This window comes from Thunnus thynnus, chromosome 17, assembly GCF_963924715.1.
Source record: "Thunnus thynnus chromosome 17, fThuThy2.1, whole genome shotgun sequence".
In the NCBI taxonomy this organism is placed as follows: domain Eukaryota; kingdom Metazoa; phylum Chordata; class Actinopteri; order Scombriformes; family Scombridae; genus Thunnus; species Thunnus thynnus.
The window spans coordinates 23600149-23742467 of NC_089533.1; the positions used below are offsets into that span (position 1 = coordinate 23600149).

The 142319-nt window shown below is 41.4% G+C and overlaps 8 protein-coding genes and 2 long non-coding RNA genes across 16 annotated transcripts in view; 4 read left to right on the forward strand and 6 right to left on the reverse strand.

Moving 5' to 3' along the window:
- The first annotated feature begins 270 nt into the window (after positions 1–270).
- si:ch211-106h11.3 (CCN family member 1) lies at positions 271–8488 on the forward strand. Its single transcript, XM_067615714.1, has 5 exons — positions 271–501; positions 2371–2584; positions 3204–3644; positions 4135–4313; positions 5812–8488. The coding sequence occupies exons 1-5, from the start codon at positions 451–453 to the stop codon at positions 6115–6117; spliced, it is 1191 nt and encodes a 396-aa protein (XP_067471815.1). The 5' UTR covers positions 271–450; the 3' UTR covers positions 6118–8488.
- A 476-nt stretch (positions 8489–8964) lies between these two features.
- On the reverse strand, positions 8965–15059 carry ddx39ab (DEAD (Asp-Glu-Ala-Asp) box polypeptide 39Ab). The gene is made up of 10 exons (XM_067615713.1): positions 14924–15059; positions 13568–13784; positions 12937–13064; positions 12044–12320; positions 11633–11751; positions 11410–11541; positions 11054–11163; positions 10712–10856; positions 10130–10277; positions 8965–9701 (listed from the first exon to the last, which is right to left on the reverse strand). The coding sequence occupies exons 2-10, from the start codon at positions 13773–13775 to the stop codon at positions 9685–9687; spliced, it is 1284 nt and encodes a 427-aa protein (XP_067471814.1). The 5' UTR covers positions 13776–13784; positions 14924–15059; the 3' UTR covers positions 8965–9684.
- Positions 15060–15640: 581 nt separating this feature from the next.
- si:ch211-106h11.1 (volume-regulated anion channel subunit LRRC8D) lies at positions 15641–21065 on the reverse strand. The gene is made up of 5 exons (XM_067616506.1): positions 20694–21065; positions 19477–20067; positions 19029–19279; positions 17390–17767; positions 15641–17244 (listed from the first exon to the last, which is right to left on the reverse strand). The coding sequence occupies exons 1-5, from the start codon at positions 21042–21044 to the stop codon at positions 16128–16130; spliced, it is 2688 nt and encodes an 895-aa protein (XP_067472607.1). The 5' UTR covers positions 21045–21065; the 3' UTR covers positions 15641–16127.
- Positions 21066–24085: 3020 nt separating this feature from the next.
- On the forward strand, positions 24086–29169 carry LOC137168561 (uncharacterized). Its single transcript, XR_010924295.1, has 2 exons — positions 24086–24167; positions 28646–29169. It is a non-coding gene; the product is annotated as an uncharacterized lncRNA (long non-coding RNA).
- A 3800-nt stretch (positions 29170–32969) lies between these two features.
- Positions 32970–36553, forward strand: LOC137201234 (zinc finger protein Gfi-1b-like). The gene is made up of 6 exons (XM_067616183.1): positions 32970–33229; positions 34062–34330; positions 34635–34804; positions 35718–35852; positions 35967–36132; positions 36217–36553. The coding sequence occupies exons 2-6, from the start codon at positions 34075–34077 to the stop codon at positions 36411–36413; spliced, it is 924 nt and encodes a 307-aa protein (XP_067472284.1). The 5' UTR covers positions 32970–33229; positions 34062–34074; the 3' UTR covers positions 36414–36553.
- A 1085-nt stretch (positions 36554–37638) lies between these two features.
- engl (endoglin, like) lies at positions 37639–50144 on the reverse strand. 2 transcript variants are annotated; one of them, XM_067570672.1, is made up of 17 exons: positions 49096–50144; positions 47756–47876; positions 47220–47389; positions 46395–46532; positions 45947–46121; positions 45401–45572; positions 45091–45235; positions 44421–44613; positions 44048–44217; positions 43456–43611; positions 42665–42757; positions 42335–42580; positions 41636–42160; positions 40840–40984; positions 40665–40766; positions 39186–39300; positions 37639–38162 (listed from the first exon to the last, which is right to left on the reverse strand). In XM_067570672.1, exons 2-16 carry the CDS (start codon positions 47823–47825, stop codon positions 39188–39190), a joined length of 2613 nt encoding a protein of 870 aa, XP_067426773.1. In that variant the 5' UTR covers positions 47826–47876; positions 49096–50144; the 3' UTR covers positions 37639–38162; positions 39186–39187. The 2 variants fall into 2 exon arrangements, with proteins under 2 accessions (XP_067426773.1, XP_067426774.1); XM_067570673.1 differs by lacking the exon at positions 49096–50144 and having other exon boundaries at positions 47756–47940.
- Positions 39610–42261, forward strand: LOC137168170 (uncharacterized). Its single transcript, XR_010924246.1, has 3 exons — positions 39610–39930; positions 40679–40797; positions 42029–42261. It is a non-coding gene; the product is annotated as an uncharacterized lncRNA (long non-coding RNA).
- A 1794-nt stretch (positions 50145–51938) lies between the features above and the next one.
- pkn1b (protein kinase N1b) lies at positions 51939–86338 on the reverse strand. Of its 4 annotated transcripts, XM_067616117.1 has the most exons (23): positions 85852–86338; positions 72938–73000; positions 66596–66896; positions 65209–65354; positions 64886–65006; positions 63410–63555; positions 62530–62743; positions 62151–62345; positions 61801–61910; positions 60531–60674; positions 60129–60204; positions 59130–59271; positions 58814–58901; positions 57692–57783; positions 57185–57257; positions 55774–55865; positions 55462–55638; positions 55224–55286; positions 55056–55132; positions 54724–54866; positions 53475–53582; positions 53227–53307; positions 51939–53127 (listed from the first exon to the last, which is right to left on the reverse strand). In XM_067616117.1, the coding sequence occupies exons 2-23, from the start codon at positions 72938–72940 to the stop codon at positions 52924–52926; spliced, it is 2796 nt and encodes a 931-aa protein (XP_067472218.1). In that variant the 5' UTR covers positions 72941–73000; positions 85852–86338; the 3' UTR covers positions 51939–52923. The 4 variants fall into 4 exon arrangements, with proteins under 4 accessions (XP_067472218.1, XP_067472217.1, XP_067472216.1 ...); XM_067616116.1 differs by lacking the exon at positions 72938–73000; XM_067616115.1 differs by lacking the exons at positions 72938–73000; positions 85852–86338 and adding an exon at positions 71487–71667.
- Positions 86339–92783: 6445 nt separating this feature from the next.
- Positions 92784–125264, reverse strand: prr36b (proline rich 36b). The gene is made up of 6 exons (XM_067571479.1): positions 124962–125264; positions 109809–110504; positions 109150–109228; positions 100771–100991; positions 97353–100541; positions 92784–93973 (listed from the first exon to the last, which is right to left on the reverse strand). Exons 2-6 carry the CDS (start codon positions 110410–110412, stop codon positions 92994–92996), a joined length of 5073 nt encoding a protein of 1690 aa, XP_067427580.1. The 5' UTR covers positions 110413–110504; positions 124962–125264; the 3' UTR covers positions 92784–92993.
- A 7236-nt stretch (positions 125265–132500) lies between these two features.
- The window catches only part of mcoln1b (mucolipin TRP cation channel 1b), a 10932-nt gene continuing 1113 nt past the window's right edge, over positions 132501–142319 (reverse strand). Inside the window, exons 1-14 of one of the 3 annotated variants that reach the window (XM_067615931.1) lie at positions 142082–142183; positions 141256–141503; positions 140923–141084; positions 140283–140439; positions 139647–139728; positions 139440–139536; positions 139056–139155; positions 138814–138920; positions 137784–137933; positions 137529–137630; positions 137268–137390; positions 135166–135372; positions 134313–134443; positions 132501–134153 (exon numbers count right to left, since the gene is read on the reverse strand). In XM_067615931.1, coding sequence (XP_067472032.1) covers position 134153; positions 134313–134443; positions 135166–135372; positions 137268–137390; positions 137529–137630; positions 137784–137933; positions 138814–138920; positions 139056–139155; positions 139440–139536; positions 139647–139728; positions 140283–140439; positions 140923–141084; positions 141256–141345 — 1509 coding nt within the window. In that variant the 5' untranslated portion in view covers positions 141346–141503; positions 142082–142183 and the 3' untranslated portion in view covers positions 132501–134152. Of the gene's footprint in view, positions 134154–134308; positions 134444–135165; positions 135373–137267; positions 137391–137528; positions 137631–137783; positions 137934–138813; positions 138921–139055; positions 139156–139439; positions 139537–139646; positions 139729–140282; positions 140440–140922; positions 141085–141255; positions 141504–142081; positions 142184–142319 lie in introns of those variants that run through there. The other 2 variants (XM_067615930.1, XM_067615929.1) reach the window with 2 other exon arrangements.

Genomic DNA, 142319 nt, shown 5'->3' on the forward strand with positions numbered 1-142319 from the left:
TTTCGCTCAAACATAAATAAATAAACACCCAAAAGCCAGGTCCTCTTTGGAATGTAGTAATTCTGAATTTTTATGAATGACTGCATTCATGCTTGGCCCCGCCCCCCACCTGAACCTCAGCTCTCCGTGTTGGAGCTTCACGCCCCGCCCTCCGCGCGCCCTGTTGGGATACCTTGGCCTCGCGCCTGCGTCCTAATTGGTTAAAGGAGGTCCGGGGTGGGCGTGGCTGCCATAAAAAGCAGGGGGCACATATAAAAACAAGCCTCAAACTTTGATCGATGAAAATTTACAAGTGATGGAAGACATTTGAGGATCATTGTGCTAGACGGATTTAATCTTTGTGGACAAAACCCATTGTTCCTGAGCGCGTGGAGGATTTATTTTTCTGAGATATAAATTACTTTTTTTTTTTAAACAATTTATCTTCCTCTATGTGAACTAGCTGGCAGCATGGGGATACTGCTATTATTTGCTGTCCTGCAAGTGGTGACAGTCGGTTTGGTGAGTGTATGAAGTTTATTTTGCTTCATGTAAACACTGAGGAATAAAGACTCACGTGCCTGTACTGTAAGTGCGGCTCCAGCAGATTTGAGCTGCTGTCGTCTGTTAACATTAATATGTAGCTCAGTCTTCCATCCATCTTATTGCTGTCTGATGAAATCAGCTCCTCGCCAGTTCATAACAATGTGACCACTATACACTTACCTTCTGCCTTCATCACTCAATGTTTTATTGTATTGTATGTGCGGGGAATCTGCCCTAACATGTGCTGGTTCCCAAAGTCGGGTTTTGGGACCACCTGAGGACCTCGAGGAGTGTTTCAGGGGGTCCTAAGTAAAATAAAAATCAGGAAAATTAAGGATAAAATGATTTAAACTTTCACACACCCTATTTTCTCTGGTGTAAGAAGTATTCTAATTTTTAAGTAAAAGTAGCAATACTGCAATATAAAAACACTTAAATGGCACTTAGCACGTAAGTATTATTAGCAATAAGTGTCAAAAGTAAAAGAAGCCAGTGTTATACATTACATATATTTTTTTATTATCGGATTATTAGTACTGATGTATTAACGTGTAATTAGTATTTTACTGTTGTAGTTCATCAAAGTGGAGCAATTTTAGCTATTTTAAATACTGTTTGGTAGTTTAATCAATAACATCATGTTTTAGCATCTCATCATGTATTTTGTATGTTAAATCTAAATCTGCAAAGTATCTAAAACTGTTAAATAAATGTAATGGAATAAAAAGTACAATATTTCCCCCTGAACTGCAGTATAGTAGCATGAAATGGAAATACTCAGGTAAAGTAGCTCAAGTTTGTAGTAAAGTACTCGAGTAAATTTACTCAGTTACATTCCACTGCTGCCTATTTCTACCTCCTTATTCACAGCTTAGACACTCATTTCAATCTAAATAAAAAGATGCAACAACAAAAATATGTCCAGGTGGCGCCCACTTGGAACAAACTTGTGTTTATTCGGTCTGTCAGGTTTTGGGAAACTTTTTTGACAATTCACCTTTTTACCAACGATGTCCACATGACACTACAGTAATATTACCCTACAGTTATACCAATGGGGATAAAAATACTCTTCAGGTCAATATGAACTGACTGCTGACTATAAATATCTACAGGAATATTTTGTGATGTTCTGTCAGGGGATGTTTCAAGTGCCGCGCTATATCCAACTATAATGCTAAAAATGGAAAGTTATTGTCACTGAATTGTGTAATGTCACACCCAGCCTTCATACCCACCTGAGACCCCCAACAGTAGGTGAAACCAGAGAGGGAGAATTGCTCCGTGGTTGTATTTAATCTGCAGTGGCACACTGGGACCTGGCCTGGGTTGAGAGAGTGGCAGAGTCAGGAAGGGATCCCTTTGGGTGATCTGACTGTGGACAGTTAGACAGTTCCCTGTGATCTCAATACCTGCTGGGAATTGTTGGAGTGGCTCTGCTGTATGTGTATGTGTGTGTATGTATGTGTAGAAAGAGTGGGGGGGTGGGTGGGAGGGATGAGAAACAAAAGATGTAGGAGCAGGGAGGTGGGGTTTTTTTGGGGTCAGAGAACGTCTCTTTCATCCCTGCTTGCCCGGCGAATGCCAAGCGGAAGGCGACAGAGGGTTACAGATATCCCTGTGGGGCTTGGGACAGTGCTGGGTATTCAGCGAATGTTAAAGCCACACACACTTTGAGGAATTTCTGTGATCTGTGTAACATGAGTCAAACTATTGTCCTGCTTGGTTCCAATGTGACTCCTCCTCACACGGAAACTGTACTGTATGATTTTTTTTTCTCATATTCAGGTTAGTGCACACTAAGCAGTCTCAGCCATGACTGTACTATATGTCCCCCACCTGTAGGTGACTGCAGGCTGTCCAGTGGTATGCGAGTGCCCGGCAGGTCCCCCATCCTGTCCCCCAGGGGTCAGTTCAGTCCCGGATGGCTGCGGCTGCTGCAAGGTGTGCGCCGCCCAGCTCAACCAGGACTGTCACGAAGGGCGGCCCTGCGACCACCATAAAGGCCTGGAGTGCAACTATGGCAATGATGTCGGCCGTACCCACGGCATCTGCAGGGGTATGTACTGTAGCGGAGGAGCAGTGGGGAGGCCGAAAGAGAGCAGGGGACAGACTGGGTACAGAGTTTGGGGTTTAGCTCGGGGTTGAGTGAGGGAATGTGTAACTTCAGGGTGGGGAATTAGGCTTCCGAGCCAAACGGCTGGAGTTTCTCTTTGATAGGGGCTTGAGGTTTGAAGCCTGTGCCACGTTTCAAAAACAGAGCACCTTCAGGAGCTGCGACTGAAAACTGGCCAAGTCCAGGATTTATATAAGTAGTTCAGTGTGTACACAAACAGCCCCATGAAACACACAAACATGCACGCACACACAGAGGTATTTTTATATGTGTGTTTATTTGGGGGTGTTTCTATATAAAGGGGGGTATCCGGGGTGTTGTATGGGGAGTCCCACTGAGGGAGCGAAGGGGAAGGACTGTAAACAAGTCAAAATTCCCTTCTGGTCTAAGAATAGAGCTTGCTTCATAAATCTGGAGATAGTGTTTCAGTCCCTCTCTCTTCTTATGCAGATTAAAGGTGCATTTACATATGAGCCTCTTCTTGTTTATTCGTTCTTCTTGATGCTTCAGAGTTTCCTTTAGATCAATATTTTAACTAACTTGTGTTCTTCCTTCCCCTCAGCGAAGGCAGAAGGCCGCTCCTGCGAATACAACGGAAGGATTTATCAAAATGGCGAGAATTTCCGTGCTGGTTGCAAGCACCAGTGCACCTGCATCGATGGAGCGGTGGGCTGCGTGCCCCTATGCCCCAGCCATGTGCCCCTGGCTTCCCCTTCCTGTCCCACCCCGCAGCTGGTCAAGGTGCCAGGCCAGTGCTGCCTCAGCATCGAGTGCCACAAGGGAACCACCGTTGTGCCCCCAGTGCACCGGCGACCCCAACCTCCAGCTTACCCGCCTTATCCCTTCATTCCGTACCCGGCCTACCCTTACCCAAAGCCATATCCAAAACCTTACCGGAAGCTGTACCCCTACAAACCCAAAAAGGAGAAGGACACCCTGGGCAACGAGCTGGTGGAGGTGGGGCGCAAGTGGGACAAGCCACGTGGACACAAGCACCTGGCGGGTAAGAGAAGGTGCCACGATGTCGCCTCAGAGTGCCGTCTGTTTCCTCTACGCAGTAAAGCATCATGTTTACGTTTTAGCCATTTTAGCCCCCTGACACACAAACGGCCCCACTGTGAGCCTTTCCCTCTGCATCTGCACTTGTGTGTGTGTGTGTGTGTGTGTCAGCATTTATGTGAGGCTTGTTTTCCACTGGCTCCTTGCACACCAGAGGTGCTCTCCCTCGTACACACAGCTCTCACACAGCACATACCTCTGTCACCCAGCTTTCCCCTCTCTGTAATCACCCTCTCTATGCGTCAGTGTTGCCTGTTCAGTGAATGAGGCTAGTGTGCTTTGCATCTCTCGGTGCCTCTCCTTTTCCCTCTCTCTCCCACTGGCCCTTTCCCCCCTAATTTTACTTTTGCTAAACTCTTTCTCCGACTCTCCATGTTTTGCACGATCCGTTGTTGTTCTCCCTCACACGTCCTGTCTTTCGTTCTCTCTCTTAGCGTGGAGGCAGGTGGGAGATCAGTGTGTGGTTCAGACCACCTCCTGGTCCCAGTGTTCTCGGAGCTGCGGGATGGGCGTTTCCTCTCGTGTTACCAATGACAATGCCCGGTGTAAGCTGATCAAGGAGACGCGTCTGTGCAACATTCGGCCCTGCAGCTCCATGTCTATCCCTGTCAAGGTGAGGAATGTGTTTGTGGTGCTTTTAAGATTCTCATAAAGGGGATAAAAGCAGAGCTTCCTCTAATGGCCCACAACCATGCAGTCCAGCCACCATGCTAAATAGATTTAGGAAAGGATTGCTCTCCAGGGGTCAGATTGGTATTAATATCATGGCATGTATACAGCGCCCTGCCCCAGAATCGTTCTGTAGCTGGAACCCTTTCCATCTATTCATGGTTCTGTTGCTGTGTGGGCAACATCCCCAGCAGGATGAAGACAAAGCTGGGGTTAGTAACTTGGGCTGAGTTAACATAAAAACATACATGTAGTGTGTATTTTGAAGGCTGATCCCATGTTTTAAATCAAATATTAAAGCAACTATGCAGCTGTTAACAAAAAATATAACACAACTTTTCAATATGATGATAATATTTGGGCATTAGTGAGTAGTTTAAAATAGTAATACTGCAAATCTAATCTGGTTGTGAGTCTTCTCTGATTTTTCACTGACTCCCGGGGGAACCTCAAAAAGTAACAACAAACAACTGCATCATTTTATCAGATTTGTTTTCATCCCATAATTATAATTAGCTTGGTAAAAATGTATCTTGTTTCTACCCATGCAGACCATGTGTCTGCATGGTTCCAATTTTGCCCTATTTTGCAATTTAAATTTCATTGTAAGAATATTGGTCAGCCCTCAAATCTTTCACACTCCTAAAAATAAAAAATGAAATATCCAAATAGTTAAAAGAAGCCTTTTAATGTCTGGTCAGAATCTCTGAGGAGGGGCTGTACTGAGGGGGTTTCGACTCATGACCTCACTATTTCTAAATTAATTAATTTCTAAGTTGAATTGTTGAAAATCATGTCAGCTGTCCTTTATACATGACACAACAGAAATACATTTACACAGGCTTCAATCCCAGAACTTTTCAGAGATGTGACAGTGAAACAAACTCCCCCCTTAATTTGTCTGCGGGGGTTGTGGGTTTTGGAGCACTCCCACACTGAACCTGCGACACTGTGGCTGTCAGCTGCACTCAGTGGCTCTTTGCTGTGTGATTTAAAGAGCACTCGATTCACCCACTCTGTTGCTCTCTCGCATTTCAAACACAACACCCTCAGGAACATTCTGCCTTCCGCCATCAGCCACTCATGAGGCTGATGGGTTGTTATGCACCTGTTTCACTGTGCTTTCCTAGTGTTTGCAGAGCTGTTGTGGGTGTTAATGTGCATCAGTGTCAATCCTTAACTATTGTTGGCATGCTCCTCTCTCCGGCACTTATCTGTTACTCTGACTTTTATTTTGTTTTTCCCTGTCTCTGTACTCAACTGCATTAACTCTGTTTTTCATGTCTCTGTGCCTGGATAATGAGTTATTTCACGTTGCTGTGATCCTAAAAAGCTTTCACAGGAAAGCAGCGTTCAGCCTGCTCTACATCTCTGCTTAGTGTGTAGCATCGAGGCTGCCAAAGAAAAGATTTTTATTTTCTCTCGTCTTTCTCCCTCCACAGAAAGGAAGGAAGTGCTCTCGTACCCATAAGGCCCCTGAGCCACACCGTCTGTCCTACGCTGGCTGCAGGAGCACTCGCCTGTACAGGCCCAACTACTGTGGTGTGTGTAGGGATGGCCGCTGCTGCTCACCCCGTCGCACACGCACCGCCAGCGTGACCTTCGCCTGCCCTGATGGCGAACGCTTCAACAGGTCCGTGATGTTCATCCAGTCCTGCAAGTGCAGTGACGAGTGCAACCACCTCAATGAGGCCGCCATGCCTCCGCAGCGATGGCTCTACGGAGACACACACAAGTTCATCGACTAGTGGTATCATCCCCCCAACCTACATTCCTTCACAAAAAAAAAAGACTTTTCCTTCCCCCCCTAGCAATCCCCATTATAGAATAGCTGTCCGTAGTGTATCTATGAGTAGACGCAAGCGAGGTGCACACGTCAAAACATCTTTTTTGGAAAATGATTTGGGGAGGAATGGGGAGAAGAAGAATGAATCAGTTGGGCGCATCTCCAACTTGGAAAGAGCAAAGTGACCAGCCCCTGCTTTAGAGTAGATAAAAAGTTGATTCTGGACCGGCCAGACTTCTTCAGACTGCGACAAAATCTTTATGGAAAACGTGGATTTTATCAGCCACCATGTTGCTGCCACGCACCAAATGTCCCTTGAACTCTGAGACTTTCGTTGGGGATGATGGAGCAAAAGCTGCCACACATAAGCCTAACTGTTGGTGACTTCTTTTACTGAGCAACATGTCTGACTAGCTTATAGACAGCTGGTCTGATGTTTCTTTGGAGCCAGATATCAAACCAGTCTGTGCACTCCGATATCTGAGTATTAATAAACCAAATGAAGACTCATGGAGAGGACTTGACAGAAAAGACTGGGATGGTGATAGGAGAAGATGGAGGAGCATCTCAGATGCTCTGAGCTCGTGTCTTTTTATGGTATTTATTCATTGGTATTTATTGTTGAGAAAGACATGATGACAAAGTGGCCTGCCACCAGGGAAGGCGGCGCTGCTATGTTTGGAGCATCAGCGTGGCTGAACGGGGATCTGAGAGGGACAAAACAGCTGAGAGCTGTCAGCCATGGGAGGGAGAGGAGAGCTCCCACAGATCTGGGGCTTGACCCCAGGGTCACATCAGAGGTCACCTTGGTCAGAAAGCCATATCTAATGATGGATGATGAAGGCTACAGAAGAAGAGGCGGTATGTACTGGAAAAAGTCAGAGTTGAACCTGATGGGTTGAGGCTTTGTACGCATTAGTGGGGAATATGTCAAAGGTTGTTTACACAGCTGGACTCATCCCCTGCGTTGCCTCCACAAGAAACTGAGACATTTAGCAAGCACCAGAAGAACAAGCCTGGGATTCTGGCGTCAAGAAGTCGACCGCCTAATTCTGTGCAAATTACAATCCTGACTCTGAGGGGCAGTGAGAGAAAATCAGCCACTTACTGCTATGCTATAAAAATAAAATTTGAAAACTGCGTGTACTGAGGCAAACATGTAATTTGTGACTGGCGGGTGGAACCGCTCTGCTGCCCAATCTGGCCTGTAATCGAGCAGCAAACCGATGCAGGCAAGCTCACTGAAACAAAACAATAACTCATGCTTCTTCGTGTTAAAGTAGTGTCTATTTCTGAAAAATGCTGTGGAAGGCTGTGTTGTCGGTAGACATCACTGTCAGGGACAGAGAAGAGCTTTATGGCCCTGCAGAGGACGGGGCCAAGGCTGCCAGAGGTCAACAAGAACCTGTTTCCAAGGACAGGTTTGAAGGAGGGGAAGACTCTTAAGAACCCAAGCATCGTACTTAACCGGGACGTGGGTTTAAGTTCACGCACCTTACGACAGCTGTCAATCATGACCTAATCTTTTATCTCATGCCAATGTAATACAGAGGGATGAAGAAGTCATTTCAAACTGATTTTCATCTTAACCAAATAAATATTTTACACTGGTGATTCTGAATTATTGAAGCACCAATTTATTATTTCAAAGTTTGTTTTTCTGTTGTGCCATAAAATAGTGGCTTAGATGCTTTTGCAGTTTTCTATGAAACTGCAAAATATTTGCATTTTCTACCATCTCTTGGCTACAATAGGCTTTCTTAGTTAAGAGATTCTGCTGCCTCGAAACCTTACAACCGTGTTAGGAGGTTTTAAACTTTACAGGTGAAAATTGTTTGATAAATGTTTGCCATGTTGCCATTGCTATTTGGCTATGTAGATGCTGTGGTTTTGGTACTGTTTGTCTAGTTTTGTTAAAAGGACACTATAGAGCAGCTATGTACAGATGCGTTGTTACCTTCTTTTGTAGTTGTATCTGCTGTATAAGGGCCAATCCTTTTACTGAGTTATACTGAAGTAGTCCATGTATAGTTTAGCACTGAACGAGGCAAGGTTCAGATCCTTTATGAGCAGTAAGTGCCAATTTGAAAGCATGATGATTGTATGTCTAAAAGTGTACATTAACACCATCTGTAATAATAAAGTCGTGCTTTTTAATAGTATATTTAAAAAAAAAAAAAAAAAAAAAAAGGAATTCACAAAGATGTTAAAATCAATTTAACATGTTTTTCCACAACTACTTCTATTAAAAACCGGTTGGCCAACACACATTTGATTAGGGTTTGGATGAGTTTGTCATTTTAAAGTTTTGAATAAAGACATTTTCACTCCTACACTTGGTGTTGAGCACTTATCAAAGTGATTATTTCCTTATCATGTAGATAAATGACCCAATCTTAAGTCCACAGACATGCTAGCAGCTTTGTAAAACTGTACTTTGGCACAGCAGTGCTTGAACTAAATGTTATCAGCATGTTCACAGGCCATTTATCAGGTATAAGGTTTTGTCATTGTCACCATCTGAGTTTAGCGTGTTAACATGCTAATATTCACAAATTAGCACTACACAAAGTACAGCTGAGGCGGATGGCAATGTCTCCAGTTTTGCAGCTATTTGGTCATAAACCAAAGTACTGGACTAATTAAAGTTTTCAACCAATGATGGTGCTAGATGTAAAGTCAGGGGATCACACACAAACACATTAGAAACTTGTTCTCTGGGAGCCATGAAGGTCTGTATATTAATTTCATGGCAATTCATCCAATGGTTGGTTGCTTGTAGTGCAATATTCATTGACTTTTCCATACAAAGTTTTTGCTCATTTAATGGACACACATACAATTAATGTCATGTTTTTGTGTAGTTGTGTTTTACTTCAAAAACAAGATACCAACAGATACATGTTAAGCATCAATTATTTTATACAATGCGCTGATGACATACTTGTATCAAAACTTGCAAATTCACTACTAGGACTCTACTTGGTGACGTCATTTATTGGAGGCATTCAATTGGAAATTCAAACAAAGAGCTGCCATGTGATCTAAAATCCTGTCTTTACTTAAATGTCACTACATGACTACTTGATTACTTTGTAAAGATCAACTCTTCTGCATTGGGGGAAAAACAAAAACACAAAAACGTCCTATACAAAAACTAGTTTGAACATTTAAAAAAGGCTAAAAATCACTTTTACATGTTCCTCAGAACTACGTCTCTGAACGTTTCCCTGAAGCTCTGCTGGAGACTGAAATCAATGAAAATGGGGTAGAGACAATAGCCTCACAAGAGATCACAATAGTGAAATGGCATTTTATAAAAAGTTTTAATTTCATTGAGCAAAAACAGACAGTAAAAGACAAATTAAAATCAACCATAATACCCCCCGTCCCCAAAACTGACAATAAAAATAAATGTTTGGTGAACAAAGGGAACGAGCAGAGCTTTCAAATTAACAGTGAAGTACATCTATTTCCAACTATAAGACACAAGATCCATGGAAAGAAGACTTCTGCTTGGCTGGAGTACTCATCTGGACTGCTCAACTAGAGGGGGACAGAGGAGGAGAGACATGAGTCCATGTAAAAGATCACGATGAGCAACAGCTGAGCATACCAACTTATCACCAGCAGGTTAAACATGTAAGGGGGCAGTTTCCATTTGTCAAGAGCTGCACAGTTACATAGCAGCACCAACTGTTGTCTTGAGTTGCCAAAATGACCGTATGGGTTTATTACACCAGCTGATTATCTTGTATGGTAATCCAGAACTGGCAAGATGTCACTGGCTTCAAGGGCCCAGCAAAACACAAAACAACAACAATTAAGATAATATGTTGTTTTGATAGTAAAGTGCTTTGAATCCATTTAAAGCCGCAAATTACAATCATTCCAACAGGTCAGCCCAACAGGCTAACTTTATTAAGATCTTCAAGCAACACTACATTTCAACAGGCATTTGGAAATAGACTTACTGTAAGAGGAGATGTCAATCTCATCTGGCAGCTCAGCCACATTGACCTCAAAGCGGTCTTGCACGTCGTTCAGAATCTTGGCATCGGTCTCGTCAGACACAAAGGTTATAGCCAGGCCTTTGGTCCCAAACCTACCAGCACGGGCAACCTGACCAGGGCAGAGAAGGCATGAGTGAGTGAAATCTAAAAACACATGTACTAACATTTAATATAGTACACAATGACCAGCGTGCCACCATACTTCTTTTAAACCAATAAGCCTTTTTCACAGTAGACATCTCAACTTGTAATTGTAGGAAAAGCACAGCTGTTGCTAATACCACTAATGATGGACTCTGTTGTATTCAAGCGTCCCAGTAACTTATGACAGTGTGACAGTGAGCCAGCATGCACAATACCAGGACCCTGAAAATGAAGCAGCTAAATGGAATCCAGTCACCATTAACCTCATTAACACCTGTGCAGTGGTTTCCTAATGTGACATGTCAAAATATCTGCTGTGAAAAAGGACTATATCCCAGGACAGTCATATATTAAAAGAGAAAAACTAGAGCAGTCATCCCCCTCCTCTGTAGTTCTCACCCTGTGCAAATAGGTGTCAGAATCTTCTGGCATGTCATAGTTGAAGACGATATTGACTCGCTCAATGTCCATCCCTCGGCCAAAGAGGTTGGTGGCCACCAAGATCCGCCTTTGGAAGTCCTTGAATTGCTGATAGCGAGACAGTCTGTGGGGGGGAGAGCCAGAGAAAGGATTATCAACACAGCTGCTGTGGTCATTACTGAACTGCATTCCCTTTGAAGGCAATGATGTGTTGAGTTAACTGATAAAACCTCAAGCTCCATAAACATACTTCAGAGCTCAATAGAGCATATTCTATGAGAGTAGGTATGCAAGAGGAAGATGTCTGTATGTGAGGTTTACCTCTCCTCCTGAGCCATTCCCCTGTGGATGGCAATGGCAGGGAAATTTTGTTCCACCAGAAGCTGGGACAGAGCGATGCAGCGCTGAACTGACTTGACAAAGATCACCACCTAGAGGCAAAGCAAAGACATTAAAATACTGCTGCAGAGGCAGTATGGGCCAGCAACCTCAAGCTCTTCTGAAGGGAGTCCTTCAGATTGCAAATTAGAAGTTTCCAATTACAGTTTTAAATAATTTGAACGTCTAAAACAGATCGACATTTAGTTAGATGACAGACACCAAAAATTGCAAATAATTCAACATACCACGTCCTGCAGGGACAGTAATAACACCATGAAATAGCTCCATCAGTTTACCTGGTTGAACTCCAACACGTCAAGCAGGTCAAAGAGCTTGCGGTTCTTCTCGCTGTCCTTCAGCTTGCAGTAGTACTGTTGCAGGCCGTGGAGTGTGAGTTTGGTCTCGTCGTCCACAAATACTTCCATGGGCTGTACAGGGGATGACAGAGTGTTAGCCGGGCAGTTTCTAGTTAGAGTTGAAAGAACTTAAAGCAACAAAACAATTTAATTGTTCACTTACATCCTGCATGAATTTGCGGCAGACTGGTCGGATCTCTTTACTCAATGTTGCGCTGAACATCATGACCTGCTTCTCATGAGGTGTGATCCTGAAGATGTCCTGTACGTCACGTCTCATGTCTGTCACACAACAAGAGTTCAGAGACAGAAAAGGTCAGCAAAAAAGATGTTTCCTTCCTTTCCTTAACTAAATTTTTCGTCCAGGTACTGGAAATGCCAAGTTTCCTTACTTTTCTATATAGCTAAAAATATTAGTCAATTAATCAGTTCTATTTAGTTGCAGAGGTACAAATAACTATTGATAGATTCATTTTATATATGTTGTTTGGAGGATAGAAGCCTTCACCAAATACATCAAAGTATGTTAGAATTAGAACTGAGGAGAAAAGTCAGTTAACACATGACAACACACCTAGCTGCTCCAACATTTTGTCACACTCGTCCAGGACAAAATGCTTGACGTTCTTCAGAGTGAGGGTCTTGTTCCGAATGAGAGCGAGGATGCGGCCCGGCGTTCCGACGACGATGTGAGGGCAGTTCTTCTTCAAGACTTCCTCGTCCTTCTTGATAGCCAGGCCACCGAAGAACACTGCTGCTTTTACCGTGGGCATGTACTTGGAGAAACGCTCGTACTCTTTACTGATCTGGAAGGCCAGCTCTCGTGTGTGGCACATGACTAATACAGACACCTGTGGAGCAGACAAATGCAACGTGGGGTCAGACACTTTAGATTTCAACAATTTATTGCATCTTGATATGGTTTGAAGTAGCCAAAACACTACATTTTGATCCAACTGTCTTCCAATGCAAGAAATGCATGCAGGCACAAAATAATGCAAGCTGCAGGTTGTAAGCAATATACTGAAACTTCCAAAGGTTTGTGTACCTCTACATAAATAATACAGTATTGTGTAGTTTGCAATTTGTTGTAATTATTTTAATGAACAGCAATTATAACATGACTATTATTTGTGAAGGCCACTCGCATTTCATCACTGTTTACTAGATGCTTTTACTAAACAGTTAAATTAGTGGTAAATTACCCACCTTGAGCCTAATTTAACTTTTGTCGAAGCTTTTAATCACCATCATTTATCTTGCTAGTGAGGTTGAATGCCTAAAATATACTTACTTCCTTTAACTCAGCCTAACCCTTTATTTTATATGCAACTTAGTCTGGAAAGAACTTGGGCTTGTCCTTGATTGTAAGCCCAAGACCATCAGACAGCTCAATTTTTGTTTAATTTCTGACAATGCTTACTCAATTCAATGCATAGACCTTGTGTGTCGAGTTTATGTACTAACCTGTCCATCAACAGGTTCAATCTGTTGCAGTGTGGCCAGCACAAACACAGCTGTCTTGCCCATACCAGATTTGGCTTGGCAAAGGATGTCCATGCCCAGGATAGCTTGTGGGATGCACTCATGCTGGACTGAATTAAAAGAAAACAAAAAACACAAAGATTCAAGCAAGTGCATTCATGTTATTGGCAGTAGAGCAATTATTTGAAGCTATTGTTCAGAGCATGTGGAATGTGACAGTCAGGCTAGTATTTAACAGGACATGCAAAACCAGTCCACCTCCTGCCACACTGTTACTGTGTCTCACTGCAGTGGCTATGTCTTCTAAAGTGAGACAGAGTATGCACTTATAGCTCTGTCTTCTTAACTCAATCTGGCATACATGTTAAAAAAAAAAAAACACAGATGGAACAAGTAGAAATTCCTATATCCAGTGTCTAAGAGTAAGCATATTAAGACCTTCAGACTGCTGCAGTGATATGAATTGCCCAAGTTGGCTGCTAAGTTGTGTAGAAGAAGGACACAGTATTTATTAACATATTCAACCTAATAAAATTATCCAGAAACTACCCTACTGTTTGCCATATGTAGCGCATGTACAGTCAACCAGTGAGGAAAACCAAACGGCTCTCACCTTCAGACGGATGCTCGAAACCACAGTCGATGATGGCACGGAGCAGCTCTGGTTTAAGCAGAAAATCTCTGAAGCCAGAGCTGTGGATGGAAACGTAAGAACCCTTCACCTCCTTCTTGCCTGCGGGGGCTGCGCTCTCAGGGGCTCCTTGAGGCTCCTCGTCTTCTTCATAATCGAGCAGCTCATTATCAACGTCGTTCTCTGCCATTGTGTCTGTCTAGAAGAGAGAAAACACAAAGTTAGGTTATCCATTTGTTTCTGTGTCTTTGAAAGGCTCATCATGGCAGCAATCCCCCCTTACTAGTCAGAGTTCCGAGTTTAAAGACAGACTTTTATTTTATTATTTATTACATTGTCCATCACATCTGTTGTATTTCAGATTGATATTTTGCGTATGTGCTGCTGTTATCAAATGTATATACCTTGTGTAGATTATTCAGGTATCAATATATATTATATATATTGGTTGTTGTAACATTTTAATTTCCTTTTGGTATCTATCTATCGTATGTATTTATGTCTGGGGGCCTTTTAACTAAGCCCACCTGTTGTTGCCACTCTTTGTGCCAGGTCTCACCACACGTTTTCAGTACGTTTAGATACCGTGTTAGTGCAAAAATGAGAAGGGCTCCATGTTATCATATCAAGATGGATTCGAGATTTGACTTCATATAAAGTGTTACTTGCGCTGATATAAAGCCTACACTGTACATTCACAGTGCTGTGTGCTCTCCACAACCCCATTATAAGCTGTGAGGCCAGTGGGAGCGAAAGACCGGCGAATTTAGCATAAATCGAAAGCGCACATATTACATAGACTCAAAATAGAAGTCAGTACATTGTAAACAAAAAGTAACACATACAATATCATAGACATAACATAGATTAAACCTATACTTGGAGCTTAGTCGGCACTGTCGGATTAATTATTCACGTTAGCTTCAGAGCCGTTTACTACACTGGAAAGCCATTGTGTTGCATAACCATTGCTAACGTGGCAAGCTAACCTGCTATTCCGCTAACAAACCAGCCGAATTATACGAATAAAACAAACAGATAACATATACATAATTAGAAAGAATGGGTTAAGGACGGGGAAATCACAAGGGTACTCATTTAGTGAGTATTATCAGAAGGTTTGTTGCGTTGTCTAGGCTATCTAACGTTAATGCTATGCTACAAAACGCTAGCTAGCTCAATAGCTCCCTCAAGCAAACAATGAAGGATGCTAGTTCATTCTATGGCGGCTACTTTATAACTTTGGCACTATAAATAACAATTACGACTACCTAGACGCAAATCAAAGTCTTAAAAACTCTCTCAATCTTAAAACTCAAATTGATATTGTATTCTTACCGTTTCGGTGTTAGCTACGAGTCCAATAGATCAACACCGCATGGAGAGGCCTCAGTTGGTTTACGAGTAGCCGGAAGTCCCGTCTCCGTTGAAATGCGCTCACGTCATTGGTAGATTTGGAGGACCAAAGGCAAAGAGGGCCAGTGATTGGACAAAAGGTATGCCGCAGTCCACCGCAGTTCAAAGACGCGGGATACATCAGTGTGAGACTCTTTGTATGGAAGCCCATGAAGGACAAGAAAAAAAGAATACATAAATAATTAAATGTGCACAGGAATTAAAAGATAAATGTTTCCCCCCCCCAAAAAATCAAATAATTGGACACACTTTAATGATACTCCATATTCTTGCAACCTGTACCAATATTATTCCATTTGAAGCGATCTTTTCAGCTCAGATGGACAAGCCTTTCTTTCTTTTTTTTATTCTATAAATTTATAAAATTTTATACTTTATACAACTTTATTTATAAAATCCGGTACCCATCCTTGGACTGCATGGGCAAAGACTGGTTTCCACGCTGAGGGATGTAGCCTGTAAAAAGGACTTGTATATGTAGAAACCAATGTATCTAGTGTATGTTACTGGCAAAAAAGGTACCTATACACTGTTCATATGTTTAGAGACAACTTGGTAACTGTGACAAGAAGAATGACAAACAGCTACTTACTTAAACTTATTTGAATTAATTATTTTATTAGTGTTGTTTTTATTTTATACACAGTTTCTTCCTTCTTTCGAATAAATTTATTTTCTTCTTCAGCCGTGCAAGAAATATTACCTTTATAAATATTTTGTCCACTTCCTGTTACATACATTGCAGTGAACAGAATTATATCCCCATATCTGTTATTCAACTGTGTTTTAGCCCATTCAGTTCAAATAATTTATATGTTGTTATATGAATTGATATGCATTTGGTTTGTACATTCTTACCTTTTGACAAGCCACTGATTGACACTGATTTAAATGTGGTAAGAAAATCAATGTGCAGTATGTTTATTATGTGGTCTAAAATGTAAATGCAACAATACTCTTATGGTTGTTAAAGAGTCACATTAAAAGTACAAACAGTAAAACTACATTCTTAAAGAATAGCCAAAAGCATAACTCCTATTAAAAATAGAAACATTAAAATATCAGTATTATCAGTAAATAATGGTATTAGTGTAGGATACTGTTAGCAGCCAGATAGTCATTAGTCTTATATCTGTGATTCCAGAGCAGAGGAGAAGCTCCATTGTGTTGGCGAGAAGTATGGGAAACTGTCTGACTCTGGCCGGGAATGCCCCTCTGTGTGGGAGGGGGGGCAAGAATGGCTCAGAAAGTCCCTCACCTGGGGAGGCAAAGACAGAAACAGCCAGTCTTCCACCAGAAGACCACCTCCATGCAGCCCTGAGCAGCAGCCCAATTCAGCAGGCAGTTCCTCCAGACTGTTACTGCGCAAGTCCAACTTGCACAGCTGACTTAAAGCTGCAATCCCTCTTGGTAATGAACTTAGAGAGTTGTGAGCCACATTTAGGATGCGCAGCTCTGAACAGCTACTGAATAGTTCAGGGGGCAGACTCTCTAGTCTGTTCCCACTGAGGTCCAGCTCTGTAAGCAGCTGCAGTGCCTTTACCTCAGCAGGCAGCTCCTCTAGCAGGTTGCCAGCAAGCAGGAGCCTACGAAGGCGGCGAAGAGTGAAGAGCGCTGGGGTAAGGTTCTGGATCTGGTTGTTGGACAGGTCTAGCAGCTCCAGGCCTCGAAGCACACCAACACTGGCTGGCAGTGCCAGAACACGGTTATAAGCAAGTCTGAGGCAAGAAAGACGTCGCAGATGAGCCAAACTGAGCAGTTCTTCCAGAGTTCTCAGGTTATTATGCTGCAGGTCAAGTGTCCGCAGGTTGGTCAGAGCCAGCAAGGCAGAGGGCAATCGCTCTAGCTGGCAGTCCTGCAGCTGCAGCTCTGTCAGGTCGAACATCCGCTTCAGGCCTGTCATTACAAGCAGCCTGGTGCCTTCATTGTAGATCTCCAGCCTCACCAAGCTGTTGGCCACCTCACACAGCTCCCCGGGGATTCGCTGTAACATTCCTCGAATCACCAGCACACGGAGGTGACGTAATTGGCGGAGGCTCCCCAGTGCCCAGCTGCGACCCACCCCACCTTCACTGCTTAGGCGACCAGAGAGGTGGAGCTCATGCAGGTTGCGGAGGGAGAGGACCCAGCTGGGGATCTCTGACGCCTGAGTGAAGGTGAGGTGGAGTACTTCTAGACGTTCTTGGAGGACTCCAAGTGCACTAGGATCCACAGCTGCTGTACAGTGGTAGAGATGGAGCTCCCTATTGTAGGAATAACCAATTAAAAGACTAATTATATTTTGATTTTTTTATTATAACAAAATATCTAGGAACTGGAAATAACATTTAATTCAATGGGCATTTTTTAAAATGTGTAAAAGTCTGGCTTCACCACTGTACAACTCACCTGAGTGAGGTCATGTTGGATACCTGCACAGTAAACCTGGCATCTGTGATGAGCTCAAGTTTGAGGACCTGAAGTTGGCTGAGGGTGAAGAGGGCTGGAGGAAGGCGTGGGAGGGCCACCAGCTGCAGTCTGGAGCAGCCTTTTGCGTCCACACTAGTCATAGCACGCAGCTTCTCCTCCCCCCAGCGCCTCTCCAAGCTTTCCTCCAGCAGCCTGCTCTCACTGACAGGGGACAAAAAAACAGACAGACGCCGGGCCAGCAAAGGGTCATACTGGTCTAACATATGTAAAAGAAAGGCCAGGTCATTTCTAAGGTCAGGGACATCTCTCAGGGAGCACAACTCCTTCAGTGAGTGGAAGGAATACTGCCGTAGAGAGCTAAAGAGGGCACAGACCAAAAAAACAGAATGAGAAATATATCACACAGAATATATTGCAGCCCAGAACACAGAATTACACTCTAATCCTATTATAAGACCTTTGGCATGCTCAACCTCATGGGCATTATTCTGTTTAAAGGCCCTTAAAACAATAACAGCCTGTCTAGTCAAGAAATCTCAACTAATTATTAACCAACCTTTTCACATTTAGACTAGTTTATCTTGTTTAAACAACCAGATAAAATTATACACCCATAAGCCTATTCAACCCTATAACACTTGTATGTGCACATTCCCTCTCTCTCACTGTACATTTTGTATGTTTCTAGCCCATTGTTTACACTTAACGTCACTGCCGACAAATTTCAAAAGCTCAACATTCACTTCAGTAAAGTATGAAACTCAATGTCAAGGAGTTGAAACTTATTTGAGATTAGTAATCCATGGAACATAATGATTTTGTTATGTTATGGATATGGAGTAGTATGTAGTATGGAATGGAAACCAAAGGTAGGAAAACAAATTGTAATTGTAATGTAAGGTATTCATGAGGTTTGTGGTAAATGGGCTAAAATATTGGTATGGTTCTTAGATAACAATTAAAGATGCATTAATTGATATTTTTGGCCATATTAACATACTCAATAAAGTTTATATGGTGAACATCTTAGCAAACAATTACTACACAAAAATTAATTTATTCGTCCAGCTGACACAGAGCAACATTGGCATTTGTTTGAAGTCGTGTTTCTTGCCACTCTAGAAATGTAAGTCCAGTATTCACTCTCCTTTTAGCTCTCCACTAACTCCTGAAAGAAATATCTGGCTCATTAGGTGCTAAATGCTCCACTTTTACCAGTTGGTTGCTAAATTGGTCTTTCTGCTGTTGGGTTCTGAGCAGGTAGTGTGCAGTGGGTTTGTCAGGACTTTCTTGCTGAAAATGGCTGGAAATGATGTTGATATGAGCGGAGACACTGAATTAAAATAGCAAAGTTGCAGGCCGTAAAACTAACACAATGAGCTGAAAAATGCTAAAAAACTCCGTATAGCTGAGTGGAATGGCAGAATCAGGTGATAAATACACTACAAGCAATACCTTTCACATTACACATGGTCATTTTTTCCATTGTTGACATAAAAATATTAAGTGGTGCGGTTTTAAAGTTTATATCAAGATACACTGTTTTTAATGCATTGTCACAGCACCAACACATTTATCCTGCTCATTATACACAAATGCACTCATTGTGAGTCCTGACCTGTGCAAAATCCAACTGAGGGTGTATAAGTTCAGCATGCCATACAGCCCCAGTAAGGTCAAGTAGGCCACCAGCAGTTTGCGTAGAAGGGAGGAGAGCACATGGATACACTCAAAGGTAGTGTAGCCCACCAGGGCCTGCTCCTCAGGGTAACAGGTGTGGGTGAAGGAGAAGGAGCTGAGAAGAGGTATGGTGTAACTCACAATCAGCGTTACCATCAGCAATTTGAAAATCGTCTGAGCCAAGTAGACCTGCATAGATGAAAGAGGGCATGATGAATAATTTGACAACGTTCGATAAAAAAAAAATCCCTGTAATGTCACATCATAACACATTTTCATCTTTGAATAAGAAAATGTGAAAAGGAAAGGTCTCATCAATTAACCTAATAAACAAAGTAGATGATTTGATATATACAGCACATCTTTGGGGCTAGAGGATCTCTAACCTTATAGATGACAGCTGAGCTTTCGCAGTGAGATCGAAATTTCCTGACCCTTTCGAACAGTGCCCTGGCCTGTTCTCCATCACTTTTATCCAAACTGATTCCCTGCCTGGGACTGTCAACCATGAGTGAGGGCTTGGGAGAAGGGAAGTGCACCCTGGAGCCGAGGGATGTAGATGACATAGTGGAGTTACAGGAGAGTGTGGAAGGGCACGGGGAGGGAGGGGCGGCAGAGGATGTACTATCTGACCTCTTTAAAAGCGGGCTGTCCGTGCCCGAGTCTATGCTTGAACGTCTTGTGCGGGTCACTGGTGATGAGGATGAAGTTGAAGAGGTAGGAGGTTGAGGTGGGTGCCTCTCCTCCATCACCTCCTTCTCTTGGATGTTTTCCTGCTGGGCAGCATGGGACAGGGCCTGAGATGTCCAGGGTGACTCACTGCACTTTGCCAAGATTGCCAGGAAGTGCTCTATGCGGGCAGAGGTGTGGGGAAAATGGAGCCAGAAGGAGCCGCTGGCTACCAGCACTAGAGACTGCAGCAAGGCTATGTAGGGAAAGAAGCGGGAGCACAAAGGCAAAGCCTCATGGTAGCACACCTAGAAAGACAGACAGACGGATAGACACTTAAAACTGCAATCACAGATTTTTTGTTCACTTGGGGGCAGTGAAATAAGCTACAAACACAACATTGTGGTGAATGTATTAGCGAAAAGTTGCCTTTTTATACATGCTGCAAAAATTACAACATTATCATTCATTTGGAGTCATGCTTCTGGCCACCCAGCAAATGTCAGTCCAATATTCAGTCTACTTTTAATGCGGTTTTTGGTCTCCACCAAATCCTGGGAAAAATATTTGTTTTCTTAGCTGCTAAATGCTCCACTATATTCACCAGCTAGTTGCTAACTGTCTGTTATTTGGTGCTGTGTAGAGCTTTTTTGCCGAAAACATTTGCCTGCTGCAGCCAAAAACAATGCTAACTATAGAGCTATGAGAGTGAGTCAAACTAGAAAAGTTGAAGGCCGTAAAACCAAAACAGCGAGCTGAAAGTCGCTCCATAAAGCTGAGGGGAACTGCAGGGTCAGGTGGTTTAATATGAGCGAATACCTCATTTAAGAGATTTGACAGACAATATTATTATATTATTATTATATATAATTTTATTGGTTTCACCTGTTCTGTTGCATCATTTAAGAAGCAAGTTAAGCTAGTATTACAGTACCTGGCTAATGTAAACATACTGCTGGTAGACCAGGTGCGTGCGTCGACCCCGAGCTGTAGAATGAAGATTTGGGCTGATGTTGCGTGGAATTTGCGTTGGGGGCTTTGAAGATGGAATCAGTGCCACATCACTGCTAGTTGAGGACCTGTGATCACTAGTATTTGCAGTGACAAGAGGATCCAAGGGAATGCACACCACTCGGTCCCTGGACAGCTGCTCAGTACAGGCCAGAACAGATGCCATCAGCATCAGGACCACCAAGTAGTCCATGAAGACCTCCCACCATGGCTTCAACAATTTAGACCTGCTTTGATGCTGGTTCAGAGGCGCCAGCTCCGACAGGGAAAACATGGCAACCTCTGGGTCATACAGGGATGACTGCAAAAGTAATTGTGAGATGGTGAAGAAAGGTTTAGGCTACACACATAAACTAATGTTGTGACAGTAGAGGGTCAACAATGGAAGAAATATTTGATTTGCTGACCAAATACTGGTAGGTGCCATGTCACAATTACAATTTGTAACCCTATTTAAATATTATGGAGTTTCCACTTGTGGTAAGAGCTATCAAAATATGTGACCTATGGAGTCACCAGTTTTAAACAGAAATCAAATTACAGTATAACCACAGCCTGATCCAGGAAGATCCTGATCAGGTCACAGAATAAGAGGTAGCTGGTAAAGAATAAATAACAGTTTCAAGTGGACTAGAAAAGCTTGGTGTTTTAATAGAAATTCAATAAATTATGTATTTAAAATCTTAACATTACAAGATGAAGCTTTAAATAAGTCCATTTCAGCCTTTAAAGATCTTTTGATCAATGGTTGCACATTACTAGTAAACCAATTCAAAATAGTACAAACACCATCTGACAAAATGTCCATTGTTGGCAACATCTACTTAGTCTACTTCTTGGCAAAAGAACATGTTCAGCACTTAACAATTAAGTAATTTTTACAGCCAACGATCAACTTTCACCTACCTGGGTAAATAAGTTGTTTTCCTGTTTTCTCTGTTTCTCTTCTGATCAGCTCACAGCCGCCTTACAGAAACTTCATTCCGGTGCTGTCCGGTTCTGCCGTGAAAAACTCTTGAAACTTACAACAAACTCCTCCTCAGCTGGCCGACACACAGCTTTTCAACGGTTGCCATGGCAGCAGAGGATGTGTGGTTGAAAAATCTAATTCAGCACTAGAAGCCCGTTCATGACCCACCGGGGGCATGCCTGCACCCTTTAACTCCTTCAGAACTAACTTACTCTGAGCAAAACATCTGAGGGAATCACAAGAAAAAAGTATTATCAGAAAAATGTACTTAGATATCAATAGTAGATATACTTGCTATTCATTCAGAATGATCCTTTTTAGAATTTCAATGTTGCAGCTGCTTGAGGTGGAGCTTATTTTACTTTCTTTGTTTACTGCTGGGTAGTTTAATCTATAACATGGTATCATATTTTATAAGATGATCATGGGTTTTGTGTGTAAAATCCTAATATGGATTAACATAAATACTAACTACAGTAAATAGTAAAGGAAATGGAGCAAAAAATACACAAGTGCCCTCTGAAATGTGGTTACATAAAAGTATAAAGTAGCATAAAATGGAAACTCTTAACCTCAAGTAAAGTACCTTGAAGTTGTAAATAAGTTCTACAGTTCATTAGTAAATGTATTTTCCTCCACTCAGTCAGTCACACTCCATGATCTGCTAGCTGAAGGTGTCTAGCATTTTTTCACGTTTAAAATCAACTTCTATCAGTTACTTGGATAAAAGACTTTAAACCAACATTAACAGATTTTTGATATTTGCTGCTTAATTTAGTTTGGATCCCATTGCTCTCACCTCTTTCCTGTACAAGCTACACCACTATTGGGTACCCTACAGAGAGAAACTACAACACTGTATCCAGCAATATCCAGCAGGGGCTGCTGAAGTTACTGTGCTGTGAGTTACACAGCTGCACTTGACACCGGAGGCCTACTCCAGTTGATGTTGCAGCTCTCATCGCAGGCCTGCATTGTTTAAACCCAGACACGTTATCTGTTAATGTTGTTTGTTATAGACTGATGTTTGCTACTGTAGAGAAACCAGATTTGTTTTCTACAGAAGGTACTGACTCTGATGGCCAAGGAAAGTTCTTGCGTGTGTGTGTGTGTGTGTGTGTGTGTGTGTGTATATACACACAGGAGGGTCATATAAGTATACATGTAACTCAGTGTGTTGTTTCTTTGTATTCGGGCCAAGAAGAATCTGGAGCAAAGGCGCAAACTGACACTGTACCACAACGTGATCTACTATACACAGCTGGTTCACTGTGTCTGCAAGTGTGAAAATGAATGTATGTGTTTGTGATTGAGTGGGTTGGGGAGTGACAAACAGTATGTGTGAGTGAGATTCTCATTTACTGATGCCACAGCGAAAAATCACCAGATAAAGTGTGAAGGTGTAGTTGAGGGACACCTACAGAGCAGTATTTAACACCAGATAAACAGCTTCAGAAAACAGCACAGTGTGTTAGTGACAGCCTGACTGTATTCAGTGTTGTTTGTTGTGAGGCTGTTTGTGTGTCTCTGAATCTTTAAGTGTGTGCGTATGAAATCATTCACATGGCTTCCAAGTGTCCTGATTAGACCAGTGTAGCCTATTGTCCTCATTTCCCTGTTAACATCTAACCAAAGGGAGGCATACTGTACATAGTATTATACCTACGCTCAAATGAAGTAGAATTATTTTAATCTTCATTGCATATCTGTGCACATCTCACCATCTTTACTACTAACCTGATAGGATAATTTGTCATTTAATGATAATACTGATAAGTGTTAAACTTAGTTTTTTACTCCTGTTCGATAACCATAGTCATGTGTGTGCATGTTTACACCATTATGTATGAAACATTTTTTTAGGTGTAAAAAGTCAAGTCAAACTGTTATGTAACTCACTCAATCTCACTCTTTTATCTCCACAAGGGGGAGCTGCTTGGCATCATCAGACCACATGCCATCTGGCGCCACCCACTGGAAAGAAATGTAACTATAATGGTCCAGTGAAGTAGCCAGAGGTCTCAAATGCACAACTCAGGCTTCGTTCACATCACAGGCCTTAATGCTTAATTCAGATTTTTAGTCAGATCTGATCTTTTTGTGTTGATAGTTCACATTCATGTATGTAAGTCACATGTATCCAAAAACTGTTGAGGTCCTAAACTGTCACACATGTGTACAAGAATAACAATGATAATGTCATCTGTGCAAAAGTCAAATCATAAAAGTGGATGACATGGCTGTGGTAGCGTACATGTCCAGGAATATATGTTGTGGAGAAGCTTGTCTGTAAATGTCCAACAAATTTGAAACTTCATCATCTCTCTGTTGACCCCCATCATTGTTGTTGCTCTCTTCCATGTTTATTTTTACAGGACTGTGGGGCTCTGACACTGAGTGATGACTACAGGCAATATGCACGGAGAGGTGAGACATTATATAAACCGCATGAATTCTGATCTGACAATTCTGACAGCAGTCACATAGCCAGAGATCAGATATGAATCAGATCTAGGACCACATATACAAGTGGCCCAGATCTGATGTGAAAAAAATTGATTGATTTGGTTTGTTCACACTTCCGTGAAAAAAATTGTGCCACTTTTAGCATGTGATGTGAACATCGCCTCAGAGACAGGCAAAGTGAGGTTTGCTGTGTTAATGGTTCAATTTGTTTGTTAAAAAAGAGGTTTGTATTTTAATCATCTTATTTATCTTGTTACAATACTTACTTGCTATATGTATGTTGAAAGTTAACAAACCGAGTGGGCATCCTTGTCCTTTTACTGGTGTTTTGTACAATGCAACTACCGGGATGTAAGCATGGAAACAGTGGCCATGGAAATACAAAGCCTATTGTGCAAGTCTATTAATTGACAATCTGGCAGGGAACTGAAGGGGACAGGGTTATATACTGGGGAGTTAATTGTGAGCAGGTATGCAGGTGTGTGTGGAGGGTTAGGCCCTGAAATAACAGGGTTAGGAAACATGATGATGTTCAAAAATAAGTTTTGACCTTGGAAATGGCAGTTGAGAAAACAACATTTAGTCCATTTAATTTTGTAATCTTTAAGAGCACATTTATGTCCACCATCTTATGCGAAACTAATTTTGGTTTTTGTATCTGTTTCTGGGAAATATGTCTTTAAAATTAGACAGCGGGGCTGTGGTGTGGTAAGCTAAACATTACAAGGGGCAGATATCCTATCAACACCCTTTCAGAGTTCTGCTGCAAAAAGGCCTGCGGCTTCACACCTCACTTACTATACACACACACACACACACAAACACCCCCCCCACACACACACTCACATTCACACAGCCATGCCCTTCAGCAGGCATGTTATGGGTGGGGTTGTGTTATGTGACAAGGTTCACACGTCCATGCCTTGAAAAAACATCACAAGATTGCTAAAGACCTCAGCACAACAAATAGTTACAATATTCAAACCTGCAATAACTGATTTTTTGGCCACTTGGGGGCAGTGTAAACAAGTTGTGAAAACAACATCGAGCTTTTATGGTGAACTTGTTAAAGTTACACATCTAGCACCTACAAAGCAACTTTATCATTAATTTGGAGTCATGCTTCTGGCCACCTGGCAAATGTCAGTCCAATGTTCACTCTCTTTTAGCTCTGCTTTTGTTCTCTACCAACTCCTCGGGGATGATGTAGCTGATAAATGCTCGACTATGTTCACCTGCTAGTTGCTAACTGTGTCTATCTGCTATGAGAGGGGTGAGAGTAAACTAAAACAGGTTTTTTGGGGGGCTTAGTTAGTTTTGCTTTGCGTTTAGTTGTAGTTAGTGTCCATCTTGTTTACCCTTTGTGTGTTATTTGATTGGACCAAGTCACTCTATATATGTTCCCTCATGTGTCATTGTGTTAGGTGTGTTTGTTCAGTTAACACCTTATTTAGTTGTTACATTGAGTATTATTGTATTTTGTTGACCTCTTTCATAGGCCTAGTTATCAAATTCTTGGTTAATAATGTTTTCGCATTTTTTTATGTAAATCTACAACTCCTGTATCCTCATTGCCTCACTGCTTGGTCCCTAACATCCTACCACAAAGATGTTGAGGTAAATTGCAGAGTTAGTTGTTCATGGTAAAAAGTAATCTATACTGAATGTGTTTTGAATCTTGTACAAACACTGTTTCCAGATATTGCTGACTTTGATGATCCTTTGACTCCACTGGGGCCACTATGATGTCGGTATTTTTGGTTTTTGGTGAAATGTCTCAACAAATATTGGATATATTCCATGAAATTTGGTACAGACATTCATTTTCCCCATGAAATAAATTGTAATAACTATGGTAATGACTTTGCATCCTGGTCCATCATCGCGCACGTGAAAATCTTTATTTTTTAAATTTTTACTACTTTTTCTTTACCTTGCTTTATGACCAAATACCAACAAAACTAATGACATTCAGCTTCAGCTGTACTTTGTGTTTTGTGCTGATTGGCAAATGTTAGCTAACATGCTAAAGTAAGATGGTGAACATGTTAAACATACTAAACATGCCTACTAAACAAGCATGTTAGCATTATCACTTTGACCATGTTAGCATGCTGATATTAGCATTTAGTTCAAAACACTGCTGTGCCTTACAGCCTCACAGACCTGCTATCATGGCAGTAAAGTGTAAAAGTACTATTTATTATTATAGTTATTCTAAATGAGGGCATCTGTCTTGACATCAAGGTGAATATTGAAGGCTCCAACGATTACAGTATGTATTTAAATACCAGTATATATTTATGTACTCATTTGATTTGTGGTTATGTAGGCTTTCTGTATGTATACCACCACCAGTTTTGAAGATGTACATGAATGGGTACTTTCAGGCACTGGCTGCCTTGGGTACCATGTCATCTTGCAGTTCTCACACCCCCTTACCTTGCTGTAACCCTGCATTGTCAGAGTGATACAAATTTCATCAGAGAGTTAGCTGCATGTGTGGGAGTGGGGATGCCCACTTGCTGACTGAATTTTAGAAGTTGTCATCATCAATATCACACCATCACCATCATTTACATTATTCTCCTTACATGGTGATGTGACAGTTGTAGTTGAGCATATTTATGCAACAAATGTATTTTCATAGACACCATGGGAAAAGCGCTTAAGCACATCAACAAAATGCTTTGCTTCAGTTACTTCTTTGATGGAAAACCACAATTTGGTTTTAATCTGAATCTGTGATGTTTTCAATCTGACAGCAATTGATTGAAAGGAGTAGGAGGATGTGATAAGCCGTAACATAGAAAGAAAAATACCTCAGCAAAATATTTGTTTCCTGTTCAGTGGGAGGCTCAGGGCTGCTTGAGAGTGTTGCAGGTTTACTTTTGTACATGACCCTGTGACATAGTGTGATATTAAGAGAGACAATCCACTGTTCCTATGGTTATAGTAAATATACATTTATTGTTGTTTATACATCCTTTATATTATATATAGGATCACACACACACACACACACACACACACACACACACACACACACACACACACACACACACAAATATACATGTTAATCTATTTTGCCATCACCACTTCCTCTGTTTTGTTATACATTGTTTACTTTTCTTAAATCTAATTATTACTAAATTAAGCACGCATTTAGCATATCTATTTCCGTACAGAATAGTAACATTAACATTAAATGTCAAAACCTCTGTAAGCTCACTTCTGATTTCCTGTCCCTCATCTAAAAAGGAAAAGAAACCCCTGTACTGTCCGTATCTTTCATTCTACTGCTGCCAACCAAAGTGAGAGAAAGTTGAAAAGGTTTGAGGAAATGAGTGTCAAGTGGGTGGGTGGGGGTGAACTAGTGAACAGAAAGATAGAGAAGCTGTTGGCCGTGAGAAAGTGGCACAGTGCTTCTTTCGTCAAATCCCCTGACTGAAACCACTGTAGGCCACCAGCCGCAGCAGCTACACAGATAAACACCAAAAAGCTGAGACTGTGACCTGACCCCGAGACTATCCTGAGAATGTAGTGTTTCTCTTTCTGTACTCATTTTGGATGACAACTCATTTGATGTAATGATGTCATTTAATATATTTCAAAACTCCTCATAGTCACAGGCACATTGAGAAAGTACATGGATAGGTACTTAATAAGATTCTCATACAAACATCAGTCACCTAGATGTTACATATATGACATCTCATATTTGTTGTGGAGTTTTTAGGACCGTCTAAATGTAATTTTATATAAAACATTTTAACACATTGTACACCACTATTGTGCTTCTACATTGTGATGGTATCTATATACACATGTGCATATGCTATCTCAGTTGCTGCCATGTTAAAACCACTTTACATAGAGATCTGTGATGAGTTATATGAGGATGGACGAAAATCTTGCACAGCTTTTCTTAAATTTTCTCTCTGTTACAGTTTTTATTTTGAATCATGCTTTTACTTTTCTACTTTACCTGGCAATATCTTCTTGCATTACTAGTCAGTTCAACATGGACTTAAAGAATAAATATATCTTGATGTGTAAAATTTGTGGAGTGCCCCTTGAAAGAGCTAGGGTCATTAAACACCTGTGTAGTCTATTGTTAGCAAAAATCTTTTATTTGAAAGTCAACTGTTAATTGCTGTTTTGATAACTGATATAAAACTGAAACTGAAAATATTTTTGGTGGATTTCTTAAAAATTTTAAAACCAAAGGGAAATATTCTCAGTTAGAATTAGCGTGGGTGCATGAGTATTTTCAACATATCCGGTAAACTGTATCACACATGTATCACATTCCTCCTACATACTTACCATACAATAGTAAGATACATAACATTGTAAATGAACATCAAAAACAATGCAATAGGAAAATGAACTTTTGACTAGATTTGCACTCTCTTCTTCCCTCCCTCCTCCCCAAGGTTCAGGTTCCTAGAAAGGCAGTTTTCTACCACCACCAGGGGAACAAGAAGTCCATGAACCCCCCAAAACACATGAGACATAAACCCACTGAACCCACCAGCCCATCTCAGCTCCCTGCATTCCTCTCGTCTGCTTTCGCTGACAGCCCCTGGGAGAAGGTTGCAAGCCCCCCACCACATCAACCACAGTGCTCTGACATGCCTCTCTTCATGCACATCAAGGCAAAACTCAGCTCCATCATATGCTGTTCACACCAGGAGTCAAATGAGATGTGTGCAGAAATACAGCCACATTGAGAGATGCTTTGGTCTCAGTTCATATACAGCCCTTGATGACTTGATTTCAATCTGAGGTCATATTATTCAGACCTGAATGTTTTAATGGTTTCAGCAGAGAAGCATTTGATTAATAGATCTTTCTCATGAGTGAGGAAAACTGTTTTTTTCAGTGTTTCTTGACACTATGGTGCTATTGCTTTGTCAAAAAATGGTAGCTTTATTAATCAAATAAAGGGTTGTATGGATTTCTGTATTTGATGATGTTGTGTTGCTGCTTTACAGTGTCTGTAACTGGGTAGATAAAATATTTTAAGTAGAAATTCCCTTTTTTAATTTTGATTTTTCCATTAGAGTAGTGTAACTATGTATTATTAATGTAGGATATTTACTTTTATGGCTGCAATCACTCCAGTCAGGGACGGTGTCAGTTTATTCCAGCGAGAGAGGTTGTCTTGTGTGATTTTCAGCAATACTGTGAAATTCAAAGGAAGTATATCTAGATTATATAAGATGTATGAATTTGTACTTTTTCTAAGTAATTTTGATAGGAATAGTCTGAACCGTACCATCCAAACAAGGCTCATATGTTTAAAAACTGGTAGTATTTCAGATTTTGACCAATGGAGAGCAACCAAAGATACAGCCCAAGTTATATACTGCAGCAGATCACAGCCCTGACTAAGCAAACTTTGGGGTTTGTTAGCTAAAGGAGTATGTCATCTGCATATAGACTCATATAGACCCAACCAGATATGCCTTTTTCCTGATTAATGGAGCCTGCAAGTGCTACGGAATGTGTTCCTCAGCCTTGGCACTGATTCTACAAGTCTCTGAACTGTACTGGAAGCATGCACACTATTCTTCCAAAAGATATTCCCTCATTTGGTGTTTAGATGATGGTGGTGGAGAGTGCTGTCTAACACGTCAGTCCAAAATCTCCCATAGGTGTTCAATTGGGTTGAGATATTGTGACAGCGAAGGCCATAACATATGATTCACATCATTTTCATACTCAAAAAACCATTCAGTGACCCCTCGTGCCCTGTGAAGTGGGGTATTGTCATCCTGGAAGAGACCACTCCCATCAGGATAGAAATGTTTCATCATAGGATAAAGGTGATCACTCAGAACAACTTTGTATTGATTTGCAGTGACACTTCCCTCTAAGGGGACAAGTGGACCCAAACCGTGCCAGCAAAATGCCCCCCAAAGCATAACAGAGTCACTGGATCCCCTCACTGTAGTGGTCAAGCATTCAGACCTGTAATGGTTTTTCCTTTAATTTGTCACCCATTTGTATCTGTTATAAAGAAAATTAACAACAGATATAGGTTTGCATTGTGTGTGTATGATTCAGTGAGCTGTGAGTTTTGTTGATTTCTGAAAAGCTTTTTGTTTCTATTTTTATCTGTGTCTTCAATTTGAGTGATTAATGTGTTCACTTTGTTCTGCTTTGGTTAATGTTCTTGTTTTTGTTAACTGCCTTGAAGTATGAGTAACTTTTTATGGTTGTTTTCCAAGTCCAAGTTCAAGTATCTTATTTGTCATTGTATAAAACAACGAAACAACAGAGCTTCTCCCTGAGCCACGTAGTGCAAAATATAAGATAAAAGATGTAATCAAATAGAATAGAATAGAATAAAATAGATACTAAGAATGAAATAGATATTAAATAGATAGTCAACACTTATTTACACAATAAAATTGTATAAAATAGTTATCAGGAATAAAATAAACATAAAAATAGTCAGCACATATTTACACACACAGTAATCAGTAATATTTTCCGTGCAAATTCTTCAGGTGCAAAGTAATGCATGTGGTGTTAACATGATTCAGAGTTCAGAGTTCTTGTCTGGGGTTGTGTAGGGAAGTAGTGGGTGGGAGATGGATTGAAACAGGACGGAACGGTACCAGAGGGGTGTGGGCTGGAAAGTTTTGTTTAGCGGCCTGACTACTTGTGGGAAAAAACTGTTCATCATTCTGGTAGTCCTTGCTTGGATAGACCTGTATCTTCTTCCTGAGGGCAGTACATCAAATAAGAGATGAGCTGGATGTGATTGGTCTCTGATGATGCTGTGAGATTGGTGAAGGCTGTAGATGGTGGTGATGTCTTGTTTTCTGATGGGTTCAGTGCAGCTGGACTTTATCTCTTTTTCTGGTTTTTATATTTCTTTATTTTCCCGGTTCTATTTTGGGATGAAATGTTTATAATTCTTCTGGTGTTGGACACAATATCTTATAATATATGTAATATATAATATAATATCTAATTAACTTATTCCGTTCTGATCACAAATTTGGCTTTAGGACACAAACAGTTTGGTTTATTTATTGAAACTGTAGATTTGAGTCTGATTCATACTGTGTATACACCCACTGAGCACTGTGTTAGGAACATCTGTGCAATCTAATGCTATCCAATACAAAAGCTCTGCCATAAATTCTGCTTTTACAAAGCTTATACATTTTCAGTATGTGTTGACAAAAAGGGGATATTTCTGTTTATTATAGCAGTCATACTGGGTGGTGGTGGTGTAGTGGTTTCTAATAGTGTTTCTAATATTTAGTCAACCACATTAACATACATGAGGAGGGCAAAATATTAGGAGCACTTTTCAATAACACATATATAGATCATTTGTAACTGGTGATGAAAATTAAAAATGGTACAGTATATATTTGTAAATAGATTAGGGGCTGCTAAAACACTTACTACTGATATAAATTATATTTGTGATGACCATTTAACAAATCATTTACAAATAATGACCTAATCTAAGAAATAATTTACTGATCATTTGTAAAGATTTAAAAGCACACTAGAATGAGTGATTCCAACTGTAAATAGTTTTGAACTATCCAAAATTATCCAAGTCAAATATTACTTATTGGTTGACAGTTTTAGTGTCCCTGTCTGCTTTCTGTCTGTATTGTTTTGTGAACCTGCAGTGTTGAAAATGCAGTATAAGGCAAAACACCATGCAAACAAGATGCTGCACACAGTGGTTTACATGTGGGTATTTATTTTACTGCAGTTTAGTAATCAGCGTTGGTTGATTAGGATGGGAGCACTGTAATTTCCATGCTTTTATGGATGAATGAATTGAACCTTTGAATTGGCTTGTTTTCTGTTGGACAGATAGATGCTGGCTAGAATAGTTTGCTGCAGCTAATGCTGTAAATGTGGTAAATGTGTTCAGGGGGAGGATGCTTCATGTCTTGTTAGGAAGAAGAAGCAGGAACTTTGCAAGTGGTATTCACAAGTCACACAACTAGGATGACTCAGTAGGTCTTTACGGTATTGTACGATTTAACACTTTTTTCTTTTGGCTTGAGTGTTCAAGTTTACACTCTGCTCATGGTAGATCATAGCATACTTCACACTTCTCAATATTTGCAAATATTTGGAAGTTAATGTGTAGTAAATGTAAATGTTTTCAGCACATATATGATTATGCATTCATAGTTTGTAATGGATATTTCTAACAATTTATAACAGATTAACAACAGTAATTAACAAATGTATATAAATGTTGTGTTAACATTAGTATATCATTTATTAGGGCGTATATTGATTGTTATTGTGATACCTGAAAAGTGTTATGGTATCTAAATGATGATCTTCCTTCCTGAGGAAAAGGTTAGTAAGTTAGGCTGTAATTCAGTGATTACAAAAAAAAAAAAAATCTCCCCTCGCTCACAGATGGAAGTGTGTGGGATGGCTGGGTACCACAAGACCACATACACATGAACAGACAGGTGGAAGTGGAGGGTAAGGGCATTTTAGTGCTAAAGGTTCACATGTTCACATGAGAATGATGAGATATTCAAACTTTCCAAAGGATGCTCAATCTATTTATGAGTCCACCCACAGTAACAGTCATAATAGTGGGGAATCCATCCAGTAAGCATATTGGTGTCACAGTAAACAAGATTACACATTCATGTGCAGTCGAACAAACTTTTCACACACAGATAGTGTCATGTTATTACAGACACGCTTGTCAAGATGTGGCATCAACAATCGAGAGCGTAATAGAAAAGAGGAAGATATGCTCAAAGTTACTCTTTTTAAAAGTAATACTTTTTGATTATTTTGTAATTTTGTAGATCACTCCAATGGACTTTTGTTGGCGTTTTTTTTCTTCTTGTGCCTCCTGCCCCACAATCCTCTGCAGCCTTTCAAAATCAAATCAAATCTCTTTGTGTCATCAGTTGATGGGTGTTACAAAGAGAAAAGAGGACGTTACCAACAGTGAAGACACAACAAACTCCCTCAACCTTCAACTGCGCAATACAGAGGTAAGATCAACAATTCTGCTGGAATCTCATTGTTATGGTGTCAAGGTTATATCTCATATATATTATCATTTATGTTTCAATAGCTCATGTACTTACATAACAACATAACAAAGTCAACCTACTGGCACTTTTCTACTTCCTCTGTGCAACAGTCAGCTAGTGAAAGATATTATTTTACAGAATTATGTAATCAGGAGGTTACTAAATAAATGATCTTTATCACAGTGGCTGATAAAAAAATCTACATGAAGGGTTATGGAAATAATATGAAACAAGCTGCGCAATATTAGTCAGCCGTAATTTTCTCGAGTTGTCTCTTACTTTTTCTTTCGGGCTTTCCCGAAAGATAATAATGTTAAAATAACCTATTTTCAAAGCAGTTTCAAGCAGTTATTTGTAAAATATCTTGTGTCTAGAAATATGAAGCCGCTCACAACATAGTTAACTTGATACATTGATCACTTAAATACTCTTGTTAAATTCTGGTAATCTGAACATCAAATTCTTAAATTTAAAATCATTCTGCTGTCATTCTAAATGTCAAAATAGAGGGTATTATCATTAAAATGGAGGTATAAAAAGTGGTAGTACAGTGTCAGTTTAGAAGTTATCTGACAACATCACAGCAGGGTTATCCTCAGTGAGAGCCCTGGCACTTTTTGCAGGTGGCAGGCTGTATTTGTTAAGGAAACCTCAAGCTTTGGCATTGTAACTGAACATGCACCAACAGGTGCGCGACATCTGAGTGTGTGCAGCTCTAAAAGTGACATGAAAGATCTGACTTTTCAGTCTCCTGTGGGTCTTTATTCTGCATCATTTTTACCTCCCTCAGTCACCCTTCTGCCATGCCACGATCGTTCCTCGTCAAGTCTAAAAGGACTCATCTGCTTGGCCAATCTAAGGACTCCTTTAGACAACACTCCAAGTCCCAAACAGATGCTGACCAGCCTGTTACGCAGGGCAGGACGGAGCCTGAAGATGCTGTGCAGCCTTTGACCGCCACATTTGGAGTCAAAGACTTTCTGGCTGAAGCCCACTCACTGTGGGATAGCTTCGCAGTTCGGTCTCACAGTGCCCCCACAGATCATCCTTGGGCTTCAGGTACCCAACACTTTCTTTGTTTTTGTGACACTGAAATAGTTTTTAGAGTATACAGGATGTGTTTCTGGATGGCAACACTGTTAATTAAGGTGAATATTGTTGATCTCACTGATTTTGTCATAAAGTGGAAGATGATTACAAGAGGAGGCTCTGCATTATTTGAGACAGTGTTCAGGATTCAGTTTTGTGCACTTAGTGTACTCAGAACAAGCAAGTATCCTACACAAAGCTAGAAATTACTCAGTAATTCTCCGTAAACTAAAGACATTCCCACCATCCTTATCCTTTCATTTTCTAACAAAAGCCACTGTGGAGAACAGAGACGCTCCTCTACAGGCCTCGCCTTGGTCGACAGACAGATACCAGGCATCTGAAAGAGAGAGGGAACTGGAGAGACTGGTCTTCATATTACTCAACCACACATCGCACACTGACCTCAAATCCCCCGTCAGCCAGTGCCCGCTTTGTGAAAAGGTAGGAGGCCTCTGGATTTTGAGATTTCCATGTGACCCTTATGCTCTCTGTTCTTATCAGTCGTTGTAATGAAAGTGTGAATAAAAGTACTTGCAAGGCAACAGGTCAGAGAGGAAAGCAGCAGTGGTTTACTGTGTGAAATAAAATCTGTGAGATCAGTCTGTGCTGTACAGAAGGAGTAGGATTGCAATTTTTCTTGCAACTGGGGGGATATTGTGAACAACAAAGAAATCTAAAATAAATCGCTGTTTACGGGTAGAAAAATTTGCTAGTTATTACATTCATTTATATGCATTTAACAAAAATTGAGATAACCAGGTTGGTAAAAAATATATATTTGTGATGTATCTTCACAGATTATGATTTTGTTAATGTTATTCAAGCAAATGTCTTTCTATTGACACTATGCCTTGCCTAAAACCTTTTTTCAAGAATGTTTCCACTCAAATACCTGACTTACAGGTTTAATTAAAAGATAAAATGAATAAAACTGCCCCCTCTCTCTTCACTAGAACCTTATTCATACCAGATTTCTGAGGCTGATACTGACATTGATATTTGGATTGTTTTAAAAACGCTATAACTACATATCAGCCAATATTCATTTAACACTTAACATCCCTTAAATCTAGTTATTAAAGGACTGTGACTACAATGTGTTGAAAAATAGTAATCTTAGGTGATATAATAATAGTTATGTAAAAATAAAAACTGTTGAAAACTAAACTTGTGGATAAACTATGTAATGGTATCACTGTTCATAAAAAACCTCAAATGTACATATGTTGTCTTTGTTACTTATCAGCTGACACATATACCGATAATAAGCTAAAATCGGCTGATTTATATCAGTCCATCTCTGCTGTTATGTCATCCTTCTCTTTTTCTCTTGCTGACACTCTGTCTCCCTCAGTCTCTTTCAGAAGTCTTAATATCAAGAGGTGGTCTGCTGCCTCATATTTACAACACCCTCTCTGTCCCATTGACAAGATCATCCACAGTCACAGACATGCCCAGTATGCCCTTTGGTTTCAGAGCAAGAGCTAAGGTACAGTGCACAATGAGAAAATATTTACAAGAGAAATAACTTTAGCATTTTCAGTGCAAACACATGACTCTGTCTGCTATTTGACCATGTGTGCATGTGTTCTTACACATCCAGGAGCGTAGCTTTGGCTGCAAGGTGTGCGGAAAGGTGTTCAAGCGCTCGTCCACCCTGTCCACTCACCTCCTCATCCACTCAGACACGCGGCCTTACCCGTGCCAGTACTGCGGCAAACGATTCCACCAGAAGTCAGACATGAAGAAACACACCTTCATACACACAGGTGAGTGAGCACTGCAACAGGAAATGAACTATACTCTTGAAAATGCTCCTACTCATACTCTGCACTCTTTTGGTGTCCCCTCAGGTGAGAAACCACACGTGTGCAAGGTGTGCGGTAAAGGATTTAGCCAAAGCTCCAACCTCATTACCCACAGCCGAAAGCACAACAGCTTCAGGCCGTTCAGCTGCCCCCGCTGTCAGCACAGCTTCCAGCACAGGCTTGACCTGCAGCGCCACCAAGAGACTCAGTGTGTCTATGGAAACATGTACGCTAAAAACTGAGTCCAGGAAGTGATGAAGTCATATCAAAACTGGGTGAAATGGCACTTGTAAATAATTCTCATTCAGTCATTCACATGCATAATTAAAAGTGGAAGATTTATGTCAATAAAAGTTAGTTGATTTGTGTAGAAAGCATTATTTCATCCTCTTGGTTTGTGTTTTTTTTTTAGTTTGAAAAGCCTTGTTGTTAGTTTTGTGTGTTAAGCAGGAACTTAGGCAGCATCCAAACACACTGCCTATGACCTCTAAAACATGATGATGATCTTTCAGGAAATTCACCACCAAAACGTACTCACAAATAATAATGGGGTTATTTTTCCAAGATGTGCTGCTGGGCCACAGTGTTCTTGGAGTAACATCATCCAATCACATTGTGTAATTTTCTGAAACTACTTTCCTCCAAAAGTTGTGCATGCGTGTGTGTGTGTGTGTGTGTGTGTGATTGTCCCATTAGTGAATGAAGTGGGCATCTGCTCCCACAGAGATGACTGATGATGATCCATTCACATGATGCACTTCAACATCTGCATGTAATAGGAGGTTTATGTTTAAAATATTTTCTAAAAATAGAGCTAAAAAAGAAGTGAATGTTCAGTACTGTTTCTACAAGACAATTAAAGATACTCTGATTTAAAGCCGCACTTATCAAAATCTTTTTATCAACAATGGATCATATAACTACATGTAATGTAAAAAGGGTCGCTTGTCCTTAGAGTCCTGAGCTCTATGTAGTGTTTTAGCATCATTTCACACAATGTAGAGGTTTTGTGGCCTACAACTTTACTGCTTTGGTTCACCGCTCTCATCAACCAGCAGTCTCCAGCTGCAGCCGGCAGCTATTTTTAAAGAAAACGCTTTGGTAAACCCAAAGCACACAACCTGCTCACAGACAAAACACAGCGGCGCATTTATTTCCCTCAGAAGTTGATAGAAACCAAACTAGAGCTAGAAGGAGAGTGAATATTGGACTTACATTCATCAGGTGGCCAGAAACACAACTCTAAATAATTTTGCTCTGTATCTGCTGGATAAATTACGTTTGCCACTTTGTTGTATTTACAGTGCTCCACTTCCCCCAAGTGGCCCAAAAATCTATTATTACTGCTTTAAACATAAAAATAAACACATTTTACAGCACTGTATGTTTGACTTACTCACAACACATTGACCTCCTTTTCTTATTTGGGTTGCGTGTGATTTGAGAGTGAAAAAAGGGAAGTCAAAATGGATTTTAGCTCATTTAATACATCTTAATTATTTGCCACATGAACACAAAAGAATTCACATACAGTACAAGATGTAGTTTTGATATCCAGCTGATATTCACAGTTACAAAATTTCAATTCATCTTTGACCTTGTGCTCCTTTTCTAAAGGCGAGGAGGATGTGGTTTTTGTTTGAGTCACTGCAACCAAGTTTAGATCCTGTTGAGTCCAGATAAAGGCATCTGCATGTGATGATTTGCTGTCAGTTTTGAAATGACTTGATGTAGAATGGCGTGCAGCATTGAACAAACAATGTTTCACTTTGAATCAAACATCTGATTTTTTCACAATGCTGCGATGAGTGCTACTGTATTCACATGGTTTCAGCCCTCTCGCATCTCCGCTGCACAGTGATGAGCGACACTCACTACTGAACTGCACAAACACGGCTCAGTACACACACAGGCAGCTGTGCTCTCTCACAAACAACTTGTTTGAACTTCTGTCCCAGTTCTCCTTTTCTCAGATTTTGCAGGAGGAAATCCTGAGAAAGAGATAAAAGAATAAAACTGTTCAGACCTATCTGGCATATCAGAGTTACAATCTGCAGGTGCTCGCCTAATGCTGACTTATTTTCTGGAATTGTCAGTACTTTTAGCCACTAAAGTTTATTTTAAATACACAGCTTTGACATTATAGGTTCACTCATGATTAAGTAACAGCTGGAGTAAACTGTTCACTTCTATTCTGTAAGCCTATGAACATGTGTTTAGATTGAACAAAGGGGATAGTGACACATACTTATGATTTACTGACAATGAAAAAAATGACAGTAGCTTCACATTAATTTATCTGTGTAGTATGCTACAGTGTATTTTAAAGTATTTTATTGAATCATTTTGCTGGAAGAAGCAGCAGAATTTGCAATTAAATATTAAAGCTGAAGAGGAAGGAAAATTAATACATAATACTAAAATAAATACATAAAATACATAAAATTATTTTATCCATAAGTAACACTATAATAACAAATACACAGTTATGCCACATAAATATAGGTATGTTATATAAATGATGGTAAATGATTTGTGTTGATAACATGTCTCTCTATCACCTTTTTCGCATTTTTTCACAGATTTTGATGCAACATAAGGCAAATGTCAGAGTTAAAAAGAGGCCAAATTGATGAAACTGATTAATTGGACAAACTATCATCAACACAGAAACAGGTTAAAAAGAAAACCGCAGTATAGCATCAGAATTATAGCTTCAACTTAAAGTGTGCAATGTGAGTGTTACAAATATCAAATTTGTTAAAATCTGTAGTCTGAAATCCAGTCAGAGGTCTTTGACGATATATTCTCCCTCACATAGGTGCACAAAGAGTAGTCTCAAAACACCCAAAGTCATAATGCTCTCTTTGGCATCAACAGTCACATAAAACCCCCCTGATATTTTAACGGAAATCCAAAGTGCACATCAACATGAATACACCCAAAGTGGAAACAGGTGAATAAGTAGCACATTTAGTCATCCTCCTTAAATGACCTTCCTCATCAGGTCTTACCTCTACAGCGAGCTGGTGGACTGATTAGACGGTGAAGGTGGATTCCAGATGCTGTGGCCTCCATGAGTCTGGTCTGTTAAATGACCTTCTCCTCCAAGTGATGCTGGGCGTGCCCCTTCAAATAATACATATATATTTATAATCACATTATAGTGCCTACAAAAGGCTATCATCATCTGTGATCATAACTGGTGGTTTCTGTGACATTTTCATTCTGCCTGTCATGTATTTTGCCTTGGATTTACTGTTGAAACAACACCTTCTGATCAAAGGGGATGTTCCTGGCACAGAATTCACTTCTGGGAATTTGTAATTATTTTTTACTAGAGCAGTGTCCACCCCGAGAGTGAGTCAAATTCATTTATGTGCTTGCAAACTGAAAGTGTCCTGATCCTCTCAGCATCAAAGTTTGCGTAATCTTGAGGATCATTCTTAATGCTGCTCCTCCCCCCTTGAGGAACTTTGTTAAACTCAGCTCAGAAAAAATAGTTGAGGGTTGGGGATTTGGGGATAATTGTGTTTGTATACTCTTATTGACTACCATGGTATTTTGTTCTCTTTTAATGTATAATTTTCTTTCTATTTATTTACCTGCCCAGGTACTACAGGTGGAAAATAGCAATTTGCTAAAACCTGGTACATTACATCTCTCCTTGTTTTATATAAGGTTAATCTACTTTGTACATTATCTCTTGTTCAAATAAGGAAATTCAAAATTCAAAAGGACAGGATGTCTTTGAGAGAAGTAAGAAACTCCACTTCCATGTCTTGTCACTGTCAACCTCTCCAAAATATGATTTGTAGCCTAGCCTAAAACAAAGAAATGTTTTCACAATTATACCCCAAATCCTAAAAAACAATATTATCTTTTGAAACTAAAATGTTATGTGACTAGTAAAATTATTTGACTTTATAAATATCTAAACAGTTCTGTCTTAGAAATAGTAAACAATCCAATCTAAAAATTAACAGCCACGTTAGCGGCTCTGTGAGGTTGTACTATGGAACAGCAGTGCTTTGAGCTAAATGCTAACATCAGCATGCTAACATGCTCAAAATGGCAATGCTAATATGCTGAATATTATAAGGTATAATGTTCACCATGTTCTCCATCTTAGTTTTGACTGTTAGCTTGCTAACGTTTGCTAATTAGCCCTAAACACAAAGTAAAGCTAATGTTGATGGGAATGACAGTTTTGCAAGCATTTGGTCATTAACCAAAGTATCTGACAAATGTAAATGTTGACCTGATGGCTCTAGATAGAAAACTAAAGGATGACCAAAGTTATTAGGATTCATAAGTATCAAAAAGTGTTAATAGTGTCACTATTGTGTTACATTAATCAGTGATCAACAGTAGTGAAACAGATATTTATCGGTATGGTCATGATATTTTAATTTGTCAAGTTTGTATTTTTAAGATGATTATATATTTGACACCCTAACTTTACTGTGACAGAAGGAAGCTGATCTCATTACCTGTATAATTGTAGATGCACCACAGCCCCCCCATTAAGCCAACACCCATCACAAAGGCTGCGAAGACAATTCCCATCACTGGTCCTGTCTGCACCACAGAACCTAGAGACAGCGTTCATGAGGGATTGTGATGGTAGGTTAAACACTGAAAAATGATGAAATAAATGATACTCACTGCTATGCTCTTGATTTGGACTGGACAGTGGAGAGACGCTCAGTCTCTTGGTTCTTTGTCCCATGGGGGGCCTCAGTGATTTGGGTGCCAGTGAACTAATACGCTGGGTGACCACCATGGGCCTGGACAGGTTTCTGATCTCACACTGAGATGGGAATACAGGAGTAGGCCTGTACTTTAGTTAAGCTATTACCACCTTGCAGTACTATAATACATGATAGTGTTACAAAGCACATATTATGATCTAAAGACAGAGGACAGGATAAATTAAAGGTTTACTGGTAAGTTTGCACAAATTTACCCTTCAACCACAAATTCTGTAACCTTTGCACACTGCTGAGCACATTTTTTGTTTTTTTCAATAGATTTCTTACCCCTCAGTTCATGCCAAAACAGTATGAAAATTAAGTTGCAGAGGTTTTAAACTTCCTTCAGGTCTGTAACCCATTACAGCGAACATTTTGCTGTACTAACCAAAGTTGCTTTAAATGTAGCCTGTGGAGTTTCTCACCAAAACATTGTGTGTATCCTTGAGGCCAAATAACCTGCTGTGTATTTTCTACCTCATAAAACATTTGCAGAGCTGATTTTTGCAAGAAAAGGTTACATCCATGTTAGCATGCTAGCAGTTTCTTGTTGCTTGCCTTTGTTGGCACATTACTGCCACCGACTGTCAAACAGTGCATGAGATACTAACAAACAGGGACCCATTTTTTAAAATTGTTGTTGTTGGTGGATACTTAGAGCTGCATTTGTCTTGTGAAACGTAGCCGCAGTGTAATAATTGTTTCTGTACCTGATGTCTGGGTGACCTGGATACGAGTGGAGGGATACGTAACCCACCCTGACAGTCATTCTGTGCGGCTTCTTTCATGAGCTCCCCTCTTGCGGAGTCAGAGTTACACAGGCGAAGGCTACAGTGGAGGAACTGCATGGAGTCATTATAAATGGGCCGCAGGATGAAACTAAATCTCAAGGACTGCATCTCCTCCTCCGCTCCCATACTTGTGCTACTCTTTTTCGTCCTTGCTGGTGCTTCTCTCCCTCTACCCATTTTGCGGCGACGTGAGACACTTTCATCTTTGTCATCAATCTCCTTGTCTTTTCCCTCTCTCTCTTCCTTTTCCTCCTCCAGTTCGTCATCAACCTCAGCCTCTTCCTCCTCTCCCCCTTTTGTTTTTACATCAAGGGTCAGTGAGGGGTCTGAGGAACAGCCGTCCCTGATGACAGTCCAGAAAGGAGACTTTTTTGGGTCTGACAGAGGGGAGACCACACATGACTTCACCTCCACAACATCTGTAAAGGGCCCTTTTGCAGAAATCTGTAGAATTGAGAACGAAACAGTGATGACAAAGACAAATTATACTTACATTTTTGGACAAGATGTTGTAAATGAACAGAATTAAATGATGCACCATGTCAGTTTTCACTTTATTTCATCAATAATAATTTCAAATAAGCACAGAAAAAAAAGACAGACGAGACACACACAGACCTCAAAGTAGACACGGTGGTTTGCAGTGATGACACAAGGGCCAATCCGCTTCTGATCGTAGCTGTCAGTAACGAAAAGTTTCAAAATGAGAACAGGCCCAGTTCTGTGTTTGGGTGTCAGGGTGTGGCTCAGTCCTGGATCCGGCCCCGGACCTTCGGGTGCCCAAGGGACCAGCCCTGTCTGAGGAGTGTTTACATTGTCATTATCATCAGAAGCAGGGCTGGAGACTGCAGCCAAACAGCTGAACTAAAAAGAGAAAGAGGAGATTACGCATTAAAAATACTGAAAGAATAATGGAGAACATTTTGACCAAAATGAAAACAGACACACAGATATCTCATGTATGCCGAGTGGAGTTTTTGGCTTTTTGTCTGTGCCATTGAGTGCCGGGATGGTCCGAGGCTTGTCTCTCCATAATAACACCTGGTCAGACAGGAGGGAGAAGATGGAAACAAGGTTGTTATAGTCAACAAGATAGATATATGTTTTGGGGTTTTTTTTTACATTTTTCATTGTGTTACAACACATACGCCTCTGTTGTTTGTCTCCTTTTTTCCACTATTCTGAAGTCAGCATGCATAATTCTTCCTTCCAATTTCCTGCCTCTGAACTGAGACTTTCTCTCTCTTAATTTGCTTTTGTGCAGCTTCCCAATTTTAGGCGTTGTTTTGGTCACTATGACCTAGGTCATGAATCTCACCGGGACAACTTCCACTAACCATGTTTTCAAGTGTCCATTATGCACAGCGTGTTTTTGTTTTCACTGCTCCCAGAGAGACTTTGACCTTATTTAGATTTCAGATGTTTTTCCCTCTTTTCTCTTAAGGCATCACTCATTCTCTCCCTCTCAAACAAACTAACTAATTTTCTCTGCCTCTGCTTCTGTCAGATTTTGTGAATTATATCAACAATTATGGCAGAAACCTTAAAAATCCCCCAGAACTCAATCAAAATTGAATGAAAAAAAAGGATAAAGATAACATGGACTATTTTGAAAATGTACGTAGTTATATGAGCAATTAACAAATTATTATCTATTTAATTAATTTAAAATTAAGTTAATTATAGACACAACATATTTCTATATTTTAATCCCATTCTGTCCAAATTTCTTATCTCACCTTGTTTTTGTACTGCACCCCTTTGGGATGTCCCAAGAGCAGTCCCTCAGTCCCACAGGAAATGACTGGGAACACCAACAGGAAATGGCTCCCATTGGACTGAGCCTGGCACGTTGGGTCTCGCAGAGTCACGGCAGCCACTGGGACAGACAAGCTCTGAGGAAGAGAACTGGTGTGAGACAGTGCAACTTCCAAATTGAATCATTTCTCTCTATAACTAGAAGAATGAACACATCACAATAACTACTAATGCTAGAAATAACTGTTTAAAAACTAAAAATGGGCAGATACAGCAGGCTGCGTATCAAAATAATGCTATTTCAGCACATGAAATCACACTGACGCCTTGAATTTAGCGAAGAGGATATTGTATTTCTGTGAACACACTAATTAAAACATACTTATGAATATTACATTCCATTTCTGCCAAGTCTGTTCCGCTAGATGCGACTAAATTCTACACACTGCACCATTAAGTTGCAGTAGCTAGTAGTATGCACTGAATGTACAGTACGTGTAGTATTTCTTTCATGCGTCTGACTTTGTAAGTTGCTCACATATAAGACCGCATCTAATACTGAGGTATAAAGACCTGCAGGATGTGTCGGTCCACGGTCATACTGAGGCGTCCGTCATCACACTGCACTGTGAAACTCTCTCGGCCTCCTCCTACTCTGGCTCTACTGTTCAGCCACTCTCTCAGCCTGCGCTCCTCAGCCCAGTTAGGCCTCCCAACCAGAGGATTCATCATTGCAAACATGTCTGAAGAGACATTAAATACTCCTTTATTCAACACATACATGCATTGATGAAAATACTCTGCTTTCAATTCTCATTCTCCAGAAGACCAAAGAACATTTACATAGGGGAATTGAAAAAATAACAAGGGTGGGTTATAAAGTTAAATGGAAATGTTCAGTTCACTCACACAGTGATGGAAACAAGAGACACACAGGGGTCCTGACCTGTCCCGCCCCCAGCCAGCTGGATCACAAAGCGATTGGCCAGGTCAGCCTCAGTGTATGAGGTCACCTTGGTGTAGCCGCTCTCACTGGCCCAGACAAGAAGGTCAGGTATGGTGGACAGGTCGTAGTTCAGTGTACTGGAAAGGCTCAGGTCAGGCTCAGGTGGGTAGGGTGGGGATACACTGTTGGAGGACTATGAAGAGAAGGAGAAGACACATAATGTACATAGACATAAATACATAGTCAAAATACAAGCAAGTAAGAGACATAAATTAAATAACAGACATAAAATAAATTCTACATTTTTCTCATTGTCAACAAAAACCAATAATGTGTTAATAAATCTCTCATCCCTTTCTGACTTCCCTACCTTCCCTCCTGACAGATATATTTTCATTTTTAGAAAAGGTTCAGTAAAACAGCTGGAAACTGTGCTTTTCAGCAACTTTAATTAAAACAGGAGTGTACAACATAGCTGTGTGGCACAGATGAATAAGATATATCACCAATATTTGTTAGTAGGATCAATTCATTATTGGTTTTGGTTGTTTCATGGGATTTATATAGAATAATACCAGCCTTATCCTTTCAGGGCAATTTGCTGCATCTTTAAAAACAACTCTCAAGTAGACATATAAATCACATGATATATTAAAATACAAATCCTTACATGAACAGAGACATGACCCCGGACACCGTGAGCAATAATGGCCCAGTTGACTGGCACCGAGCTGCTGAGAATCAACACAACCTTCTGTGTCTTCCAACTGGCTATCGGGGGCACAAGAGAGACTATCACCTCCACCTGCAGAGAGCTGGACGAAAGAGAGAGAGAGAACAAGGTTTGCATGTTTCAGTGAATCCTATATCAGGTCATAACTTATCTTAGTGTCTGAAACTTATCTTAGTGTCTGAAACTTATCTTAGTGTCTGAAAAATAAGAATCAGTCTATGCTGTAGCTGAAGCTGCATGTTCTCACCCACAGAGCCCTGAGCCCGCTGAATGGAGCTTGATCACATGGACTTCAGGGCTGATCCCACCTGCATCCGCGTGGGCGCAGCCCTGCACTTCCTGTGGCTGCAGGTCAGAGGTCATGTAGTTGTTAGAGAGGAACATGGACTGCAGCTGGCACACAGCGGGCAGGGTTGGATCTGAAATATGGAGACAAGAGTGTCATTTGAAAGGGAAGTTAGATCCTCAGATCTCAGCCTAATGTTCTGGTGAGAACACAGAGGGGAGATGAGAGATAAGTTGTATGACCTGAATTCTAAGCGTACGGAGAGTACCAATCTAGTACACAGATGTTTAGGTTAAGCATGTTACCCACAATGAAGGATATTATTTCAGTGTCAGTTTTATTTTCACAGTTATTTTTTTACTTTTTGCTGTTTTAATATTAATATGCTGATAAGATGAGAGCTGTAAGAAATTGTCTCTTAAATTGATATACATTTAAGCTGTTGTACTTTTGTAAAGCTTATATTCAAATAATTGATAATATGACAGTGGTTTCTCGGTGGCTCACCCTCTCCCAGTCGGACATAGACTCGATTGCCATGCGTTGTGTGTGTCAGTGAGGACAGGTTGCCGTGGTGTTTCAGAGCCCAGCGGTGCAGCGCACGTGGTCGGAAAGGTAGTGAATGTACCGGTTGTACAAGCAGACGCAGAGAGTGGGACTCTACACTGGAGTTACTGGACACCTTCAGGATAAGGGCAAATTAGAAAAGAAATGTAGTCATATCATACAGATAGAATGAGCAGATTTTGAATGTCATGAAAACAAAACAAAACAAAGAAAATAAAACACTTTTTGTCTGTGCTGCTTGATAAATCTGTATCAGTTTATGTTGTTTCTGTCTTACAGAAACACACAAAGCTGGATCCAAACATTTCTTTGTCCAGGTTGTAAATGTATTCCACAATATAACATCCCAAAGACAGCATTTTACACTGAACCGCACACTCTGACTGACCTGCACCAGCACTGGGAGGTCGGGGGACAGTCTCTCTGCCTCCAGCCACCAGTTGACTGGGAGCTTGGAGCTGAGCAGCAAGTGGAGGGCTCTGAGAGGTGAAGGGGACAGAGACAAGGGCTTCAGCAACACCGTCACCTGTAGACAGAAGAGGAAAGGAATGCCATGTAGTTGTAGCTGTAAAACCAGCACTGTGACATTGTGAAATTCTAATTTCATGTTTGTTTAGTAAGAATAACAGCAGAGAGGATGTATTTTAGTTTTGTTATGTTCCCTTGTATGGAGTCCCGAAACTGACAAAATGTGTTAATCGATTATATTGTTAGTTAAATAATTTAAATGTAGTGTTAATTTATTTTGCCCTTCTATTGATCTTTTACAAGCTCAAACATTTCTTTATATTTAGTTGTCCTTTTTTTCAGCAATCTGAAAAGATTGGTGCTCACTGTGTTTAGTCATTGGTGATTTCACTTAAGCTAGCTAACCACAGTCCTCTCATTGCTCCACCGATTGTTACACACACACACAAACCCTTGAAATACACGGACATACATCTCATTATCATATCATCATCACATTTTGAATTGTCTGAACATTTTACTACATTTTGTCAGTTTTGGGGCTCTGTACTCATATTTTACTCTGTACTCTGTACTTTGAAAGTTTAAAACACATGCTTAGAACATTTAACATTTAATATTTAGATGATCATGAAGTGTGACAAACTTTGAGACACTATTCATTCTGTCCCTCAAAAGTCTGTGATATTCCTTTCTGTGTTGATCACTTTTGAAACTTGAAACTTGAAACTTTTTGAAATGTTACCTTGTTGTTGGGGCTGTTTGTTACTCTCCCCACTGCAATGACATGAGTCTCCTTGTTGCCACTTTCTCTGGCAGCACAGCCCAGACCAACCTCAAACCTCTCCAGCAGACCCTGAACAGGGTGTAGCGCCTCCACTGGTGCCACGGAGCATTGCAACTCTTCACTTTGAGCTGAGGGGGAAGAGCAGATGCATGACTATAAAATGTGAAAAAAAATGAAACCTAAAATAATGGCATAGGGAGGTAATCAGTGTTCCTTGATGTCAAAGAACAAATAACATGAGTTATGAAAGAGGTCAGTTGTTAAATCCCTGTCTGAGGCAACTGGAAAGTTTCCCAGAAGAAATCCGATTTCTCCCACAAAACTATGTAGACTAACAATTTTCACTTTCATTCTGACAGTTCAGTTAAAAATCTCTGACTTGTGGGTGCTTGAGCAGAGAAGATATAACATTTGATTCTGTAACAATACAATCATCATTTTAAAAATAAATGGGTGCAGTGTTGACAAGTCCAGCTGAGTCCTGATGTTCTTACCTGCCATTGTCCTCCAGAGCAGAAGGAGACAGAAAACAGTCCATCCAATCCCTGGCAGTGAAGGCATCATGAAAGTTTCAACACTACACTGATTTAATGTGTTGGCCCCTCTTGCAACTTCCTAGTGAACAAAAACATGATGATGCATCATTCATCATTAGAGCTGCAACGAGTAATAGATAATTTAGTTGAGCGATACAAAATATGTAACAATTGTGATAATCTATTGTTTTTAGTCCTTTTTCAAGCAAAAACAGCAAATATTCTCTGGGTCCAGCCTCTCAAATATGAGGATTTGAGAATAATCATTTATCATATATGATTATAAACTGAATACATTGGTTTATATATATATATATATATATATATATATATATATATATAGAGAGAGAGAGAGAGAGAGAAATTGATATATTGATATTTTGGTTTTTGGATTGATGGTCAGATGTCAGATGAAACCAGCAAGTTCAACACACTACTTAGAGCTGTGGGAAAGTATAATGTGCATTTTTCCAATATCTTCTAACATTTCTGCCCATTTTTGTCAGAAAAAGAAAAAAAATTAAGTTAGTCATGATAAAAGCAAATACTCATGTCAAAATTTTGACCAAATGAAAATGAGATAGTACATCAAAATCATGAAACACAGTCAAAATCTTGAATCTTAATAAGTCAAATTCGCAAATTTGTGAGATTGAAAAGTGAAACTTTTGAGATAAGTCAGAATTTTCGGTTAGTGTGTCAAAATTTTGTCTTACTGTCAAAATTCATCGTTTTTGATTTTGGCATGACTAACTTTTTTATCTGCTTTCTTCTTTTATTGGCAAGAATGGGTTTCCATAGCTTGGCAATTTATCTTCATGCAGTTTCTGTTTAGTTTTTAGCAAATGTATGTCTGTTTGTCAAAATTAAAGACAAGAAAAAAAGTACCCACTCTGTTGTGAGCCTCCTGAGAATCCACAGAAGCTCACGTGAGCAACAAGCAATAAATCAAACAGCAACATACTAAATCTGAGATCTGGTGTCACCCAAGACGAAGGAAAATCATGTTTAATATGCAGAACAGCACAAGTCGATGACACCTACTTAAACAAACAATCTTAAAACATATTTAGATGATGCATAAGGTGACAAAACGTGATTTTCCAACATAAAAAAAATCTAAAGAAAATTTCTCATGCTTAGATCATATTAATATATCTGTATTATTCATTAAAGGATTTAGCAGCGAGCCTATGTTATATTTATCATGTCTAAAGTTCATTTCAGGCTACTTAAAACTCTTTCTCCTCACCAAACATTTTATGAACTAAACACGTCCAAGCAAAAGTTGAACTCACCTGCGGCGCTACACGGAGGGACAGGCGGTCTGCTGATCCAGCTGTTGCTTCAGGCTCCACTGGAAGGGCTGGATTCACAACTCAACACACGCCTCCCTCATTTCCTAAACACACAACCACGCAGTCACACACACCCTCCACATCTTGAAGCAGGCAAAAAATACTCAACTCTCAGCTGCGTGTCGCATCTTTTATCCAGCTGAGGTGCGACTTGTGAGAAATATTTCTCATGGGAAATTCATTTTACAACCGTGTGGGCCTGGGGGGGGGAGAAGTTGTTGTAAAGACACAATTAAAGGGGCAATGGGAGGGACTGCGGGATGGTGTGACAGAGTGGAGAGAGAGATGGCGAGGAGAAGAATAAAAGGCTCTGAAAACGTCTCCAATCGTAGAAGGCAACAGGAAGGAGGGTTGGAGGGAGAGAAGGAGGGAAGAGGAGGAGGAGGGTGGACCTCAGGAGTTTGACTGGCAGGTGAAATGTTTGGGAGATGCAAGGAGGTGAGAAAACAGGGGCAGCACACACACTTATTATGTCTTCTCTGACTCTCTGAGACATTCATGACAGGGATCATAATTTCCATATTCCTGCCTTTGAGTTTAGATGTTGCATTTTTTTCATTTTAGTTGAAAATGCAGCAGACATTCTCCTTTTGGTCTACAAAGTCTTTCATTTCCAAAATAAAACAGCACTATGAGAAATACATTAGGACAGTGCTTGGTTTTTTTTTTTGTTGTTGTTTTTTTTGTATCATCTATTTATATGAAAACCCATTTAAGTCACATTTGTATGTGTCTGGATGGGGGCCCTTTTCAAATCATGCTCTTTTTATTTTTCTAAAACTTTCTATAAGTTGACAAAACAGTGTAGTGTAGAGTTTGACAAACATCAGCATTTAGCAGGCAGAGCGGGTCTAATGCTATCAAGTTGCATTGTGGGATGTGTAGGATCAGCGTTTTTGGAGCTCTACCTATACTACAGACTAAAAGTCAGGATATTGTGGCCTTTTTTGCTTCGATTTGATGATTATTTTTAAAATCTGTCTCTCCTAAGTCCCTCAACTTTATGTTAGTTCCATACTAAATCACTGGAGTGCCCCTTTAATATTCATTTGTCACTCACACAAGAGATATTCCAGTGTAGTTTTGGTTGCTGTACATGGCTGCATGGGTGTACACTGAATTAAATAATAATAGTTATCATTATGTGCTCAAGTTCAAAATATAAAAAATAAACAATGCTTTCAGATGATTTTCAGTAATGTTACGCGCGTGTGTGTGTGTGTGTGTGTGTGTGTGTGTTGGGCTCCTTTCATGTGTCCAATTTCATTCCCATTAATAATTACAGGAATGTTTTAATGTTGACCATTTCAGGATACATTCATAATAACAGCTGCGCCCCTGCTTCATGTTCATTCACAAGTACCATCTAACTACCAAACCATTGTTACACTGAGATGGAAAATATTTTACAAAACCGCTGCAAAGCTAGCAGGACATTTTTGGTCCTCATATTGCATTTAATCATTTTGTCTGAGCAATCCATCTGAGCATTTTTGAGTTCAGACAACTGATGTTGACATCAGCCAGTGCAGCTTAAAGGCTGAATTCACGGTCTGTGTGACCCTTAGACAACATTACATGAACAGCTGTCTGCTTTTCTCTCAGTTAGTGAGGAAACTTTAATAACATCTATATATGTCTTCAGTCAAAACTCTACACTCAAATAGCATCTAAGGAACATTTGGTTTCCAGGGTTTGAACTTCTAGACATACATGTCTGCTGTAAACACCTGTCACCATAATATTTCATGGAAAACTACATTTTTCCAACAGTTCTTCACATCTTCCTCCCTGAACATCAATGAGACACAATAACACATTATATTAGCCTCTGGTTGGAAGAAAAATCTTTTCTTCTTCTCTGAGCTGCTCTGTGAGAAGATGCTGTTCTCTTGTCCTCTGACACAATGGTCGTCCTCATTGCTGATCTATTCTTGAATTCAATGATGTCTCTGACATTTTGTGTTGAGCTCCGACCCAGAAATTGCCACAAGAAGCTGCTAATGGTTGCAAAAACACGAGATCAGAGCGGAATCCCATCATCATGTAACATAAACGCCGGGATCTCAATTTTCACATATTGTACTTGCAAATAAATCTACTACCCGTACTCCAATTTTCTGAAACCATATTTATATAATTGTGCACACAGACTAAAAAACATTTTTAAAATGAAGAAAACTGCCTGCTGAATATATATTCTAATTGTGTTGCCACATAAATACAAACAAGATCTACAGCGTGCTGGTGCCTCTTGAGACTTACTGTAGCCACAGCAGTGCTTTGTGCTAAATGCAAACATCAGCATATGTATTGTACAAGTTTTGGCCAAGTTTTAACCTGATGATGGTGCTAGCATGGCTAATAAGTACAATGAGAAACTGCAGAGAGGATTTGGAGTTATAGTGAGTCTATAATTTCGTCATCCTGTCAGTCTATGCTGTATTTCTGTAATTTTGCTTTCTTGATCTATTCTGTACACAACATCTATTGCATGTGTGTTCGTCCCGGGAGAGGGATCCTTCCTCTGTTGCTCTTCCATTTGTTTCTTCCATTTGTTCCCCATTAAAGTTTTTTTTGAGAGTTTTTCCTTATTCAAATGGAGGGTCTGAGGACAGAGGGTGTTGTATTGCTGTAAAGATTTGAAAGCCCCCTGAGGCAAATTTGTTATTTGTGATATTGGGATAAACAAATAAAAACTGACTTTACTTGACTTTTCCACAGACACTACTGATCACTTCATGGGAAAAACAAAGTGCCAATGAATCATCAATGCTTCTGTGTTTCATTAACATCTTTACTGAGTCACAGTTCCAACACATTTCACCAGCAAATGACAGAGGAGAAAACACAGATGGGGGGAAAAAAACAAACTATAAATCACAAAAAAGAACAAAATCCTTAAAAGACTTTCGTCATTGAAAAATGATTGTAGTTAAAAATCTGTGTGGTACCTAAAGACAGTGGGAAGAGAAGACGATGAAGGCAAGGCATTTTTATTTATAGACGAAGAGGTGTGCTATGTAAGACCGAGCACAGACACACAAACAGCACCTGACTCCCTCCCTCTCTGTTAAGCCCCCCTTCCTGCTCTGCCTTTCTTTGACACAATCAACAGGCAGCAGCTATGCTCAAACATGAGCCGAATTTTCTCTTTCCTCTGGCTCCCCCGAGTGTTCATGTAGAGGCGGTGCATGATTTGCAGCTGACGTGGATACATTCACAGGGACACCGTACACAGCGAAACACACACTTAGCAGCAACAAACAGCAGAGATAAAGGGACAAGAGACTGGGGCAAGAGCAGGAAGAAAAGAGACAAACTGCTTCCTGTCAGAGTAATCAGTTTTCACCCTTTGACTCTGCGATTCTTAGGCTCTCTGAGCACTTCAGTGCAATCGCTGACTCTTTTATATGCCTCACTCTGTTGCCAGGCAGAACACACAGCAGGATCCATCATCTCATTTTACATTTGTTACATAATCTGGATTATCTTCCGTTATCATCACCACTTCCTCCTCCTCCTCCCCTCCTCCTTTAAAAACCACTCCAGATAGTCTAGAGGTCAGCAGATCTGTGACACTGCGTATGTGTGCGGCACGCGATCAGATTCTACTGATCCCTGATCACACACGCTCGGCCCAGCCAGTCCTTCATCCCATCTCAGACACGCAGAGTTCCTGAGGTCAGCTGTCACTTCTCGGCCTCCGTTCAGAGTCTGTGGCTGGCAGTGGGCAGCTAATAATCTTTTGACCCCTGACCCCAGGCCCTAGCAGAGGTCAGAGACGTAGTCAAAATCCTTGAAGTAGTCCTGTTCCTTGCGGGAGAGGGTGCGGCGCTCGCGTGGCGGAGTCAGGGCGGGAGGCTCGGCTGTGAACTCCACGTCAAAGTTGCTGACGTCTTCTTTTCCTCCGATGCTCGGGACGAACGGTGGAGGGGACTTCCTCTGGAGGAGTGCCTCCCAGTCCACACCCTAAACCACATTTACATTCAGTTTAGAAGTGTAATGAAGTTCCCTTATCAGCATCATTACAAACAACCTCCAGCAGGAATAATGAGAAAAAAAACTCACTCTGAAGAAAGGTTGTTTTTTGACATCTTCAGCATCCTTTTCTCCAGAGCCCAGACGTCTTTCAGGATTCCTTCTCAACAACTACGGACCAACCGAAAAACAACAAAAAGTCAAAAAGTGATGAATGAGTAGTCATATATAAAGCTTACATCTGCATGTTTCTAACTTTTCGAGCAAAAAGGCAAAATAAAAAATAGAATAGAGTTTGAGTTAGTCAGGAAGTGCCACAGGAGAATTATCAGTCTCACCCGTCTCATGATGCCGATAGCCTCGGTGGAGAGGAAGCGCGGGTAGCGTACTTCATCGTTCACTATGCTGTCGAAAACCTCCTCCTCATCGTCACCTGGGAATGGAGACTGAAAGAAACAGATGCGCATTATTTTTCATTGCATTACATGTTAGACCCACCCGATACAGGCTGAAAACCCACCTTTTCAGACAACACCGCTGCTAGATGTGACGGTATCTATTGAGGTTGATTGCAATTATTGTAACTTTGGACAGAAGTGTATGTAACGTGATGTATAATGTTGGATTTTCCACAATGTTTGGTTTGACTGCCTCAAAACCTTCTATTACTCATCATCACCTTCGTCTCTCTCTTATGACTGAAGTGAATCTTGAAGGTGAAAAACTAGTGATCATAGTTTTCACTTCAGTCTAATCATGAAACCAGCTGATTTTATGCATTTTCAATTAGACAAATAGATTTCGACAAATACTGTATGTACATGTACTAATATTAAACCTGTAATAACTGTTTGTTTATTTGCCACTTGGAGGCAAATTGTAAACACAACACTGTCATATTATCACCTTTTTCATTGAGATGGTAAACTGGTGAGCAAACAGCTGAAAAGAATGCTACGAGAGCAGTGGGAGTGAAACCAAAACCAAAGAAATGAGCTGAGAGATGCTACAGGTAATCATGTGACTTATTGTTAATGTTAAAATATTTATTATAGCCAGCATGAAAGCACAATTTTAAAATATCGCACATTTTTTGAATGTTGAACTGATAGAATTACTGTAAACAAATGAGACAAGATGACTATATATCTGTATTATTAGTGCCAGTGTTTCTGTAATTATTGTAATTTCTTTATTATTTCCCATAAAGCCCATTCTAAAGACAATGCTGTCCATCTCCCCTTCCCAAACATTCTTCTACATCCTTGTTTTCTTTTTCTCCTTACAGCATTAGATAAACATGTTGAGTGGATTTTCTTTCCATCAGCTCCTCAATCCACTTTTCACTCTAAAAACTTTGGGCTCCATGTCTCTTACTGTGGGTCAATAGTTCCTGTCTTAAGCCAGAAAGCAACTTCCCTTAGTGCCTTAAATTAGCCTGGGTATTGTCTGAAGTCTGAGCATGCAGAGGCTGCCATTGTGGCGATTATCTTGTCAGTAATAACACTCATGTCTTAAGACACAGATTAAAATGCGTTTTAGCATCTTTGATAGATATAGTGATTCAAAAAAAGTGTGTATTCTCACCTCTCCGACCAACATCTCATAGATGAGCACTCCGAGCCCCCACCAGTCGACTGCTCTGGTGTATGATGTGTCCGTCAGCACCTCCGGGGCCAGAAACTCAGGGGTCCCACAGAACGTACTGGTCCGGTCCCCAAAACCCATCCCTTAGTAAGAGAAGATAAGAGAGAAAAACTTGATTAGAGGTGTGAAGACAGAGAATTATTGACTGTGGGAGTGAGGAGAAACATTTAATTGATTAAGAAGTAAATTGTACAACGTAAGAAAAGTCCATTTTTCTTTATGTATGAAACTTTTCCTCATTAGGTGTTGTAGAGTGCCAGTATGTCACTCACCTTCTTTACAGAGCCCAAAGTCTGCTATCTTTACAAAACCGTCAGTATCGAGTAGCAGGTTGTCCAATTTCAGATCCCTGAGAAACAAAAGGAAAGGCATTTAAAGCAATAATGAGTATGTATCCTCTTGTATGTGCTGTTTGTGGAGGGAAAAGACAAGAGACTTACCGATACACAATCTTCTGGTCATGAAGGAACTGCAGACCCAAAACCACACAAGCTGAGTAGAACCTAGATGAATGGACAGAGAGACAGAGAGATTTGAACATACACACTGCTACATATTCATGCTTCATACATTAATGCATGTGAGATATTGTGGACAGACACACAGAGCATAGAGCTTTCCATGTAGGCACAAACATCATGTTTCTTGTCTTTAACACACACACACAGCAGAACTCACACAGCGCGTGGCTCAGAAAAGACGTCGGCATGTATGTGCATCATGAGGTCTCCTCCTGCTGTGTACTCCATGACAAAACACACATGTTCTGGCGTCTGGAAACATGCAAACAGGTTGACCAGGAAGGGGTGGTGGGAGCCGTTGACGGTCTCAAAGATCCGCTTCTCACACATCAGACTGGAGGCAGACAGATAGGGTGCGTATGAGACAGTAATTACTGTGCAAGGTGTAATTATGAGGTGAATGAGCTTCTGTCGTGCAGCAGAGACTTTGGTTAAGGTCACCGGGTGCTGTGTCGTGAGATAAAATTACCTTTCCACTTCATCCCGCGCGACTATGTCTCCCTTCTTCAGGGCTTTGATGGCATACAGAGTGCCTGTCCTTTTGTACTCAGACAGCAATACCTGAAGAGTCCAACAAAAGCTTCATTAATATTAATAAGGCTGACAAAATTCTATATTTTAGAATTATTATCAACAAATCTCATGAGAAAACCAAAACCAAAACAATGTGTTAGTCCATCTCTCAATAATTTTCCACTTCCCTAGCTTGTTTGTGACACAACCCCATTTGTTCCTACTAAAACCCATTAGTTCCTCCTCTTTAAAAACAGCTCACAGATACATAGTTTCATTAAAGGCTTAGTAATTCACTAAAACAGCTGGGCACTGTAGTTTTTCAAGCAAACTCAAACTGAAGTAAACGGTGAATTTGTCAGGGACCACTTTCAACTGCAGATTAACAGACATTTCATGCACTAGTATGTATTTACAGCAGTACGACAACGTCTATGGTATTGAGTAAAAATGAAGTACAGTGTGTGTGTTCATGGCAATAAAAGAACACATGGCACAAATGATTGTCAGAATTTGGCTGGACAGATACTGTTCATACTTGTTTGTAGGATTAATTCATTGTTGGTTTTTGTCTTTTCCTTGGATTTGTTTAAATAGAAAACAGAACTGAAAACAGATTATTAGATGCAAACATGAATTTTAACAACTGGGCATTTCCACTGTGTCAGTTGGCAAGGTATTATATAATAGAGGAAAGGAGTGTTCAGCAATATGAGACTACATAATGTAATAAAGTCATTTCCACAAAATAAAATTTAATCATTATCATGCATTAATTGTTTTTCTGGTCACTTGAGGGCAGAGCACATCCAGCAGACACGAACTAACATTAACATTTATTTGGAGTCATGTTTCTGGCCGCCAAGTGAATGTAAATCCAATATAAGCTCTGTTTTGGTCTCCACCAACTCCTGAGGGAAATATCTGGCTCTTTGCTAAATGCTCCACTATATTCACCAGTTAGTCACTAACTTTGTCTGCTGCTTGATGCTGACCAGTGAGTTTATCTGAGCATTTTCACTGAAAAAACTGCCTACCGCTTCTGGAGAAGATGGAAGCAGACTGAATCAAAACAGAAAATCTATGGGCTGTAAAACCAAAACAATGAGCTAAAAGACACTAAAATGCTCCATAGGGCAGAGGGGAACTGTAGAGTCAGATGATGATTCTCTGTGGGTTTATCACTACTAGCAACACATTACACGTTGTCATTTGTACTAGTGTTAATATAAATATATTGATTGGTGCAGCTTTAAATATTTTGAAACATATAAACTAGAAAAATAAGAGGTCAGATATCAAAACAGGAAGACATTAAATATTAGAACATAGGGGTTTTGTTCATTTTACAAAGATAAACAAAGTACCTTCCCAAAGTGCCCCCTGCCGAGAACTGCTATCAGCTTGAAGTCCTGCAGGCACAGAGGGCCTCTGCTGGGTCTGACAGAGAGATTAGAGGCAGATTATAGGCAGTGCATGCAACACAACATAACGTGACGTCATCTTCATACTTAAATCTGCATCATACACTCAACAACACTGGAAAAACACGCACCCGACATGCCAAACTTTATAGCATCCATACAGTATTGTGCTATGAAAACTGCTCAGTGTGTGACTCTTTGTATTTCTCATTCAAGGGCGACATATGCTGTAATCCACATTAATGATGACTTGGCTTTACTGCTGGGTGTTAAAAAAAGAGGTTACAACACAGCACCATATTGTGTGTGGGGGTGTGTTTTTGGTGTCAAGCTGTGTTGGCCATATTGTAAAAAGATATGCTCAGGTAGGGCTTGTATCTGTGTGTGTGTGTGTGTGTGTGTATGTGTGTGTGTGTGTGTGAGAGAGAGAGGTTTTGTGTGTTTCTGCACCTGCGTAAAGAGTTCTGGGACAGCGTTCTGGTTGGCTGCTCATGAACAGCTACATCCGGCGTAGACGGGGGCTCAATCACTGGTGTCTGTTCCTGTGAAACGCCACAGAGACAAAGCAGGAGAAGAAGAAGAAGAAGAAGAAAAAGAGGAGGGGAGTGAGAACATAAGTAGAATGATGACATGTAGCAGTAGGGAATAGCATGAAAAGAGAGAGAAATGGGGACAAAATGATTGCTAACATCTGTAACGACCTTCAGTCAACACAGACAAACAGACCGACAGTCATTGCCCCGTTGCCAGATCCCCTGCTGGCCGACAGCCTCGCCCCTACCCTCTTCCTGTCCTCTCCACTCCTTCTTCACTGCTAATTAGTCCTCTAAAAAACATCAGAGTAATTAATCCCATAATACTTCAACCCTGTTGAACATACCATCTGCCACAGGCCCTCTCCCCCTCTAACTATCTCTGTACTCGTCTAATTCTTTGTCTGTCTGCCACTCTGCTCTCTAAAATTCAAATTTGCTTCATTGGCATGACCATAAAGAAGCACAGTATTGCCAAAGCATGTTGCACAAAGCCCATAATGTTACTGTTATGATTGAAAGAGTAAGACAAAAAAGTAAAATATATATATATATATATATATATATATATAAGCATATAAATAAATACATATTTCTTCTTCCATCTCCTTTCTCTCTCTCTCTACAGTAATTCCTCTCTTCATAGTTTTCTTCTTGCTCCCCTCTCGCACACATTATGGCCCTGTGCAGATTGTGTTTTTCACACTGAGAAACTAACACGGATTCGGCCTTGATCAAATTAAAGCTCCCCTCCATCCAATTTAGTCTCATTAAAGCTGTCTCCCTGAGTTTGCAGTTCTCCATTTCTCTAATTATTCATCCTCTCCTTTCTCCGGCCCCTGCTATGCCCATATTAGATTTCACTGCAGCACACAGTGCAGCGGCCTATGACTGGAGCACTGTTTCCAAGCCAAAGGCTGCAGGTAGAAGTGAGCAAAATAGTAACATGATAGTGTAAAGATGCCCGTCGTTCCCCTGTCTGAAAATCCTCTGTCTGGTTCCCTTCCTCTTTGGCCCTCTCTCTCTCTCACTCACTCACCGGAGTCGGTGCATCCACCACATCTCTCCTGATCTCAGCTTTGGTGGGAGTGTCGCCGTCCAGATTCAGCTTTTCCACTGAGATTTCTCTGCAACGAATGAACATGCACACACACACACACACACACACATACACAAATTAAATGAAATTAAATGGCTAATATAAGAAAAATTAGAAATCAATCACTTTTGGCACCAAACTTGAGCAAACGTGTTACTGTGGTTCAATGCTGTTCTCAGTGCTTTAGAGGAGACTTTTCAGGACCAATTGTTATGATTTAAAAAATAATTTTGCTTCAGGCACACTGGTTACATACCCGGGGCTGTGTGTGAGTGTGTTGCTTGAGAAACTGGGTGTGTAAGCAGGTGTGTTGCCTCCACTGGGGATGGCGTTCCTCAGCAGGCGGACCCAGGTAGCAATGTCCACGTTCATCTGACGAGCACGCAGGAAGGCTTTACCTGAAACAAACACAGTGGAATACAACTGGATCAATGAAAAGGGAAAACAATAATACAGTGGGTACTGCCACTATGTCTCTTTTCTATCTGTACTGAGGAAAAAGAAATAAAGGTTATAAATGAATAAATGGTTGCTGGTAAGACATTGTCCAGAATTGTCTTTGTCCTTTAAACAAAGTGATGCAACACTCCTCAGAATGGGTAAAACCGCTGTGGAAAAAAATAATTTCCTCTTTTAGGATGTTGTTCAATTATTGAAGACTCACAGGCTGGAAATGACTCAGAATGTCAAACAAAGATTAGAGGAAAAAAAGATGACTTTTGCCTGACCTCAAGGTTGGGACAGCTCATCTATATAATACTAGTGTTTTTGCTTTGTTTTTTACAGAACATTCATTTGGCAGAGGCATTTCTGGAGTAAATTGGGTTACAGTGTCCCACTCAAGGACACGTTGACATGAGGACACAAGGCGGCTGGTATTGAACCACCAACAAAACCCTGTTCTATCACTGCAGCCACACATTTATGAACATGTTTATGAATTTTTTTGTCGACTGAAGTGTTGCTACTTCTAACAAGTAGATGGTGTAGCAGAGCATCTATGTGAAAGCCAAGTGATTTGATTTAAAAATTGAGTCATTTTTGAAGACAATCCATTCACTCTCAACAGTTTCTAAGGTTTTCTCAAATCCAGCAATTCAACTGAATTGAATGAGAGCAGAAGGAGGCCTGCTGACACTCAGGGCTCTTGGCTTTCACTGAAGTCACATTTTATATTGTGAAGTTTTTTTTTCTTAAAAGTGAAGGCATCCTCCATGTTTCAGTTCAGAGGCTGTGTGCGTACACTTGAACATACCGTGCTGTTTAGAGAAGACTTTCTTCTGCCTCTGGAGTCTTCGGCCTCTCTCTATTATTGGGTTGAAGAAAGTCACCTGAAACAAAAACAGTGTGTTAAAGCAACAAACTGCAGCTGCAGTAAGTGTATATCTAAGATAAAAAAAAGACCTACTGGGTCTTTTTCGTATCTGTGTTTGTCAGTTTGTCTGCACACAAATATCGACGCCAAGCAGCTGTGTAGGCTGATATTTATTAGATTTTATATGCACCAGGCTGTGAATGACTATCAAGCAACACTACCACAAATATAATAAAAATGTCACCTGCCATATTCATATGGCTGATAAATGCAGGTCGTGTTATATGACTTGTCTCTGTGTGTGTGTGTGTGTGTGTGTGTATGTGTGTGTGTGTCCTGTACCTCAGCCAGCAGCAGCCCCTGTGGCTCCAGTTCCAGCTGGACTCGGTGTCTTTGGTTGTCCAGGAACTCTTCCAGCTTCAGGTACTTCAGAGCGCACAGGGAGCGGTAATCTCTCCAGTACACCGCTATCTCCATCTCCCTGGACTAATCATAAAAAAAAAAACACACAAAGGATGTAAATATGAAGAATGATTGATCTCTGGTCACTATTTTTCTAGATTTTAAAACTCTAAGTTTGCAATTTGGTTTCAGGATTACAGTTCCAGACACCGACTCTAAGCTAGAAGACCCTCTTGTTGTTATAGCTACTGTATATCGAGGGCGTATTATTGTCAGTTTTTACTTTACTTTACCTTTTTACCTTAAAAAAATATGAATTTAGTCAATAACCATTTGCAACTCAAGCAGCACAGAGTTAAAAGTTATAATCCTCATGAAATCAACCCTCATTTTTATACTGTTTATTCTGCAGTTTTTCAGCATTGGTCATTCAATGTATTTACATCCTGTAATTACTTCTCTATATACTGTGGGTATAGAGAGGTTTACAGTAGTTTCTGATTGTTAGTGACGGGGTCCGCCATTTCTGCGTGGGATTCAAACTGCCTGTCACTGTGTGTATTTTATTTCACTGATATCAGCCTTACTGTTCACCCTCATATAGCTGCATCAGAGCTGTATTAAGTTACTGCTAATGCAAAGTAAACACTACTGCTGCTGCTTCACATTAAACTGACAAAACACATGGTGGATTGTATTGTGAAGCAGTCACAGGAAACACAATGCATTTGTTACTGGTTAGCGCTGACAGTGATCGTTCATCAATAAATAGTCTACAAGATAAGACAAAGGTTATTTTCTGCATTTTTTGACAGTGGATCGGTTTTAAATATTGCAGGAACTAACGGAACAAGAACGAGCCGGAAACGTACATGCTCTGTGTGAAGCATGACATTAGATCGCTCATAACATGATGGAAAAAGGCCACTTATTGACTGATTTCTTTATTAAAGCTCCTCTGTTGTATTTCTGATAAAGTAACTTCTCAAAGAGTGTTGGCTGCCCCCAGGATTCTGGGAACTGTAGTATTAAACTGCACTCGCTGCTACCAAAAGTAACCACAGGTGTTGCTAAATCAACCCGGACTGAAATCTTAAGGTCACAACTTCAGCCATTTCCCATATTTTTACACATTTGCAGGGCCTATGGTGCATAATCAGCAGCTCCTTTGCAAAACATAATGTAACATGCTGAGTGTGCTGTGTCTTACTCTCTCCAGCTCCACAGTGAAGCTCTGGTCCCAGGCCTGCTCTCCAACTGTTCTCCAAACTGTCTGACCCATCACCGTGTTCTCCAGCTTCAGCACCGCACTCACTTCCGCTGTTATACACACAAACACAGAGGCATTGCTTTTTCCAGTAAACGCACTGTTATCAATTTTACCATGAAAGAGAGATGGATGAGGGAGAGGAAACAGGGATTTTTAAAAATCCTATAGACAGTTGAGATCTGAATTGTCCAAAAGGGTTCAACTTAATATCAGGAATGTGCTTCTTTATGCTTAATGGTTCATGTTAGGTGAATAAAACTTCTGTTCAAAATAAGAAGGGAAGCACTTACAGGAGAGCTCATCGTTCTTGCCGGGGATCTTAAGGCTCATGCTGCTGGTGCTGCGGCTGTAGAGGCCACTCAATTTGAAGGAGGAGCGTCCGTCTCCTGTAGAGTAAGAGGGTAGAACCATCGGGGTCCCTCTGTTTCGCCCTGGGACAACCTCCAGTAGGCCCACACAGCCCAGAAGACGCACCTCAAGAGTACCTGGAGAGAGACAAAAAAATAATTATTTAAAATTAACTTGATTTATAAAGATCAGTGCTTGAAAATTGTCCCCTTTGAAAAGATAAAACAAGCTAGAAATCAAAACCAAATATCTAATTTAATTCAATATTCTAGGTAATAAAACGACTGTGATCAAAACAGAGACTGTGTCTTCTATGTCTACCTGTGAGTGGCGACGGTTTGCTCAGAGTGCTGTACTGGTTATGGACGTAGGGTGTGCTGTGGCGGGAACTGAAAGCTGAGGAGGATGCCAACACCAGCTCCTCTTTGATGAGGCAGACCTTGGGATGATCCTCGGGGAGCTCCAGCAGCCTCTGCTCCAGAGAGCATTTGAGCAGGTCCAGACGTTGGGATGACTCGCTCAGACCACACTGTGCCTGCAGATCACAGAGTGCAACATTTCACAGGACTGTCAGAGTTCACAAGCTTCTTTGCACCAGTCTCATCCCCAAACAGCCAAGTGGAGACAGAAGATCATTATAGATAGTATTTCTCCTGAGCGTTTTTTATTTATTCTTCCATATAAAATGTATTTATCTTGGTGGTATGTTGTTGCAGAACCAATACTAACAGTGACAATAAAAATATAATCCAGAATAATCCAGAAAAAATGAACGATGTGTGGTATGTAAGTATATACACACTTTAACATATAAATAGATTGTTAAAGTGGGAACAATGGGGAAAAATAATGAAAAACATATATGTTTTTTTACTTACACACCAAGAATTGATGGCTTCTAAATTGATAACTTAAAGGAAGTTGTACGTGTTTGGAAATATAATTATTTGCTTTCTTGCTAAGAGTTAGAAGAGATTTATCATTTTCATGTCTGAATAAATATAAAGCTAAAGCCAGCAGCTTATGGTATCATTATCAAAATGTAAATAATATAACATTAGAAATTGATGAAAGAAAGTATGTAATTTATGTACTTCAATCACGCATAACATTTTACAAGCATTTATCAGAGCACAGCTGGTACTACACTGGAACAGGTGATGATGTTTTAATCCAAGTCATCTCCTCTCTGTTCTCTCACCTCAGCTATGGCCTTTTTGTCTTGGACCTTTCCTGCACCCAGCAGTCGCAGCATGTTCTTGGCGCCCTCAGCCATGGCGTGCTCCACGCGGTAGTGATGCCACAGCTCCTCCACACGCAGCTCCACCCCACACATGTCTGGCTTACCTAAGACACAGTGTCAGGTTTAGTAAAACAACATATGAACAACAGGGGTGCACAGCAACATGCAGAGAAGACATAAGTTAAATATATGTGACTGTGTGGCACAGTAAGAGATTTCATTTTAACTGTCAAGTGTTTATTACATGTTTTTTTGTTGAGAGGAAAATTTACTGGGTAGAATACAAATAAACTCTTTTTTACATGAGTGTGTGTGTGAGAGTCCTGTGCAGGAGAATACCAGGGGAAGTGCTACTAGCTCAAATATTTACTCTTAAACCTGCAATAACTGATTTTACGGCCACTTGGGGATAACGAAAATAAGCTGTGAGCACGACACTGACATATTAACATATGTTGAGTTGATAGAAAGAACGTGTTAGCAATCAGTTTCCTGTTTACACATCCAGCAACATTAGCCTCTATTTGTAGCCATGTTTTTTAGCCACCTGATAATACCAAGTTCAATATTCACTCTCCTTTTAGCTCAGAAGATAGCGTACAATGTGTGAAGTGTACAGTGGGTTTTTATTAGAACTTTTTTGTTTATTTGTTTATTTTAGGTTAGCATTTGTAACATATTGTACCAGAGTTAGCTTAAAGAAACTCAAACAGCTGCAAATGACATGGGTGAGAGCAGTGAGAGTGAACTAAACTGCTGAAAGATGCTAAAATGCTCTGTACAACCGACACCTTAATATACAAGTATTCATACAATCCATTTCTAAAATTAAAAATTTGATTATAGCTGCTTTAAAGCACATAATAGCTAAAGGAGCATGTGGAGGAAAATAAAGGCAAACGGGGAGAAAACAGACTCCCATTAGAGACATGAATGTGCCTTAATCAGTCAGTTTTTTGTCCTTGCCAGGATCACTGTTGCTCTTTCAGTGGCTCTGAGCTTTGTTTTTTCTTCCCTGCTTATTCTCTCTTTCATCTCTGACTCCTTCCTTCCGTCCACTTCACTCTGTCGTCATCTCTGACTCAGTCCTTTCATTCTCACTCACTTCCTGGCTCCCCGCATCTGTCCTGCCTCTTCTCTAACCTCTGCTAAATGAGGCATGGCTTTTAGTTGTTGGGCAACATCAAGGGGATGCAGGAACATCAATAAGGCTCTAACCTGAGAGAGTGAGAGGGCTGTAATGGACAATGTGTGTGTATGTGTGTGTGTGTTCAACTGGAAGACTGTACACTGTGAAGTTCTGAAGCAAGAATTGATCCATTACCACCCGCATCATAAAATATGCAGTGTATATAAGTCGACAGACTGATAGGTGGGATGAAAAGGAATTGAAAGATGAGTGGGGATAAAAAATAAAATCATGATGAACAGTACATTGGTGGTCCTCAGACTGCTCTGTGGCCTGCATGGCCTTTCGGATCTGCATGCGGATGATGTCGATCTTGGTCTTGCTGTCCTGCAGCATCTGCTGAGCCGTCTGGAGAAGCTTCTTGTCCTGTGGAAGGACATAAAAATAAGAGGAGATCAGGAAGAGAGTTTAAAGGAACACAGACTGAAGAAAACCTGTTTAGAATATCTGCAAATATATGGTGTAACGTTGCCTCTCTTTTCAACCAAAAAAAGTGAAATAAATTTCAGTACAGAATCTGCAATGCATAGTGAAGTGAATGGAGTAAATCAGAGTTTCAGTTAAATACCTTGGTAGATCCATTGGCATAGATGGGAATCATGTTCTCTGCCCCCTGTTTGACCTTCAGCTCAATGTTTAACTGTCGCTCCAAAGCTGCTATCCGGTGCTGATTGGGAGACGGCCGATTGAGTGACCCCGGAGACTTGGGGTCATCTAGGCAAGAAAAGTGGTTGGATGGTAAGAAGTCAGGTTACTCAGTATCCCAAAAGTAATGTTTCAATGAGCTGATTCAATGTCATCGTTGACATCTGGCAGCACGAAGTTAAAGACCAAACCAGGGATTTTACATGTTTTAGCCCATTAACTACTATTCTTGTCTACTGCCAAAGCATACAATAGGTGTTAAGATTGATTTCCTGCCTTTAAGGAAGCCAATGGTTTGACTTTATGCCACTTGCTTGAGATATGTAACCCATCACAGTGAACATTTCATCCAATTTTTAACCATCCTTCGTTTGTTGGTCGGTCCACTACTTTGATCCAGACTGAAATATCTCAACAACTACATTGGCATTTGTGGTTTTGCATGACATGTCTCAACAACAAGATGGATTTCCATGAAATTTGGTACAGACATTTATGTTCCCTGGAGGATGAATTGTAACAACTTTGGTGATCCCCTGACTTTTCATCCAGCATCATCAGGTCAAAATTTGTTCAATTAGTCCAATACATTGGGGTATATTCAAATACTTGCAATACTAATGACAATGCCATCAGCCTCAGCTGTACTTTGTGTTCAGGGCTAATGTACAAATGTTAGCATGCTAACACGCTAAACTAAGATGGTGAAAATGGTAAACATTATACCTACTAAATATCAGCATGTTAGCATCATCACTGTGCGCATGTTAGCATGCTGTTGTTAGCATTCAGCTCAAAACACCAGTGTGTGTCAGTACAGTCTCACAGAGCTGCTAGCATGGTGCTGTTACTCTTGTTTAAGTTGAATAAAGTCTCAGATGGAGATGTGCATACAAGAATGAACACATCAGTAAAGAGTTTCAAGACAGTCCCTGCTCATAAAAGCAAGTCATAAATAAGTTAGTGTGCCTATAGGTTCACTTGGAAGGATGAATTTTCTAAAGCAGGTTTTCAGCCTGCATGTTCTCCAGTGAACTGAAACCAACTTCTGCCTACAAGGTAGAAAGTCAACTAAAAACATTTTATATTATATATATATACTTTGGAAACAGTCATCACTGATGTATAGCATGTGATAAGATAAAACAGGCAAAACTCATTTTTTAGAATAAACTATAAATAGATAACCTAATACTGGAAACATGTATGTAATGACAAAAGTTTTTTAACTATGTTGTAAGTGCATTAAGAAGAACAACTGGCATATCCCACAGAGGCACAGAACCACGTCTCAATGGCAGATACTGTACCTTTGTTGTCATCGTGGCCCTTGACCACAATGTGTGCGTCCAACTCCTGCAGCTGAGAGTGGAGGTACTCCAGCTTACGCTTGGAACTACGAAGCTGTGTCTCCACCTGCTGTGCGTTCTTCTTGTCAGTGGTGGCCCTGCGTAGATTCTCTGCACCCTCCTTGATCTTCAGCTCCTTGCGGATCTCCCTGCGGATCCTCTCACGTTGCTCGTCCAGGCGCTGCTGCACACTGGAGTCTGAGAAGTCGGAGTTCTGGTCCAGACCGAGCAGCTCGAGCACTGACAGCCCACCTGGATCACTCTGAGGAAGGAGAGAAGGAGGAGGGTGAGATGATTAAAGAGAAGGCACAAAAGGAGAATGAGGTGTTGGCAGAATATAAAAGTGAATCGAAGGAGATATTTTGAAAGAATATAGTACACATTTAAAAAAAGGAAAAGCAAACTACATTTAGCATACTGCATGTGGAAATTATTCAATTTTGACTGAAAGAGAAACAAATTCAAAGGTTGACATCTCTATCTGAGACGTGTTGAGCTGAGGTTACAACAGACCAAGCTGGAAATAGTCACCCTGCACCGTTCTGACTAAGTGAAGCACTGCGGGAAGGAAGGAAAAGAAAACCTCAACATGTGAAACCTGCCATGCTTAGACTGAGACCTGCATCGAAGCAGAGGCAGCTCTTAAGTGCGTAGACAGCTGAGTGCTCACATCAGCTCTCCTACTGATCAACACTAACCAGATTGCAGCAGATTAGAACAGCATTAATACAGACTAAAATCAATCAGGGTCTCGCCTGCTTCTGGATGGGTCAGAGTCACAAGTAAACATACACACGAACTGTGTACATGTATAAAAATGTAGCATGGATATGCAGAGACATGCAAACATTTGCATGCAGTGTTTGCCATTTTTTTCCCAAAACACCTCTCTGTCAAGGAGCAGCTCAGTTTGAACTAACTTCATCTAGATTTTGTGTCTCCGCTTCTCCAAAAGTTGTGATTTCTGCTGTTGAAGATCACCTGCAGTTTAAAGTAACAAATATAACTCAGAAAATGATTCCATTAATAGAAAGTGAAGAGAAAACACAAATAAAGTACTGATTATGGAATATGTAAAAACGAATGGTTCAACTACAGTGTTTTCATTGCAGATTGTATATTGGACTGAAATTCAAATGATTTTCTTTTCAGAAATCAGTATATATCCTTGATGTTTGTTTGACTTGTGTACTCATTTGGTCAAATCTGTAATTACCAAAAAGAAGAAATGTAAGTTTTATTCATTTTTCTATAGTGATAGTGCTCCCTTTATTAGTGTTCTCCAGAGGACGTCAATTTTTGGTTCCAACTGATTGACAATGATGAAAAATAGTAATGAAATATAACTTAGCCGTTACCCCATCTGTGATTGCAGTGCTCCGGAGTTATGTTAGTTACTCTGCAGTTTGTTTGAATTACTTTACATATTACTGAGGTTACAGGGCTACTTGCTGCTGTGAGTTTTGACAGTCTGGTCATCATAAAACAGAGACAGCCAATGCTAGCTAGACCCCCTCCAACTTTGTATAATGTGGGACAAACACAGCACTGAGTGGGCAGGAGCTGCTGCTGACTCAGCAGGTGTTGCTGTAACATGAACGAAAACAAATGTCTAGTGGGAACCAGTGTTAAGGAGAGCTAGCTTGCTAGTTTGCTAGCTTCCACTTGATGAGTGGAATAAAAAACTTAACAGCACAATGGGTCCTGCCAGATGTTAAATGTTGTGAAAGGACATTATGGTACATGACCAAGACTGTGTGGGCTGGTTGAAAAAGTGGGGCAACATGTCTTGTATGAACGCTCTAAGGCTATACAGGGCTGTGAGATGCTAACCACAGAAGTTAACAGTCCATCTTCCAGCAATGCTGGCCCTTAAATGTCAGTAAACCGCCTGCTGGGGGAGGCTCGAGGCTTAGACACAGTTTCCACAAATATGACCAAAAACCATTTTATGCTCTTGTGCACAGTAACCACAGTCTTATTATAGTTTATATCACCTTACGAAAATTGAGGACAATTCAAATTTTGGTTTGTAAAATCCAATTTTCATGTGTATTAAACATGAATTGATTCCTTAATTGAAAAAATAATACAAACTCCAAAAAATGATTGCCAAAATAGCTCTTGGCCATGAGAATGTCCTGATATCAGTGCATAAACTACACACAAGACAAGATTAGGTGAACACCTTTTCAATCCCCACAACAACACCATACTTAAGGCCTAAAAATACTGGAGGCAAGTCAACACATCTCTGACAACAATCTGAACAAACTGAGCTTTACAAAAGTAATATGCAGTATGTTGCATTTAACAATTGTTCATGTTTTTGTTAGACAATTCCAAATATTCTTCATAAACCTACTAAAAAGGCCTTTAAAGCCTAGAGATGCATTAATTTAATGTTATGACATTAGATCTCATCAAATCACACACACACACACACACACACACACACATTGGGACACAGAGGACTGTCCCCTCCCCTCTGCCAGAGTATAATGACGGGGTGCTCAGGGCCTTTCACTGCACCATGCAGCCAGCTATCCAGCTTAGCAGATCTGATTACAACTTCTTAGGTCTCTGTGTCCATCCAGCTACATGCAGGCTGGGGCTACAGCCCTGCATCATTAAAACCATAATCCATCTGCAACACAATACAGTACAACAGTCTGGCACGATCCAAGCAGCCAACCAAACCACATGGCCGAGTGCTTGCAGGATTTTAACTGTGATAATGCAACGTTAGGGTCATTGCACAACTCTGAAGCAACATAAATGAAAATGTTTCACAAACTAGTAGTGCAACAAGATAATAAAGATAAATAACACTGCAGATGTATGTTTTATGTCAGTTTGGTCTATAAGAGGAACAACATCTGCCATCTTAACTTTGTAAAGATGTAAACAGACTGAGTCACCGACATCACTGACAAGCACACAGATATGAACAAACATTTATATACAATCTCCTTGATGTGGTGGTCCTGAGAAGTTCTCAGTGCAAGCAACAGCAGGGGTCACAGCCACAGCAGAAGAGAAAGAAAAGGCAGTAGCACACCATGAACGACAGGAAGGGAGAGTTTGTGCTGTGACGCACTCCTGTTCAACACAATACAACTTAATCCCTGGTGTTTTACAACAAAGAACCTCTGGAGCGAAGTGTAAGACAGCTCACACAGCGGGGCGAAATCACAGCAGCAGAAAGGAATGAAAACTCACAAGTGATTCACTGTCAGATAGATGTTTTTACAGGAAGTGAACGAGGAAGCTGACAGAAAAGAGAAGGGATGTAACAATGGTTGGAAGGAAAGCGATGAGAAGGCGGCCATGTTGAGGCCTGCAGTGACAAGAGTTGCCTACCGAAGGCTCCGTGTCACTTTGCTCGGTGTGTACCGGGGAATCAATGGGTTGATCCCCTGACCAGTCCTCCAGTGCGTCCTCGCTGGCCATGTTTGGCCTCTGGCTTTGCTCCAGGCCCCCTCCCTCCCCTCTGTCCCCTGCCCACACTCACACTCACACACACACACACTATCACACAAACTCAGCACTGACAGCAGCGCCACTCAGGCAACACTGAGTGCTATTCCTGCCTCCTCAAAATCCAGGATGTCCTTCCCGCCAGGAATCAAAAGCCAGTCTAAATCCGGAGCGAGTGAACGAGGCGGAGGAGAGGAAGAGAGAACAGCACAGACCGAGCCCCACCTCGCTGCTTCCTGTTCTGCTCTTTGCCAGATAGAGACTGAGGCGTCATGCACTTTGTACAGACACACACACACACACACATTCGGGTTGGTTTTGTAAGTGAGAGAGCTCACAGTGACTCTGCTTCCTGCTACTGGGTCTCCGAAGCTGAGAGACAGGCTGTTGTGATAGTCTGTGGTCATATTAAATGGACTATCAGACCGTGAATATCTTTGTGTCTGTACGTAGGAAGTGTGTGTACAGAACAGTATGTATGTTAGTTACATGCAGGTCTGTTCAAGTGCATATATGGAAATGCAGAGACAGACAGAGTGTGGTGAATTGATAAAATAAACCACACTGAACAAAGGGGTCGAAGGGCAAAACATACTATTAAATGGAACTTGACATTTAAATGAACAGGGTTGTTTTTGTAGAAGCCAACCAGCCATGAACACCAAATCAGGAATCACAAAAATCTTTACAAAACGAGGAAGGGACTCGCTGCTTTTCAACAAGAAATGCAAAACACGAAGCGGCCGTGCATTGAGTTCTGTTATGTCCTCTTCATATAACACCACGCCATATGGAGATGAACTGCACACAGAGAGGAATAGACACAAGTCCCACCGAGTTTCTGGAAGCTCACACACAATCTAAATTCACAGGAAATCCGGCTGACTCGTCACCTCAGAGAGATGACCGAGCAGCGGGTACATGGCGGCAGGGCCGACTTATGACGGACCCTTGGCTTCATCACTGACTTCTGTCCTCTTCCTGTCAGTGAGAAATACTCAGGGTCACGGGATTATCTGACTCAGACACTCAGCAGTGTGGGGTCACTGACCCTCTGAGCCCTCACTGGGTGGCAGATGGCCCTCTCTCTGGCTCCCTATCTCTATCTGTTGCACCACACACGCTTACACAAAAAAAGGATGCACACTTATAGAGGGTGAGGGAAACATGCAGTGTGGCGTTCAAAGAGGCACCAAAGTACATCTAGTTCTTCTTATTCTCCTATGTTGCCATAGGGGAATAGGAAGTGAAATAACATGACCTTAAGCCAACATATGCAACACACAGGCCATTTTGATGAGCATGATTTTGATAAAAGACATAAATGTTCTGTGTCCCATATGTGTAAGCAGGTAGTAAAATATTTCCTTACCGAGCAGCTCTGACTCTCAATGTTTTCTTCGTGATGGGGACTGGTGGCTGCACTGAAAGCAGCCCCCATGCATCCATACTGTCTCTCACCTTTATGAATATGGTTGAGCTGTCATTATTAACTCCACCGTGATGAAACTGAATACCTCAAACCAAAACACGAGCTGCTGCGATGCCTTTGGCATCAAACTGTCCTGATCTTTGTTTCTGGTAAACAGATGTAGTTGCTAAAACTGTGTTGACCACAGTATAAGGAACTAAGATCAGGTTTTACAAACAGCCCTTAAAGTTACAGTCACCTGGTTATGGACATATATGGTAGGTGTGTTTTTATGTGTGCGTACAAAAATGAACCAAAGTTGGCTATAGAGGAGGACGTGGGGCGGGAATCATGTGAGATTCTGTGGAATATGTATAACTCAGTTATGGAATATGCTTGAACATGTTTGATATGGAAGAAAACAGACTGATTGGAAAGATATTTATTTACAAAATAATTTATGTTAGAAGCAAAGATCTGTATGTGCTCAGCTGAGATCTTTTATTTTACCAGTTAATGTTAAGACTGTATGTCAATCTGAAAAAGGAAAACGGATTTGTTCAATATGCCATCTCAATATTATAGAAAATTAGTTCCATTCCCATACTTTATTTAGTAATCTGTTCATTTATCATGTTACACAAATAACAGAGTACAGGTTTCAGTTGAGTAGTTTGTGATTTGCAATATTATTTTTTGTTGAAGGACTTCAGTCCTGCTGTGATGTGCTTCTTTTTTGAGAGTGTTTTGCGAAATTAAGGCAGATCGTCTGCTTAATTAGTGATAGTGACAACAGGTGTACATCATCAGGTGCCCTAAGCAGTGAGTCATTAGGCTCTGTCAAGCTGATATAGGAAGGATAAAACTGTTCTGTAGTAAATTACATTCTCCACATCCCTTTTAAAGTTTTCCAGTGCCAAACAGCATCTTCTGCCCTTTATATCAGGGGTCGAAGCTACTTTCAGATCAACTTGGGGCTTATGGCATTTCTCATATGGTATATATATATATAACGTTATAACTGGTGTTTTTATTTTTTATTTTGTATATGCGTTACCCAGATGATGATTTGTTACGTAGCTGATGTTTGATTTACTGTGGTGTCTTGTAACCTCATGTGGGATGAGCAAAATGTTTGGCATGGCACAGAAATAAAAACAAACTAACTTAAACTAAATTTAGCCATATACTGTGACGTTAAATGACTTATGTGAGTTTTGTAAAGGATTGAAATGACTTTGGGAAGGGTCAGCTGTGCCTTCATATCTCACATAGACCAGAGAAACAAGTGATTACAAAATATATGAACAATCTGAAGTGTTGACCTACAGTCTATGGCACAATCAGTCATAGCTCCCAGTCTTATTCTCATATTTGTCGCAGTATGTTTGTGTGAAACCATGCAGCCATACCATCTTTCACAGGGATGTTTTCTTCTGTTTGCAGGCCGTCTGTTTTCAGGTGGTGGCATGCTGCTGGAGAATGAAAAAAAACAACATTTTTTCTGTCTGTCATCACGTCTTTATTGCTTTTCTCTCTGCGACCATTCTTCCCCTTCCTTTATTTTCCTTTCTTTACACCATAAACCTTTTTCATCTTGCTCCCGCTTTCCTATTTTTCTTCATCTTATTGCCAATCTATCATGCGTCTCCTCTGTCACGCTGTTTGGTTAGCGGACCTCTGCCGCTGCCGGTGGGTGACAGAAAGCCATCCCTTTGATTAAATTTTAATGACCCGTCAGCTCATCTTGGCTCGGCTGTGTCTATAAACAGAGATTAAGTCCATTTTGTTGGAGTAGAGGCAGTGGGTGAAATGCTCCAGTTGTCAGCCCTAACTCTGTATTACTCATTCATTCACTTACTCACAAACACCCTCAATATGCTGCAATATTAACAATGGGGCCTAGGAGAAGACTTTCAACCTAATTGTTATAATGTAGTGTTGCAAAAAAAGAAAAATAAATAAATAAATGTACCCTGAGCTTAATATTGCATGGAGAGATGTTTTTGTAGGGGAACGAGGGATTGGGATTTCCAGGAAGTGACTGGTGATGAAAATATGTTTATTATGGGAGATGTGGATTACACAGCATAACACAAGGTCATTGCGTGAGCTTTAGTGTGTGTGTGGATGAGGGCCTTTTTTGCAATGTGTGGCCTTGATGCTGCAGCAAGTGTCACACGCTGTTGGAAACTGCAGAGATAAAACGTGATCTGTGGACTGTGGTTGTTCAAGAAAGTGATAACCATAGGTGAGCAGAAGGCAACTGTAGTTTATTAAGAAAGGCAGAGGAAAAAGGAAACGTGACTTTTGTGGTCCAAACTGACTGCTGGTTAAAACGTGAAAAGATGAGCAAAGACATAGAGGGAAACAGGAAAAGAGAGAGTGTACACTTAAGAGGTCAGATTTCTCTTAATAGTGCCATTCATCACTTAAATGTAGTTTGTGTGTGTGTGTGTGTGGCAGGCAAGTCACACACTGAAGCACTACATATGAAAGAAAGAGTGAGACAGACAGAATTCGGGAGAGAAAACACAAGTTTAAATTCTCCTCACATCCTGATGTCTGCACACAGCCTCTTTTAGCTGGCAGTGGATGAGATTTGGGTTAAGGGGGGGTGGGTGGAGGGGTGTCTGGAGGTTGGGGGTGGAGGGGTGAACAGTGAATTCCAATTAATCTCTCTAAACACAAACACACGCACACACACTCCTGTCTGTATGCCTCTGCACAGCAGATAAAATAAAGTGATATAGATCGAATTAAAAACATAAATAATACACTCTGACAAGCAAAAAGGCACGAACACACACACACACACATACAAAACGTGCATACACACACACACACACACACACACACACACACACACACACACACAGGACTAATGTACTTTAACTGGTCGGTAATGAATAAAACAGCACTGTAAGGCAATGTCAGCTGGATGTTGAGAGTACTAACAGGAGGAAATGTTGCTCCTCATTATGTCAGCACAGCAGATCAGAGGGAAGCCTGCGTACGGCCGACTGTAGAGTTAACTTCAGGGCACTGTTACTACTCAGAGTAGACTCCTATGTGGGTAAGTGGGGCAATTTTATTGTAGAGCAGCAGAATAAAAGTATGTTATTGGTTTTGATCTTCTCATCTAACTCTTGGCAAGAAAGGCAATAAATGTATTTCCCAAAATGTCTAAGTACTGCTTTAAAGAGGCACATCATGGATCTTCAAAATCAAGAGGTTTACTTGTCACAAGGATTAAATGCTATGTTTGGACATTATACTACTATACTACGACTGGTGATCTGCTTAGTGATTATACATGTTTGACAGAAAGACTGCATTGAGTTTGAAAGATGTGGGAATTCAACAGGCAGGGAGGGTTTAACAAAAAAAATGCTATAGAGTTGCATTATGGGAAGTCTAGGATCAAGCAGTCAGGATAGTGGAAAGCAGGATATCCTCGCCCCCTGCTGCATCAAGTTTTGCAATTGCATAAGATTCCTCTCTTAGATCTGTCTCTTGCGAGTCCTCCAACTTTATGGACCTGCAATATTAATAGGCTGCAGCGCACCTTTAAGACCAGGAAAACACTAATTAAACAAAATCATGCAAAATCACCACAACAACACTCCCAGCTAATATCTAGTAGTGTATTATGATTTCAACTCTGGCCCTGTGTGAATGAGTTAACAGCTTACAGAATGTACCTTGGACTGTATGTGTTGCCTGTTAATCCGTAAAATCCCTCATATTCCAGGGGAAATTCTGCCCGCCAAATCTCCTTTTGCTGTTTTACAGATCTAGACGGTTGTATGTATATCTGCTGTACTACCAGTGCTTGATGAAGACATCACGTGCATGGGGGGGAGACTCACAGTCTGGGTAAACACAAGAAAGACTGTGCTGATGGTTAGGTGAGAAAGTGCATCTTGTGTGTTCGAGTGCACATCTGTCTGCCTCTGTGTCTGAGCCAGTGTGTGTGTGCGTGTGTGCGTGTATTTGTGTGTGTTCCAGCAGTGTCCGCTCCACAGCTGGGGAGGAGCAGATCAGCATGAATGGCATCTTTGTGAAAGGGTTGATCTTCTCAAGAGACTTCAGTAAACACTTATGTGTTTGTGTTCCCGGCTTTGTCCATTGTGAACCCGGCTGCAACAAACAGTCGCTCTGTTCAGGCTCCTGAGCAATAAACCCCCCAATGAGAAAAGCTCTACAGTCCACATACTTAATCTGCTTCTGTCATGCATGTAGCAGAAGCTTGAGAAAAAATGTGACAGATGAAGGACACCGAAACAATCCAAAAATACAATTTTACAGAGCAGAAACAAAAAGTTTCTCATTGTATCTTCTCAAGCACACAATGAAGCTAGTAAATTCAGACTTCATACAGATTTGTACTCTTTACTCTGTATGCACTGACCATCACCATCTTAACTTAGCATATTAACATTGTAACATTTGCTAATTGGCACTGAACACAAAGAACAGCAGAGGACGATGAGAATCGCATTATTTGCAGGTATTTAGTCATAAACATTTAACTGATGGTGGCACCAGAAAAAAGTCAGAGGATCATCAAAGTTATTACAATTCACCCAGGGAGGGAGATGGATTTCTGTCCCACATTTCGTAGCAATCCATTCAATAAACAGACACGTTTAACTAAAAACCACAAATGTCATGGTGCTAGAGGATAAGTCAGGGGATCACCAAAGCCAGTAGGATACATCCTCTAGGCAGCATGAATGTCTGTACAAGCTTTCATGGCAATTCATGTCATAGTATTTAATATTTTCTGCAGCCACCACAGGCTCCATATTATCCTACACTTCCTCCCTACAGTGACATGAGCTGATGGTCAAGATGGTGTCTGACTGTGAGCCATGCTGCTGCTAGATTCCCTTACTTTTTTTCAGTCTATAGGTAAAGACACACACACACACACACACAGTGCTACAATAGCACCAGGTTATTTCACTGTCATTGTACTTTATATGATTACATGTGACAAATAAACTTGATTGATTGATTGATTGATTGGTGAAGGGGAGTAATTTTCCAGCAGGGTGGTTAGAAGAAAGAGCAAGACAAAAGGTGTTGCAAAATGCACTAAACACAGATCTTCCTGTGTTGTGTTTCTGCATGGATGTTCCATAATTCAGCATCTTACAGCCCTGAAACATGAATGAGTTACAACTGCTACAGGATTTGATCCATTACTATCTCCCCCACTCCCTGGGACCAATCCAAACTCAGATGTTGCGTAAATGATGCACGGATGTCCATAGGAGATTTTACCAGCAAACTAAACACATGCATCTAAATCTGTGATTATTACGATTTCCTCCCACTGTGGCTATCGTTCTCCTCAAAAAAAAAAGGTTTTTTTTGCAGGGATGGCGCATAATTAAAAGTAATTGCACCAGAGTTAGCTAGCAGCTAATTTACATCTGTTGTCCCTGGGCAGGTAGACAAAAATCAACCACAGAACAACAGATACACGACATAAAACAGCACAATACATTAAAGTCCATCAGTGTGAGATAATAAATAGACTCAGTATGAAAAATACAATAAATTGGTGGTGACACTTTTGTGCTGACTTTAGCCAAAGCTTGAGGCTGGTTTTAAATGCTACAAAGCTTCCTGATTCTCTACTGTTTCTGGGTATGGAATTCCAGTTTCCCACTACTACTACTACCAAGAACGCAGATTAACCAATGGCTGTCTTTCTGAACCGCGTTACCCAGTCAGCCCTAGTAGATGCTGTAGTCCTTCTGGCACTGCCACTGCAGAGATAGGCCAGGCATCCTCTAGGAGGAGGGGGAGCGAGATTATGAATGATTTTAAACATCAGACATGCATCAGAGTAAAATAAGAAGACAAGGAAATGAGGAAATTACATTTTCTAATCTGGCAAATAACAGGTCATCTGACATGCTTCATTCTACTTGCAATATGCTCCCAAGTCACCTACAGCAGGTCAGCAGGGGACACAGGCAGCAGAAAGAGCCCGGCTATGTAATGGAATGGTTGAGCAGGCACGATGGTAATGGACATGGAAAGCAGATTAAAAATGATTATGGCAGAAGAGAGAGGGGGATAAGAGGTCCATTCTATAATGCAGATGATTATCCCTCTTTACTGATGCCGTTGATTACGGTAGCATGGCACTCATAAACACCAGAAAAGAGAAAAATACACAAGCAGCAAAAACATTTACAGATCTGTGTTACTTCAATTATAGTATACTGGCTAATGAAAACAAGACCCTGTTAGTAAAGACAATGTGCTTTAAGGTCACAGTAGTCCACAGACAGCAGTGCCTCATCTGCACATACTGCACAAATATTTAGTTTTTTCTTGTCTGTGGCTCTTAGCTTATTCTCTCCTATTTAAGACCTACATCTTTAAAAACAGGTCATAAATATTTTTTAAAGAAAAAGCCTCAGCAATTTCTTAAAACAGCTGGGCTCTGTAATTTTTAGCAAACATTCCTCAAGCATGAGTAATTTGTGCATTTGTTGGGGTCTATTTACATCTGTAGATTGCTAGTGCAAGACTAAACTAAATAAACTGTAGTGTGTGTTCATGGTAATGAAGGAACATGTCACCCAGCACAACAATGTGGCACATTGATGTGTTTTAAATAGTTTGTAGTCATGGATTTATGGATGGAAATGTCAGTCTGTCAGTTGGTCCGCTACTTGGGTCCAGACTGAAATATCAGGTTTAATGATCTTATGTATGTACAGACATTCATGGTTCTCAGAGGGTGAATCCCAGTGACTTTGGAGAGTTCCTGACCTTTGGATTGGCTTGAAATTTGGTACAGACTTCCACATTTCTCTCAGGATGAATTCTAGCAATTTTAGTGATCACTTAACTTTTCAACAAGCCATCATCAGGTCAAAATTTCAATTTGTTCAATACTTCAATTTAGGGCCAAAACCTGCAAAACTACAAAAATGACATTCCCATGAGCCTCAGTTGTACTTTGTGTTTAGTGCTTATTACTAAATGTTAGCATGACGACACAAACACTTCCCAAATCTCAACTCTGCATTGTGCGGACTTGCACGTCAAGCAAGTTGATTGGTTGGTTCAACTCCTGTAGTGAGGCAGGTTTGAAACAGGATGAAAATAGACATAAGTGTAATACAGAAGCATAATTCCAGCTTTAATCTTGTTGGACAACAATGGAGCTCTATGGCACAGATGAATAAGTTATATCAGGGTTTGGCTACACAGATAATACTCATAAGAACCATTTAATTGTTGGTTTTTAATGGGATTTGTTGACATAAAGAAACATACTTATCCATTAATGAGAAAGGAGTTGTACCTTTAGGACGTTAAAATAAGAAGCTACAGTACAATGAACCCAAAATTAGAGCCATGAGGAGGTAGTTGTTCTATGTATTCTCGTTTTGTGAGTCAGCGGCAACAGGAAGAAAAAGATCAAGATAGTATTCATAAAACTGCTAGACTGCCCATGACAAATCCCAAGGCACCAACTTCAAAGATGACACGCTCTGCAGTCAGTCAATTGGTGCCTCAGTACCAAAACTACCAGCCACACATCTCTATAGAAGTTTCTCTTTTTTCTGTGGACTTTCTCTGGACTTTCCCTCTTTAGACGCTGCATCCTATTCATAAAAGGCTATTTATACTCCTCCAGTTACAACTCTCGTTTTCTCCTGTGCATTGTTGATGGTGGGTAAAAAAAGCCAAACTCACAATGGCACCTGTCTGGTATTTGTGCCTCAGTATCCCACTGTTCCAGCAATTCAGCCTCAGAAACTTAAATAACAACAATGGCCGCAGTTTTGGGTTACATTTTGAAGGGTAGGCTTGTTGTTGGGCTACCCTTCTACTACCACCTCTGTACCTCTCAAACAGGTAATGATAGCTGTTTTTTCTTTCCCGTCTGTCTCACTTTTACGGCCTCTGGGCTGACAGAACAGACAGGCCACTGTTGAGGGTGGCATCTCGGCCGAGTGCGCTACTGCTCCCATGAAGTCTAAGGTCTGTGCTCCTCTTAAACCCAACACCACTCTTGCAGCACAACACACAGGCTATTACATGACCTCAGCATGGTGGTGGGATAACTCATCTCAAATGCCTCAGGTGTAACCACAATCAGGTCACACAGCCTAGGTTCCTCTCATTCTCTCTACTTCAGTTTCTACTCAAACAGAATGTGTCAGCCTTACTGGTTTCTACTTTGTACCTAATTGATGCTACGCAAGGTTAAAACATTTGGCGCCCAGCTGCCAAGTGCTGCCATCTCTGAGAAGGCAGCTTCTCAGAGATGGCCCTCTCGGTCACATCAGAAAGTGGCACAGTGAAATTAATCAGCACGTCTTCGCAGATGCTGGTTCTATAAGCTGTGTGACATATTGACTACTTGCATGACTACTGTAGTTGGTGAACTACTACAGGTGCACTACTGCTGACATGCTGGGAACATGTTAGTGCTAGTCAGTCACAATAGCTCCCCAAGCTTCTTTCAAATTTCTCTGAACTGTGCCGTTTAATCCCTCCTGGCATTTTGTTCACAGGATTCTACATCATTTTATTCAATAAAGAGTTTTATTGAAGAGTGAAAAAGCTGCAAGTCTGCAAAATGTCACCATTTTAAATGCAACTTTTAAGATCAAACCTTCATGTTGATGCTACAGTATAAGAAATTGGCTCAGTATTATTCCATTTACTGCTGGGTGATATCAACATATCATATATTGTATGAGGCTTTTTTATTGCTTGTCATTAATCATTCATTTATTGATTAATTCATTTGTTTATTTTATTGACCGACCCTGGTTTTGTAAAAGGTTTCAAAATAATACAATTTTACTTCCTTAATATCATAATATTGCTTCAATGTAGTATTCTCCTGTCCTTAAGGCTGCATTACAATAAATGAATACTATTTCCATATTTTTATGGTTTGACTGTTCTGGCTTCGTGTCACTGAACTGTTTCCATTGACCATCATAACTACACTATTACAATTTAATAGGTTCAAAGTTCATGGAGGGGGGAGTCTTTAAAAGTGCCCAGGAGGAAAATGGAAAATTGAACTTCATCTGCTGATGAAGATCATGTTATATGATCCAAAAAAATCCAAAACAGCAACTAAATTGACCCTGAGATTGTTTTCTCCATTTTAAATGATGTTATGTTTAATATCAATTTTAAAGTTTTATATCAAATGTTCAAAAGCACTGATAGCCACACCCAAAATATCACCACATTATTGAAATCACTAAATCAAAAATATCACATTTGATTTCGTCATTAGCTGCACTTGTACTATTACTTTGATTCAATCAATCTTGTTTTTCCCTTTTACCTTAGAATGTTCTTTCACAGACAAACACAGACCAAACAACACAGTCTGAGCTATTTCATAAGCACCACTGAGCCTCAGTGCCCACTGGCATTACAAAACTACTTCAGCAACCAATCAATGCTCTGTTCTCAGACCAACACATGGCTCCTAAACGTCTCCCTTCCTTTGTGACCTTTCTATTCCCCAGTAACACTGAGAGAACTATCATTTCCAGTTTGAATTGACAATAATTCTCTCTCAATGTAATGCCATTTCTCAAACCTGACCTTCTTTGCAACACATTCTTTAATCCTGTAATACCACAATCCTTTAAAGCCCTACAACGCACTAAAACACTCGCACAACCAGCTTAAACACAAGTAACCAGTACTCTGTAACTAGCAGTTAGTCTATCTTTCACCAGTCCCCCCCGTAGTCTTTATTTTCTTCCTTCTCTTGGCTTGGTATGATAACTAATCCCCTGAAAGCCTAATGGGTGAGTGCCATGCAGCAACAACAGCTGGTGTTCAGACTGGTCAGCTGAATGGAAATGGGCCTGGTGATGGGTCAGGGGGAGCAGCCATTAGACTGACATGAAAACACAGGACTTATGGATACTAGCTTGAAGGGATACTTTGAATTTTTGGGGGTTTTTAAATCTACATTCCTCCCTAATTGGGACTGCTTGGCTACACCCTAATGAGTGAGTTTGTGGCCAGAAGCACCCATTGGTTTAATTAATGAATGCCATTAAAATGTCCCATCAATGCATTGAAGCTGTAATGCAACAGTTATCTGCTTGTCTGCTGGTACGTCTGGGGGAGAGACAGATTTCTGCAGACACGGTGTAATCCTGGATTCACGGGGGAGCGACTGGATGTTGGGGGTGTTGTTTATGTGTGTGTGTGTGTGTGTTTGTAAGTATGAGCCTGTGTGGGTGACTGCTACCCTCCTAGGAGGTCAGAGACACATGAAGTCCACAGCCTCCTAATCCTATTATTCATAGCAGTGGCAGCTGGAGACACATTATCGCCAGCGTGCTGCAAGACATCATTGTGTATTATAACACATGTGAGACCATCGATGGAGTCTGAACCAGGAGCGCTTCAGTGTGAGTGTGCTCTAAAGTTTTCAGATGCCATTAAAGAAATGGACTGAGTTGCTTCCACTCTCTTGGATGATCAATAAAGAGGTAATGTGGTCAGAGTTGCCTTTGCTCCTCGCTGCTGAGGGAAGAGGCAGCAGCTCCTCTGACCTGCACAACTCTTACAGATAATAACTGCAGGAAACCAAAGGAAATAAACAATTCATGAGAGGGCGGCCGCAGAGTGTATGGCTTCCACAAAGTGTATGTTATGTTATCGGCTTGGTGCAGAGCTCACATCCTCAGCAGGAGGCTTGATTTACAGTCCTTAAAGCCATGTGAAGGAGAAGGAGGGCCAAAATATGAACAGGCTGCAAATCGATGAATGCAGGAGCAACCAACAAGATAGAGTTGGCAGAAAAGCGCTAACAGTTAAGATACATTTTACACTGACAGCCTCATTCTGTGCATATAAGGATAATGTGTTTTTAAGGAAGACAGAGACGACAGAGTCATTTCAGTTGTTTTTCTCAGTGAGCCAAGCAGTCGTGACCTCCGATAGGATAAGTGTTAGCCACAGTGCAGCCTTGATGAGGTATTCAGGAGAAATAAAGGGAAGCGAGCGATCAAGCGAGCTCAATCACCACACCGCTGTGCCTCAGTCTACTCTGACAGGTTCAGCCCATCATCATTACCAACATGCCCCCTTGATCTCAATCAGCCATCATTCACTGGCCTGAAGTAATGATGACTGAATCCTTTTTTATCTTCAGAGAAGGAGGCTGAATAGATCAGACCGAGCAGAAACTGCTCACCTGCAGCTCAGGCTATCATCAAGGTGTTAGAGATTCAGTCATGAGGCTGTAAACATGTTTAAATGTCTTCTCTGGTGAAAAATGCTCACATGGTTGCAGCCTTATTAATGTTCACAACCTGCATCTACAACCTGAAAATGAGAGGAGCAGGGTAATATAAGAGATGTTCATTAAATTTATCTGACACATTCAATTAAGAGCTGTAGCCTGCTGCGCTTCACAAACTACTTACTCCAGATATTAAAGTGCCTGATTCAGAACTATGAAGTTGATCAGGTTAAAATGTTGACTTGATATGAATCAGAGTTTAACTAGAAGATTTTTAATTTGACATGAGGTTATCAGGTAAATCATTTCTATAGAGAAGAGTTACCACCCTGTCACACAGTCCACTCACTCATGTTCGTACAGTGGTGTTACAGAATGATGTGTCTTTACTCACTATCAATCTCTGGCTGAATCTTTGGTAAACTCCTTCATGGGTTGAGGCTGAAACTGTCTCTGTGTTTCCATTCTATACTACATGCTAATTACAGTATACAGTATTGTAAACTGAGTCAATCAAACTGCAACTTCAGTATGCCAACAACAATTAAATTAGTAAAAGCACAGCAAAATGTTGTTTTTTTCTTCAAAAATACAATTGTTTCTAATGTGTTCCTGGTGCTTTTTCACCATCATCCTCTATTACTCTCAGTTTGTCCAGCTGTGAGTACATCCTCCATTTCCTTTATGCATTGCATTGTGGGAGAGTAGTGTCCATTAACAGCACACTTAAAAAATCAAGGGCTTCTATTCTGCGTACCGACTGTTTTGCAATACACTTAATTGTGTCACATTCAAAACCTGCTTAGAATCAGGATTTGGGACACAGCTCTAGTATCTGTGACAAACCAGTTGGTGCAATGCAGGACTTGATGGTGCACTATGGCCCATATTAACTGTTGCTGTTGACCCTCATGCAGTGCAGCTTTCCAAGAAACAATGAAGGCCCCTTCCCTGTTCAGGGAAAAGCAATGTCAAGAGAGAAGCCAGTTTTCACTCACAACAAATGATTCAGCTGTGTCAGAGCGTCAGATGGATTGTGAAAAGATGCAGTACAAGGGATTTCTAGGGAAATTGGGAAATACGTGTCTCTTTTTTCTCTTTTTTTCACTTTGTTATTTTTAAATCTTTGCATTCGTTGCTTACTGGCCACAGGAATTACTTGAGTGACGCTGAACCCACACAGACTTCCTGCTGTGTGTCAGCATGTGTAGATAGATAGTGGTTTGTGATTATACTATCATTACATGCTTTCACACAACAATCACGTACAACACAGTGAACTTATTTAATCTGTGTGGATAAAGTGTTTAAAAATCTACAGAATAAAAAACTACATCAAGTGCACATACTCTGTGCAGCAGTTTAGCCTTGTGACAGTGATGTGCAGCCTGCCTGCCGAGCTGAGCTGAACCAGCACTTCTTTAATTTTTAACATTTCCTTCCACTGTGTCCTGAGCTGGACTGACACCAGGGTAACTGCAACCTAACCCCTCTAAATTACACCTGTGGCTCTGACACCATAACGTCCTCCATGACTCAACTCTGCTGCGACCGGAGGGCAACTACTGTGTCACAAATGGGAAATCATTTAATTTAATTTAGGAAATCGAATGTGCAGCATGGCTGTAATGGAAGATAAACCAAACTGAATTAAGTTTACCAAACATTTTATCTATTAAATTGAGTTTATCCAATTTTGTCTCGGAAACTAAAACATTGCAAAGGTCAAACAAATACTGAAAATATGTTCTTCTGTCCTAAAAATATCACCGAGCTCGTGTCGGCTGTTTGTGTGTATGTTTGTCACTGACTGGAGGTCACAGCAGGGACATTTAGAGGAGCAGTCTGCTTTTACTTTAACATGATTCTACTTTACACTTTCCAATTCATAATAAATTTAAAAAAGAAACAATAGGCTATTATACAGTTTTATTAACTTATATCCAATTACTACATTTATTTAAATGAGACTTTATTTAAAATCTAATTTAACCTTGTGTTTGGGTGTAGGGGAAATGGCCGGGGCCTGCAGCCATGTCTATTAAAACACACTGCACAGCAACAATTAATAAACTATCATAATGGATGTAGCTGTAGAAACTGCTGCAACCAGCCAGCAGGTGTGAAGGCTGAATTTTAAGAAGATTTGGACTTTAATGTTGTTTGGTTTGCTCGTTATAGGAAGCAGAGCAGCAACGATTAGTTGTGACAACAAATTAATCTTCAGCTACTTTGATAATCTATGATTTTTTCAAACAAAAACCAACCAAGCATTCTCTGGTTCAAGCTCCTCCGCTGTCAAGACTTACTGAGTGACTGATGATGAAAACTGTTAGTTGCAGTTGTAACGGGGAGTACTTAGCCTGTAAAAACAGTTGTATAATGTTTTTGTGACTTTGTAATGAGCTTCTGAGAAAATAACCCTGATGATGTCATGAGGGTTACTTAGCTTGGACTTTTGCTACATTCATGTCACGTGGGAGTTTCCATAATTGTCAGTCTCTGACTTACAAACTTATGTTCACATAAGTCATAATTTCTAAGTTGAAATTATGATTAAAAAGATTTATTTTTCTCAAAGCTCTGATATTATCCAACTGTGAAACTAATGAGAACAGAAGTGCATTAGCAGGGACGGAGTGTCAAATGAAAGACGCTATTGAGTTGCATAATAGGAACTGTAGGATTTAGCATTTTTGGAGCTTGACCCACATAGGGATGAAAAGTCAAGATAACTTAACCTCTACTGTTTCAATTTTAACAATTCTTTCCAAAACTGTCTCGTTGGAAATTTAAGGAAGTGCAATAATAAATGGCTGGAATGCCCCTTTAAAGAACAGACTCTCTCATCAGAACAAGAGGATGGGTATTTCCATCACAGACTTCCTCCAGTCGTACAGAAACCAACGAGTTATTCTTTTTTTAAAAATCTGCAAATGTTTTCCTCGTTTACATGTACATGTTTATGTGTTTTGAGGTCTAATATGCACAACAACACAGCAGCGTTAACGCAGTGGATGATGAAAAAGCAAAAGTTGAGAAACTCACCTGTAGCTCGTTGTTATTGGCCATCATGTGCTGCCAATTAGAAGGCGACGCCAGGTGACTTCTATGAATGTCTGTCTCACTTTGCAGCCCTCAGATCATTATAGAAATTACAATTGAAGTTGGTTAAATGGTTGAAAACAAGCAGAACCGCGTTTGATGTCCTGTAATTTTTCAAAAAAGAGCTCTTAATAGTCCAGATGAAGGCGCAGTTTGAACGCAACATGCAGGAAGAGCAGATGAACAAAATGACACGATAGAGGACCAGGTGAGCAGAGAGGAGAGGAGGAGACCATCACCTCCTCTTGGACTCTGATCTGCATCACGCAGTGCAGTGTGTCCTGTAGTCTGAGAGGGTTTCTTTATCTGTCATCCTCAGTGAGGAAAACACTGTGAGGATTCACCACCACACACTGCTCGGCTTGTTAGGGGAATCTGAGGCCATCACCCCCGCTGAGGTGCGCTCCTGATCGGCTCTGCGGACAGCTGAGAGCCGGTGAGTGATGCTGGTGGGGAGGAGGAAGAACAAATGTGAAGACATGTCAAGAATACAAAACACGACTTCCGGTTCAGCCAGCCACAGCCTTCAAAATAAAACTAGCACGTCAATGCATGTTTGTTTTATATTGAGTTAGTCTGTTTTTATTGTATATAATTTGGCCTTTAACTGTATTCTGTACCTACATCATTGTTTTTAATTTATTTTGTGATTTAAGTGGCTGTAATTCGGAAGTTGCCCTTTGGTACTCAATCAATCAATCAATCAATCAATCAATCAATCAATCAACCAATCAGTCTGTCTGTCTGTGTCTGTATCTATCAATAAAATGGAATACAAAATAAAAAAACAATGCATTTTATGATTATTGTGCCAGTAGAAACTGGCACATAAAGGCCCATAATGAGCAGTTCGACAAGTTACTTACTGTAGTAATGAGGCACAAACACCAGTTTTGGCTCCAAAAACGTCATTTGCTCAGAAAAAGCTCCAGAAAACACGAAAACAAAGAAATAATTCATTGAGCAAACCTTTGTAGCTACATCACACAGAATCTCTGAGATGATGGATGAGTCATGAAAACATTCAAGCTTGCTAAGTCATTGATATCATGATGTGCTGAAGGCATTAACTTTACAACAAATTACTTCTAGCTAACATGATCACAAAAACATGTGGTAAATTGAAGCCCATTTTAATATACAATGTACATATAAAGAGTTTTACTTTTAAAAATGTATAAATTATTTTTAATTATCATTGTAGTAAGTAATTATCACTATAGTGAGCTCTGTCAATTATTTTGACAGGGCTAACTAATGTGTCAGTGTACCATGGGGACAGGATTATGACAATCAGACAGTGTGGCCCTCGTGCCACACACAGCAGCAGACCCAGTGGAAAAATTAATGTAATAACAACAGGAATTACAAATGGGAAACACTTTTTGATAATGATGAGTGGAATCATTAGGTCAACTTTACTACATGCAAACTTAAAACATATCTTATTAAAGTCAACTTTAATCTATGTGTTGTATCTGAGGTGTAGACTTACTCTGAAATTAAATGTAACTTTCTTTGTGCAGATTATATTGTAGCTTTACAGTCTTTAAAGAGCAATTAAAAGCCAACATTTTTCAAAAAGAACTTCTTTGAACATTGTTAAAGGAATCTGGCCATGATCTGCTTATTAACAACTGAAAAATCCTTTTCTTGAGTGGTTTACGTGCTTTTATGTTGAAACCAGGCTGCTGCTTCCTGTGCTGTTGTCTGTCTGCAGGCAGCTTGACGTGGATCTCTGCTGCAGCTCAGCGCCCTCCTGCTTCCACCTGAGACCTGTTGATCACGTTTGGGCATTACAGTGTATTATTGGCCTTGAGAAAGCTAACAAAGCTAGCAGATATGTTAGCTCCACTGTTACTGATATAGGGCCCACTTGTATATAACTGTACAGCTTTTTTGTGTATGTATTAAAGAATTTAGGCTCTTGAATCTCAGGATGTAAGATCAAAGTCCTTCTAAGGAATAGAATTTCTGTCAATATGAAGATGAGCATGGCCAGATTAACCTTCTTGGATTCCCCTTTTACCTTTTATCACTATTCCATCTCCCGGAGGTGTTGTGTTCAGGGGCACTTCAGCAGGGTGAAATCCTCCCTCTCACTACTGCTGTCATAACATTTACTGTATATATCAGACTCTTGCATTTGTTCTCTTCTGCAGTGTCAAATGGCGTCCATCTGCTGTAAGAAAATCACCACAGAGAAGAAACCCAAGCAGCCTGCACTGCACATTACTACAGCAGATGGATGAATGAAAGACTTATTTTCACTACAGGAATTCACCATGCAGATGGGTGCAGCAACAGTATCATCACTGTATCACTGAAATCTCTCGCAGACATAAGGGAGCAACGCCCCAAAACATATGCAGGGAGAGCAAATGTATTAACTCACTCTCATTCATTCATTCATTGAATACACTCTCAATGAAATGGGTAGACTGCAAAAATAAGACTTAGCTCTGAATTTGCACGTGATCTCTGTGACTGTACCTCTCCTGCACATTTGGACCCTTTAAAACTTCAATCAAATTTATCAAATTCAATGTTTTTGTGGTTTTCTAATGTTGTATTATTAACTAAACTATAACCAACTATTAACTAAATGTCCCTTAGTTAATAGTTAGTTACTTTATTGGACAAAAAAGTATTAAACTGAATTCAGCTGAGACTCCTGGGATCCTGGATTCATTGACCTCTGACCCCATAAGCTAAATATTACACCTCCTCTGAACAGGAGATGCTGTCAAATCAAACATTTCTGAGAAGGCTTTCATGGACTGTGTGTCCACAACAAACATCTAAGTTCTTTTAGTGTCCTCATAAGCTACAAGTTAACCATAATGCCTCATTTTTGATTTATTACATTGTTACTGTTGTGTCAATGCACAAGCAGCATTTTACTGTTGTAGCTGGTTGAGGTGGAGCTTGTTTGAATTATTTTATATAGAGTTAGTCCAGTTGTTCCCAAACTGGAGGTCTGGCCCCTCCAGGTGGTCACAGTATAAATCTGAGGGTCATGAGTTGATTAACGGGAAGTTAAGAGAGCGTGTTCTTTAATCTTTGCTTTTTTGGGAAATGTTATATAATTTTACCTTTTTTTGTGAAATAGAAACCATTTGAGAAGTTTAGAGGGGAAATGTCTCTTTGATGAAACTGCTAACAAGTCACAGACATCTGAAACATGACAAAGGCCTCCAACTAAACACTGCTTTTTTAAATAAAGGTTCACAAACCAAAGTATTGGGCCTCACTGGTTTAATCTTAAACACTGCATTGTATTTAGTAGTTATCATATGCTTTGTGTGAATATTACACAGATAATAATCTGAAAAGTATCCAGTAAGCATAGCTGTCAGATAAATGTTGTCCAATATTTCCCTCTGAAAAGTAATGGAGTTGAAGTGAAATAGCATAAAATGAAAATAGCATATCAAGATTGTACTTTACATCCACATTTAAGTAAATGTATTTAGTTACTTTCCACCACTGGCTAATACAGACAGAGCACAAATATGATATTGTTGGATTCCCCTGGTAGATGGTTGTTGTTGCCACCTGGTGTTCGCGCACTACATTATCTTTATCATTACAGTACTATTGTCTGTATGTATGTCAATAGTTCTGACAGTAGAATAACTATTACTACTATTTCCAATGTAATAATCACTGTTAAATGCTTCATAAATATTGTTTACACACCAATAACTAGACTGTACAATGTCTCCGGGGTGCTGCCTCTCATTTCCTTCATATTTTCACATGTAAAGTGATCATTAAAGGTCTGACATAAGCACCACTGCACACGTATGAACACCAGCTTTCAAGCAATTTTATTTAATATTCAGAGCAGTGATTTTTCACATTTCGTACTGAAAATGATTCGGCCAATGACACAACACCACAGAACGTTTCTGCAACACAAAAGAAGATGATGACAAACATTCACAAAACAAATATTAACATATTAAGAATGTAAACACTTATATTGTATGTGAATTGTATTATATGAAATTTAAGTTACACAAAAAAAATATCAATAAAAAGGAACTTGAGGCACTGTAGACTATATTATCAAAACAATACAGGAGCACATATAGGTCTGCATGCATTATTATAGTTAGTTGTGCTTACTCTTATATAAGACTATAATTCTTAATAAAAACTCTTAAATATGATAAGTACCAATATATAGCAGCATACAGCAGCAGCGGCCATGTTTACACACACACAAACATAATTTGATAGAACATGCACAGTGTAGCTGCGGTATAAATTGTTAAGTGATTTAGAAAACTATATTCTGTACATGCTGCTTTCAAATGTCATAAATTCATGTAACTCTTCAGAATCATATAAAATTGTGCATTTTACTGATAGTAGCATAGTAGCAATCGTACATAAAAGTGAAGTATATTAGATCTGAATACAAAACACAGATCTAAGGATTTATTTTAAAATGTAGGTTAGTGTCTCACTCATGCAGCCAACAGGTGGCGGTGTTGTGTTTTTATTTTCTGTGGTCTCAGACTGACCTCACCTACCTTGTACAGACACAAAGAGAAACACACAGGTGCTTTTTCTCTACACGCAAGACCTTTAAAATCACAGTTTATGAGATATGTTGATAAGTTATGATCACCTGATTTGTCATAAGTATCAAACATGTTTCTAATATATTGCACAGATCACAAAGCTATAAGAACAGAGCAAAATATATGGACAATGTGTAGAAACTCATAACAGGCTTATTTTAAAGTGAATACATATTAAATATAAAGTATGGACTGAGTGTTGGTAGTTGAGTACCCCCTGCCCCCCCTGTACGCTCCCATCCCCACATCCCCTCCAGAGTGGTGCATTGTCTCATCTCAGACATCCTCCTTTCTCTCCCACCATGACATCATTGGTAACCTCGGAGACTCCCTGAATACTGGGCGACCCAGGAAATGAGGTTACAACTTTGGAATGCCAGAGGGAAGACAACAACTACACCCCTGCCCCCCAACCCCCGTCGACCACCACCAGCACCCTCACCCCCATCAGTCCAGCACCCTCCCAGCCTTCCCACCCTCCTCCCCTCCCCTCGCACGCAGAACAAGGAGGGCCTTCTTCTCTCTCACGCCCCCCTCTTCCTCCATGACTGACAGCTCTATTAAGTCCATGAAATCCCGGCTGTCCAGTGAAGTCACAGTAACATTTACTGACCAGAGAACAGTGAATGTCGTGAAAGCTTTTTCACCCAAATAATCCTATTCGACACACACAATGGGGTTGTTTCAGGGTTTTTTTGTTTAACACTTCACTATGAGGATTTTGGGTTCACAAACATGTAAAACTATTAACAGTATTACCACTTACCTCTATAAATACTTTGCCCAACACAATAATTAGAAGAAAAAATCAAGTGCAATTTGTCATAGCTCAATCCCTCATTTGAGAGGTGACCAAAATTTGGTCTCAGTATCTGGTTGTGACACATACAAAAGAGACTATACAGTGGAGCGCTGCCCCCCACGCAACACATGACAACAGTGTTTCTAAAGCAGTTACAGTGCATTTCAGAGTAAGACAGCCGAGGAGTGCTACAGTATTAAGTGCTTCTGGTAAGGAAACATGCTTTAATGTGAGGCTACAGTATGTGATATGCATGTCTGGGTAACAGTAATTAATGACACGGTGCATCTACAAAGTCTTCTAAAAATAAATAAGGAAGATCTGAAATCAGTTGAAAGTAAAGTTTGTGTGGTCATATGATAATAAATAATCTGACGTGCTCTCAACTCCATGAAATCCCTGTGTGGCTTCAGATATGACTGCATTGTGTGATATGTTTTAAAATAGTTTGGCTTTTTAAATATAAATATGAATCTGTCACTAAATTTCAGTCTTACGGTGCATTGCATATTTATGATTAAAGGAGTAGTTCAACATTTTGGAAGATACTCTTATTCGCTTTCTGACGGAGAGTTAGATGAGACGATGAGACAATCTCATTCTTGTGTTTGTCTCTTTAATATGAAGCTACTGCCAGCAGCCAGTTAGCTTAGCTTAGCATAAAGACTGGGAACAGGGGGAAACAACTAGCCTGGCTCTGTCCAAAGGTTAAAAATCTGCCTACCAGCACCTCTAAAGCTCACAAACGAACAGGTTACATCTCATTGTGTGGAAGTGGTAACCTTCTGGGGTATCCACTGGTTGCCTGGCTACCATGAAAGAGTCCACCACATAAACCTCTATAAAGCAGCAAATGGTCAATTTACACATTTTCTTTGTATGGATTCAACAAAAGGATCATGTATTAACTAGAGAGCTTTTGCAGTGGTGGTTGGTGGAATTTGTTAACTTTGGTCAAAGCTAGCTAGCTGTTTCCCTGTTTCCAGTCTTTACAGCGTAGCCAGATGGGAAATGTTAAAGTATTGTACCAGAGGCTTAAAATGATCGTATTTTGAGGAAAATTATCGAATGTAAGTCATAGCCATGACAACAAATAGGCGTATATATGTAATTTCAGAAAACAAGGTCTGCTGCATGGATGTATTATAAGAACTGGTTCTGGCACGACACCGGAAGGCAGCAATCGACGCAACTTGTGGGATGTAGCTCGTACAGGTTACCCTGTGCTAATACTAAGTGTCACAAAATGATCAAATTGTCAGACATTATGGGACTTTTGGCATTATTGATTGTACATCGTACAGAGGGCAAAGTTATTGTACAAATACCATAATTATCATACATCCAGCAACGCTGGGTCTTTATGCTAAACTAAGCTAACCAGCTGACAAATATGAAATGGTTGGTGCTAGATTGGATCAGCCTGACGGATGATTTCTAAAACTCTTGCAAGATTTGTACACTTTGTGTTTCTTCATTGTGCACATAACCCTAACCTTAACCCTAACCATGCTCACAAGAGTTTGTCCCTCTGGCTGATCCAACCTAGCATTTACCATATGGAACTGGAATCAATCTTCTCATTTAACTGTCCGCCAGAAAGGGAATAAGCGCATTTCTCTAAGTATCTGTAAGTATTTGTTCACTGGTTGATCGACCTGATCGGTAGACCTGTTGATTAGTTGTCTTCAGTGCTGGGTCTCCACCTCCACCACAGTCCAGTCTCCAGGAGGGGAGCTGCCCCGGCTGTCTGGGGAGTAGCTGCTGACGGAGGTGACTGTAGCAGCAGGAGGGCTGAACTGGGGCAGCATGTTGGGCCACATGCTACTCTCCAAGGGGCTTAAGGTGCCCCCTGTCCCCACAGGGAGGAGGAGGAGAGGAGGGCAGCCTCCATCTCCAGACAACATCAGGGTCTGGTTGATGAGCTGCTGCACCATGTCCACCTTCTTGTTCCACTCCAGGTCCTGAGGAGGCACTGGACGCAGCTGCCTCTGGAAATCCTGTGTCACACTCGGGGAAGATGGCACCCTCCTCCCTAGAACCTGTGTGTTCCTGTTCTGCTCTCCTCTGGCCTCTTCCTCCTCATCACTGGTTTCCATGGCTTCATAGATGGTGCAGAGCCCTGAGGATGGCGAGAGCATGACTCCAGTTGGGCTCCTCCTCAACTGCTGCTGCTGTTGGATCTGTTTCTGCTGCATCCGGTACTGCTGCTCCAGCTCGAGCTGCCACTGCAGAACCTGCCTGCGCTGCCGGTGCTCTTGCTGCTGCTGCTGCAACTGCAGCTGGAGGAGCTCCCTCCGCTGCTTCTCCAGCTGCTTCTGCTGCTCCAGCCTTAGCCGCTCCTCCTCCAGCCACTGCCTCTTCTGTCTCTCCTGTTCTTGACGGTGCTGCATCTCTCTCAGCTTTTCCTGGTGTTGCTCCAGCCTTCTCAACTGTTCTCCACCTGTGCGACTGTCAGTGTTGGTCTCTATCAAAGGTGGAGGGGGTGCGATCTTGGCAAAATGTGCTGCAAGTGTAGGATCAATTGGCCTCCTGTTGCCTGGGACCAATGCCAGATAGTGGCCATTGGCTATAGGAACAGTGGTGGTGTGGTTCTGGTTCTGGTTGTCTTCCTGTAAGTGTGTTTGCAGCTTCTGATCTTCATCCATTTCATCTCTCTTCTCGTCTCCTGTGACACAGTCAAGATCACTTGGTGCATCCATTAGAGATGCATGCATCAAACAGAACGGGTGGCACAACAACAGGGGCCAGGAAGAAGAGGGTTCAGGAGAGATGTGACAAGAGGGCGAAGGTGTAACGCAAAAAGAAAAGGGGTTCTAAAAGAAAGTGACATCCATGACACAGGAATAGTATACATTGTATCTACAAACCAAATAAGAGAAATACCAGGAAACAGGAACACATCATAAGGTGCTGTTATGGTTTCCTCTCTAAAGTTGCATAAATAGGAATTTCTGTCCTGTAATATTATATTTTCCTTTGATTGCTTTAATAGTGTGTAAATAGCTACCAAATCTGATGCTTCATCCTCTTGGAATAATCTATAACACTGTTGAATCTTGATACTAAATGTAGAGATATTAAATTGAATTGCATTTATTTTACTGTGATTTCTTTCATTTGATGTTTTTGCACATTTTAATGTATTGCTTTGTTTTTAAAAACCTGAAAACACTTGAAAAGGAGGTCTCTTGTTCCTCTACACAGCTTTCTGGGTGTTAATAAGAGCATGACCTTGTATCACTGGGATGCATAATGCTTGAAAATGGGCAGAGGGATGATTGCCAAATAGTTTTGGTGTCCATGTGCAATTTACAGCACATACAGTCGTAGCATCCAAGACTGTGCATAAATAAAAAGACAAAAGATTTTTAGCCCCAAGTCAGATGTGAAAGTCATTAATATCTGCAAGACATTTATGCCTTAGACATGATATTGCGCCAAACATGACTGCATCAGAGTGATAGCAAATTTCATGAAAGCCAAGAGATATTAATTGTTTTGACTGCATTCTCATCTTCATGCTAGTTATGCATTAGAGCAGTTATATACACGCAGTACCATACAGACAACAAGTATTTGAAATGACGAAGGAACAAGTGAAGGATAAAACCGACAAAAAAGCCACAAATATTGAAGGTAATGTATGGTATGTGAAAAATGTCACAGTTCTTTACAGCTGTTTGATTAACTCGTCTTGTGTCATGCATAATTATTAAACCATATTATGCTAAAGGCCGCTGATGTATCTGTAACCGAAAGCAATGGTGTCCCCAAAACACAAACATGAAACAGGGTTCACATAGTCTCATGATTGATATTTAGGAACAACCAAAGCTGCAATTTAAGAGAGGTTTCAGGTAGATAGGCAAAAGGGGTGTGCGTGATTTTGATACAAGGGTCTTGAGTGTTTCCATGTCAGGGTTTTGATGAGAAGGAGCGGGCAGGTCAGAGGAAAAAGGCATGAACAGGGACAAAGTGTTCGGTCTTCTTGAGCTTCAGTATTCAGATGCATTCATTTGGCTTGTATAAAGAGGGAATGTTCCAGTACATCTGTGTGTCTTGTTTGTGATTGTGCTGAATATGTGGGTTGAACATTCAGGAGGATGGACACAGATATGAGCAGATTTCACCTGTTTGAGTGTTAAAAGCACTCGTAAGAAACCTTCAAGAAGACAGAAAGGTGTGTGGTGCAACTCCTGCCTAATTACTGTTAAAGGTGCCCTGTAGAGTTTTTGACCACTAGTAGCACTATGGAGCAATGTTTTCACCAGTGGGTGCCTGTTTTCTTTTTGTGCAAGCACACAGATGATGGATATACATTCTTGTCACTGATTTTATGTTATTCCTCGGATTGAAATGTATAATTGACAGCAAAGGCAAAGATAAAGACTGCAAGATAGAAATCATGAATGTAAACAATACAGTCCTTTAAATGTCAAAAAAAAATATCTTTGCAGATGTTTTGAGGTAGGAAATATGTTTGAACATGTTTGTTAGACCTCAAGGATACACACGGTGCATTCTGGTGAAAAACACTGAATGTTAAGTTGTTTATAGGAAAACTCCACGGGGTACCTTTAAGTGAGCGCCACCTGCCAAGGATGCGTTCTGAATGTGATGCCGTGTCGTAGTGTTGAATCTGAAAATGTCATGAAGGTATAAGCATGCTGGAGAACAGGGCACTGGGACACCATTTGGATTACCGCTTTGATTTGAGCAAAATTCCATTTTAGATACAACACCATTGTACAATGTTGCATCACTTCCTGTTTACCAGTCATTCACATGGTGAGGAACAGGTGGCACCATGGGAAATAAGTTGTGTAAACACAGAAATACACAGCGACTCGAACACAAGGACAGTAAGTTCAAGCATGCTGGATCCAGAGGGAAAATAAGAAACAGGAACAAAATGCCTTGCAATGATGTTTTAATGGAATTTTGACAGATAACCTAGTGTGAACCATTCATTTATGAACATGTCTAGTGTAGAATTGTTTCAAATTCATCAGGTAGTACACAGTCTTGTTAGTTAAACATGCAATATACTGCTGAAATAGTAAACCAAACGCCCACTATGAAACGTTTGAGCGAGTGTAAAGCTCAACTGTGGTAGCGATGTAGGACAATGCAGGGTCTCATCACAAATAAAAGGCTAGTTGTTAGTCTCTTCTGGAACACAAATGATCAGCTAACTGAGGCTTGAAAGCTTAGCCACTTAAAACCAAATGCCTGAAACACATACTGTACGTGACTGCACGTTACATACCTTAACAACCTATGCAAAGAGCGTAGAACCTCTTGAAGCACACATTAAAAACTTCACCAACTGCAATCTAATACTCCCATACCTACCTCAACAAATCTGTAAGGGCAAAACAGCCGTGTTAATATCTAGCCTTTATTTTGATAGCTAAAAGTCTTGAAACAAGAACACAAACTTTTAAGAAGGAGCATGTGACTATCGCTATGGTGCTGTTGAACATGGAGCGTGTGTACACAAGGTAGGGAGGACCAGGTTTCAACAGAAAAACAAACAAAAAATAAAACAACAAATAAGCAAATACAAAACAAAAAAAAATCATTGACATTTGATCGGTAAAAACAGTAGGATAAATACACAATGAGTCCATTTCATTCCATCTGTGGTTTTTTTTTTTTTTGTTCTTTTTCGGTTTAAAAGCTCAGTCACATTGGACCAATCAGTCAATACCCCATCAGGGGCTACAGAATATGCAGTGTTACTTAAAAAGAACATTCTACTAGAAAATGGTAGTAGCTATTGTACATAAAGGAGTTTAAGCCGTACACTCAAAACCATGACCATAACAGTATGAAAGAGGGAGGCTTCATTTAAAAATTGCTACAGTCATTTTTTTCCATCTCCTTTGTTCATTTTTTAAAATCTTTTCCTACAATCTTGCTCTCCTTTTTTTCTTCTAAGCCATCTAACCCAACTGGAGAGAAAACGAACAACAGGTAAAGGGGGAAGGTTGCGGGGAAAAGGTGCATTCCAGGGGTAATAGGAGGGACTTATACATTACCTGCCAGAAAACTATCAGTCTTATCACATATGGTAGAGTAGTAGGGTGGCTGGCTGTCGCCGGACTCTCCAGATTCCTGGGCCCCAAGGTGGTGACTGGGCTCCAAAGGATCAACCTCCTCCAGTTGGTCTGCTGCAAACCTTCCCCCCAGCATGTAGTGGTGGTCATCTAGACTAGGCTGCTTGTCTCCCGGCAGGCCCAAAGGCATCAGGTCCACGGGTCTACCCAGCAGGTCCTCTGCCCGGGCAGCGGCAGCAGCTGATGGCAGGGTCAACTCCTTGATGAGGGAGGGGTCCTTGGCCTCCTCTGGCAGCTGTTCCTCGTTCTCCAGGGAGAAGATTCCTGGACTCTTTCCGCAGCTCTCGGCCATGGAGTGCGCATTGGAGTTGGATGTGGTGCAGTCAAAGCCATATGATGCCACAGAGTTGGCTGACTGAGGGGTGGCCCCACCTCCGTCCTCTTCACCCTCTCCAGCTGGTGTGTCTCCCGCCTCCTCATCCTCATCAAGAGCAGGCAAGTTGCAGGTGGGAGTAGGGCTTTCAAATCCAGCACTCTCATCCATCATCATCGGTGCATCAGGGTCGTTTATCTGCATCTCACCCTCTGTGTCACTGGCCTCGTCTCCGGAGGTGGAGGGGGAAGATGGGGCGGATGCTGGAGCAGTTGGAGGTCCTGTTCCTAGGACCTCATCAGCTGGGAGAGTCTCAGCCTCTTCCTCTTCTCCATCGCCTTTCTCCAAGTGAATACCCAGGTCCTGCTCCATGTCAGGCTGGACTGAAGCCGGTACTGGTGTCTGCTGTTTGTCAGAATGGGATTCCACCCCAGAGCTGCTGTCGTAGTCACGGAGCTCCTCTGGTGTGCTTGTCTCGCTACTGCTGTGGGCAACCAGAGCTGTGCCACTCAGAGTGCTGGACTGGGACATGCCTACAGCTGAAGGAGCAAGTAGTGCGTGAGCTTCGTCAGGGGCCGAGCCCTTCATCTGCTCGTGGGCTGACGGATGCTGCTGGGGCTCTTGATCTGACTGAGGAGCCAGGGAAGGGGCGCTGCTGTCCCAACATGGCTGGGCAGGAGACTGGGTTGGAGTTTCAGATTCAGCTGCGCCATGGTCAGAGACGGGGCTGGGGGAGGACATGGTGACCAGTGAGGCTGGCTGAGCCCAGGTATCAGAGAAGGGGTTGGTCTGGCCCCAGGAAGAGGCAGGGGGGACGCAAGGCGGAGGACCAGAGCGATTGAGGTTGTCTAAACGCTCCTCCTCATTGAAGTCATCTTCATCTACATTTCCACAGCTCTCTGTCACTCCTTCACTGTGCATCTCTACATCTTCATCCTCCTCTTCTTCATCATGTTCCTGCTGCTGGAACACCTTGTGATGCTCCTCTACTCTCTCCGAACTCAAGTCCATATCATCCACTCGCTCGTCTTCATCATCGTCTTCCTCTTCCTCATTGGCCAGGGTTTCTACGTTGGGAGAACCCATGATATTACCATCTCCCTCAGAGCCACGGAAGCTTGAGTCAACCAGAGCGTCTGAGCTTTGGGTGCCTTCCAGTATTGCAGTGTGTTGGGTGCTGCTGAGGTCAGAAACCCCCTGCTGCTGACTGCTGGTGCAGCTGCTCACATCCTCAGAGTCCATTCCAGACAGCAAGTCGTCACCGTGCCAGCCTGCTGAGCCACCGAAGGTGGAGGACCGGACTTGGAACTCCTCAGAGGGCTGAGACGTGCTCATGTCAGTGACAATGGATGAAGGCTGATGGCCGAGTCTCCTCTGTTCCTCGTCTTCATCTTCCTCATCCTCATCAACATCCTCATTGATCTCTTCATCAGCCTTTTCCACAGCCTCCTCCTTTTCATGAGGGGAGAACATGTCCCTGGAGGTGAAATCATCCATGGGTGAGGTACCCAACAAGTGAGGCTGTGCAATCATATTGAAGGCCTCTGCGGATGGAGCTTTGGGGCTAGGCATAAACAAGTTCTCTTTCTCATCTTCCTCCTCCTCCTCTTCCTCCTCCCTTGTCTCCTGTGCCTCAACCTGTTCTTTATTCTCCTTTCCCTCTTCTGTCTGGAAGCTCAGCATACTGACTGGGCTCTGGGGAGCAATGTCAGACGAAGCTAGGGGCTGGTTCCTGTCCCAGGGATCAGACTGGAAATGCATGTCCAGCAGAGAAGAGGCATTCTGTGGCTCTCTGACAGGAGAGACGGGGCCAGGTGGGGAACAGGGAGGAGACATGACAGTAGTTCCCAAGGAAGGCCCTGAGTCGTTGGCAGACTCATCAAATTTGTAAAGGTCCAGCTGAACATTGGAAAGGGGTTCATGGACTGCCCCAGCTCCCAGTTCTGGCTCTTCTGATGGCTGAAACAGTGGTTCTGCGGGGGGCACAGGAGATATTTCGCGTACAAGTTCTGGTGTTGGTTCTCGCATGGGTTCTGGTGTTGGTTCTCTAATGGGTTCGGGTGTTGGTTCTCGTACAGGTTCTGGTGTTGGTTCTCTGATGGGTTCTGGTGTTGGTTCTCTAATGGGTTCGGGTGTTGGTTCTCGTACGGGCTCTGGTGTTGGTACTCGAATGGGTTCGGGTGTTGGTTCTCGCACGGGTTCTGGTGTTGGTTCACGTATGGGTGCGGGTGTTGGTTCTTGCAGTGACTCTGACACAGGTGCAGGTACTGGTTCTGGTGTGGGGTGTTCTGGAGTTTTTTCTTGCACTGTTAGAAGAGTTGGTTCGGTCTGGCTGGACATTGGTTCTGCTGCAGCAGATGGTTCCACAGCTGCTTCTACAGGAGGTTCTGGCTCATCTGGCCTGGCAATGGTGGCTGCTGCAGTAGCAATAGCTGCAGCGGCAGCTACAGCAGCAGCAATTTCCTTTTGAGGTTCAGCAAGTGTTGCAGCTTTGGGGCCACGTTTAACAGGAGTAGGGGTGCTGCTGCCCACAGTTTTCTTGGGGCTGGAGTTCTTGGTTGCAGCCGTTTTGGAGACAGGAGTCTTGGAAACATCCTTGGAAGGTGTGGGTTTACTCTCTTTGGAGCGGTTGGGTGTCTTTGTGTCTGCAGCCTTAGTAGCAGTAGGCTTTTTGGCTGTGACATCTGATTTTGAAGCTGATTTGGGGGTCTCTGGCTTTGTGGACTTCATTGTAGAGGATGGGCGGGTAAGAGGAGACTCAGGCTTTTTGGCAGCTGTGGTGGCCGATTTGGTAACATCTAGAAAGAAAAAACACAACAAAAAGAAAGGTTAAACAATGTTATAATGAAAATAAATTACAGTATATTACAATGCACACAAAATCTAAAAAGTCAATATTTGAGCTTCCGCTAGTGATTTGACAGGTAGGACTGGCAGGTCAAACAAGTTTAATTAAGAAAAAGAAAAAACCTAAAATATGCTTACTTGTGCATCTCTTCTTCCTTTTTTAATTTTTTTTATTTTTACCTTTTTTGACAGGAGTGGTGTTTCTGGATGTTTGTGATGCTGGAGCTTTGCCACCAGAGGGGGTAGTGGAGGTTGGTTTGGAGGCAGCAGGCCTGGCAGTGGTGGAGGTTTTAGGGGTGGCAGGTTTGGCTGTAGCTGTGGAGCTCTTGGTTGCTGTGCTGGTGGGTGGCCGGGTTGAGCCTGTGGCAGGACGGGATGTTGCTGCTGTGCCAGTTGCAGGCCTGGAAAAAAACATGACAAAGAAGAAGGTTGAGAAATACTGAGAGGTAATACAGCACAGAGATCTGGGGCAACAATAGAGACCACGTGTCCGTTGGTACAGAACCTGCCAGATAAATATGCATATGTTCTCTCTAGATCATGAATATCTGCTGGTCTCCTCTAGTCTTAAGATTGCAATCATACAACACCCCCTGAGACATATTTCTTGTTTATTGTTCATTTGGAGCCCTATGGGTCCACATTCAAAGAAAATAAATATAATCAACTATTTTTGCACTTACACCACACACAGGAAACAATATAGTTACAACATCACCATTGCATTGCAACAAGAACAGCAGATCAAAACCACACAGATAAAAAACATTAAAACAGTAATTTAAATGGGTAGGCAGGGACAATAATAATCTCAGTTTATTTAAACATCCATGCTGCAAAGACATTAAACATTTTGCAGACTTGTCTACAAGAATAACCTCTTCAGTCATTGCTTAAAAACTTTTTTGTTGATTCTTTAAAGCATAGCAAACTGTTCCAGTGAGATATGGCTCTATCTTAGATCAATAAAATAGGCATTTTCCTATTTACAGGAAACAAAGATTAATTGAAGATGACTCAAGCATCAGCTGGAGGCAAACATCAGGCCTCTCCCTGACCATGTGCCTCAGAAAGGAGAAAGTCTTTGATGTCTCACTCATTAGTCACTTCTATTGCCAGAGGAAAACCTAAGAAACAACGCAAACACAAGCAAGACTGCTTGCAAGACTAAAACAATACAATGACATGTAGGCCTTCCCCCTCATAAGGCATAAGGAGAGGGCAGACCATTCTTAATGGGTCCACAATTAGTGTTGACCTGAATAGCCTTTCACAGATGTGGCACCAGCCCAAATCCAATGAGTATGTGTCAATAGGTTCATGCAAGGAACCCACCAATAAAGACTACTCAAAAACAAATGGGCAGACTGGCGCCTGTCATTTTAGAGGACTATGTTCCACTTTGCATTTACTAAATAATAATTCAAGACCTCTACCTCCTCTCCTCCCAAACCCAACTTTGATCTCTTTAGTGTATAAGGTTCAACTGCATCTGAAACAATGGTAACAACAGGCCCAGGGCCAGCTCACCCCTCTACAACCCCATGACAAACTCCCCTGAGGGACTACAAAGTGGAGCAGCTTGGGAGGTGAGTCACAATGCACCCAAGAGAGGCTTCCCAACTCTGGTCCACCGTGTCCCTGATCTCTTGTCTATAGCCTATCCCCATGAGGGAATGACACTTGGGGCAGTATGCATCAGCGTGCCTGTCGCTGAGGCTCGCTTCTATGCCAGGTCTGAACGAAGTAACCTACATCTAGTAGTCCTGACAAGGCTATGGTGTGCAATCTTCTGGGCCCACGCTACACTAACTGCCTGTTTCTAAATAAAGAATTGAGTTAGTACTGGCAGAAAGAGACCAGGCAACGGGAGGGAGAGTGAAGATGGCTGGGACCCTGTTAATCTTTAATACTGAAAGGAGAACAAAAATAACTTCTCTACTTCCCCCAGCTGGAACCATGGGCTGTGTTAAAAGCACACTCATTGTGTACGGGCAACGAAGTAGTTCGTGCCACTCACAACCTGGCAAATGTAATGGAATAAGGTTTAGTCACATGAAATAAGATTAAAGCCTAGGAGTGATGGGTGGCAACAAAACAGGGGTGTGGTCACATCAGATGTTCAAAGAAGCTTTTACAGTTGATCCACCTCTATATAATTGAATTTGGGGTAGTGAAAGGTGTGCTACTGATACTGATATTGTTGGACCATATCAGTACAATATAAAACCCTTCTGGCTATTCAAAACCACTAATGGACTAATCTGCGATTAAATGACTTAACATATTTGGAGCAGACTGTGTTCACGGAAAAATCAAGAGTTGAAAGGTTGAGAAATGCTGTCAAGGATAAAGTAAATGTGCTAGTGAGTGTTCTTGTAGGAAAACAAAGCCTCTCATAAATACACAGATAGAGATACAGCGATGAAAATGATTATTAGCTTCCACAGTGATGAAATGTAGGCCAAAGTTGCACTAAATCCTTGGCTGAACTGCAGTTCTGGCTAAGGAAAAAAAAACATTTTTCACAGTAAATCAATGACTAGAATCAGACAGTTCAATCTTGAGCAAATACTGTAGATTTCATCTAAAATGTCTTCTCAGTAACATCCTCTACCTCTGTGTTCCAAGCACTGTGTCCTAAGCTGAAAATGGGAAACTGTGACTAAGATGTTAAGATTTTAAGCCTAAAATTGTTCCATGGTGAACAAGATGTTAAAAGGTGAATTAAGAATACATTTTTGGAAAAACATATTCAAGTATGCGGCGCCTGAATTAGAGGATGACAGATAATAAAAGAATTACAGGGAAAGGAGAATGGAGAGAATTAAAAGATAGAGACTGGCATTAGAGATGAAGTATACGCAGAGGGGATATTCAGAGAGAGCATTCACAATAATCTGTCTGATAAAAGGAATATGGATAATCCAAAAGGGCAGGACTGCTTTATAGAGCACTGGAAATGAACCAGGCCACTAAGAAAAGAAAGAAGCATGAGGGAGTTGGAGATCAGGCGAGAGAGAGAGAGAGAGAGAGAGAGAGAGGAGGGGGAGAAGAATATTCATCCGATTACACATTATCTTATATCAGTGTCTTCTTCTGCTTATCAAAGAAGGCAGTCTGCACAGTTGAAAAACGATTACAGTATTTACAGTCCTACAACTTATAATGAGGACTAGTGTGTATGGAGATTAGAAGTTATTTGGCCATGGTGACAATGCCTGGATACAGTGATGCGTCGCGTCTTGAATTATTTTAAGCTTTCATTCATTCTGTAAATAAGATCACTGTCAGTTGAATGACAGAGAAGACTGTGAGGCGTATTGTAGTCTTTAAATTATGCTACTTTGCTACATTTAACTCAATGGGCAGCTTGTATGAAAGGGGGAAAAAAAGCAGCGTTTATTGTCCACATTTCACCAGAGGCCTTGCTGAGAGAAACAACACTACAAATCGGGGGTTAAAGCGAATGCTACACAGAAAGCCCAGAAATGCAGTGGAGCTGAAAAATCAGATGACTGACAGTTGCTACAGGCGCACCGAGGCACACGGCAAAAAACTTAAAGTTCGTCTGAGGATCAGTGATAACACTTTAGCATGATTGCAGCTACACGTTTCCTCAATCATTAGAGCTGAGAAAGGATCGGTGTGTGTGTAGAAACATGGTTGCCTGCCGGTGCTGCTTTGTTTCGATACAAGAAGAGTTAGGCTATGATTTAAATAATGAGATGCACCATCAAAGGGGCAAATGAGTAAGCAGGAGCTAAGCAAGCATGCAGGCAGGCAGGCAGGCAGACATCTTCCCTGCAGCAAAGGCGACAAACTGTGGTGGAAGGACCTCCCTCCTCTCAAGACAAGCAGCAAATTAAAGATGGTGCTCTGTTAATTACTGTAAGCACCAGAAATACGGAGGCAGGATCTTCAACCTGGTTAAAGAGGCCTCAGACACTTCAGGAAGGCTGCAGTCAAAACAGCATAAAATATGAGTATTTACAGAACTCTGACAAAGGGAAAAGATGAGAATGTCAGCAGCAGACCCATCCTGTATTAGATGATTTTATTTAATCTATATTAATCACAACTCAGTATCAGATTCTAATTTTAAATGTTTTAAAATAGTACGCTACTGTGGTAGAGAGAAAACAACACTTTCAACAAAGCCCTTTGTCCGGCATCTATCACGATCTATCTGCCACTTGTCTGCAGCATGAGTAAAAACACCCACGAACACACCCTCACACACTTAAACCTTTGTCTCACACTCAGACAAAAATACGCCTCCTTCTGTCCCTCTTTCCTTCCCTCCCTCCCACTTATTTCCACTAGATCCATTTGGTAATTGGTTCTGCGGCTGCACCCGTATAAAATCACGGCAGCGGAAGACTGCATCACAGAGTCATCGGCCACACCCATAGCAGGACGGAAGATTTACAGCCTGCGCAACATGTCGTCTGCTTCATGGTGTGGCGTAGAACAGCGTCTGGGGCAAAGACCCTGACTACTGTTCACCACACACACACACACACACACACACACACACACACACACACGTACACACACACACACCAGTGTTGGACCATTACATCAGCAGCAATTGGTTAGATCATGAGGAGGGTTGAATTCAATCCGCGGCAATAAAAATTTATCATCCCTATGGGACCATCAATGAGAAAAACAGAATGACTAATGTGAGAACATGGGTGGCTGAGTGGATGGCAGGGGAACGACAGCAAAAATGGAAAACAATCTGATCGTCCAACACTGAACTCATCCCACTTCCTCCTCTGATTTTGTAAATAAGGACAAGCTGAATACCCTTGCTCTGTCCTCTGATCTACAACGGGGCAACATTTCTCTCTGTTTCACGCAGAGATACCCTCTGGTCCTCGCTTCTTTTCTCCACCTCTGCTTCTCTCTCTCTCACACACACACACACACACACACACACACACACACTCATGCACACAACTCACACTCTCTGCATGCACAGCCCTCACACTCTGTATGTATCAACTGGCAGCAGTGATGGGAGCTCAGCGGGGACACATGACTTATTCAGCCGTGTAGCTTCTATACTCCACTGCCACCATTTTTGTTTTACTTCACCCTGCCGCATCCGCAGACAGCAGGGCAGGAGAAAGCAGCTCAGCGGCACGTGCGCGTGTACCACGTGTTCAGCGAGCCAGCATGTATGCCTCCCTTCCCCCCCCTTTACCTCCACTTGAGTAATATACCGGCAAATGAACACATGCTCTGCATCCTAATTACATGCTGTTCCTATCACGCAGGCGTCCACGAACAGCACATAGTGTATGTACGCACTCTAAAGCACCTTCGCAGTGTGTTGTACTGTCCTGTTGGGCAGTCTGCATGCAGCATACCGGTCCCCAATTATCAATGCATAACTGGACACCAATCACCTTCGCAGCTGCCCAAGTGAGCCAAATATTGGTACATATTCATGCACACAGGCTGACGCATAAACTATAAGCATACATCCCAGCATGCATAGACACCATGTTCAAACAGCCCATAATGATTTGTACTTTCTCCATTTGCACGCTAATCAGGATCAAATGTTTCTTGTCACAAGCGGCATGCTGTTGGCAATCAGCTTCAAACAGCAGGTGCACACAGACACACGCACACAAATACACGCACACATTCTACACACATGCACACCAACATTTTTACAATATACACACTTCACTTCATAGTCATGACCTGTGGTGCATAAACAATGTATTAGAACTATATTGCCTCCACACCCTCACTGACCCTCATCGTTGCTGTTTTTGTTGACAGGTGCACTGTGAAGGGAGCTAACTTCTGATGGTAAAATGCTATAACAATCAGATTCATCTACACAGAAAATAACATCTTTCTCACAACTATAAGTGTACAACTACAGTTTTTTCAGACCAGTGAGAAGTGTGTTTTTAAACCAGGTTTGCTGTGCATGTCACTAAAAAACTGCCACACTAAGAAGGACAATAAAGAGCCTCTGGCAGCTACAACTAAAAAAAAACCTAATTTAATTTAGTTAAAACCTTTGGCTCAACCGGAGGGAACAAAATACTTGAGTGAGTGGCCTTAAATTAGATTGATGTCACTTAGTGAACCTGCATTTGCTCTGCACTTGTATTTGTCTGATAAGTGGAACCTGCTGCAGATGGATTTAAATCAATTGAGTCTCAGTCTAACATGTAAATTGAGAGACCCACCGCGGGTGTGTGCATGTGTGCGTGACAGTGACAGAGGGAAGCAGGGTGTGTCTGATGGAGCAATTAATGTTTCTATCGGGCTCTCCACCACTCTGCTGATAGCAGGCTTAAATTAAGGATTGAGTGAAGTAGGAAAAAAGGGGCAAAATTTAATTAAAGAAGAAATTTATGGCCCTGTCAAAGCACATCACGTATACAAATGCTGACGTGTACGCACACACACTTAGTAAAATAAGCCCACAGGGGTGCATGGTGCTGTCAGAGGATCCTATTGTCAGTAATGGTTATACCTCTCTCATGGGGATTCATATATTGGTTTACTGCAGGTGACTCCTTCTCTGGGCTACACATCCAGTGTATGTAACATGTTTTACTGACTCATACGCTAACAACACACTAAATAAATGATAATCTGATCTTAAACAGATTAAAGCTAGGTTTCAGGTCTGTCTTTTGATCAATTCGGCCATGTTTCTTAGCTCATTGCTTTTTTTTATCATGTTGAAAATGTGGACTAAAGCCAGCTAGATGCAGTGCAGCTCCATACAGGTGTTCATTGAACACATAACAATGGGACAATGACATATGCAGGCATCACATCGCTCTTAAGACTTTTTAATGAGATGTTTGCACATGTACTATTGTATAAAACTGTAATCTGAGTGTAATCTCCACAGTGCAAATGCTATCTGTGGTAGGTGGATGGGGGAGGGTATGTAAGGGAAACACCTTGCTGTAAGGTGGAAAAAATGGCTTGTTGGTGTATTGGCAGTGACTAAAATCATACTTGTGATAGCATCTCTTGGCCTTTGTATTATGTGTGTATATTCCATACCTCAGTCATATAAGTAATGTCTCGTTCCTCTCCTTCCGATTTTGATATTTGAAAGTTTAAAAAACCTGATAAATATATATCGACAGATTATTATTATTTTTTTTACATAAAAACATTTTGTGATAAGGGTCCCTTGAATTTTGTTATTAAAGAATTGTGATTGAGGAATGTACTGTAGTGAGCAGGACATCTTACAGTTTAAAAATGAACCTGTTTCTAAATTACCCCGAACATGTCTTTGGCATCTCTGTACTGCTATTTCTTGTTACTTATTGGCAGATCTATGTTCTGATCCCGATACATCTGCTATAAAGTAATACTAGCCTAGCTCTAATATGAAAGGAGTGGTTGCTTCCTTAACAGCAGTGCCCTTTCTGTAAATACACCACTATAACCACTGAGTGTTTCCCATGGTCAGAAGAAGGTCCCTGACTCAAAGTTTATCAATTAAATATGAAATCTGCTGTAAAGAAACTGTGGAAACCTTCCTTTTTAAGTGTTTCTGACTGAACAATGTGTCTATACACAGACATACCAACAGGATTACATAGCACATCATACCAAACCCCATGGTAGCATAACAGTAAGGCAAAAAGACGGCACTGCCTCAGCAAACAAACAAACAAGAATTAGAGTCAGAGAGATAAGCTCCTGTTCAAAGAACAGTCAGACTCCCACAGGCTCTATCAGACAAAGGCCTCCTTCAGCCTCCTCTCGCTCCTGACTCCTGGTCTAACGCCAAGTCACCTCAGGACCCAACACCATGCAGGCAGTGTGATTCAGGCGAGGAACACATGTTGACCAGATTGCACACAACTTTACGCTGGCTTACAAAGATGAAAACAAGCGCTCATTCTAACGAAACAAAAACATTAAGAGCATTCTCTTGTTCTTGGTTAATACTTCTAACCGACCCTCTCTAAATCCCACTCCTTCCCAAAACTTGTTTTATTAATCATGTTGTATAATGCTTGCTCGGGAGAAACCCTGCGAGGCATTCCTCTGAGGCTTGTTCTGACATTGGGTGGCTGCTGGCCTACTTATACCCGGCCCCTCCAAGCCTCTATGTGGGGGATCATTGTCCCTCATTCCTCCGGGGTGTTTTTTCTTAAACAGGATCCTCTTTGAACCTGTAGCCAAGTGAAGCCTTTTGAACCAACTGCTTCTCACTTGGCACTGAGGAGCTTTATAATGCTCAACTCATTCTTCCTAATTCCTATCTATTTGGTAATTTATTTGGATTTACCGCTGTTCTAGAGCCAATTTGCTGATTTGCTAGCAAATCATTGGAAAGGCCTTTACTGTACTGAATCCACTTAGAGCATTTTTGCCAGGAGAATGTTTGAGGAGAGGACCGATTACAGACAGCTGCCTCTGCTATCTACAGACACACAGAAAATCTCTTTTGGACACACGTGTGCTCGCAGACAGATATACACTTCAGTACTCCACTCCACGGCACGGGTGAGGATTCAGTTCTACACAGAATGTCACACCTACCTGGTTGTCTTGGAAACAGGGGGCTTGGGTGAGGCAGTAGAGCTGGGCTTGGTGGGAGTTGCAGAGGCAGGTTTGGAGGCTAGAGGAGAAGAGAAGAGAGGAAAGGAGAGGAGGGGAGAGGAAAGAGGAGGAGAGGAGAGGAGAGAGGAGAAGAGAGGAAAAGAGAGAAGAGAGGGTAGGAGATGAGAGGAGGAGAGAGGAGACAAGAAGAGAGGAGAAGAGAGGAGAAGGAGGAGAGGAGAGGAGAAGAGAGGAAAAGAGAAGGAGAAGAGAAGAGAGGAGAGGAAAGGAGAAGAGGAGAGGAAAGTTGAATTATGTATACAAATATACAGTATTATATGCTATACAGTAACATATTTCACAGATATAGGTCACTCTTTCAGACAGTAGTCATAAGAATCTAGGGCAAATGTATTTCTAGTTTAGCAGCAGTCACTCTGGCATGTCTAATATGTGTGCTGAATCCGTCTTATGTGCATCTATCCGCATGTCATCCCATTACTCTCACTAGAGTTAGAGCTGTGAACAAAAAAATCACAGTAGACTTACTTACTGTGAACGTGTTTTTCCCCATCAGCCTACGTTCTGAATTATACCTTCTGTATACTTCTATAACTATTTCACACAGCGTTTTGTTTCGTGATGACATTTTCACCAACCTGGGGGCTTTTTAGCAGCTGCAGTGCTGGTTTTGACATCATTAGCTGTAGTTGTCTTCTTGGTTGCTGTGGTCGTTGACTTTGCACCATTGGTGGCAGTGGAAGCTTTCTTCTCACCCACTTTGGCGGCGGTCCTGGAGGCTGGGGCTCCAGCTGTCCCTGTTGGTTTTTTGGAGGGCGCTGAGGTCGTGCTGCTCTTTTTGTCCGCAGCAGGTGTGGTCTTCTTAGCCACTCCGTTGGTCTGGGGCTTGGACACGCCGTTTGAGAGGCGACTCTGGGATGTGTTGGGCCGTGAGCCAGATGTGGTCTTGGTTGAGGTGGCGGTTCCAGGTTTTGTCTTGGCCGTGGCCTTGTTGGTAGTCTTGGCTTTGGCGTCTTCTGAGGTCTTGTTGCTGGTCTTGGCAGCTGGGGTCTCCTTGGCCTGTTCTGGCTGGGGTTCCACCTGGTCCATCTCTGCTGCAGGCTGCTGTGCCATCTCCTCCTCCGCTGGGCTGCCTGCCTGGTTGGGCTCCTGTCCCGCGCCTGGTGCTGCCTCGTTTACTGGATTGGATTCCAATGTTTCCATTGGCTCCAGTGCTGCCGTGGCAACCCCATCCGGCTTCATCTCCCCTTGAATGCTAGTGGTCTGTCTGGTTGACTTAAATCTCACAGGACGGCCACAGGTCTAGAGGCTTTCTGGAGACAGCAGGATCTGGTCTGGTGAGAGACAGGATCACATACATACAGTCCAACAGTTAGTCAAAAGCAAGACCAGACATGAAAAGCAGTTTGCTGTCTCTCCTATCAGGAGAAAGAGCTCCAGGAATGTTGTTATCCCTGGGAATCAGATAAAGCAATGGCTTGTATCTTCTTACAGCTTCAGCATCACACACAAATATTTTTATACAAGCGTCCAAGAGTTAGCAGGAAAATTCACTGTCAGGCATATATGGAACAGGATGTGCCAAAATACTGTATATGAGATTGAACTGCTGCAAGAGAGGGCTGAAAGCATAAATAGGACAATGTAACACATAGAGAAAGACATTAAACACATGCCCATGTGAAAATACATCACAGCTTTATGAGTTGTGCTGGGAGGGAAACCTACACAACTACATCAACACATTTTATGGTGAGTTGAATGTGTGCAATGTCTCAGGGGTCACAGAGGGAGGGGCTGCAGAGGACATGTCTACTGCAGAAACAACACATTCTACAAATAGCCTTCATTAATTTCAATGCCAACTGCACTGCAGTGGCAAATGATCCCCCCTCTGTGACACTAAAAAGCTCAGTGACACACTTGGCCGGCGTAGCTGCTATGGGTTGGCTTATTTTTTTTTTTTCCCTAAGAACAAAATTGCATCAGAACCACTAGTGTGGAAGACTAGTTTTCTAGGATAGTACACTTAAGGGAGTGCAAAAAGCAAGCAAATTGTATGCACACTCGTATGTAAAGGTCACTGGCAATATCGCGTAGACATGCAACTTTATCTGGAGAAAGGCTAACAAAGCCTGCTTCACACTTGGTGAAGAGTAGGGTCGGGTGGGGAAAAAGGCTTGGAAGGATGTGCTAAGTGGGTCAAGGCCTGTACAATAAACCCAAAGATAGAGATACAGTTTGACTCATGCGCCACAAACAGAGGAATGAGCAACTGAGGACAAGAAGTGGGATGTGAAGCATATGAGGGCTGATAAAGGGCAACCATCTGTAATATGAGCTGTCATACATAGTCTGCATCAATGTTAGACAACTGTCTCTTATTTTGTTTCCTCAGCTATTTTAAAATGGAATGCGCAGGGGGAAAGGATTGATTTTTTACATGTTTGACATCGGTGGTTTGGTTAGAGAGGCAAAGAGGGAAGTGAGGGGGGGGGGGGGGGGGGGTAGCAGGAAACTGGCTTGTCAAAGTTTACAAACAGAGCGAGAAGCTGACTGTGCAGGAGGCTAAGTGGTGAGACAAACTCTGAGGCGACGCAGAGGCCAGCCCAGAGGAAGAGGCTCGGCCTGCGGAGCATGGGAACAGAAAGAGGAGGTGGGAGAGAAAAGAGACAGGGGGGAAAAAAACAAGACGTAAAATGAGCTCACTATGGGCTGATGTTTGCTGGTCCAACTCTAAAATCCAGACATCACTCGTCATCCTAGTTTCCACTGACCCAAACTTGTACGCGCACACTCACTGTCCTATTTCTGGAAGAGGACAGACATCATCTTTATGCTGCTCGCTTCCTGAAAACAATGCCTGCACACTCTTCTTCATCTTTCTTTTCCCCTCTTCGGTCATCCTTTACTCATGCTCTCAACTAAATCTCATATGTCAAAAGGCTTTCTTTCATGGCGCTGAGCTTCCCTTTCTCCAAGCCATTTTCCCCTCCTCGATTTCTTTCCTCCCCCCCACCCCCCCTCCACCACTAACCGCTCTTCTTCCATCCCTCTGTTCTCTGTTTGCCTTTGCACAGATGGCCAGAGCAGCTGAGCAGGGCCAGAGGGGGAGAGAGAGAGAGAGAGAGAGAGAGAGAGAGAGAGGGAGAGACTGAGAAAAAAATATCCCTGTATCTCAAACAACACATATGAACACATACACACCGCTAGTGCAACAGGACGCCACCCAAAACAACCGAAGAGGCCGGGAGGGAGATGACGGGTAGCTGTGAGAGGCCATTGGTGCCACACCCTTCAGTCACAAGAGACTTTTAAATGCCAGTGAGGCAACAAAATGTGGACAGTTGGTATAATTATATTTACAAACCACAACCAGTCATAGTTGTTTGGAAGAACAACGGGGTGGGCACTGGGAAAAGAAAAAGTAAGATGCAAAGTGAGAGTTTTGTTTTAAGTCCTGCACAGTTTTAATTTTTGTGTCAGAACAACCTGTAGCTCAGCCTGCCTTTCATTTATCCTCTGCACTCGTATTTCACTTAAAGCAATAATTCAATACCTTGGGAATTACTCTGAGAGAATTAATACATGTTTGTATAGTGAATATGCAGCTAGAGCCAGCAGCCAGTTAGCTTCACTTAGCATAAAGAGTGGAAACGAGGAAGCTAGCCCAGCTTTGTCTTAAAGTAACAAAATCCACAGTCTACCAGCTGCTGTAAGCTCACTGATTAACACATTACTGTATATCTCATATGTTTAATGTAAAAATAACAATTTGTGTTTTACAGCGGGTTATATGGCTGACTATTTTGTAGCCAGGACCTATTACACAGGTGCTTGTGGATGGGTTTAGTTACCTTTGGCCAGAACCAGGCTAGCTGTTTCCCTCTGTTTCTAGTTTTTATGCTAAGCTGAGCTAAATAGCTCCTGGCTCCAGCCACAGATTTAGTGTACAAACAACAAGAGTGGTATCAATCTTTTCATCTAACTCCCATCAGGAAAGCAAATAAAACTATTTCCCAAAATGTTGAACTACTGCTTTAACCTCCAGGCCTCTGAAGAAACAAAAAAATAAATATTTAGTCTTGTGTCTCAAACTCCTACGGGCCAAGAACAGATCATAGTGGCTGTTAGTTTGTTTTCAATAAGGTTTCACACAGGATGTGTGGGCTAACAGCTACGCTTGATATGTTGTTTTTGTGATAACTATATATATCCAAAACAAACTCCACCCACTTGATACTCCAAAATCTCTAATACAATCACACCACTGTTTGACTGAGACCCGGTATAACTGTGACCTCCTTCGACCAAGCAGTGAACCAGAAAATAAGACTGTGTCCAATCGCCATCCCCTCTTCTCTATTTCAGATTTGTGTTTGGCTCCTGCTCTTCCCACAGTAGACTACAGCATCTGGCCAGGCTGTTCATTTCACTACTCCTCTCCAAAGTAGCCCACACTGCTGGTGTGTATGAGTGTGTGTGTTTGTGTGAGAGAGAAAGAAAGAGAGAGTGATAAATCCCGATCGCACGACCGCAGCCAGAGGGACATTTCTCTTTCTCCTGCAAGTCTTCAGACAGCTGTGAGATTGCGCTCCTCTCTTTGGCTCTTTTGCTCGCTAACTCGGCCCTACGTCATTAGGACCATCAGTCAGCAGTAAGCATAAACAGGCCAGAAAGCAGAGCAGGAACATTACTTTTTTTTTTCATCTCTATTCTCCGCAGAAACCGAAGATCCGAGCCACATCCAGACACTTTCTCTATTTCAGAAGCCAAATAAACTGAAATGACGGTTTAAAATTCATGTCTACTTTGCTTGCTGCCAAAGTGAATTTCAAACTCTGACATTAACCCCTTAACACTCCAGTGACCCAGTACTTTACTCTTTTTTCAACATCTCTTTACAATTTATAAGCTACAGTGTGTATTTTTTCTACATGTAAGGCTTTGGACTGACTTATAATTGTTTCTTAAATGCACACTAACCTTCAAAGTGTTGCAACAACTTTATATTACGTTGAACTTCATCCATAATTACTACAGCACTCCCACCTGAAACATCTTCAACCCACTAATGTTATTACAGGTTTTCCTTAATATTCTCTTTCAGACTGACTGAGTTACCTGTTGCTACGAGGGCACACGCTTTGTGATTATAAATGAGCCTACTGTGGTAAAATGGTAATACTGCTGAATATTTGATTCTATTTATCTATGGATGAGTTTCTTTTCTGAGAGATCCTCCCTGCTTCACATTCAAACAAATGCATATATTTGGACCATGGCGCTTGGTGGCACAACTCTAGGTTTCTCTGTTAAAACCTGAGCAGCAACTGTAGATTAAATATTTTGCTGATTCATTAACACCTCCACAACAGCTGCTGAAGAGGGTTACGATGGGATTATGTTACATTACATAATGTTACGTAGCTGTTACTCAAGCACCATCATAATTATTCCCGATGGATGAGGGGGAATCAATACAGTCTTCAGTCCATGTCTTCCACTTGTGCTCTACCAATCTGATATGAATAAATCTAATATTTCTGTGTCAGAATAAAGCGAGGTTATGACATTTAGCTCACCTAATCTTTAAGTACAATTCACCCTCACATCCAACTCCAGGAACCAAGCGAAACCCCAGATCGACTCTAGGAAATCCTCTCTAATACCATCTTGGGTACTGCCTAGGCTGTAACACACAAGCTGGCATGTTCAACCCATACGGGACAGAATGTATTCAATGACCTGAGACATAATAGCTTGTGTAGTTAGCGCACATTTCCAGCAGCAGATCCCAGACAGATGGCTGTGTCGGCTACATTACCTCCATTTCAAAATATGTTTAATTTCAGACACGGTGCGCTGTGTGAAATGTTTAGAGCGTAAAAGGGTTTTAACCTGAAGAGAACTTCTGGTTAATCTACCCTCAGGAAAGGCAGTCGGAGAGCATCTATTGACTGCGCGTTATCCTGACGTCCTGTGGCCTGAACACAGAGGCACGAGCACACATACTTCCTGGGTTGTTGTCCTTTGTAATCAGCTAAAAACAATAGCTGGAGACATAAACAGAGTTGTGTGGAAGTGAAGTGGAAGTCCCATGCTGGCACCCTCCTCTAGGTAGATTTTTCACTAAACTTGCAATTTCTTCCTCTGTGCTATGAATGTTGACTTTGCAAAAATGTGTTTGTTGGCCTTCACAATGTGTCCAAATCATGTGGCTCCGGTTTCCAAGCAGCATCCCACTCCAAATTCCCTGCAAGCCTCAATGATGAGCTACACAGTAACTGGGAACAAAGGAAACCCACACGGATACTAAACCATACAAAGAGCAAAGGCAGTGGTCAGAGCACAGGATCAGACCAGTGAGGGATTCCTTCATGCCTCATTCTAACCCTCCACACACACATTGTTTACATTCTCTGTATGATAATTAATCCGTCATACGTGTTATCCGATCATGTTTAAAGCTCATCTATTGTTCATTACTGACATTTTATTTCCTTATGAATGTTGAGATTCTAACAAAGAAGTCCTGACAAAAGATTTCTGAGCGTTTTCCATCAGGGCTAATAGAACAATGTAGATCTAGATCAATGTAGAAAGGTACTTTCATAGACTAGCTTTTAAGGCTGCAACTAACAATTATTTTCATTATCATCAATCTATTGATTATTTTCTCGAATAATTGATTCATTGTTTGGTCTATAAAATGGTGGAAAGTGTCAATCACAATTTTCTTTTGTCCAGCCAACATCCTAAAACCCCAAAATATTCAGTCTACTATCATGTATGACAACAAAAAGCAGCAAAACCTCACAATTAAGAAGCTGGAAACAATGAATGTTTGGCTTTTTATTTAGAAAGAATTACTTAAACATTAAATGATTAATTGATATCAACATACTTGCAAATTAATTTTCTGATGATCTAATCATTAGTTGTTTCAGCTTTACTAGCTTTACTGTAACAACCTTTCTTCTAACAAGTTTAATCCCCTTGTTTTAACCTTTTTCTTAAAGTCATCTATCTTGTTATTAATGTGTTTACATAGTGTATGTGTATATAGTATGTACTGTATACTATATGTGTATTTGTGTGTCCATTGCATACAAGGTGCACTTTCTTTGTTTTTATTTGCTTCAAGGCATTTTCTAAGGTTAGCTTTTAGGCAAAATGCTGTGTTTTGTTTTTTTTGTTGTCATCATTACATTTAATAGGCCTCAGGCAGTAAGTTAATGATGGGCAAGCCGGCTCTGCAAGGTGAGATCATCCTCCCAGGCATCATCCCTTCCTAATACCCACACTGGGACAAACCAAACGTGTGTGCGCTCACACTTGTGTGTGTATCCCCGGCACACTACGGTGCTTAGACCAGTACTGTCAATAACTGGAAGGCATCCAGCTCTGCTGAGAGATCTAAGATTTTCTGACTGTCTAGACACAAACATGCTGTTCCTGAATAATCAGGTCATCAGCATATATAAACAGTAAACTAGTACTTTGACCCTCTTTTTGCATCGAGTACAATCTACTACTGTGTGTGTGTGTGTGTGTGTGCACATGCAGGGGGGGTGCGTGTGTAACAAGCCTGTTTTGAATACAGCTTGAGGTTACATTTAAAGAACCGCTCAGAGGAAAATACAGCATTTCTGAATAATAAAAAAGATGAATCAGTGCAAGGGACAACTGTGCTTCATTATGCTGCAGTGTGGCTTACTGAACTAAATGTTAAGTTAATGTCAAATCTTCTCTTGGGCTGTGGTGTGTTCACGTCTAATTACTACCACTGTCGGTTAGAGTCAAGAGACTCTTCGCCTTCTCTGCACAAAGGCCTAAATCAAAGTGCCCCCGCTCCATCCCTCACTTTAGCCAACCAACCGTCCAAGGGCATGTACGAATTGCGGTGGTAGAAAGTCAGCTCTGCTTACACAGTACACAACTGTGTACACACACATATGCATTCTGTGAGCCTTCTTCTATCCCCGGGGCCTACTCTAAATAGTAGTCAAAGAGAGGGATTGTGGGGGAAGGAAGCAGCGGCGATGGTGGTGGTGGGGGTGGGGTAGGGGAGACGGCAGAAAAGATGCAAAAGAAAGTGAGCTTTTGTGGCCGACGTAACCCTCTGCTGATGCTCATCACATCAACTCGTGCAAGCTTGATAGAATAACTCGAGACATAAATAATGCCTCCGTAAGAGGACGGGAGGTTTGAGTGAAGACGCCAGCGGTGAGGGGAGAGAGAGAGAGGATGTTATTGGGTCTGGTTTTTGAGGGCGTTTTTAACGAGCATTCGGTGGCCTCTGACCCTGTAATTGACGTGCTTTTATCTCTGTGAGCAGCAAACACAAGATACTGAGCTGCAGTGTTTGCTCTTTGACGCCGCTAATTAAGCGTCCTCCTTCCTCTGACACAGCCAGGGTTGGGGTTTACAAAGCATATCTCGTCATGCAAAGTCACAACTGTCAAAGCAGGAAAATGCAAACTGTTTTTGCTTGAATAGCTCAATTTTTCATTCTTTTCATACAGAGAATAAAACAAAGTGTGCCCACTGTGATGAGCGGTGATGGCTAAATTGTCTTTCCTTTGCTGACTGACTATCAATCAAGCCATAAAAATTTTTTCTGGCGCTCCTCAGATAAACATTCATGTCATAATAGTCAAATATGTCAAATTGTTTATCATTAATATTAAAAATACTCATATTTTGGACATTAGTCTAAACTTTTAGTTCAACCTTCCTTGTTTTTTTTATGTAAAATGATATAACAGTTCTAAACTTGTCTCTGACGGTGCAGAACTCTGCAGCTCTGCTTCAATAATTTACTGCCCTATTGCTGATGGCACAAATGCTCATGAGCAAGTGAGCTGATGCAATTGGCCTCAGATTTGACACAGTTTTTACTTGTGACTGTGACCAAAAATGATAAAAAAATAAGGTTGAATGTGTATATGTTTTCATGTGTTTGTGAATGTGTGTGTGTGTGTGTGTGTGTGTGTGTGTGTGTGTGTGTGTCACTCCTCCTCTTTGCAAGGGGGAGAATGTCAGATTCTCCCCCTTGCAAAGAGTGGGGGGAATGTCAGATTCAAGACGCCACACACTGGCATGGGGCCTGAGATTGTCTATTCAACCTACTCTAAATCACAACAGTAGTCTCAGTCAACTCTCCACCTCATTTACTGATACTTAAACCCCATGGGGTTTTCAAAAATCTAGTTCTGGTGCCTCAAATGTCAGTATTTGCTACTTTTTTTTGTTGTAAATTTCTGGGTTTTGAACTGCTGATTGAACGAAACAAAAAAAGACATTTGAAAAAAAGACAACAGATGAACATGGCATCTTGAGCTCAGGGAAAACGGAGATAGACAAACATTTAATAGACAAAAATAATGAATAATTAACCAAGTACAACCGAATACAAGGGACTAGAAAGGAGAGAGGTCCGTCTTTACCTCTCAAGAGAAGTGGATCGAAAGTAAAGATGTGCTACAACCAGCAGGATGTTTCACTTGCTCTCAGCCAAATCTTGGCAGAACCCCAGCGACACACTAACAGCTGCAACAGTTACCGTTAGTGATAAACATAAAATGTACAAACAGGTAGAAGCTGCAGAAAGACATTTTCACAGCTGATGAGGCCATTTGTATGAAAGTGTAAAATGTCAAATAAATCCAATCCCATCTGTGCAGTAGGTTTTTCTCATTAGGACTCTGTCATCATTATAAGGGAGTTATGTAAAAGCAGTGGCAGGGTCACAGGCTAGTACCGCTTTCATCCGCCATTGCTGCAACCTGAAGTCTCTGAGAGAGCCATCCATGAAACGAGAGGCTGATCATTATCAAAAACATTCCTGATGAGGATGTGCGTAGGGGTGGAGGGAGAGCAGTATGGTTTTTGTGTGGGAGTTGGACAGTGGGGGGTTTGAAGGCACATAACACCCAGTTGGGGGGATACTGGAGCTGACGCAATTTGATGCTAATCACAGCTCACACATTCCCCAAACACCCTCGACCTGAGGTCAGGAAACCGCCTCTGTCCTGCACACAAATAAACTCCAAACAAAGCCTGCTGCTCCCCATGGCATTCCCCACAGCCAGTGGGAGGGCTGAGAGAGCGGGGAGAGAGAGAGAGAGAGAGAGAGAGAGAGAGCGAGGACGCAGCCAAGAGTGACAGAAGGTAAGTTTCCATCTGAAAAGTTGTGAGCGAACGTCTAAAAATCTGGCAGGTTTCCATCTCGGACGAATATTTTATTTTAGCGTTTTTTCTAACATTTCCGATCTTACGTGCAAATTCGAAATAAACAACAACAGGTGGATGGAAACATACCGTAAGTAATCCAGACCTACCTCTCGCTGACAGCAGGGCCGCAACAAACATGCACACCCTGCTGATTGTCAGGTGAACTCCTTAACGGTGTCCAGTACAGTCATTCCCACCAATTGATTTCCTACTAGTCCAGTGGTTTAATGCTGGGATGCTCAATTAGACAGAACTGAACCAGAACAAAGGCCCCGCTGAGAGGAAGGAACAAGTCTTTTTCTGTCTCCTTGTTTACTTGGATGCCGGCGTGTGTGTGTGTGAGAGAGAGAGAGAGAGAGAGAGAGAGAGAGAGAGAGAGAGCAGCAGATTGTGTGACAGACACCTGGATCACAGAAACATGTGATCAGGAAGGCTGGCACTAATCCTAACTCTTTGGAGCTTCACACTAAGATTTTACAATGTCCTCAGATGCCGTTACAGAGACGAGGGGGACATTCGTCGTGTGAGTGATTACGAGATTATATAAAAGTGTTCGTTAAGGAAGTTTCAACAAACTCATTAGTAAAATAAATCAGCAAAACAGCGAGAATGACAAACGGTATGGAATGCCTATACCCGCCGTGGTTTAGCGCTGTACATTTTGTGCGTTCACACCACCCCTCCTCCTTCCGACAAACACCACACACACACACACACACACAAACACTCGAACCCTGTCCTTCCCATGGTGCGCCCAGGCTCGGAGAGACTTGGCCCCCTGGGGACGGGCAGATTAACACATGACAGAGCTTGTTAACCCTGGACAAAGAGAGATGCTAATCTTGTACAGTCGGCCTCGACTGTCCTCAAACAGTGCACAGACAGTTATAGGGACAGAGAGCGAGAGAGATAGAGAGGGAGGGACAGAGAGAAGCTCAAGAAAGACAAGAAAGAACAAGGGCGGGATACGCAGCGGTAACAGAGGCCTCAGTATGTCCCAGAAACTAGACAATACTGTTGGGAGGCAGGGCTAGAGGGTCCATCAGCCCCGAAACAATAAGGGTAGAGATGAGCCCGATTACAAACAAGGCCCCAACGGCGTGGGCCCTGCTACAGCCTGGCTGAGCTCCGCTGCCTGCAGGGACGACCAGCGGGGCGGCGCACAGCTCGACTGTGTGGATATTGATCACACAGGAGAAAGTGGGGAGTCGGGCTACCAGCTCCACAGATGGGCAGGACAGAGAAAGAGACAGAGACAGAAAGAGGAAGTGCATTAGTGAGACAGCCGTCCCTCTGATGCTGTTAACCCTTTCCCCTGGGAGATAAGAGAGATAGTACTGACAAGGTTTTAGGACAGAAGTATAAAAAAGGGGGGGGGGGGAGTAAAAAAGGATGGAGGCAAAGAGAAAGAAGGACCGAGGAGACAGAGGACCCAACATAGAGACAACAGACAAACTAAGGCTAATTTGTAACTTGAAGAGCTGCTGGATCATCTCCATAATGGGCCGTCTGCCCACAAACAAGCTCCTCTCTGGGGGTAAATGAGATCAGGCCGGCCCAGGACCAGCTGGTGGTTTGGATCAATGACACCAAATAGAGCAGATATAGAGACAGAGGAAGAGGGTAGGACCAAGGCATCTGGACGGGATAGCAGGAACACACCCGAGAGGCTTCGGCGCTCTCTCTCGAGATTTTACACGGACACGCGCACGCAAAGTACAAGTGGAACGACTGTGTCCATAAGAGGATTATGTCCTCCTGTTTGAAGTGGAACATGGCACGTTCCAGATGGAATCTGATCCCTCACAGGAAGGCAGACAGTTTGGATGGTTGACCAGCCCAGCACCTACTAACTGCAGCTTTCTAAGAACTAAACCACACATCTGGCATCAAAACACCACGACATCTGCCTACAAACTGCCAGAAGCTCCTCTTGTGCCATGTCCACAACAACCATCAAGGCACACAGTTAGCACGTCGCGTGACTGACTGTATACTTACGGCAACAAACAAATACACTGAGACATGCTATTACCAGATTTGAATGTCATGAGGAGGAATGGATATGACAGAGGAATAAATTGGCCCCTATAGCTGCCTATGGTAAAGAGAATCTATCATTCTGTCAGCACCAGTGTCTGTCATACATGCCTATCATTCCACACATGGCTATGGTGAGGGCAGGCAGGGTAGCCTCTGATGTAATCTCGACCACATCAGCCACTGGGCCAGAGCAGCGAATGTATAGCGATGCCAATGTAAAGGCTGACCCATTGACACCGATATCTGTGAGCCACAGGTGGCAGAGCAAACCTTTACTTTGCTTCCATCCCTGGAACCAATTTTGGCCATATTTTCACTTTTTCCATGGCGTCATTGCACCAAACAACCAGACATGGTTAACACACTGTGCCATAAAAAAAATTTTGGTCTTGAGGCCTAGCAACAGGGCTGTGAACCGCGTCCATTATCCATCCTCCCACCAGAGGAATTCAGAGCGTCCAAACACAGCAAATTACTGCAGCTGCTGGCAAATACTGCCTCAAAACTGCGCCGCCAGTTGCCAAATGCATGCCCTGACAACTGTGACACCACAACCAAGGCTGCTATCTTGACTGGGGCACAGGCGACAGAAAAGTTTATCTGTGCTTTATCTGCACAGCACAAATTTACTGTAGTGCCTGCGGCGGTTTCCTCAAGCCCCGATCATTCAGAAAACAGAGAAGGAAATTCAGCCAAACATACAGTTTCTGTTGGTGATTTGATAATCTCAAAACAAGAAACTATTGTGCTGGGCTAAAAACAGGGCTACAGATGATGATGGTAATTTTTAATGACGCTAAGAAGTGCAAGGGTCACAGGTTCAGGCTGAAAAAAGCCTGATGACCAGAGGCACAGGCTTGCCCTTGTCACAATCGAGAAGTTCAGAGCTGTGGGGGTTAATTCTGAGTCACACAGCCACCCAACACCAGTCCTGAGGCTAAGGGCAGGCTGACACACAGGGCTATTAATGCAACAATCGTCTCCCCTCTCAGGACCGTGGCATGGGTCGAGAGGCCAGCTGGGAGCAAAATAGGTCATTAAAATTTAAATTGCCCTAAAATACGAGCTCATGAAAGTCATTCCATGTGAAAATATTCATTTTTGTCAACTGGGTTTTCATAGGATAATCTCAACAGAAGAGTGATGATGCATTTAAAATGTGTCTGAGTTATTATATGATTCTCTTGTGTAACTGTAACTAATAATTGTCATCATTATCAAATGAATAAATCATTAATAACATAAAATATTACCAAACTGATGTCTTAACACAGAGTATCAATTTTAAATGATAATGAAAGAAAAACAAGCAACTCTGCATTTGTGAACCTGTAAGGTATTATTACTATTAATACCATTAATTACAATTTGATGGATTAATCATTGTTAGAATTAGGACAGAAAAACCGTTTATCAAGCCACTCATCAATTAATTTAAACACCATTTCAGCACTGGTACTATATTTTAGAAGTGCAACAATTTTGATAATCAACCCATCGTTTCAGGCATTTTTCAAGCAAAATGTGTTGGTTCTAGTTTCTTAAATGTGACGGGCTTTTAACCCTGCTTTTTGACATTTAATAGACTAAACAAGAAAATAATCAGCACATTAATCAAGAATGAAAATATTCATTAGTTGCTGCCCTACTATACTTTTAATTGTACACATTTCCATGTCTGCATATGGAGGATTGTAATCAAACACAGGCAATGCGCTCTCATTCTTCTTGCCATGAGTAGCTGTAGACAATCACACCCTGGATTCTAGCTCTACCAATAGAGCGCATCTGCTAATGACAGAGTGAGAAAAACACACCGACAACAATGAACAAAAGACACAACTAGAGTCCACTCTATAACAGAAAGAAGCTTCTTATATTATTTTTTTTTACAATGACATAAATCGTCTTTATTTATTCAAGTACAGTTTCTGACAAATCCTCTCCACACACGGAATAACTCTGGCAGTAATCCCCATCCTCCAGTCCAACTAATAATCTTTTTAAAACCATCTGAAATAACTTAATAAAAACAGAGTGTGGGTTTTAATGTCAGCTAAATTTAATTTCACATGATTGCATTAGGCTGTGGTCTATGTGCCTGCCTGCCTGTCTGTCCTCCATTTCCCTGCCTTATCCACCAACACTGTGAGTCAGCCATTCTCTCATCCGTGCACCAGAGGGGGGGAGGGTGGGGGAGCGGACTAGCTGATGGCTTAGCCCACCTCTGACTTAAGAGTCCTGGAGTGTCTCCAAAGCCTGCGTGGCCGAGCCTTAAAAGTTCTCATATTAGTCGCCCTGGGATGCCATTTACTCAGGATGACATCAATACCTCATGGTCGATCACCACACATTATTGACCTGACCGTGCCCGCTGTGGCCACAAAGCTCGAGACAATTTATGTCTCTGTCTGCACCACCTCGGGAGATGAGAATAAAGTTGTGGGCTGAGGATAAAGATTTTCAATGCGTGCATGTTTGTAGTTTATTAAATGCTCTTGGCCAGGCTTTGAGAGCTGGCAGCATTTTCTCTTCCCCCATTGTTCTACAGAGGGGAGTGTAATCTGTCTTGTTGCACTCACTCACAGAAAAGAGTCAGCGAGGGAGCAGCGATGGGCCCCTGCAGCCTTAACTCTCACATCACAATAGCTGATCACTTTTTGGGGGGTGACATTAATCACCTCTGATTACATGCCAGTTTGAGTCTGTGCACAGACCCACTCAGAGACATTTCAGCTTTACACTCTCCCTCCAGGGTCTGTGGGGATGATTGCTTTTAACGCGCCACAAAAGCCCCTATGTTCTTCTGTTTTAGCTGAAATTAAAACTGAATAGGCATCTGCAAAATTATTACTGCTAAATTCAACCCCCCCTCCACCCCTCCACCCCTCCCAACCCCTCCACCCCGAGGGCTAGTGAAACATTTCTCAGCACTCACACCACTTCAAGCCCATCACAGAACAATGGGCATCCGCGGTGGAGGATGGACAAGGAGGGGAGACGAGGGGGGAAAAAAAAAAAGTTTAACGAGGGAAAAGACCGACAAAACGACAAGAGAGTGAGGGACACAATTCTGTAAATGAAAAAAGAGCAGACATTAAAAGTATATATCTGTTTTAGGTTAGCCTAACAGGTCTGAAGCGCACTCCCAGCTGCCATGCAGCCTGCCACCGCCCCATCAGCCCCTTTTCCACAGCAGTCAAAGTGAATCTTAAACACAGCGGCTCATCGACATAAAGACAAAACCGTTTGGACATTTTCAACTGCATATTTAACAAAAATATTCATTCACACAACATAATTCCGATGCACTGTTTGGTGTTAATAATGTAGTATCACATGTAATAACCCGGTAAGTACAACTAAGCTAGCGTCAGTCTGTAACTGACAACAGACATAACGTTCATTTTTAAGAGTCGGTTCTGATGAACGTTAATTAGCCAAACATGAAAGCTAGTTACAAACTGACGTTAGCTTGCGAGCTAATGCTAAAACAATCTCGCCCTTACCAGTCAGTGCGGAAAAATCCTCTCCAGCTACGCCCAGTGCTAGCCAGCACACCCCGTCTGAATCCTCGAATAAGAAGAAAAAAAGAAAGTGAGGATGAGGATAGAAATGAAACCGGGGAGCAACGGAAGAAAATCACCGGAGAGTGAGTCGAGCCGAGCCCACAGACAAGAAACTTCTGGGTCTCAAGCGCCGTTTTTCACAAGTGATGCGCGTTCACTGAAAGGAAGAAAGGAGGAGAATGACGCTTCAGTCCACACACACACACACACACATACACACATACACACATGTACACACACACACACACACACACACACACACACACACACACACACACACACACACACACGCTGGTAGACCGGTGAACGGATGGATGGACAGGCGGAGGAGAGGAGAGGGCTGCCGCTGCCTTTAAGTGCTGTTGGAAGTGTCGGAATAATGAAAGGTCTGCACATGACGGACTCAATCAACAGCGAAGACACGTTAAAGGTTATTTTTTTTTAAACCTTTCTAATGGTCAACCTACCAACATGTAGCCTACAAAAGCAGGGCCCTACAGACAAGGTGAAGTTACCAACCGGGCATCTGATCAGACCAAAAAGCCCCAGGTTCACTGTGTGTCATTTGAAGAGTTGACACTATTAGTTAATTAACCAATTAATGAACAGAAAAATAAACCTGCAAAAATGTGATTAGCCATCTTGATTTAAAGGTCACATATTATGCAAAATGCACTTTTTCATGTCTTTTTAACATAAATATGTGTCCCCTGTGTGTCTAGAGACCCCCAAACTATGAGAAAAGACCATTCTCTCTCTTTTTCTCGTGCTCTATCTCTCAGAAATGTATGTGCAAAAACACCGTTTAAATTTGGCTCCTTTTATGACGTCCTAAAGGGATCTGTTGAGCATAGACCTCCCCCTCCAGGCTGATGGTCACTGCCGACTGAAACCAACTGAGTCACATTTTGAACTGAATCAAAGTTCTGTTGGTTGCTGCAAGAACCAACACAACTGTCTTTATGTGCTTGGCAACGTTGTGTAACTTTGATTAGCACCCTGCAGCTAACTTGCTCACACCATAAAGCCAAAGTGACCTGCCAGTGGCAATGTGTTTAAAGTTAAGCCGAGGCTAATACATCCATTCTGATCCACTATACACTTAGTGTTTCTGTAATACTACTATTATTGACGCTACTGGAGCTCCATTGCAGTTCCAGTATGAATATGAATACTGTCAACAGCCCTCGGTATCTCCTGTTGCGGTCGTATAATCTTGCATTGTATCACAGCCGGAAAGCCACAACCAATTCCCGAGTGGGGCGTGGGGCGCAGCAGCTCATTTGCATCTAACAGCCCATCCAGAACAGGACTGAAACAGAGGGGTATAGAGGCATGCTAGAATGCAGTGGTATTTTCAGCAAAAACATCAAAGACATGTTTTGGGGATCTCAGAGACCTATATTAACCTGTTGAAAAGCAGTATAATATGTCACCTTTAAATGAACTCTAGGGGAAACAATTAGCCTGGCTCTATCCAAAAGTAGTGTTAACAAAATCCACCTACCAGCACCACTGAAGCTCACTATTTGGGATCAGTAACTTCCTGGAGTCTAAGCTGGCTGCTTGGCAACTGGTCTCGGCCAAGAAATAGTCCGGCATGTAATCCTGTAAAACTGCAAATAGTTGTTTTTACATCGGTTTTTGTACAGATTAAATGAACAAGATATAAGATATTAATTAGTGAGCTTTAGAAGTGCTGGTATGCACCAGACAACACCAGGGTCAGGGTTTCTAAAACTTCAGAAAGTGCCTCTAAAGACACAGAAGACATTATAAAACTGCTTTTACAGGCTGAGTAGTAGCCTACTAAACATGATGAGTAAACAGACCTTAATGTACAAAATCAGTGGAGTGTCCCTTTAATTACACATTTGTTTTTGATTGCGCACCACTAAAGAACATTAAGGCAGGTGCTGCATTATCTGAGGGCCTTCTCTTGTAGATTGGCTGATATATACTTGTGTAAAGATCTAATTTTAAGAGCTAAAATTAATTATTTCAGTTACTATTTTGTTGAAATGATGCATATCCACAAATACTTGGTAAAGTAACACAAAAACAAACCTGGGGCCAGGTAGCATTCCTAGACACGAATGGTGTAGCTAGTGTTTGGGGCTCAAGGCGAAATATAATTAAGATGCCATTTGTTTACTACAGTAACGCACAGAACAGGAGGACAGGAGGGTCCACATGTACTAAGACACCTAAATGTCATGTAGCAGTTATTATCAGTTACACCTGTTTGACAGTCAAAATAGACATGTCTTGTGTGGAGTCGTGATCTGCCTTTCCTAGTCAGTCGTGGGTCAGACAAGATTGAAAAGTAAATCAAAATAAATTCCAACAGAGTGAATGACAACAAAAGAAATGTTGTTAGTCCAATCAAATGGGCATACACTGCCATAATTTGCATAATGTTAAATCAGGTTGTGTCCTTCCCCCATCTATTTACCGCTCAGCACTAAAGGTCAATAAATGGAGGGTGGAAAGGCTTATTATGTCTGTTAACTCCAACCATGTCCTCGCATCACTTTCCCAAAACTGTAAATTTGTTTCATTCCAGAATCAGTAAACCATGTCAGGAGGTTTTTCAACAACTTCCAACCTCAGAAATAGGAGCTTACTACTAGTCCTTGAAGGCAGCATTTACCACGACAGCACGCCATGCTGAAATTGAAAGGGATGAATAGCGAATAGCAGGGGGACTCTGCTTTCTCTGAGCACAGCCAATCACCTCCCAGGCTGGGGGATTATTCAAATTAGAGATGATGTCACCTCTTGCAAGTCACCCTACTCTCTTGCCCGAGTTCCTCCCGGTTGTCTGTTGCCCTCCCTCTAGGCCCCTACACCCCTTTTTCTCTCCTCTTCAAACCCTTTTCTTCCTTTCTCCATGCCCGACTGCACACACACACACACACACACATACACACACACACACACACACACACACACACATATCCTTTAACGGTGCTGCTGCCCCACATGCATCAAGTTGCCTGCATTGTCCCCTCTCAATGTTACTATGCAGTAGCATCAAGAACTTGTAATCTGTTTACACATTTCAGACCTGTTGATAGTGAAATTGTAATTAAAAATGATTTCGATTTGATTGCTTCCATTCTGGCCTTATTCATTTCCAAATAAGGGAGTGATCCTGCTACTAATATGTACATACAACTGTTTCTTTGTCTTGAGAGTCAAATTTCCTGCGAACAACAAACCTTGAAGGCTGTTTAAAGTAAATTCAGCTTAACATGTGCACCTGCCTGAGAGTTTACACAGCTGAAATTGCAAGAAATTCATTGAAAGGGGTTAGCTCACTATAGCAAGAAAGAGAGCAAAAAAAAAAGAGCAAGGAGCAGCAGATACAGTATACAAGCCTTTTGGTTAAGATGTGTTTTTTCTCTCAGTCACAATTAGACACCGAAGGGCGTTGTTTCATGGCTTACAAGCTTTTGTTTCTGTGTGCCATACCCCATCACTAGAACAGGGCTTTTCATCAGAGACAGTCTGGGTGGGCATGCCGCCTGTCTGACTGTCTGTCTGCTGCGCTGCTGCTCAGCTCCCAGCAGCCGCCTGCTCTGTCTACATGAGCCAGGCTTTTGTGTACTGCTCTGTTCTGGATGGGCTTCTTTTTATGTCGAGCCCGTGGTGCACTCTTCTCTTTCCAAGTGCTGGAGAGGGGAGATTTGGCTCTGCAATACCCGTCTGAGCTCTACAGACAAACACTACACATGCACCTGATTGCATAAAAACATGTAATTTCTTGCTTTCTCTCTTATTTCTTCTGTCAGATTTCCATAAGAAGTTTTGTTTGTTTCCTCCCTGACTCTGCCCATCAGCTTGGAGGGCTTTGCCTCCCATCAATTAGTAAGTTTCTCCTTTATATTGCTCCGCATTATCTGCTTGTTTTGCTGTTGACTCATAATTGAAGGTCAAGTCATACCCTCCGATTATCTGCAGGATTAATTGCCTGGACAAATGACCTTTTCAATAGTCAAACTGTATGGACTTGAAAATGGCATCCACATACTGTAGCTTTATGTGTGGACTTCATTGTGTGAACATGTGATCATACAGTATGCGTGCAGGTGTGTGTGCAAGTAAATGAAGGACATGGAAGGAGACCAGAAAGAGGGTGGGGACTCCGGGGGGTTCGATGCCTGCTGGCTTGATGCTGATGGACGTATTGGCATGGGCCACCAGGCGCAACAAAGAGAGGAAGGTGTTTTTTTTCACACAGGCAGTGGTGTGCGGCAGCGGAGACAGGAAGGGGTAGGGCTGTGTACCCCGCTGCACAGTTCCCGTGTTATTTATCTCATTGTTTTTTCCCCCCGGCCCACAGTCCAGCTGGGGCAGAGCGGCACAAAAGGTTCTGGCGCTCAGTCAAGCCCCAAAACCTGGCCTCTAGTCAGGGGTCTGCTACCTTTGACAAACTCTTACACAACACACAAGTTAGCTATTTAATTATCAGCAGATACAGCCATGCTCCCATTGTGTTTCATGTATTGCAGCAGCGTTTGCAGTCAGACACACAGATTGTACAGAGGTCTGAATCTACTGCTAGTCAGCCAAGCCACACAAGAAAGCAGCTGGCACTGAGTGAGGAGGCAGGGAGACACACCCATCACATCAGACATAGCCGCCATCTTTTTGTAGAGATATTCACAAATCAAACCTCTTTTAACATAAGTGGCCTCAAAATGTATCTTAGCTATTAGCACACGTAACACTTCACACTAATAACCCAAGTATCATTATGTTACAAATGGAGTGTGCGTGAAGGAATACCAGGCAGATACAGGTTAGCACAAGCCGGTGCAGCAGCTGCGGCTCTCTGTGCACAACGTGGACTCCCCGAAGAGCACAACGTGCCAACACAGCAAATCATTAACAGGCTGGATGCTTCCACACACTGACGGGCAACATGTGAAGAAGGATGCACATGCAACATATAAGAACCTGAGTGCGCCTCACTAATGGAACGTCATCATATATCACACTTATATGCTCTTCTGCGGTGTGTGGGCCAGAAACAATATGCATATTATCTATTCTACACATGCCCGGAATATGATGATGATCTTGATGCAAATGCAGACCTCATATCCTGTTTCAGTGGTTGGAAATTCAGATTGCTGGAAGAAGGATGTATCTCTGATCTATCTGCCATGTGAATGAAGTTAACCACGTAGGAAAGAGACCAGCTGCAAGGCCCTGCCCTGCAGTATGTTTTCTCTATGGGACTGTTTAATCAACTTTACCCTGAAACCTGATGATGTCCAGAGCCGGCTGGCCAGTTCCTGTCAGTCTGATTCTAAGTGCTTCGTCTCAGCCTTGGTAGCATCCTTGAGTAAATAATGCATGCAGTTACTAAGGGCATTGGACAGCTATACCACTCCACTGCACTAAGAGGAATGAGTGTGCACATATCTACTTTGATCTTGGTCTGTTCCACATGCTCTCTCATTTTCATCCATTTGCGATTTGCATCTGCAGAAACATGCACTTTTTTTGGCTGGCTCAGCCTGACTCTATGTCCACTTACCTTGTGTTGAGATGCGTAGGGTAGTTTGTGATAATGGTAGACTTGAAGGTTAAGTATTTTACTTATACTCTCAGCATAATTTATCTTTTATGAAGGCAATAAATCCCTCCCTTTCATTAATGCCTTCTCTTCTGGTTTAGTTTCCTGTCCTTTCTTTATTGCTTCTGGATTGTATTGATTTCCTATGATTGTGGCTGCAGACAGAGCCTGCTCTCTCCCTCTAGTGGTGTCAGACTACCAAAACACACTGGCTTCATGCAGTTCAAGCTTTGTATTTACATTTATCCATTTTCTATACCAGCTTGTCCTAGCACACCTTGGGCAGTTCCTTTAAATTGGACAGCTGTGGCTCAGAAGGCCGTCCACTTATATCAAGGTTAGCAGTTCAATCACTTGCTCCTCCTTTCCAGATGTCCAAGTGGCCTTGGGCAAAATAATGAACCCCAAACTATTCCCAATGGTTAGGTCAGGTTAGGTTGGTGTGTGATTGTATGAATGAGTGAGAAGGAAAATATAAAGCACTTTGGGAGAAAAGTGTTACACAAATGCAGTATATTTACCAAATTTCAGTTGATGATAAATATACAGTAAATATGCACTCGGTAACTCCCACATGCCACAAGTTTTCTGGACCTTCTGGCACCACGAAGATATGGAGCCCCAGAGTGTTCAATATTATGAAAATAAATAAGACATTACAAAATGAATAAACATATGAATAAAATATAGAAATGAAAGAATAAATTGTGAAATTGCCTAAGAAATCACAAAAACTCAACTTGTTATTATGAAATGTTATTTCACCATTCTTAATTTGATATTAAGAGTTTTATTTTTAGTTCATTTTTTATTGAATTATAGGCATTTTTATTTAATCTAGCGCCACTATGCAGTTGATATTTTTGGTGTTTAGTTAAATGTCTTGACAGCTATTGAATGGATTGCTATAATATTTGGCACAGATATTCACAAGAAGATGAATCCGAATGACTTTGGTGATCCCCCAACCTAGTTATCTTGTGAAATATATCAGCATCTTCTAGATAAATTGGCACATTTTGTATAGATATTCATGGTTCCAAGAGGAAGAATCTAACTGACTTTGATAATAATCTGACTCTTCCTCTAGTTTTTTCTCCTCTACTTGTGGTTTTGAGTGATGTGTAGACCTTACAGCAGACATTTTGACTTGTCATAGTAGGAAAAGCACAGGTGTTACTAATAACATTAACGATGGCTCTGTTATATTCAAGTGTCCCAGTAAGCCATGACAGTGTGACAGTGAGTCAGCTTAAACAGTACCAGGACCCTGAAACTGAAGCAGCTAAATGGATTTTCCCCTACTGTGACACGTCAAAATGTCTGACATGAAATTTGGCACAGACATTCCTGCCCCTGTCAGAATGAATTAAAACTGTGGTCCTATAACTTTTCATCGGATGACATCATCAGGTCTACAACTGAATTTTTCCATTACTTTGATTTGTGACCAGATATCTGCAAAACTAATGACATTCCCATTAGCTGCAGCTGCTGTGTCTTGTGCTAATTAGCAAATGTTAGCATGCTAACACACTAAATAAGATGGTGAGCATTATAGCATGCTGACATATTTAACTCATAGCAGCCTCACAGAGCTGCTAGCGTGGCTGTGGACTGTCTTGTCACTCTGTAATACCAAATGCTAATCTATACTCTGTTAAAAAATGTGCCCCAGTATTTTGGTGTCAACAGGGGTATTGATAATATTATTTTTTCACAATATAATAAATGAATCAGTGGAACCAGATCTTATAAACCTGATAACTAATACTTAAAACAGTAGATAATTGAACTGTCTTCAAGAATATGAGCAGCCGACTTGAAAATGGACACACAATATATCTGCTGTAGGATAAGACACACACACACACACACACACACAAACGCTTTGTCATCAATCCAATTTATTTTGCTGACGTGTACAAGGCAGCAGCTTCACAGAAAAGATTCAATACAAATCAGGGTAAAAACCTGTACAACTTCCTTCTATACAGTAACTGACAAACTCCCTTTTAGCTCTCCTTTGCTTCTACTCAAAAAGAGGTCAAATAATTAAAACAGCATACAAAATATAAGTAAACAACCGTAGTGAACAATAACACTGTTAAAATTAAATCCAAGTGGCAATAAATAATCTTCCCATGAGTGTCAGGAGAACAGTAAGAGATGCATTGTAAACAGTGCTTTGTTCTATTGTGCTATATGGTTCCCATGAGAGACATTTAAATCAAGTGACACTGTAAATCATTCTTGATTAAGTGCAAATAAGTGTAAGTAAACATTCATGAAGAGAAAACATATGTTCCCACAGTTTTGATTTAAAACAATATTAATGCATTAAAATAAACATGTCAGTGAGCAATAAAAAATTTTAAAAAAGTGAAAGTGGCAAATATCTGTCCAGCCTCTAAAATCCCTTTGTTACCATCAATCCTGAGACAAATTTTGTCCATTGAACAGTGCCCTTCATGCGCCTTCATGCAGAATGACATTACCATTTCTCAAGTTTCTCTAATATGTGTGATATTCTAACCAGTCATTCCCTTTAAAATGGTAAACGAAGAACTGCTGGTTTGTAGAGATGTCGTAGCTCATTCACAGATAAAATAAATGAGCTATTACCTTTTCACACATGGCTTCAATGTCAGTATACTGACAGAGTCTGACACTTCATATAAAATAAACACACAACTCTGGCTTCATAGTCTAGATAAAACTGTCTAGTTTGACACACCCTCCTTTGAACATCACTTGTTTGTCAGCAGGAATATTTGCTGCCTTGCACGGAGCACTTCAAACCAAACATTAAAAAAAAAAGACTCTGTCTCGCAGTGCATTAGCGTGCACAGTCACCTGGCTCCTTACAGCAGAAACAGTTCATACATATTGATGACTAACTGGTTGGCTGCAGGGCTCATCCTTCCTCTTGCAGCCGTCATCTCCTTCCAGCCAAAGGAGGACGTGAACAAAGGGACGAGGAGCGAAAGGGGAATGGTGGAGCCGCCTTGACTGAGAATGTTGAAGGAGCTAATGCATACATACGGCAGTTAATGGTCGTTCTTTTTTCAGCTTGCCTGGCTGACTCTTGTGCCTGTTTTACCTCTGCTATGAAGATTCAGTGGACATACATATATTTACATAATGAAGAGGCACAAAACTCCTGTCACCTAGGTAGCCATATGGACAGTAAAATGATGATAAAAACCTGTAACACAGTGAAGCATTCAAGTGAACATTTGCATTCATTATACTTAACAGTTGGTGGACCCTGTGTCCAGTCTACAGCAATGAATGTGTTTACCGGTATTATGCGTCCAGTCATCAAAAACCTCATAAACGCACATTTCAGAAGAAGACAATAAATTATTCATACAGTACAAAAGCCGAAAGCAGGTAATTGGTGTAGTGAATGTGCAGTGCGTTCTACTGTTCCAGCACAGATTGAAATGCAAAATTCAAAAATGGGTAACAGAGGACAAAGTGGTCCAAGGTCAGGCAGTTCACTCTCAAGGCATCATCGTCCCTGCTGTGCTGGGTATCTGGAAAAGAGAGTGCAATTACAGTCACTGAAGTGGAAATATGGTGCACACACACGCGCGCACACACACACACACACGCACACACAGCTTATTCCCTCTGTGCATCCATTTCCTACTCCTCCTCCTCCTCCTCCTTCTCCTCCTCCTCCTCCTCCTCACCAGTCACAGCAGCAAAGGAAGGAGCATGACGACCCTTCAGGACCACGGAATTTGCCCGAGCTGGGTGTGTCCTTGCATTCTGCGATGAACGTGCTCAGGTCTGTGACGCGGACCTGCTCCTGTGTTTGAGCCTGTAAGAAGACAATGTAAAGCTGTATACTTTCTACATACTGATGTCACCACTGATTTACAACCATGGTTCTATATTTTGTTTAATTTGAACAGAAAAGAATTTGATCAAATGTGTTGTACACATCAAACATCCATGTCCAGGCCTTTGGGTCATTTGAATTATAGAAAATCATTGTTTGATGTGCTAAAATATTACAAAAAAGAACTTACATACATCTGCCTTCATTACAGCACTCCTTTTCTAAATTTAATGTATTGTAATTTGACTTGACTTCATTTTTTAATTAAATTATGCTTTGATATTCTTAAAAGGACTGTTAAAGGCACTTTTCCCATCATTATCTTTAGGCTCACTTTAAAGAGTGACTTAACCCCTGAACATCTTGTTTTAGCTGTTTTAGCTAACTTCTCATGTTGCTGCAGTGATGTACAGGTGTACTCCAGGACCCTGTGACATCACTGTTGGGCGTGGTTACTGATGCAACAGGCTTTAAACTCCACCAGAGAGGGCAGCAAAACACAGCTTTGAAGCCTGGTGTTGCGTTACTCTTTAAACTTTCAATTGCTTCATCCAAAGCTATCTCTATTTCCCCTTTCCCACAGCATTTATTTCTAATGTTCAGAACATAGCAAAGTTTCTTCTTCTTTTTTTTTTTTTTTTTTTTTTTTAATGCAGGTAAACAAGAGTGATAACTAAATGAAACCAAATGACTGACTGTACCATAATGGTGTCGTAGGCTCCGGTGATGAGTGCGATGAAGAGGGACAGCACCATGTAGATGAAGAGGGAGATGAAGGTGTAAAGGTAGACCTGGCTGAAGATCCACACGAGTGCGCCGCTATGCTCCATCTCAGCAAATGTTACAAACATGTCGTCTCCATTGATCAGAGAAAACAGGCACTCGGAAACCGTGGACAGGGAACGAAACTGTATATATGGGGTGAAGACAAAGAAAGGAATAATAATACAACATACATGAATAATATTTTAATTTTTTTAAATTTTCTTTTTTGTTTCCATTGCTACTTAAAACAAATGCAAAACTAAACTAAACTAAACCAAAGCAATTGGCGCAATGAGAGTCTAGTCTGCTAATTCATGCGAAAAATGAAGCTTAAAATATGTTCATATTTTAGAGAATGTAATTAATATTTTCCTCATTAATGATGTATTATTTCACCCCCTGCAACCCAGCCACTATTAAACAGAATGTTAATTTTTATGACTTGGCCTGCCCAATCCGCAGATTAACTGCGGTGCCCGCGGATATAACTGTGATCTGCGTATCACTAGTCCAAAAGTAACAACATTTGCTTCAGACTCCAGAAACTGCGCCCAAAATAGTCCTGCACATAACCCAACATCAAACCACAATTAGTTGTTTTTACACTTCAGTTTTTGTACAAATTAAACAAAAGATATAATGTGTTAGTGAGCTTTAGAGGCATTGGTAGGTGGATTTTACTACATTTGGAAAGAGCCAGGTTCGTTGCTTCCAGTCTTTATGCTAAACTAAGCTAATACATTTATTCTAAGCTAAGCTAAGAATAAGCAGTTTCCCAAAATGTAAAACTAGTTCTTTAAAAGGGGCAATCCATCAATTGTACACGAGGTTCTGTTAACTCATCATAAAGAGTAAAAACAGCTGTGTAATGAACACATTCACTACACCTGGAGGGAGCACTTCTCTCTGAACCCTGATGGCGGCACCATGACGTCATCAGGGTTATTTTGACTTGAGCTTAAAGGACCAGTGTGTAAGATTTAGGGGGATCTATTGGCAGAAATGGAATATAATATTCATAAGTATGTTTTCATTAGTGTATAATCACCTGAAAATAAGAATCATTGTTTTTTCCATTACCTTAGAATGAGCCCTTTATATCTACATAGGGAGTGGGTCCTCTTCCATGGAGGTCACCATGTTGCACCACCATGTTTCTACAGTAGCCCAGAATGGACAAACCAAACACTGGCTCTAGAGAGGGCCTTCTGGGTTTTTTGCGAGTTTTGTTGCCACTGTAGGTTCTCCTACACACTTGGAAGGGGATGATGAGGGGAGGGGTATTCAGTTGGTTGCAATCAGCAACCTCACCGCTAGATGTCACTAAATCCTACACACTGCACCTTTAAGGTTTAAATTTTTAACAGAAAGCCTACATTACAAACTGGAGATTTGAGGTTTTAGACAAGTGAGGATCTAGAAGGCAGGGAGGGTCTAATGAAAGATACTATTGAGTTGCATCATGGGAAATGTAGGATTGAGCTACTTTTGAGATTGATCCATTCTAGGCACTAAAGTCAGAATATCTCAGGCTTCAATTTTGACTACTCTGTTTTTATTCAGTCTCTTGTGAGTCACCCAACTTTATGGAAGCGCAATACTAGATTGATGGATCACTACTTTAATTAGCTTTTAACTGCCACTTTTAAAATGGTGATTTATGAAATGGGACTTTTTCAAATATTTTCTGTAGTGGTGTGTATTTGTTTAATTAGGATTTTTTAATTATTTAACTTTTTAATGAAATTTTGTGAGGTTTTATTAGTTGTCATTTGTTAGGTTGGTTGATTACACATACATAATATTGCAAGTCTAAAAGTAGGAGATGAGCAGACACAATATACCAACAGAACGTTGTCGTGATTCATGTTTAATAAATGTTCATTTTCTTCAGTCATTAATTATACATAGCAATAAAAATGATATGCTAGAGGGCATTTTATGATAATTAGGTTGCTCTGACATGTATTTCTGGCCTGAATGACTCATGCCTGTTCATTTCTGGTCAGAGACACTGCAGAGTGTGTGTGTACAGTACCTTGGCATGATAGGGCCCCAGCACAATCCATCCACAGAAGCAATATCCCAAATAAATGGCTGCTGCACAGCAGCAGAAGCGGATGACATTAGGAAAAGCAGCTCTTAGTGTCACAATCAGGATCTGTGGGATAGAGAGATGAAGGGAACAACCACACTATAATTTTCCTTCAGAGTAATAACAGCAAAGCAGACTTGTAAGGTTAAAAAAACAGTACTAACATGATCTTTATTATTGTAAGTGCATGTGTTTTTCACTTACATTGTATTTCTGAAAGAAGCTAAGGTAGCGGATGACTCCCACCCACACCAGCAGAGTGGAGGTTCCCAGCAGGATCCCGCACACGTCATATGATGACAAATTCTGCATCAGAACAGTGACATCATTATTTACCAGAAAACTGTGAATTGTACTACAAAGCTGAAAAGCGTATCAGTTCAGCTGGACATGATAATTCCTCTGTGACAATTTCTAAAGAGCAGACAGCAGTCGTACCGACATCGGGTGTCATATTACCTTGGATTCTATCCCAATTTTGATGAAGCTGCCGATGATGGTGAACATGTCACTGACAATGAGCAGAATATACCAGCCATTAATGAACTCCATTCTGTCTCCCCAGCTGACACTGCGGCCAAGTCTGTTTTTGAAAAACTGCACATACTCCTGGGTAGGGAGATGAGAGATCATCAATAAGATGAGGTTTCCTATGACAGTTTTACATGTCTTTTATTTAAAATTTAGATGAACATTTATTGGATTAAAAAAAACCTCCATATAAGAGAAATTCTGCTAAAGAAAAACAAACACACATGGAAGTAATTTAAATACCTGAAGCCTTACTCCCAAACCAAAGGCAACAATATAAGAATCTTAACTACCACATAAGGTCAGTGGAATTCAGAGAAGTTTTAAAGGAAAAGTTCAACATTTTGGGTGATAGGCCTATTCGCTTTCTTGCTGAGAGATGAGAAGAATGATACCACTCTCTGTAAGGTAAATATGGCACTACAGCTATTAGCTTAGCTTAGCATAAAGACTGGAAACAGAGGGAAACAGCTAGCCTTGCTTTGTTTCTGGGCACAAGGATGGACATGCACCAGCACATTATTTCACCACTATGGATTCACACTATTACACTGATCTAAAGCACCAAGGTAATGCACCAAGAACGCAGCAATCTGCCAGCAAAGGTAGTGAAGAGGACTGCTAGCAAGTAAACATGCATTTAAGTAATGTAAGTTTAAAAATTTGCAAATGTTTTATGAGGAAGGAAATGCATGCAACACTTTTGTTAGACCTGAAGGATACACACAACGCATTTTGGTGAGTAACACTGAAGATAAACAGAAACTTTTGTTTTTTGTTCACGGAGCACCTTTAATTTCTGTGCATTTTAAACAAAATACTGAGCATGGTGACAGTAAAATGGAAATTATTAATTATTCTGTCACCAAGTAAAGCAAATTCACTAAAAACATATTTAAGTTTTGAAAAATACAATTGTCATTAACTAAATATATAAATTCTTTATCTAGCTTCTTACGTGTTGCAGCAGGATACCTCTGAGGATGGAGCGCCCACACAGAAGCAAGGACAGCAGACAAACGACTGCCACCACCACATCAAAGAACTCCCGAGCGTAGCTCTCGGCTGACAGGAGAAGAGAGAAATGAGAGACATCAAAGGAAACTGAGAAAATTACAGATAATACAGTCAATATCAACAGACAGATGAATGAATATCTTCATAAATCATATGTCCATTTATCCACCACCAGTTACTCACCATGTCCAGACACGTTGGGGTCTTTACACTCCTTTATGGAGGCCTGGTTCTGTAGAGTGATCTTAATTTTTCCACTGTGCGCCTTGTTATCCATGACAATCTGATAGCAAACAAGAGTAAATACACAACGTCTGGGTGTAGTAACTTTACACAACTCTATCAGCACATCTTATCTTTGCTCATTTGAAGATACAAAGTCCAAATTTGGAAAATTGCAAATTCACAGTTGTGATTAAATGGGGCCAATTTATGACATATTTGTATCTGTACTGTGTTGAGTGTCATAGAAATACATCTCCTCCCCTTCCTATTACAATTCTAACAGATTGGATCCTTACAGTAAAAGTGTTCATTTAAATAGAAATAACAGAAGAGACAGTTCACCGTGATAGCAAAGGTGTAGCAGTCAGGGATTTCATTGTTTATAACGGTCTGAATGTTGATAGCCTTCAGCTGGAAATCAACTGTTACATTGACCAGCCTGGAGACAAATATAAGACAGAGAGACACACAGAGAATTCAATGTGCATGGTGAAAACTGTAAAGAAAAAAGAATGGTAAAATTGAAAAGTAAACGTGTAAACATCTAACTTGTAAAACTTGAGAGTGAAATTCTTGTAGTCACTGTTTCCTGAAGCAGACTCGAGAGTCGGTGGATTCAGTCCGATGCAATCTGACAAAAAACAAACAGAGGAATCATGGGAACCAAAAAATAAATCATAGGGAAGTGTTAAAACCATATGATTCTCTTTTTCCATATCATGTGATGCAAAGGCCACAATTCTACACTTCCTCAAAGCATTTAAACGCAGAATCATCATTTTGTGGCTTAACAGCCATTTTCATTTGACTCATTTAAGTTTTTGCCACAGGATTTATCAAATATTGCCAATAGCCATCCCTGCCAAATAAGCAGCTGTATGCAAATAACTTCTTTCCCAAGGTAGAGACATAGTGTGTTGCTGCTGATGATTATGGAAAGAGAAAAAGCTTCTGTTTTCTGTTTTTGGTGAAACTAGAAACTATTTCAAGCCTTTAAAAGTAGGGCACAGTTGTAGGGCTGCAACACCATGACTCACTGACACAGTCATTCCTTTTAAGGGTCAAGAAAATACTGGCACTGCATAAAAAACAAGGCTGCCGGTTTTAATGTTGAATACCCAGGAACACATTTTATGAGTGCCAATGTAGCATAAGGAGGAAAGATAAAGATAAAGGTCATTGTACCGGTGTCAACATGGGGATCAATGTCAAACGTGTCGTTGATGGGGTCGATGGTGCCTTTCCTGTAGTACCTCTGGCAAAGGGAGAGAGCGCTGCCGTTCACACCGACGCCCAACACGTATGCATACTGTCCCAGTGAGATCTGAGGCAGAGCCATGTACTGAAGAGAAGTGAAACTGGGAATTAGTGGAAAGTGGAAAACCAAGTTATACTGAAATTCCCATGGCAACCAAATGTTACTGAAACTCTTTAAGCGGTTGGATCCCACAAATTCCTAAACAACATATTGTCTCACTTAACTGTAGTAGTGATTTTATTTGCCCCCAGGTTTTGAGATATTTCTAGCTACATCCCAATACAATGGAAGTGAATGAAATTATGTTTGTGGTGCTCACAGCATTGAAAAATTACAGTGAGGTGGTGTGAGGTCAGAGGACTATTCAGTGTGTGTGTGTGTGTGTGTGTGTGTGTGTGTGAGTGTGTGTGCGTGTGTGGTGGGCTGCGGGAGTGTTTCGGTGTTTCAAAGCACCGTAAACCCATTGTTCACTGGCCTCTATTGTATTATGTTGGAGGCAGAAACCTAAGAGACGTGAGATCTCAAACCTGAGTAAATAACAGCTCCCTGTGGTTATCAATAGGCTACCTGCTCTATGGCGAAGTTGATGTGGTTGTAAAGCTCCTTCTGTGTGTGGACGGCCTGAGGAATATTGTCCTGATAACCCTTCAGGAAAAGGTGTTTGAACGCTGCTGTGTTTTCCTCTTTAAATGTCACCACCATCTGGTTGCTCAGTCCAAACAGCACCAACTAAGAGGGAGAGGCAGGGAGAAAACAAATGAGCTTCAACAATCAGGTCAATGCAGAGTAGTAATGACACAGTGAGGATAAAGCACATCATTGGTATAGAATTAGACTATTATTCTCATATAGCAGCATCCATCATGTTCATTTGAAATCAGAGCATAATGCTGTACCCACCTGCACTGTAACAATGATGATTTTGAGCAGCTGCAGGCCCAGCTTGAAAGGCTTACGCCCCTTGGCGTGATACTTGTCACAAGGGCTCATGAAGAAGTACTTGAGTTTCCTCCTCAGGGCCTCCTCCTCTTCTTCGTCCTGCTGTTGGCCGTGTTCAGAGCCCACCAGATCAGTAGGACGGGGGCCCCCACTCCCGACAAGGTCCCGGGATCCATAGCTGGCCACAGAGGAGAGAAGCTTGTCCTTCTCTGGGAAACACAAAGAAAACCTTTGAATTTATATAGGAGATGAACCTTAACATGATCAGCATTAATACAGTGTTAAAGGGGCACCACAGTGATTTAGTATTTTACTTTCATAAAGTTGGGAGACTCATAAGAGACAGATTAAAGAAAGAATTTTTAAAATCAAGGCAGCAGAGGCCAAGATATCCTGACTTTTAGGCTCTAGTATGACTCAAGTTCAAAAATCACTGGATCCTACATTTACCATAATGCAACTAGATGATGTTTTTCATCAGATCAGCCCCTTCCTCCAAAAATTCCACTCCCAAACCCCACACCCTTAGTTTGTATTACAGACTTTCTGTTAGAAATGTTAGGTTCGAAGCCCAATAAAGAGCTAAAGTCCTGACGTCACGTCTGAGCTAGCCTCTGTTCCTCCAGCTTCTGTAACTCAGTGCAATCTGTCATTAAACATTTCTTTCATCGGTCTTCCTGCAGTGTGTTCCTGAGGTTTACTATCCATAGTCTGAGACAAATTGCCTTCCACTACAGCACTTGCTATTAGAAATTGAAACCTTTGTGATTCAAGTTTTCGGTTTTACCTTAAAACCACCATTAGGAGCAGGTAGATAAAACCCAATACATTCAACAATGGATGTTAATCTGTGTTGTTAGGTTAGGCCTAAAACGTCATCAGCCTAATTGATGCAAATGAACAATCAGCTGGCACACCTGGTATTTATTAGCTATTGTTTCTCTGCCTCCTCTACCTGCTCCTGATGATGGTCTCAAAGTAAACCCAAAGCCTGAATAAACTGCCACCATGCCTGTGTCCTTTTT

What these genes read in the sequence shown, in the direction of transcription:
- si:ch211-106h11.3 (XM_067615714.1), top strand. Translation starts at nt 451, where the DNA reads ATGGGGATACTGCTATTATTTGCTGTCCTGCAAGTGGTGACAGTCGGT. An exon ending in TGGACACAAGCACCTGGCGG is followed by an intron (nt 3,645 to 4,134) that starts GTAAGAGAAGGT and finishes TCTCTCTCTTAG; the next exon opens with CGTGGAGGCAGGTGGGAGAT. An exon ending in CCATGTCTATCCCTGTCAAG is followed by an intron (nt 4,314 to 5,811) that starts GTGAGGAATGTG and finishes CTCCCTCCACAG; the next exon opens with AAAGGAAGGAAGTGCTCTCG.
- si:ch211-106h11.1 (XM_067616506.1), bottom strand. Translation starts at nt 21,044, where the DNA reads ATGTTTTCCCTGTCGGAGCTGGCGCCTCTGAACCAGCATCAAAGCAGG. An exon ending in AGTATGTTTACATTAGCCAG is followed by an intron (nt 20,068 to 20,693) that starts GTACTGTAATAC and finishes CTGTCTTTCTAG; the next exon opens with GTGTGCTACCATGAGGCTTT. An exon ending in CTCAGTTGGATTTTGCACAG is followed by an intron (nt 17,768 to 19,028) that starts GTCAGGACTCAC and finishes TGCCCTCTTTAG; the next exon opens with CTCTCTACGGCAGTATTCCT.
- ddx39ab (XM_067615713.1), bottom strand. Translation starts at nt 13,775, where the DNA reads ATGGCAGAGAACGACGTTGATAATGAGCTGCTCGATTATGAAGAAGAC. An exon ending in TTTCGAGCATCCGTCTGAAG is followed by an intron (nt 13,065 to 13,567) that starts GTGAGAGCCGTT and finishes CTTTTAATTCAG; the next exon opens with TCCAGCATGAGTGCATCCCA. An exon ending in GGAATGGCTCAGGAGGAGAG is followed by an intron (nt 10,857 to 11,053) that starts GTAAACCTCACA and finishes TCCCCCCCACAG; the next exon opens with ACTGTCTCGCTATCAGCAAT.
- engl (XM_067570672.1), bottom strand. Translation starts at nt 47,825, where the DNA reads ATGATGCCTTCACTGCCAGGGATTGGATGGACTGTTTTCTGTCTCCTT. An exon ending in GCGGGCTCAGGGCTCTGTGG is followed by an intron (nt 45,236 to 45,400) that starts GTGAGAACATGC and finishes TCTTTCGTCCAG; the next exon opens with CTCTCTGCAGGTGGAGGTGA. An exon ending in ACCACCGTGTCTACTTTGAG is followed by an intron (nt 42,161 to 42,334) that starts GTCTGTGTGTGT and finishes TCAATTCTACAG; the next exon opens with ATTTCTGCAAAAGGGCCCTT.
- prr36b (XM_067571479.1), bottom strand. Translation starts at nt 110,412, where the DNA reads ATGAAGCCGGATGGGGTTGCCACGGCAGCACTGGAGCCAATGGAAACA. An exon ending in AGCTGCTAAAAAGCCCCCAG is followed by an intron (nt 109,229 to 109,808) that starts GTTGGTGAAAAT and finishes CTTCTCCTCTAG; the next exon opens with CCTCCAAACCTGCCTCTGCA. An exon ending in CCTGTTTCCAAGACAACCAG is followed by an intron (nt 100,992 to 109,149) that starts GTAGGTGTGACA and finishes GTTTTTTTCCAG; the next exon opens with GCCTGCAACTGGCACAGCAG.
- pkn1b (XM_067616114.1), bottom strand. Translation starts at nt 70,087, where the DNA reads ATGGCCAGCGAGGACGCACTGGAGGACTGGTCAGGGGATCAACCCATT. An exon ending in GCAGGGGGCACTTTGGGAAG is followed by an intron (nt 55,866 to 57,184) that starts GTACTTTGTTTA and finishes TGGACTCTTCAG; the next exon opens with GTATTGCTGTCTGAGTACAA. An exon ending in ATGAGATGTTGGTCGGAGAG is followed by an intron (nt 53,583 to 54,723) that starts GTGAGAATACAC and finishes TGTTTCTTTCAG; the next exon opens with TCTCCATTCCCAGGTGACGA.
- LOC137201234 (XM_067616183.1), top strand. Translation starts at nt 34,075, where the DNA reads ATGCCACGATCGTTCCTCGTCAAGTCTAAAAGGACTCATCTGCTTGGC. An exon ending in AGATCATCCTTGGGCTTCAG is followed by an intron (nt 34,331 to 34,634) that starts GTACCCAACACT and finishes TTCTAACAAAAG; the next exon opens with CCACTGTGGAGAACAGAGAC. An exon ending in AGTGCCCGCTTTGTGAAAAG is followed by an intron (nt 34,805 to 35,717) that starts GTAGGAGGCCTC and finishes TGTCTCCCTCAG; the next exon opens with TCTCTTTCAGAAGTCTTAAT.